The sequence below is a fragment of the Rana temporaria genome, chromosome 8 (assembly GCF_905171775.1).
Source record: "Rana temporaria chromosome 8, aRanTem1.1, whole genome shotgun sequence".
NCBI lineage: Eukaryota > Metazoa > Chordata > Amphibia > Anura > Ranidae > Rana > Rana temporaria.
In genome coordinates this window covers 156,622,787-156,766,965 of record NC_053496.1, presented here as the reverse complement: position 1 = coordinate 156,766,965, position 144,179 = coordinate 156,622,787, and the positions used below count along the sequence as shown (strand labels likewise).

The following is a 144,179-nucleotide window of genomic DNA, read 5'->3' as shown; positions in this document are numbered from 1 at the left end:
AAAAGACATATGGTATTAAGAGTGGTCGAAAGGTACTCCGCTGAAATAGTTTTTTTACAAGAGACACACATAACATTGGATTCTAATGTTAGACTGTATTCTCGGGCAGTTCCCACTTGGTACTTTGGGGACTCTCCAAAGAAGAGAGCTAAGGGGGTCGCCATAGGAATAGGGAAGAACATCTCTTTTACAGTAGAAGATAGGAAGGTAGACCCGGATGGTCGCTATTTGTTTCTAAAAGGAGTACTTCAAGGAAAAAAATACATGCTAGCAAACATATACTGCCCAAATAGCCAACCACATAAATACCTGAGGGGGATTTTGAATGCTTTAATGGACTTTAAACTAGGACACGTAATACTAGCAGGAGACCTCAACCTTTCAATGGACTCTCAACTTGATAATACGTCCGGGGCACAGAGGCGAAATATTAAACAGCTTAGAATATTAGGGAAAAAAATGCACAGCTACTGTTTAATAGATCCTTGGAGGATTACATATCCAAATAAAAGGGACTATACATATTATTCTTCTGTGCATGGAACATACTCAAGACTGGACTATATAATGGTAGACCACGAGTTACTGGAAGAGGTAGTTAAAACTTCAATAGGGGTAACTACAATCTCAGACCACGCTCCTCTAATAGTGAAAATTAGATTCAAAGAGACAGAGCAAAGAAAAGGATCATGGAATTTAAACGAAGAACTTATAGAGGATATAGAGGTAAACAACATAGTGAGAATGGATTTGGATCAATATTTCACTTTTAATAATACACCTGAAGTAAGGGTAGCTACCGTATGGGAGGCCCATAAGGCATACGTCAGAGGGAAACTAATTTCAATAGGAGCAGGGAAAAAAAAGATAAGAAAATTAAACATGAAAAAATTAACAACTGAGCTATTTGAACTCGAGCAAACGCATAAAGAGCGAGGAGAAAGTGAAGTATATCAAGAAATTGTTGTAAAGAGGGCCCAGCTCAGAGATTTGATGAAGGTTGAAACAAGGGACATATTCAAAAATGTCAGAAAAGAGAGGTATAAATGGGGGAACAAACCAGGGAAATATTTAGCCAGAGTATCTAGGGAAAAAAAAAAAAAAAACTACATAGAAAAAATAAAAAAATCAAGACGGCCTTATGAAATATAAGACGTCTGAAATTGCGGAATCCTTTCGGACTTTTTATAGCTCATTATACTCAATAAAAAACAATGAAACTCAAGAGCAAGAAAATATTAGAAAAAGGAAAATTAGGGAATATTTAAAAGAAGTGAAATTACCTAAAATTTCTCAAAACGATATTGAATCTTTAGAGGCCCCAATAACTCAAGATGAGATATACAGAGCCTTCCAGGAAACACCGTGCGGTAAGAGCCCAGGCCCTGATGGCTTGCCGATTAAATATTACAAAAAATTTAAAGAACTCCTGGTCCCAGAGATGTGTAACTATTTTAATAAAATAGGAGAGGAAGAGGAAATAAGAAAAGAATCTCTATTGGCAAATATTTCTATTATCCCTAAAACAGGAACAGATGGAACTCTGTGTTCCAACTATCGACCAATAGCATTGCTAAATGCAGACCTGAAGGTTAATGCGAAAATATTAGCAACTAGGATAAAAAGTTTAATGCCACAATTGATAAATACAGATCAGGCGGGCTTTGTAACAGGCAGAGAAGGGAGAGATAATAGCATAAGGACCCTGTTGTTGTTACAACAAGAACCAAAAAAGAAACCCCCAGTCGTACTCATGTCGTTAGATGCCGAAAAAGCATTTGACAGAGTCGACTGGGGGTTTATGATGGAAACTCTACAAAATATAGGCCTGGGACCAAGGTTCATGAAATGGGTAAATAATTTATATAGCCACCCGACGGCAAGGGTGAAGGTCAATGGGAGTATGTCGTCTGTGTTCGAAATGAAAAATGGAACCAGACAGGGGTGCCCGCTCTCACCTCTCCTATATGTAATAGCTCTGGAACCGTTGTTAGCAAAAATCCAGGAAAACCCGGGTATAGGGGGGGGTGAGAGTGGGAGACGAAGAACACAAGGTGGCGGCATACGCAGACGACATACTCCTATATTTGACCAAACCTAGAGTCTCCCTCCCGAATGTCATAAAGGAAATAAAAAGATACGGTGAACTCTCAAACTTTAAAATAAACCCGATAAAAACAGTAATTTTGAATTTAAAAGAAGAAGTTATAACGTACCTAGGAATAAAAATCACATCAACAGTTGAAAAACTGTACCTGGTTAATTTTGTCCCCTAAATTAACGACATTAATCAAGACTTGAAAAATCTTGCAAAAAAACATATTTCCTGGATAGGTAAGATTAATGCGTTTAAAATGATGATACTACCGAAGATAACATACAAACTTCAAATGCTCCCAATAAAAATACCGCAAAGCTTTTTTAAAGTAATTAAAACAGTAATTTTGAAATATATATGGGCAGGTAAAAAGGCTAGACTAAGCTATTCATTGCTGAGCATGAAAAAAAAAGAAGGGGGGTTGGGGCTCCCCGATAAAAAAATATATTATTTTGCTGTTAACTTAGCCAGGTTGGTAGAATGGACAAATGCACACACAAAAAAAAATGGGTACGTATGGAAGAAATATTAAGTAGGACACAATTAAATAGAAATGTATGGATACCACGAAAACGAGGGAATTGGGCACAAATACACATAGCATAACAAGGAATGTATTTAGAATATGGCACACAATATTTAGACGGGGAAAATGGGAGTATAACTCTCCATTAATCCCATTAGCAGGCACAAATCTTTTTCCACCAGGTAATGGAACACGTTTTGGAAAGCAACTGGGGGAGAAAAAATTAAAAGATATTGTCACACGGGGAAAAATTAAATTAAGACAAGAGATAAAAATAGGAGAAGGGGAACAAAGGATGAGTGAATGGGAGTATTTGCAGTTAAAACACTTTGTGAGCACACTACCACAACCGATTAGGGAAGATAAGACACTACACCCAATAGAAAAAATATGCAATACAGATAAGCCCCTGATACACGGTATATCAAAGACATACGGGATATTAACGGAGCTCGAGACCCAGGAAGCACTGCCCTTTTTAGAAAAGTGGGAAAGCGATTTGGGTAAAAGAATTGATAAATCACAAATGATAGGTGCAGTATATAATCACGCTTCGGACATTACCACCATAGAAGCAAACTATAAATGTATGGTGCGATGGCACTTGACCCCATTAAGAATGAGTAAGATCCACCCAAAAAACTCAGAGCTATGCTGGAGAAACTGTAAGCAAAAAGGAACAACTCTGCATATATGGTGGGACTGCCCCAAGAATACAGGAATATTGGAAAGAAATTTTTGAACATATTGTAGAAATAACAGGGGAGAGGATTCCATGTAGCCCGCTGCCCTGTTTGTTTCATGGAACTGAAAAAACAAAAAAACAATATGGAACAACTCTGTTGTTAAATGCAGCTAAGGCTCTGATTCCAAAAAACTGGCTACATCCAAAGAGGCCATCAATTAAAGAGTGGATAGAAAGGGTGGAATATATAGAAGAGATGGAGTATCTTGCCTGTAGAGAGACAGGAGGAGAGGACAAATACAGGGTGGTTTGGGAAAAATGGAAAGTGTTTAAATCTACAGAAAAGTTTGTCCAGGGAATGGTAGAAGCAGATAGGTGAGAAACCAAAGAGAAGACTGCATGGCACAAAGATCTAGGGAGGAGGGTGAAGGGGGGGGGGGGGGGGGAGGGAGGGGAAAGGGAAAAAAAAGGGACTAGTTATGTTACATCAGCAAGTAATGCAGTTAGACTTGTTAATCGGGAAAAGATTAATTAATGGTTTAAAAATGACAAATCTGTAATGGTATAAAAGAAAAGGAACCCAAACATATAAAAAAAAAAGAAAAAAAAAAAAAAGAAAAGAAAAGTGTACAAAATACCAACATGGGAAAAAATTAATGAAATATAAGGAAAAAGAAAAGGAAAAAAAAAAAAAAAAAAATAAATTTTTTATAAATATAAGGGGAAAAATAAAAATAAAAAACACGAATGATGCGAAGCCACAAGAGAGACGCTATGGGCGGTCGAACCGTGAGCTAGTCTCGCTGCCATATGTGAGCAGAGTCTGACGTGAAAAAAAAAAAAAAAAAAAGAATCTCCCGTCTGTGACAACACCCGCAGATTTACCTGACTTCCTGTCACAATATATATATATATATATATACAGGGGCGGACTGACCAATGAGTCACTCGGGCACTGCCCGAGGGGCCCCATGCCACTAGGGGGCCCCATCAGGGTTGCCAGGCTCAGTAAAACCAGGCACAGTATGTAAAAATCGTTGTTTTTTTTACATCTGTCCCTGATATGTCCGAAACCGACATGCTTTTGATGTGAAAATCCTGAGATTTTAGCTGCTCCGCCTCTGCACTGCCTCCTGGCGTGGTGACCATCTGTAAGCCCAGGGGCCCCATAATCTTCTATTGCCTGGGGGCCCCATGAGTTGTCAGTCCACCCCTGTATATATATATATATATATATATATATATATTTATATTAGGGCTGTGCGTTAAACGCGATATTAACGGCGTTAACGCAAACCCATGTTAACGCCGTCAATATTTTTATCGCGCGATTAACGCAGGAGCCCTCGGGGTGGACATGCAGAGTGTGCAGCGGCGCGGCTTACCTTTTCGCTGGATTCACAGACAAGTTACTCACCTTGTCCCTGGATCCAGCGATGCCACCCGCTGTGTGATCGAGCGGGTCCTCCTTGCTTGGCGGGTCCTCCTTGCTTGGCGGGTCCTCCTTGCTTGGCGGGTCCTCCTCGCTTGGCGGGTCCTCCTCGCTTGGCGGGTCCTCCTCGCTCGATTCACAGTGCCTGTGTGCCGCCGAGCTCCGTTCCCTGCGACGTTACGACGCACGGGAGCGGAGAACGGCGCCAAATTTAAAAAAGTAAACAAACACAATACACACAGTATACTGTAATCTTATAGATTACAGTACTGTATGTAAAAAATACACACCCCCCTTGTCCCTAGTGGTCTGCCCAGTGCCCTGCATGTTCTTTTATAAAATAAAAACTATTCTTTCTGCCTGAAAAACTGTAGATTGTCCAAAAGTGTCCCTTTATGTCAAAAATGGTTTTAGATCAGCTAGAAAACAGCGATAATAAATTATAATCACTTGCAGAATTGTGCGATATTTGTGGGGAAATTCGTCATAAATTAGAGCGATTAATCGTGAGTTAACTATGACATTAATGCGATTAATCGCGATTAAAAATTTTAATCGTTTGACAGCACTAATATATATATATATATATATATATATATATATATATATATATATATATATATATATATATATATATTTTAGCAGAGAATCTAGAGCATAAATTGGCTATTGTTGCAATATTTTATGTCACATTGTATTTGCACAGCGGACTTTCAAACACAATTTTTTTAGGAAAAAATACACTTTCATGAATAAAAAAAAAAACTAAACAGTAAAGTTAGCCCATTTTTTTGTACAATGTGTAAGATGATGTTACGCCGAGTAAATAGATACCCAACATGTCATGCTTTGAAATTGTGCACACTAGTGGAATGGCGAGAAACTCCGGTACCTAAAAATCTCCATAGGCAGTGCTTTAAAAAAAATAAGTTACCAGGTTAGAGTTACAGAGAAGGTCTAGTGCAGACCTGGGCAAACTACGGCCCGGCGGACCTTTTAATCCGGCCCCCGGGCAGTGTTGCCAATACGGTTGTCCCGATACCGATACCAGTATCGGTATCGGGACCGATACCGATACCGAGTATTAGCGGGAGTACTCGTACTCCCGCTAATAACCCCTGATACTAAAATAGAATACTTCCCCGACCCCCCCCCCCCCGCCGCCGAAACCGCCGTCGCCACGTTAATCACAGCGGCGGGGAACATTACAGACAGCGTTCGTTTGAACAGCTGTTTTCCCCGCCGCGCATAGACACTCCCCCTTGGACGGATCTGTCCAATCGCGAGCAAGGGGGAGTCACATAGACACTCCCCCTTGCTCGCGATTGGACAGATCCGTCCAAGGGGGAGTGTCTATGCGCAGCGGGGAAAACAGCTGTTCAAACGAACGCTGTCTGTAATGTTCCCCGCCGCGGTGATAACAGTAGGTACGGGGGACAATGGCTGCTGTACGGGGGACAATGGCTGCTGTACGGGGGACAATGGCTGCTGTACGGGGGACAATGGCTGCTGTACGGGGGACAATGGCTGCTGTACGGGGGACAATGGCTGCTGTACGGGGGACATGGCTGCTGTACGGGGGACATGGCTGCTGTACGGGGGACATGGCTGCTGTACGGGGGACATGGCTGTTATACGGGGGACATGGCTGCATTTGGGGACACATTTAAAAAAAAGTATCAGTATTCGGTATCGGCGAGTACATAAAAAAAAGTATCGGTACTTGTACTCAGTCCTAAAAAAGTGGTATCGGGACAACCCTAGTTGCCAACCGTCCGTAGAATTACGGACAGTACGTAAATAAAAGGCACTTTTTCCCTGTTCGTAAAAGTCCGTAATAGGGGAAATGTGCCCGTAAAAAGATCCGAATGTGAGCCGCAGCGCAGGCAGCGTCTAGTCCTCCTACATTATGCATAGCCTCGCCCTCTCTGACCGCCCAGCCCACCACCACCCGCCGCGCAGCCAATTATCAAAGCGCATTTTCGCGCTAACAACACTGCTGCCAGCCTATTCAAAAGAGCAGCGCGGGGAAACTGAGGAACATCGTAGAATGTGTGGAGACCGGCACCGGCGGGATAGCACACAGCAGCAGATGTAGTGGACACACTGCAGACGCACCTCCACTGTGACGGAGTGGACTGAGTGAAGGCAGACGGAGACCGACCAGTGCGCCTGCCTGCTCTGCCCGCCCGACTGACTGTAGCAGTCGGCCAGCCGCCATGCTGGTGCCCGGACCTGGAGTGGACCCTGGTCTCCACTCTCTTCGTTGGAGTAGGACTCCTCGCGACGCCTGCTGCCTGCCCATGTGCCATGTCCCCAGCCTCTGTCCCCCTCCTGTGCCATGTCTATAACAAGTACTCGTACCAGTTGTCCAACAATTATATTTACTCCTTTTTATAAAGAAATACAATTGATTTTATGCAGTATTGAGTTTAGCCTTTTGGCCCGGCCCTCCAAAATATTTTTAGTTTCTCATGTGGCCCCATCGAAAAAATAATTGCCCACACCTGGTCTAGTGCAATAATTAGATTGCAGCGATACCTCACATGTGTGATTTTACATATGCGGGCGTAACTTACATGTGCGCTTTCAAGCTTGTGGGGACAGGGGCGCTTTTTTTTCTTATATATTTTTTTACATTGTCACTTTAAAAAATATATATTTGATTACTTTTATTGCTGTCACAAGGAATGTAAACATCCCTTGTGACAGTAATAGGTGGTGACAGGTATTCTTTATGGAGGAATCTGGGGCCTAAAAGACCCCAAGTCCCTCCTTTGCACTTCAAAGTATTCAGATTGCCAAAAACTGTGAATCTGAATACTGTAATTTTTTTAAACGCCGCCATTGGCAACCGAGTAAACCGGAAATGACGGTGTGGCGTTGCTTCCGTGTTTACACAAACGAACCGGAAGGAAGCCATTTCCGGCTTCCATCCAGTCTTACTCTAGCCAGCGGAAGTGGGGAGTGGTTCGTGAGGCCAGGGAATAGCGGCGGGAGGTGGGGGAGTCCCTTCTCGCTCCTCCAGTATAACAAACGAGTGGCTTTTAGCTGCATCAGTTGTTATGCTTGAAGAGCCAAATGCTCACTCTAAAAAATGGTACCGGGATGATGCCTGCAGCTTCATGCATCATCCTGATATAACCTTTTAAACTCGAGGCTGCATATGTGCGTATGGTAGGCGCTAAGGGGTCAAAAAAAAATAGTCGTGAGTTACATATTTCCACAAAGATTAGAGGTGTGCCCTTTCAACACATGCAACTGCATGTACGTTGCTTAACATTTACTAAGATTTTAGACACGCAGTGAAAAAACTAATGTCAATGGGCACAAGAGCCGCTTGCGCAATGCTTACATGGATCTTACGCAGTCCCAAACCTACTTGCAGGGGCAGCAGGTTATCTCTGAAAAAGTTACCTTTTCATTCTATTTTGGGCAAGTCTGTTACTTGCGCAGATGTTGCTAAACTTCCTCATATCACCCCATAATATTGGCACCTCCATCTTATGTTAATATTGAATTTGAGATGCCCTGTGCCATGTTCATAGAGGCGTACAGATTACATTCTCCTGTGTGCCGAGACCGCAATGGTAAATGGTGGATTTGAGCTCTGTAACCATGTTGTAAATGTAGCACTACCCCTTGAAGGAGCTGCTGGTTTGATTTGGGTGGCAAGTTACCTCTATTTTTCCGCCGTCTTGGGTAATGGATGACAGCTGTAATAAAATTAATGTCCACACTGTCGATGTATTTTCTGTGCTTTATTACCCAACGGGGTAAAATGGTAAAAATAGTAATAGGTGAGGGGATAGAAGAAATGGGAGATGAAAGATTCAGGTATAACTGGTTTCCGGAAACAGTCCTACTTCCAACGACAACTTTCGTCGCCACTCTAGCCAGAGTGCACCTGGATAGGCCTCTCTCACCAGCCTAGCAGCCAGGGTGTCACCTGGAGCTTTAGTCCCTGCCACAGACTTTCCCAAAGGGTGGAGATATTCTCGGTCCAAAATCCTTCTCAAACTGGATTTAGCACACGGATCTCCTTCAAACAGCTTTAGTGATTTCGGGACTGATAGGCGACCATCATTCAGCCTCTCAGAAACGATGTGTCCTTCGATGAAGCAACAGGCCTCTTCTGAGATGCCAGCCTCGTGCTCTGTATTCCCCCAGACAGGTTCTTCATCTGTCGGCTTTCTCCCACGGGACAGAGAGACAGCACAGGACCACTTGCAAATTGCAGACCCAGTCTACCCATCGGGCCTACAAGGTAGATCATTTGCTCCGGACCAACGTGGTCCGGGAGCCAGGAACACTCTAACACACAGCCCGGCCAGGAGGGCCACACACGGGGGTGGTGGGACGACTGCCCAGGCGGATGGCGGTGAGGACGACGACCCCGAACCAATGGCGTCTGCCCCCTAAATACCTCTCCCCAGCATGCACAGCGAGGCGACAAACCCTCCTGATTGGCTGCCGAGGAGAAGCATCTACACGACCCTGACCTCACTGCTGCCACCTGTTGTCTGGGGATGTGAGGTTCCCCAGACAACAACCATGGACACACAGTACAGCCAGAGCTGGAGCACAGGCCCTAAATTTTGCGAAAATAAACATGTTCAGAGGCTACTAACTCTCTGATCCCCCTCTAAATTTACAGCAGCACCCGCTATAAAAGTAGCCAGGTGCTACACAAATATGGAACTTTACGTTGCGCCTTTACTGATGGCGCACTGCTTTAGTAAATAAACCCCATTGTGTGATTCCATTTGCTTCATACTAAAAAAAATACACTCCAATGTATTGTCTGAAGAATATGTGGGTCAGAATTTCTAGTACAAGCAGGTTTAAGTGAGTCCCAGGTCACTGCAGATGGATGTGCCTTAAGATCCTGATTAGATTAAAGCGGAGGTTCACCCGTATATATTACTTTTTTCCCTTAGATGGATGCTCGTTTTGTCTAGGGGAATCGGCTAGATGTTTTAAAATATGAGCCGTACTTACCGTTTACGAGATGCATCTTCTCCATCGCTTCCGGGTATGGGCTGCGGGACTGGGCGTTCCTATGTTGATTGACAGTCTTCCGAGAGGCTTCCGACGGTCGCATCCATCGCGTCACGATTTTCCGAAAGAAGCCGAACGTCGGTGCGCAGGCGCAGTATAGAGCCGCACCGACGTTCGGCTTCTTTCGGCTACGAGTGACGCGATGGATGCGACCGTCGGAAGCCTCTCGGAAGACTGTCAATCAAGAAGGAACGCCCGCTCCCGAAGACCCATACCCGGAAGCCGACGGAGAAGATGCATCTCGAAAACAGGTAAGTAAGGATCATATTTTAAAACAATTAGCCGATTCCCCTAGACAAAACGAGCAGGAATCTAAGGGGAAAAGATTAAACAATTAATAAATGGGTGAACTCCCGCTTTAACTGTGCCTGATTTAGGCGACTTGGGCTGTTCCCATGCTAGGCAAACCAATAAGTTTGCTTAACCACATCAGCCCTCAGGATGATTTACCCCTTTAATGACCAGGACTTTTTTTGCGATACGGCACTGCGTTGCTTTAACTGACAATTGCATGGTCGTGCGATGTTGTACCCAAACAAAATGTATGTCCCCTTTTCCCCACAAATAGAGCTTTCTTTTGGCAGTCTTTAATCACCCCTGCAGCTTTTATTTTTTGCATAACAAACCAAAAAAGAACGTCAATTTAACCACTTCCTTACTGGGCACTTAAACCCCCTTCCTGCCCAGAGGACTTTTTGCGATTCGGCACTGCGTCACTTTAACTGACAATTGCGCGGTCGTGCGACGTGGCTCCCAAACAAAATTGACGTCCTTTTTTTCCCACTAATAGAGCTTTCTTTTGGTGGTATTTGATCACCTCTGCGTTTTTTTTTTTTTTGCGCTATAAAAAAAATAGAGCGACAATTTTGAAAAAAAATAATAATAATTTTTTACTTGTTGCTATAATAGCTCAATTTTTTTTTTACATTTTTTTTTTATCCTCAGTCTAGGCCCATACGTATTCTACATATTTTTAGTAAAAAATAAAAAAAATCGCAATAAGCGACTGGTTTGCGCAAAAGTTATAGTGCCTACAAAATAAGGGACAGAATTATTATTATTTTTTTACTAGTAATGGCGGCGATCTGCGATTTTTATAGCGACTGCGACATTATGGTGGACACATCGGACACTTTTGACACATTTTTGGCACCATTCACATTTATACTGCAATCAGTGCTATAAATATGCACTAATTACTGTATAAATGTGACTGGCAGGGAAGGGGTTAACACTAGGGGAGGAGGAAGGGGTTAAATGTATTCCCTATATAGTGTTCTAACTGTGGGGGAAGGGGGGTGACTGGGGGAGGTGACCGATCTGTGTCTCTATGTACAAGAGACACAGATCGGTCTCCTCTCTCCCTGACAGCACCGCTGTCTGTGAGAGCCGGCAATGAGAAATTATCTCATATGTAAACATATGAGATCATCTCTCATTGGCCGCACAGATCGCCTAGCAAACGGCTGTTCACGGCGATCTGTAATTGGCTGTGTCCAAGGGACACGGCCAGCACAGAAGTTCCCCGTACGGAATGACGGCGCCCCAGAGAAGTAGAACCACCCTGCGGCCGTATATAGTCGTACGGCCGTCGGGAAGTGGTTAAAAAAAAAAAGGCAATATTTTTTTACTTTTTGCTATATTAAATATCCCCAAAATATCTCCTGGGATGGAAAGGTGGGTCAGGGGGGCCCATCATGGTTTCTTGCATCAGGGCCCTGAAGGTTCTAGTTATACCTCTGGGCAGGCGCATAAGCATTGAGTAACAAAAACACTGCAAAGGCTTTGATGGCTGTGGACAGGCCTAGAAGAATCCTGAATTAGACGTGGACTACAGAAATAGGGATCAGCTGCTCAGATGTGCCAAATAGTCGGTTTTCCCATGACTTCCACTGCATAGCATGAGAGTAGTGAATCTGTCACCGCAGGTGTCATTGCAGGGCTGAACACTGTCATTTATTGAGTAAACTTGTTCCTGCTGTCACTTATTATGCTGAAGTTAGTAACATTACCATTAATTTGTCTAGATATATATGAGGATGGAGATTTCAGTGCTAGGACAGGCATTTCTCAGTGCAAAGTTATATAGTCTACAACATACTACCTGATCTTTTAACATAATCTTCTCTAATGCAGCTCGGATAGTGTCATATTACACACAACGACAAGGCATTATGCACAAGAAAGTGAAAACTCCCTCCCAAAATATATATACACAGTAAATATTTACCAAAGCTAAAACAAACATACCGTTTGATCAAAATTATGCTTTGACACAACGGCAGAGTTGTCTTCCATTAATAAACATTTTTCAGTGAAAAATGATGGAAGTGTTCATTTAGCACAATTTATTTCTGAAAAGTTCTGATTGTCTAATCAAACTTATCATTATAGTGAATGAGCACATCATTATGTAATGGCCAGCCAGCAGTACTACGTCGACACCTGCTGACCATAAGTTGTAACTACACTTCTAGCTGGCCATACAATGTATCACTCCTTTTGATGATGAAATTCTGATTGAATTTTGCAATCATGAATTTTTTCTCTTCGACATTTTAATATTTTTTAATTCAATTTGCAAAGTCTAATCACAGATGAAAGTGATCCGATGGCTTGAAAAATTCCCATTGTACTTAGCAGAAGATGCAGCGTATGGCACAATAGGCAAAAACTGAAACAATAGATCTTGATTTTTTTTTTAATAAACTTTATAAAAATATAAGTTATTGGTCTGATGTGGGAAAACGTATCTGTATTTTTTTTTCTTCTTTTTATTTTTGTTTACCATTGCTTTTGATTTGTTGTGTAATTTTTATATTTAGATTTTTTTTCTTTCTGTGAATTTTTTTTTTTATTAATGAGGGGCCAAAATTACAGGGAAGTTAAAACTCCCACTTTTTCTCATCCTTAATCAAACCTTGTATTATGAGAAATGCATGGGTTGCTACTGATCTCATAAAATATTACTTGCCAGCATATATAGAAGTGGAGGTCATCAATTGCAAGGTCAGACTGCTTATTGTGCCGCTATAGTTTTCTTTAACCTCTTGCTGATCATGTAACGCATATATGCAGTAGCTAAAATGTGGGCTCTAATGCACACATAGGCATTCACAGCAGCATGAAGGTCTACAAGACCATCACTTACAGTGCAAAAAAATAGTCAAGTACACTTACTAAGCTGGTGACAACCAGGGATTCCTTTCACTTCCTGTTTAGGTCACAGGACAGGAAGAGAAGGGAAATCTCCCCAATAGGACATGGATGTTAAAAAACTGTCTGTGGTTATAACCCTCCCTTGCTCTATCCAAATTGAAAAAAAGTTTTAGTTGTACTGTATTTCAAGCTGAACACTAGGATAAGAAAATATTCAGTAACAATGAATAAAATAATAAAAATAAAATATAATAAAGACTGGTCAGTGCTAATCTCTCTCCTTGTGCAGGGTGTATGGTCTTGTCTCTGCCCTCTCCTGTAGTTTTCTGCAGGTGGCCTGTAATGGGTGGAGCCTACTGGGTTCCTCCTACAGCTTTGTTTTCTGCCCAGCACAGTGATGATTACATAGATAGTTACATAAAGACAACAGTCCATCCAGTTCAACCTGTGTAGGCGTACATGTGTCAATGTCTATAATTATTTCCCATATTCCTGTATGTTGTGTTCCTTAAGATGCTTATCCAAGAGTCTTTTAAACATATCAATACTCCCCGCAGCCACCACCATCGTTTTATCTCTGGAGTATATCCCCCTTTTTTATGCATGCTAATATTCTGCCGGCTTTGATAGCTGCAGCCTGACATTGAATGCCATTACTCAGTCCATCATCTACCTCCCCCAGATCTTTCTCTGTCCTTGAGTTTGCTTTTCTGCCCCCAAGTGCATTACTTTACATTTCTTCACATTAAACCAACCCCATTTACCATGTAGTTGTCTACTCCATTATTTAGTTTTTTTCTGTAAAAGTTTTATATTCTGATGTGAAGTTATTGCCCTGCTTATTTTTGTGTTGTCTGCAAACACTGAGATTGAGCTATTTATCCCATCCTCTGTCATTTATGAATACATTGGCCCAGATTCAGGTACGACTTGCGCGGGAGCAAGTGTGATTTGCGCCGCGCAAGTACTGATTTGCTCCCATGCAAATTTGCCGCTGATTCTGTAAACCAGTTAAGCCAGAAATGCGTCCATTTTCCCGCGCACGCAGCCTAGCTGCTCCGGCGCAATTTTCGCGCAATTTTGCGTGGGGTGTAAGTTGCGCCTTCATGGAATTCCCTCAGCGAATATGCAAATTAGGTACTGCGGATGATTCAGAAACATGCGCGTGTGATGCGCATCTTGCGCTGGAAGCGTGCAAGCTTTTTTCCCTGGGCAAACTTGCTCCTGCTAAAAGCAGGGGCAAGTTAGCAAAAGATGGCCAAATGTCATCTGAAGGAGCGCGCAACTTCAGCAGCACCTAGACAGACGAGCTGAACAAGCAGAGCACCCACATTTTCGGGACCTCACATCTGTGCACCAACATGCCAGGGGCAGCTATGGTTCTTGATATTATATTGACTGAGCCGACTCGTAGGAGGGCACGGGAGAGGATTTACAGAGGGCGCTACAACCTTTTTCAGATGACTGATACTGAGGTGTATCGCATGTTTCGCTTTAGCCCTGAGGTCATCCTTGAGTTGGTAACAATCCTGCAGGATGACATCAGCAGCCCGACCCATCGGGGACAGGCAGTGCAGCCACTGGTGAAGGTAGTGGCAACCCTTCATTTTTTGTCAAGTGGCTCATTTCAGCGCACAGGTGGAATGGTGGCGGGGATGTCCCAATCCAGCATGAGCAGGTGTGTGCACCAAGTGATCCCTGCAATACTCAGACGAATGGGCACACAATTTATCAAACCAACCACGGCTGACCTGCGGCAGAAGGCAATCAGTGATTTTTATGCATTAGCCAGATTTCCACGCACTGTGGGTGCAATAGATTGTACCCATGTGGCACTACGCCCCCCCCCCGGCTCCTCGAGCATATCTACTGCAACAGGAAACATTGGCATTCGATAAATGTGCAGATGATTGTGGATGCACATGGCCTCATATGGCATGTCCGTGCCAAACACCCAGGGTCAAGCCATGACAGTTTTATTTACGGACACAGCCCCATCCCAACCGAGTTTGACCAGAACATGTATGGAGACAGCTGGCTGATTGGTGAGTGACATGGGTGTCAGGTATGACGGCCCCTCCCCCCATGATTCACACATCACAAGGGGCACATGCACGACTAACATTCTCCTGTCTTTTCCCTTCCAGGTGACTCTGCATATGCCCTGGGACCTCACATGATGACCCCATTTCGTAACCCTCAAACACCAGGAGAGGAAAGATATAACGAAGCCCATGCACGTACCCGTGCGGTGGTGGAGCGCACATTTGGCATTCTTAAATCTCGATTCAGATGTCTGGATAAATCAGGGGGGACCCTATTGTATTCACCCAACTTTGTATGCCAAATCGTAGGGGCATGTAGTATTCTCCACAATTTAGCTCTAAGAAGGGGCATGCACATTGAGCTACGCAATGACCTTACCCCCGAACCACGCAACCCCCCCCCCCAAGAAACACTACCGGATCTTCTGAGGGAAGAGCAATCCGGAATGGTCTTGTGGAACGTCTCTTTGCACATTAAACACACCCTGATCTTGTCACAAGTATAATGCATGTATGTACACCACTGTAGTCCCTAGCACACACACGACACATGCACCCCAAATTGGATTAGACCCAACAATACCCCATGGTATTAGGGAGCAGCAACGCCGCGTCAAGGCTCCATTTATGTTGCTGTCCATTCATACACCTTTTTACATGGCAGAGGGTGACACCCCTTTTCCAGCAGGAGTGCCACCCCCCCCCCCCATTCACACACCAGTCACACTGTAGTATACACTCCTCACCGTGTGTAGGGACTACAAATAAATATAAAAACTCATATCCTGAGCATATAAAAAAAATAGAAACTCATATCCTGAGCATATATAAAAATAATAAAAAAATCATATTCTGTGGGGAAAAAAAAATGTAGACATTAAATTATTTTTTTGTTTTTTTCTTTGGGCCAAGGGTGCCCCGGCTCCTCAATCTCCGTGGTGCAGAGGAGGCATGGGGTGGGGATGGAGGGGGGGAGGAGCATCAACCCCTACTTCCACACTCCTTGCAGGTGGTGGCTGCATGCCCTCCATGGCGTTGGCCAGGCGGGCGAGGATGGTGTTGGTCTGGGCCAACATCCTCATTTGGCGGGTGGTGGTATCCCGCTGATGCCGGCGGGTAACTCTCGCCTCCTCCTGCACTGCAGCGGTGTTGGCCTGCACAGCAGCGGTATCGGCCTCCACCGCAGCTGTCATCCTGCTTAACAAAGCTGGTGTGGTCTCCTGAGCCACCAAGCAGGTGACTATGGCCTTAGAGTTGCCACTAATTTCCCCCAGGCTCATGTTTGTCCCGGTCCGCATGCAGGGTGAGGGCATGCTGCATAGAGGTGGAGGTGGATGCCATGCTATCCGCCAGACGACGCACCTCTCCCACCATGGCCCCTATATGGCGGGTCTGTAGGGCCTGCTCCTCCAGCAGACCGTCACGGAGGGTGGAGGGTATATGCCTCGTTTTGGACAGAGCCTTCCTGGGAAGAGAGGCTCGGCCACGGACAGAGGGAGAAGGGGAGGGGTCCACAAGGGAGGGGCTTGCCCTGGAGGGGGATGAAGTGCTGGGCGGGGGGGTGGTGGGTTGGTCAGGGATGGTGGTCTCCTCCTGGAGGGAGCCAGAGTCCTCCTGGATGAGGAAAAAGGTATCCTCCTCCAATACCACTTCCTCCTCCATACTTGGCCCCGGTATGATCTCCTCCTGGACCAGCATAGCCAGAATGTCCATGGGGCCTGACTGGACCCCTGGCTCTGGTCTGGATGGGCTGGGTCGAGCCGCAGCCGAAGACGGCCCAGCTTCTTCTTCCTCATCACCACCTGTGGATGACACCAAAACGAAATATTTTGCTGGTGCAACACACTTCTCACATGTTCACTTGTACCCCCTCCCATGATGCACAGCAGATATGAAAGAAAAATAACTTACCAGTCCCCAAGTTCCCAACAGTGGAGTCGTACCCTTCAAGTCCCTCCACCTGCTCCTGCACGAACGTTTGTGCAATAAGCTGCTCCTCCTGATTGAGCCGGATCATACATCGCGGCCCACCTCCCGTGCCACCAGTATGTTTCCTGATAAGGGCCAATTTATCCCGGACCCTGCGCCTCATATCATTTAATTTCTTCTGGATGTCATCCCAGGTACGCACTTCATTACCCAGGGCATTGATGTCCAGGGCAATGGCTTCATATATAGCCCTCCTTTGGGCAATGGTGGTGTTTGCCCGCTGGGCACCATATAGGACTTCCTTATGCTGCTGGAGTGCAGCAATCAGGATGTCCATCTCCACAGCCACAAAGTTGGCCTTCCTTTTTTTGGTCCCTTTGGGAGGTGCCATGTCTTGCAAATGGGCTGAATTTCCTTGCTCAGGGGGGGTAGGAAAAAGCAGGATGAAATTCAGCAAAGAACCTGCGCAAGTCTGCTCCTATTTATTTGCTCAGTGCAAGCAGCTGAGCAGGATTTGCCCTGAAATTATGCTAGGCGCAGTTTGACGCATGCGCAGACGGCAGCGCTCTAACTGCGCATGCGCGCGCCCGGCGCAAACCTCTGCTGAGCCGAAAATTCCTCATTTACATAGGGGCACACCCACTTTGACTTGCACGGCCTTGCGCCCTCAGCTTTGCCTTAAACAGGAGCAAATTAACTGAACAAACGATTCCTGAATCAGGTGGCAATTTGGCAAAATTGCTCCAGCGCAGAGAAATTCAGCTGAGCGGCTCAGGTGTAAGTAATGGGCAAATCTACCTGAATCTGGGCCCTTGAATAGAATTGGTCCCAAGATAGAACATTGGGGTACCCCACTTACCACTCCAGACCAGTCTGGGTACACGTTATTTATCAGCCCCCTTTGGACACGCCCTTGGAACCCAAGAACAAACCTTATGGTCCATGCCTGCAGACCTCAGCTTGTAAATTAAGTGCTTATGGGGGACTGTATAAAAAACTTTTGCAAAATCTAGATCCATCATATCCACAGGCCTTCCCCTGTCTAGATGGCAGCTCACTTCCTTGTAGAATGTTAGCAGTCTGGCAAGAACGACCTTTCATCAACCTATGCTGGTTACTACTAATGATACTTTTTTCTTCATTACATTTTTGCATATAGTCCATTATCATTCCCTCCAATAATTTACCCACTATTGATGTTAGGCTGACTGGCCTGTAGTTTCCATGGATTTGTTTCTACCCTTTTTCTTGTGTAGCGCTACCCCCGGAGGAGCCGCTGGTTAAATTTGGGATCGGCGTATTTAAGTTACCTCTGTGATTTGTCTAGGGATGATGACGGCAATGAGAGCAGTAATAGAATGTCCAGGCTGTTTGTTGACGTTTTCAATGCTTTATTTTTCTGGTCAACACGACCAACATGTCAACTTGAGGTAGACAGGACAGGTTGGTGAAAGAAGAATGAACTTCGCAGAATCAGGCTATGCATAAGTAAAAGCAGTCCTGCTTTTACAGCAACTCTTTCCTCGTTGCCACTTCAGCCGAAGTGGGTAAAGTGCCCCTGGACAGGTTCCTCTCACGAACCTGGCAGCCAGAGCACCACTTAGAACTTCTGGGAAGGAACAAGTCTCTGCCACAGACTTGGCTCTAATTAAATTTGGGTTTAAAGATGAGACCTCTGCCACAGGCCTAGTACTTGAAAGTTTGAACTGTAGAGCGAATCCTCCCAATGTATCTTTTTGGGGGTCACCGACTGACAGTCTGAATACAACCTGTCAGTGTCCGGTCACCCAGATCCCGATGGTTCGTTCAAGCCCTATTGGATCACCTGCCTCCGTGTTCTCCTTAGACCGATCCCCCACTGAACAGCACCCAGCTTGGGATCTTCTCAATAGAGATTGGGGACCCACTAAGTCACTGGGGCCCCTTTGTAGCATTGTGCGCCCTGGCCTGGTAGGCCATAACGCCGGGGCCCGTGATGTGCGCACACCCTAAAGGTGGGTGCCGCACCTGGAACCCGCGAAGAACCCCAAAACAACGGCCTCCGCCCCAGAATGACCCCTCCCCAGCATGCACAGCGAGGTCCAACTCCTCTCATTGGCTGCTGGGAAGAAGTGGCTCCGCCTGGACCCCTCTGGCGCCATCTGCCGTTCAGAGATGAAACCGTATCTCTGGACGCACAGACTGACCCACAGGACAATCCAGGATTGGCGACAGCCAATTTTAACAAATCAATGAATGAGAGCAAGTAACTCTCTCATTCCCCACTAAATTTAGTAAAGCATCCTGTACTGAAAAGTACACAGGCGCTACACACTCCCCCCACTTGAAATTACACTGTCCCCAGTGTCCTAAGGCATTCAAGCCGATACGCCGTCGTATCTCTGTGTTAGGGCCGTCCTAACTATGCGACTGATTCATAGAATCAGTTACGCATAGCTAGCCCTAAGATCCTACAGGTGTAATTGAATTACACTGTCGGATCTTAAGGATGCAATTCTAGGCCGGCCGCTAGGTGGCGAGGCCATTGCGGTCGGCGTAGAATATGCAAATGAATAGTTACGGCGATTCCCGAACGTCCGCGCTGCCCGTCGTTTCCGTCAAAGGTACGCCGCGTAAAATTAGGGCTGAGCCCTAGTTGTCCTAAGCCATGTTAAGTATGGCCGTCGTTCCCGCGTTGAAATTTTAAAAAACAACGTCGTTTGCGTACGTCGTCCGTGAATGGCGCTGGACGCCATTTACGTTAACGTCAAAACAAATGACGTCCGTGCGACGTCATTTAGCGAAATGCACGTCGGGTAATTTACCCAACGGAGCATGCGCAGTACGTTCGGCGCGGGAACGCGCCTAATTTAAATGGTGCCCGCACCATTTGAATTGGGCGGGCTTGCGCCGAGCGCATTTACGATACACCGCCGCAAGTTTACAGGTAAGAGTTCTGAGAATCAGGCACTTACGCTGTAAACCTGCGGCGGTGTAACGTAAATCACATACGTTACGCTGCCCAGGAGCAACGTAATTCTATGTGAATCTGGCCCTATGGTATTCCACAACACTACAATCACATACACAGCCCTATCTATCTATTCTACCCATTCTCCGACAGTGTTGATAGTAGGTGGGTCCAATAACCTGTAAAAAAAAACAAAGACACATACACAATATATATATACATATACTCTGATATGTTAATAATTTTACTATTTACAACCTCCAAGGTCAGAAGTGAAACTGCACACTCGGGCCAGAGCACAAAATTTCCCTTTCTCCCAGGGAGTTTAACCATAAGTGCTGAAAGAAAAACATTTTTTTTTCTGATTGCAAGAAATATAAAAAAACACAAAATATACATTGATGTCCTGCAATAAGAACGTTGCAGAACACTGCCCCTAGTGGTCAGTGCGCTGGTATTACACGGCAGTCCAGGTTCGATTCAAAAGATATATAACAACAAGAGGGAAATAAAAAATGAAACATTCCCTTCGCTGAGTCTTCCTTCGATGCTGGCAAGGCCCCACTCTAACTGGCTGAACCCACCCCCCGAACTTCTTCACATATAAAATAATGTGGATCCGGAAAGGCAGGGGAAAAAACAAAACTTGAGTGGGGGCGAGAACCCTTGTCCAAAAACTTCTTGAAAAGAGTAGGTCAGGTAACACAGGCATGAGACTTACTTGTAGAAACGCGGGTCTGGCAGGATAACAATGTCACCTTCTGCAGTCGTGGAGGTGACTGAAAGGACCTGGTCTTCTCTGCCAGGGTATTTTAGCACAACCTGGTCACTGTAAATGTGCCGGCCCCAGCTCCACTCCCTGAGACAACACTCAAATCGAGGGTTTAAATGGGCCAAGTTCAAGTCCGTGCTCTTAACGACCCAGGGTACTTTTAAATGAGCCCATATAGCTTCATGGCTCCATTCCTCCCGCTCTTGGTCAACTTGGTACAAGAGAGGGGATGGCACGTAGGGGTATTCGTACCCATAGTTGGCAGCAACTTTCTGTATGACCAGGCGCTGTAACCTGGCCAAGTTGGGCAGTGTGCGTGGATCTCCGCGTCCCGGCAGCACAATAGCGTCCGATGCCCTTCTGAAAGCAGGCACGGCAGGGGGCATGGCAGCGGTGAGGGAAAGAACAGAAACTGACTCACCGTCTCCCCAGGTCAGCTGCAGGACGTCCCGAGACGATACATCGGGCCCACGCGGTGCGCTCCGGCCAGAGCGTTTCTTCCGTCTCATGGTGTAGGGGGCTCGGAATCCTCCGAACCCCTGCTGCTCAGGGAACATGGGCTCAAATAGATGATCGAGAGTGTCATCGTCCGAAAAGGAGTCCAGTTCTGAGGAGTTTAACTCCTCCGCAGGCGGGTAACCTTGGGGCTTGGCTGATGGGTCCCTTGCCAATCCGGCAATGAACGACGGGCAGGCAGGCCTCGACTGCAGCCGCGGGAGGCCTGTGCAGGGCCATCTCTAATGGCAGCATGCCACACGGAGACCGCTGTGGTTGTGGTGGTCTCTGGTACGGCTTTGGTTTGTGCACTGGTCGGGTCGTCATTTTGGTCTGCTTCGTCTATGGGGCTTACCTCCAGTGAGCAAGATGGCGAGGCAGCCGACAGCAGGGTCAGGGTAGACGATATGGAGACGACCTCAGGATTTGGAGCCTCCGGCTCCACGATCTCCACTGATGAGGAGGTTTCCGGCCTGGTATCCTCCTCCTCCGCGGGAACGACCCCAGTGATGCAATTCACCCGGTAATCCCGAGGAGTTTTTGCAGGTGGCTTCACGGTGAATAAATAGGCCCGGCATCTTTGGCCCCGAGCAAACGGCAGGATCCGCACTGACAACTCCTTGCAGCGAGGGCAGGACAGTCCCAAAGTCTCGGATCCTGTGCTCGAGAGAAGAACAAACTGTCCTTCCGTGGACATCCGGATCCCCGTATTCGTGAGGGGTACTCCGGTGGCAGCAGACATGATGCAGGCTCCAGGTGTAGTAATAGGAGGCCTCAACCGTTGAGAAGCGACAAACGACAGCGAGGGAGCGAACATCGTACACGTGGTCTCTCTCTCTCGCAGATGGGCGTTGGTCTGCTGGTTTGGCGCGAAACTTCCACTATACGTCTCATGCAGGGGTAGGTGACTCCTCCCACTTGAAGAACTTGTCTGGACACGTTGCAGGCGCGCACTCCGCTGCACATACGCCCAGGCTTTGGCTGATTGAGGTTAACTCCCTCTTTGCCACACAGTTCAACACACGACACTCTTTGCTCTTAATAAAATCTTTACTCACGATGCCGTTGCCAGAGGTAACAGCCGAATCCCGGACGAGCCCCCATGTGTAGCGCTACCCCCGGAGGAGCAGCTGGTTAAATTTGGGATCGGCGTATTTAAGTTACCTCTGTGATGTGTCTAGGGATGATGACGGCAATGAGAGCAGTAATAGAATGTCCAGGCTGTTGGATGACGTTTTCAATGCTTTATTTTTCTGGTCAACACGACCAACATGTCAACTTGAGGTAGACAGGACAGGTATTTTCTTATATATTGAAACATCAGAGCTCGTTTGAATTTAGAATTTAATCCTCTGACATTCCCTGATATTACTGAATAACTATTATTTTTACCTGACATCATTATATTTAAAGCCCATACAACTGCCTCCTATGCCTTTCAGTTTGGGGGAGGGATATCTTATGAGATCTTAACCACTTCAATACAAAGGGGATCTCTTATCCCGGGTGGACGTCATAGTCCTGTCATTTGTGCAGTGATATCTGAATGATGCCTGCACCTAGAGCAGGGGTCTCAAACTGGCGGCCCTCCAGCTGTTGCGAAACTACAAGTCCCATGATGCCTCTGCCTGTGGGAGTCATGCTTGTAACTGTCAGCCGTGCAATGCCTCATGGGACTTGTAGTTTCGCAACATCTGGAGGGCCGCCAGTTTGAGACCCCTGACCTAGAGGCATCATTCAGATATAATTTTGTTCCGGCGGCGATTCTGCGCACCATAAGAACAATCATAGTGGCGGTTCCACCGCTTGAACGTTCTTATAGGCGGCGGGAGGGGACATCCCCCCCTTCCGCCGCCATCCGGTGCTTCTCTGGGCTCTCCCATGCCATCGGGGCCCGGAGAGATGATCGCTGTGCGCCGGATAAGAGGCATAGGCATGAACCGTTGCCATGGACAGATCACCATGCAATTAAATTCATAGTTTCCATAATTCCACCATTAATAAAAATACCTAAGCCGGTGATAACACACTGGACTAGATCTCAGAAGAAGCTCCATTCGGAACTCTTCAAATCTACCTTAGGTAATAAAATAAAAATAATCCAACCACCTCAAACAGCCTCTGAAACACTGGATGCCATAAATACAGCCCTATTACAGTCAGCCGACTTAATAGCGCAGAAACGCAAGGCCTGCATCCGGAAAAACAACTCCGGCTGGTTTAACAGCCAGCTGTCGTTACTGAAGCAAGAGCGCAGAAGGGTGGAAGCCGCCTGGAAAAGAAACGCTTCAGAGGAGAACCTCACCATCTATAAGGCAATAACAAGAAAATACCATAAAGAGATCTTCAAAGCCAAAAAATATCACTTTGAAACAGCATTGCTCAAAATTTGGGATGACGCCCTCGAGGCCGCAGACGAAGGAGAACCCTGTCTCCTGGTTCTGTTGGACCTAAGCACAGCTTTCGACACGATAGACCACAAACTATTACTGACTCGGCTAGCTGAAGTAGCCAGAGTCGCAGAAGGTGATTTAGCATGGTTCTCCTCCTTTCTGGAAAACCGATCACAAACAGTGAATTTGGGACCTTTCACTTCTGAAAAACGCACGGTATCATGCGGAGTCCCCCAGGGATCCCCTCTGTCACCGGTGCTGTTCAATATATACCTTCGCCCTCTCTTTGAAATCATCAGTAGCCAAAAACTACTTTATCACTCATATGCAGACGACACGCAACTGTATTTTCGCATCCGCAACAAAAAGGATCATCATCCAAATCTAGAGACATGCCTCTCTTTGATAGAAAACTGGATGACTAAGAGTTATCTTAAACTCAACAGTTCCAAAACAGAACTTCTTCTGTTACACGCCAGCCGTAAGAGTCAACAGACAACAACCTGGACACCTCCGCCAATTCTGGGCCAAATCATCACCCCTAGCTCCAAAGTCAAAAGTCTCTGGGTCATCTTTGACACATACATGACAATGGATGCACAAATAGGGTCAGTAGTCAGCGGATCCCACCATCTGCTGCGCCTACTACGCAGACTTATTCCATTTATTCCTAAAGAAGACGTAGCAGTCGTGGTGGGAACAATTGTGAACTTCAGACTGGACTATGCTAATGCCCTTTACCTCGGACTCCCAAAGTACCAAATCGCTCCAAGGTCCCAGACTATGGAATGCTTTACCAACCAGCATTCGGTTGGAGGAAAACCACCTGACCTTCAGAAGAAAGATCAAAACTCATCTCTTTTGATATCAAGAGAGACAGGAACAACGAGCGCCTAGAGGCGATTTAGTTCGCATGTGCCGCGCTATATAAGTTTTTCATTCATTCATTCATTCATAGGGATGACTGGTGACCAGATGGTCACCAGTCATCTCTATGACCGTCGGAGACCCGGGCGCGATGTGATGACGTCACGCCCGGGTACCCGTAAGTAAACAAACCGCGATTGCGACTAGTAAGAATGAGATCTGTGATTTTTTTTTACATTCCTTGTAATAGGAATAAAAGCGATCGGAAAAAAAAATGTAAAAAAAGGTGTAAAAAATAAATAATTAATTAAAACGCCCCTGTCCCCGGTAGCTCGCGCTCAGAAGCGAACGCATGTGAGGTGTCGCCGCATGCGTTAGAGCGTGTGCAACAATTCTAGCACTAGACCTCCTCTGTAACTCTAAACTGGTAACCTGTAAAAATTTTAAAGCGTCGCCTATGGAGATTTTTAAGTAACAGAGTTTGGCGCCATTCCATGAGTGTGCGCAATTTTAAAGCATGACATATTAGGTATCTATTTACTCGGCGTAACATCATCTTTCATATTTTACAAAAGAATTTGGCTAACTTTACTGTTTTGTTATTTTTTAATTCATGAAACAATTTTTCCAAAAAAAAAGCCATTTGAAAAATTATTGCGCAAATACGGTGCAAGATAAAAAGTTGCAATGACTGCCATTTTATTCCCTAGGGTGTCTGCTAAAAAAAAAATATATAATGTTTGGGGGTTCTGAGTAATTTTCTAGCAAAAGAATGATGATTTGTACATGTAGGAGAGAAGTGCCAGAATAGGCCTGGTATAGGGGTGGGTATTAAAGCCATGTATTGAAGTGGTTAAACTACACCTCTGGAAATTTACACACAACATTCTTACAACAACCCTTTTTCTTGATCATAGTATCTATTCCATAACCAGAACTCAACATATCTCAAACTCCACCCTCCTCCAAAACAACCGGGAACAATTTCCCTTTCATTCAGCCGTGTGACATGCTTTGCGATATTTTATACATTTTACCGATATCTTATTTATCCATAGAAAAGTGAGTAATTAGTGGATGAATGTCCTAGATTGAATACGGCACCTCATCCCTTAAATTGATTAAAAGGAGAATAGGAGGTGGTGGGATTATCGCGGTGCCACAGAGAGAAACCAAGTTCCACATACACATGAAGTACAAAAATAAATAATTGTATTCAATTTTAAAAGTCTATTCAATCATATGAGCAGTACATAATGAACATGGGAGCAAGATGTCAAATATACAAATAAATGGTCAGGTCCTCCCGACTAGTTTCGCCAAACCCTTGGCTTCGTCAGGGGATTACGATGTGACCAGCTCAGTAAGTAGCTCTGAAGAAACAGAAAGGGAAAAAATAATAAAGGCATTTTCAACAATTTAATACAAGCAAAATTCAAATACATACATTATGGCTAGGATAGATGGCCACGCCAATAGGCCATGGTTCAAAAGTAGATCCCCAGGAAGCATACCCCCCAAATAAAAATCCCTTAGTTGGTGCAATAGCAGCAACACACCCAATGGGATAAATAGATGTCAAACCTACCCTCTGTCCCCGCAGGGATCGTTCAGGGAAACACAGGCCCCATAGGGCAACAAATCAAGTCCAGAAAAGCCCAAATGTGTGGCTGTAGAGGGCGATAGAAAAGAGACCACATTAAAATGAGGAACCTCAAAAGGAAGAGTAAAGCCAAAAAATCTATTTGTTAATAACATCATATTTGGTAATAGTGACTCAAAAAACATACCTAATGAGGTAGAGATTAAAAGAAAAAGCAGGGGCGCTGTGTTGGTTTTAAAGTGGCTTATCTAGAAAAAATATGAAAATAAAAATTAAAAATAAACGGGTAATGAAAAATAGTTGGTTATTGAACATAAGGGCCAAGAAAAAAAACCCTATTGTAGGGATCAGGCGTATATAACCCAATCTCATAATATATGAAAAACATACAGTGTAAATGATGGTAAAATATTTACTAAGAAGGCTCCAGGAAATGACACTGTGGAGCTGTGCAGCAGTGAAAAAGGAAAAGTATCCAAGTCTGCAAGGGAAAATTAAAAAATAAAATAAAATTTTAAAATAAAAAACAACAAAAGACTAGAAAGATTCCAAAAAGGAAAACTGAATATAGCAAAAAGACAAAGAAAGTAAAACAGCATATTACCGAAGAGACAATCCAGTACAGCAGCAGCGCCCCAGGAAAACGGCACAGCTGCTAGTGTGGTCAGGCTTTTTATAGCCCTCAACCCGGCCGGTGTCTGACGTCGCCGTGCCAGGAGCGTACCAGTGACGTCAGCCGCGCATGCGCACCGAGCGTCTCCAGCGCCTACAATGCCCATAATGCAAAGCGGCCGTGTGGTCACGTCACCCCGACAGGACGTGTAGCGATCCACTCAGGCCACAGCAGAAATGGGCTATCAGCCGGCAAAGGAGGGTAAAAGAGTGTTCAAGGGGGGCACAGGAAACTGTCAATGTGGACGGCGGCGGACATAAAGCGGGCCAAGTGTAAAAACTTAACCCTTGGGTGTCCATGCAGCCACAGGCTAAAGGATCCGATAGTAAACCCAAGGCCAGCATCCCTAAATTAAACCCAGAGGAAGACAGAATCAAGGGGTGAAAAAACAAAAAGGGAAGTCAAAGGGGAATAAGCAAAACGAGATCAGTAAATTAACCAGAATAGGGATAATGTCTAGTTCCCAAGGGCCAGACACAAATCCCAATAGGCTAATAGGCACAGCCAGGTACCCGAGCCATAATAAAAAAGTCATAGTGAAAATTGTTTATATACAATATAAAGAACACATATTGGTAACATGACAATACACAAATAAACAAGTATATCGGTCATAACATAAATTATACATTTCTTTATATATAATTACAATATTGTATAGTAAGATTTAACAACATAAAAATTGTATTAGCCTACATAGAGGCTAATCAGTAACCTGCCTGAATACCGTGTGCCCCTAGCGCAGTGGTTCTCAACCTTCTAGTGCTGTGACCCCTTGATAAAATTTCCCAAGTTGTGGGGACCCCTAACAGTAAAATTATTTTCATAGCGTGGGTTGTCAGCACCCAAGGCAAGACAAGTATTTTGCGCCCCTGACCCACAGACATTTAGTGCTACCTGAGTCCTTTTAATGGCAACTATAATCACAGGTAATGTAACTCACTGTGTCTCCGACTTTGTGGTGTCTTGTAGCAGTGACACCTATGCCAAAATCAGGAGATAGGGTCTCCTCCAGCCCCTCCCACTTCACATTTCTTACCAGTCAGCTGACCTCTAGTCTCTGCCCCCCAGCCATGCCGTGAACTGAATGGGCGCCTGCGAAGAGGCTGAGTGGGCGGCTGTGGGCTCCAAGAACAGCCCAGCTGCCCGGGCCACAGGCTCCAGGGATAACCCTGCTGGGTGGCTGCAAAAAAGCCTGGGAGAGCAATGTGAGCTTCAGGAACAGCCCAGGATTCGGGGACCCCTGGCAAATCCTCTTTCGACCCCCGAGGGGGTCCCGACCCCCAGGTTGAGAGCCACTGCCCTAGAGGTTGTAGGAGGGGATCTTTTAGAATCAGAGAATAGTCAATTACCGACATTTAGGAAAAGGGACAGAGTGGAACATACAGGGGGGCAGAAACGAATGGCCAAGTCACAGACCACATCAGAATGGATGCTGAAAAATAAAGTAACAACATTTTTTTCCCTATAAAAAGGATTTAAAACTAATATATTCATTTAAACCTGGAAATTTGATGGCATCCAGAGTATGTATCCATCTGGTTTCCAGCTGTAGAAGATTTTTATCAATACCTCCACCCCGGATATGTATAGGTACCGGTACATGCTCCAGGGCAACAAAGCTGATAGAGTTACAATCAAAATCATGTAGGCATCCCACATGTCTGTTTAAAGCCGTTGTCATCAACCCTTTATATAGGGGGTTAACATGATCACTAATACGCTTAAAAAAGGGCCTTTTGGTTTTGCCTACATAGAAGCAGCCACACTGGCAACTGGCCAGGTAAACTATGCCTACAGTTTTATCGGTAATCCGATATTTTCGTTTTTGGGTCTTGCCATTAAGCAGGACAGTCTCCTGACTATTGCAGATAAAAGAACAGATGTCACAATGTGTGCAGGAAAAAGTTCCATATTTATCCATAGCGGGGTAGATTCAGGTAGGACTTACGCCGACGTATCTCGAGATATGCGGCGTAAGTGTAAATGTGCGCAGTTGTATCTATGCGCCGTACCCACAGAACTAGATACGCCTGAAAATAGGCTTCTCCCGACCGACGTAACTTTTCTCCGCCGGCGTAGCGTGGGCGCTTATTTACGCCAAACTTATCTGGCGCACCCATTGATTTTGTATGCAAATATGCAAATGAGGGAGATCCGCCGATTCACGAACATACGTGCGTCCGGCGCAGGCTACGCGCGGTGCGCGTAAGTTGTACGCCTGGCCTAAAGTAACCCCTCATAAAGCAGGGGTAACTTTGCACCAGACTTGCACAAGTCAGCTGGAGAGTAGCTTCAGCAGCACCATTACGGACGAGCTGAGCAACCACACTTGCAGGACAACACATGGCAGCCATGGTCCTAGCACTACTAATGGGTCCACCGCCACGTAGGAGGGCACGGAGGAGGGCAGGGGAGAGGATAAACCGGACGCGCATGAACGTCTTTGGCATGGGTGATTTGGAAGTGTATCGCATCTTCAGATTCAGCCCTGAAAACATCCTGGAAATAGCCACAGCCCTGCATGATGACATCACCAGCAAGACAAAACGCTCACATGCAGTGCAGCCACTGGTCAAGGTACTGGCAACACTGAAATGAGAGAGTGGGTAACCGCTCAAAGAGAACCAGGTAATCTGATTCCTGTGGTCCGAGCCAAGGGTGCAGGCAGTGCAATCAAAATGCAGGTTAGGATGAAGGAAAAAAGCTAGGACAGCCGCACTCCAAAAAAACTCCTCCTTTAATTAAAAATCACAAAAATACATGCCACAGCAAAAAACAGCACAACAAAAGAAAAGCTGACGTTTCGCACTATGCCTTAGTGCTTCTTCATAGCTAGTGTGTAAACAGTAAAATGAGTGAATATATACCTTACAACCCAATGAGTGGGAGGGGGCTCTGGAAACAATTAAGTTAAACAGGGTCCCCTGTGAAGTTGGGGTGTGTCTCGACAGACAATCAGAGAGTGTCTCATGTGGACTATGTCTCATGCAAATTCATAGTGAATAGTGAACATTGGATAAAATGATGTGTTGACCCAATAGAGAAGTGGGGTGCAGAAAAATGTGAAAGAGAGTGTAGGAGTATGTGTAAGTGTGAAGAAATATATTAGAGTGTAAGAGAAGTGAATTAAAGTGGACAGGAAATGGAATAATATGTGTAAAACATGTATAACTTGTATAAGTAACAAATAAAATGAAATTAAGAAAACAATATGATATGAATTGAAGTGCGATAAAGTAAAGTGAAATTAATTAAAAAAGAAAAAAGAAAAAACAAATAAAAAGTGAAATGGGGAAAAAAGAAAAAAAAAAAAAAAAAAGGAAAAAAATAGGGGTGAATATGACGGTGAACCATATAAAGGACGATGCATAAACCATAAAATAATATGGTGTAATGTAGTGAACGAAAAATGCCTAAAGATTGAGCATAGTTTAAAAGTGCACCTTAATTCTAATGGTCTTATTTGTTTTATAGTATATTAACTTGTGTTTTTTATTATTTTTATGATTATTATTATATTATTTTTGTTTTTTGTATTTTTGTTGCCTGTATGTGTTTGTGTACTTACTCATTATTGAAATAATAACTGAGACACCGGGGCATCTATCTGGACTGGTTAAACATTCATTGTGAGCTGAACCATTAATACAAAGACAAAAACAAAAGCAAAAAGATGTGAACATGTGTGGCCGTTTATAGAAGAGTTCTAAAATATCCTAAAAATCAGTAAATGAGTAAACATGCAGAGTAGTATGGAATGATAGTAAAAAGAGGCACTTGAAATGTCGGGAAGTGTCAATGTGGCTATATGAGGCTAATGAAAAATAACCGCTATTAGCGGACAATTGCCAACATGTGAACCTCAATCTAAATAGAGAAACTCTCTAGAGAATGATAGCGATCAGGGTATGGGCATGGAGTGTGTGTCAGGTTGCATAGCGGAATCGATATATTGGTATTACAATATTTTAATACTTTAATGTTAGACTGGAAAGGGAAAAGTAAAACCAAAAGGTTAGTGAAGGGTTAATGAAAAACTCCCTAGGCAGTAGGTAAACATGTGTTGAAATCGAAAATACGCTATCTGATTCTCTGTCTTGACACATCCAATTACAGAAAAAGCCACATTTGAGGCCACCACATCTCGCCGACAACAAAGACATCGCCATACATGTCGCGATGACTGTGCGATCTACATGAATTAAATACTTAAATGTGTATTTACAAGGAACAAATAAAATTCGATAAAACGGAGAAGCCGAATATTGCTGTTGACAGCTGTATATACAAAAAACAGTTAATACAGTAATAAGAACAAAAAACACACAATATGCATATGAAATGTCCCGATAAACATATTAAGATAACGAGCAATATCGTATGAATGGCTGGGAAGCCAGCAGAACTGTAATCGTGGGACATGTCTCTAGTGAAACCCAAAAAGAAAGAAAGAAGAGAGTATAGGATACTGAGATCTTGTTGAAAAGGGTGCCAAGAGCCTAGGTGTTTTGTAGTCCTCTTACAAAGAAGGAGATACTGTATTTATGGATCCTGTAAAAATCGGGGAAAAAACATCCAGGGTGCTTGTAAGAAAATAAGGTTAGGAAAAAAGGCAAGATGAAAAGAGAAGGGGGGGAGGGGGAAGGGAATAAGGAGAAAAAAATGGGAAAATGTGCGCAAAGAAGAGCGAAAAAAAAAAAAAAAGGGGGGAAGTGGAAGTGGAAAAAAAAAAAAGGTGGAAGTGGAAGTGGAAAAAAAAAAGGGGGGAAGTGGAAGTGGAAAAGAAAAAGGTGGAAGTGGAAGTGGCGAGAAAAAAAAAAAAAAAGAAAGTGGAAGTGGAAAAAAAAAAAAAAAATGTTTTTGAAATGAAAATGAGAAAAGATAAAAGTAAATGTAAAAATAAACATAGGGCAGGGACAACCGGCAGATCGAGGGAGCTAATGTATGTTTAGGACCAGGCTCATATAGAATGAAGTATGATAAGCCTCTTAAATACCTAGAGTGAGATATACAGTGAGATGGGATACATAGGAATCGCATGCATACATAAGATAAGATGGATGTGCTGGTACTTGGGCATATACATAATCTGAATGTGTAATTAGAACGCTTCAAAAACCAAAAATCTACCACATGTGTTGTAAAGACATGTATGGGAGAGCGTGAAGATGGTATAATGTAAAATCCATGTCGGAGAAATATCGGTTATCAGCGAAATAGTTCTGTATGTATATATATAGTGCACTCAAGAACCGGGCACGTCTAGAGTAAAAAAAAAGGGGGGGGGGGGGAATTAGGAGACACAAAATCAGAGAAAAATCTCCAAGGAGATGTGATGAGCAGTGTAATATGTAATTGTGGCAGTAATGGACAATGGTGCAAACGTGAAACTGGATACTGATACTGATCAGTCATAAAAATGGGACACATCCCACTCAAAATTCATTCCAGACGGAATTCTGGTTTGGAGTGAAAAGATCCAGAACACTTCACGTTTGCACAATGACCGGAACTTGTCGCCTCCCCTGATGGGGGTTTTGACCTGTTCTACACCCTGTATAACAAGACTGGTGATGTCCTTAAAGTGTATGTTGTTCCAATGTCGTGCCACATTGGTGTTTTTATTGGTGGAGATATCATAAAGATGGTCCCTGAGGCGATCTCTAAGCCTACGAATTGTACGTCCCACATACTGTATATTACACAGTGTGCAGGAAATGACATACACAATGTGTTTGGTGTTGCAATTCATGAAACTCTTAATCTCAAATTCTCTATGATTGCTACATGAAATGACGTGTTGGCCTGTTTTGATGAAGCCGCAAGAGATGCAGCTTTTAATACCACACTTGAAGGTGCCCTTAAAGCTCAGCCAGCCATGATGGGTGATTTTGCTATTAAATAGGCTGGGTGAAAGGGAGCTTCCAAGCGTGGGTGCCCTTCGAGACACTGTTTTAATGCCCTTGAGTAGTATGGCACTATAGGCTGGGTCACTATACAGTATGGGCAGATACTTCATCACTGTGTTTTTAATTTTCTAGAAACTCTAGACTGAATGGAGTAGAGAAAACTGGAGTATTATTGGAGAATTTAGAAGCTGTTCTCTTGGAACTTCCACTTCCCCCCCTTTTTTTTTTTTTTCTCGCCACTTCCACTTCCACCTTTTTTTTTTCTCGCCACTTCCACCTTTTTTTTTTTTTCCACTTTCTTTTTTTTTTTTCTCGCCACTTCCACTTCCACCTTTTTTTTTTTTTCCACTTCCACTTTTTTTTTTTCACTTCCCCCCCCTTTTTTTTTTTTTCTCGCCACTTCCACTTCCACCTTTTTTTTTATCGCCACTTCCACTTCCACCTTTTTTTTTTTTCCACTTCCACCTTTTTTTTTTTTTTTTTCCACTTCCCCCCTTTTTTTTTTTTTTTCCGCTCTTCCTTGCGCACATTTTCCCATTTTTTTCTCCTTATTCCCTTCCCCCTCCCCCCCTTCTCTTTTCATCTTGCCTTTTTTCCTAACCTTATTTTCTTACAAGCACCCTGAATGTTTTTTCCCCGATTTTTACAGGATCCATAAATACAGTATCTCCTTCTTTGTAAGAGGACTACAAAACACCTAGGCTCTTGGCACCCTTTTCAACAAGATCTCAGTATCCTATACTCTCTTCTTTCTTTCTTTTTGGGTTTCATTAGAGAACCAACCAACATACATTGTAGGATATGTCCCACGATTACAGTTCTGCTGGCTTCCCAGCCATTCATGCGATATTGCTCGTTATCTTAATATGTTTATCGGGACATTTCATATGCATATTGTGTGTTTTTTGTTCTTATTGCTGTATTAACTGTTTCTTGTATATACAGCTGTCAACAGCAATGTTCGGCTTCTCCGTTTTATCGAATTTTATTTGTTCCTTGTAAATACACATTTAAGTATTTAATTCATGTAGATCGCACAGTCATCGCGACATGTATGGCGATGTCTTTGTTGTCGGCGAGATGTGGTGGCCTCAAATGTGGCTTTTTCTGTAATTGGATGTGTCAAGACAGAGAATCAGATAGCGTATTTTCGATTTCAACACATGTTTACCTACTGCCTAGGGAGTTTTTCATTAACCCTTTACTAACCTTTTGGTTTTCTTTTGGTTTTACTTTTCTCTTTCCAGTCTAACATTAAAGTATTAAAATATTTTAATACCAATATATCGATTCCGCTATGCAACCTGACACACACTCCATGCCCATACCCTGATCGCTATCATTCTCTAGAGAGTTTCTCTATTTAGATTGAGGTTCACATGTTGGCAATTGTCCGCTAATAGCGGTTATTTTTCATTAGCCTCGTATAGCCACATTGACACTTCCCGACATTTCAAGTGCCTCTTTTTTACTATCATTCCATACTACTCTGCATGTTTACTCATTTACTGATTTTTAGGATATTTTAGAACTCTTCTATAAACGGCCACACATGTTCACATCTTTTTGCTTTTGTTTTTGTCTTTGTATTAATGGTTCAGCTCACAATGAATGTTTAACCAGTCCAGATAGATGCCCCGGTGTCTCAGTTATTATTTCAATAATGAGTAAGTACACAAACACATACAGGCAACAAAAATACAAAAAACAAAAATAATATAATAATAATCATAAAAATAATAAAAAACACAAGTTAATATACTATAAAACAAATAAGACCATTAGAATTAAGGTGCACTTTTACACTATGCTCAATCTTTAGGCATTTTTCGTTCACTACATTACACCATATTATTTTATGGTTTATGCATCGTCCTTTATATGGTTCACCGTCATATTCACCCCTATTTTTTTCCCTTTTTTCCCCATTTCACTTTTTATTTGTTTTTTCTTTTTTCTTTTTTAACTAATTTCACTTTACTTTATCGCACTTCAATTCATATCATATTGTTTTCTTAATTTCATTTTATTTGTTACTTATACAAGTTATACATGTTTTACACATATCATTCCATTTCCTGTCCACTTTAATTCACTTCTCTTACACTCTAATATATTTCTTCACACTTACACATACTCCTACACTCTCTTTCACATTTTTCTGCACCCCACTTCTCTATTGGGTCAACACATCATTTTATCCAATGTTCACTATTCACTATGAATTTGCATAGGCATAGGCGAAACGTCAGCTTTTCTTTTGTTGTGCTGTTTTTTGCTGTGGCATGTATTTTGTGATTTTTAATTAAAGGAGGAGTTTTTTTGGAGTCCCAGCTTTTTTCCTTCATCCTAACCCGTACTGGCAACACTCCATTTCCTTGCAAGTGGATCATTTCAGCGTACAAGTGGAGTCGTGGCTGGGATGTCACAATCCACCATGAGCAGATGTGTGCACCAGGTTGTCCCCGCAATCCTCAGACGCATGTCCCACCACATCATCAAACCCACCCAGGAGCATCTGCAGCATAAGACAATGGCGGATTTCTTTAGAATTGCCGGATTCCCATGCACCGTGGGGGCCATTGATTGCACACATGTGTCACTACGGCCCCCCCGTGACACAGAGCACATATTCCGCAATCGTAAGCATTGGCATTCCATCAACGTACAGGTGATAGCCGATGCCCAATGCCTCACATGGCACGTCCGTGCCAAACACCCAGGGTCCAGCCACTACAGCTACATATACCGTCAAAGCACCATCCCAATGGAATTCGAACAGAACTTGTATGGGAACAGCTGACTGGTTGATGAGTGACATGGGAGTCAGGCATGACTGTCCGACCCCATGATGCCGACATCACGAGGGGCAAATGCACGACTAACATCCTCCTGTCTTTTCCCTTCCAGGTGACGCGGCATATGCACTTGGGCCCCATCTCGTGACTCCATTCCGGGATCCAGAAACCAGAGGAGAGAGAAAATACAATGATGCACACATACATACCTGTGCAGTGCTGGAACGCACATTTGGCCTCCTGAAGTCCCGTTTCCGATGCCTGGATAAGTCCGGGGGGACCCTGTTGTATTCCCCAAACTTTGTGTGCCAGATCATCGGTGCATGTTGCATTCTGCACAACTACGCCATGAGAGAGGGCCTGGAGATTGACCTACGTGATGACCTGACCCCCGAACCACACAGTCCCCCCCTAACCGAGGCTACCCCGTCTGCTGAGGGAACAGCAGTCAGGAGATGCCTCGTGGTAGGCATGTTTGCACGTTAAACACACACATTCATCATGGCACAAGGAGAATGCACGCATGCACACCACTGTGGTCCCTAGCTCACACACAGCACATCCACTTCACATTGGATTAGCCCAAGTCCACCATGCAGGACTTGGGAGCAGCAACGCCACGTCAAGGCTCCAATTATGTTGCTGACCATTCATACCACATTCACACGGTTGTGGGGATCACTTCTCCCCAACGACCGAGGGTGACACCCCTAACTGTCAGGAGTGTCACCCCCCACATTCACACACCAGTCACACTGTAGCCTGCACTACTGATCTTGTGCAGTATTAAAATAAAACAAAACGCTCCTCACCGGAGATAAAATAAAAATAAATCTCCTCACCGGAGATAAAATAAAAATAAATCTCCTCACCGGAGATGAACAAAAAATAAATAAAATAATCAATTGCCCCATCGTGGGCTCTGCCTGGTGCCCCGTCTTTTGCTCCTCACTTGCCTGGGGGCAACTTCAGGTGGGGGTGGGGCATCATCTGGAGACTCCTCCTCAAGTCTCCCACTCCTGGCAGGTTCTGGCTGCCTGCCCTCCAACGCCACCGCTATGTGGGTGAGCACCGCGGTGCTCAAAGTTGTAAACCAAAAAAGCACTAAACCAAATTAATCTGTCTAAATGTATGTAAATAAAAACAGAGGTTTAGTTGCACGTATCTGCAGATACCTGGGAAGCTGCAGGCCAGCGACAAGGCACTCTGTAAAGCTGCAGGTCCTACCTATGAATTTTAAGGTCTCCTGAAAAGGAGCACAGGTGTGCTAATCAATAGATAGGGGGCAGGTGATAACCTAAAACCCGCCCCTACCTAAGGTTGGTCTAGCAAAAGAGAGCACTGGAAATCAAAAGAAAAGTAGGAGATACTTATCATGTGCCACTATGCCCGCAACAATAATTGCCCTCTCCTCCGGGCAAAAGTTTCTCTTCCTCCGATCCTTCTTCTCGGTATTTGCAATAGCCGCCATTGCTTAGAAAAAGTACTTTCCCTATAGGGGGGGAAAAAATCAGGATGTACTTTTGCGCCGGACGGGCGCATGTCTGGGCGTATTTATAGGCTCGGCGTATCCCAGGAAGTTGGGCCGGCGTAGTTGTGAGCATGCGCACAGGGGAACGATCATACGTCCACTTCACTGCGCATGCTCCGTTCAGGATACGCCGGGCGTATATCACTACTCCACGTTCCGACCATCATTTGCATAAGGTCACACCCACTTACGCCGGCTTACGCCAACGAAATTAAGTTGCGCCGGCGCAACGTTATGAGCAAGTGCATTGTGAATATTGTACTTGCCTCTCTGATATATACGTCGGCGTATCGCAAATGAGATGCGCTACGCCGGTATAAAGATGCACCAAAAAATATTTTCATTGTCATTCAAGCTGTTTGAAGAAAAAGGTGAGTATGGCCTCTTTTAAAGTAAAAGTATAAAGAGTAAACAGGTGCCTACATCCCATTTAGTATGTAAAACAATAGACCCAAATAGTTTAGACAACATTGGCTGCTTGAGGCCAGACGAATGTCACTCATTAGGTCAGGGGAGGAGGGAAAGGGATTTTGGTGGGGACTTTTCATGGCACTGGTTGGAAACGGTATGGTAAAAAATAACAATGTTTATTTAACATAAAGCAAATATCATAAAACAACATTTAGGGACAGGCCCCACATTGCACATCAGAAAGCCAAAAACAAACTGTGTCTGAATGTAAGGAGTCGATGACCTCGACCGGTTTCGCGGTAGTTTACCGCTTCTTCAGGAGGAGATTTTCTACAAAATATGCATAAAACATATAAATATACAAGCAAATTATACAATAAATGTAAACATTATGTAGAAAGATCCAGGCAGCACGCTATATAGTGGAGCAGAGAACTCACCCGGACTGGTCATATGATCAAGCTCGGAGCCCGGTTTAAGCCTTCTTTGACGCATGGAGGGGGATTTTTATTTAGGACGGGCTCTATTGAAGTGAGGAATAAAGTTGGTAAAGCATATGCAAAAGAATGGTCAGTTTACTTAATGAGGTATGGGTCACCAGTGAGTGAATAAGGGGAAGTGTATCTGGGTGACAGGAAGTGAGGAGAATAAGGGGAGGGGAGGGGGGGGGAATGGGGGGGGGGAAAGGGGGGTGGAGGGGGGGAAAAACAAGGGGGATGGCAGTCAGATATGGTGTGAATGGAAGGGGGGGGGGACTAGAAGGAAGGGAGAGGAAAAAGGAGATGGATAGGGTGAAAGTGATACAGGAGGGAAAAAGAGGGGGATTAAGGAAAAGAGGGTAATTTGCGTATTTCTATCACAGCAATGGTAAGGACCCATTTGGGTCTCCTTATTGTTTGGTTGGTGACTGGTTTTCTCTTATCCCTGGTTTTCCTGGATACCCCTTCCACATTCCCAGACACCCCACTTTCCCTTTCCACCCTTGTTATTTTGTGTTATTTCACAATCACTTTCCATCACTCCATAACTGTCCCTTCCCCCCCCTCTCCTCACGCACTATCCTACCCCCCTCTTTCGTTCCCCCCCCCCCACACTTCCTACACCTACCCTTGCTATTTCACAACCACCCCCCATCACTTCATCACTGACACTCCCCGCCCCTTCCCCCTCAACCCCTCCCTTTCCCCCTCCCCCTTTTGTTTTATACTACCCATTCCTGGCCCCCCCCTTTCCCTCCCCTCCCCGCTGTCCCCCTCCCCACTCTCCCTCTTCCTTCCCCCCCCCTTTTCCTTCCCTTCCCCTCCCCCCCGCCCTTCTGCCCCTCTCCCTTTCCCCATCTTCCCTCTTCTTTCCCCCCCTTCTCAACCCTTAATCCTTATCTAATTCAGCCTTATTTTAAATTCATTTTCTTTTTGCGCCCCTTACCTAGTCCTCCTCCTCCCCCACAACACCTCCCTTTCCCTCCCTTCATTTTCCCTCCCCCCCCTCTTTTCCTTAATCCCCCTCTTTTTCCCTCCTGTATCACTTTCACCCTATCCATCTCCTTTTTCCTCTCCCTTCCTTCTAGTCCCCCCCTCTTCCATTCACACCATATCTGACTGCCATCCCCCTTGTTTTTCCCCCCCCTCCACCCCCCTTTCCCCCCCCCCTTTCCCCCCCCCTCCCCTTATTCTCCTCACTTCCTGTCACCCAGATACACTTCCCCTTATTCACTCACTGGTGACCCATACCTCATTAAGTAAACTGACCATTCTTTTGCATATGCTTTACCAACTTTATTCCTCACTTCAATAGAGCCCGTCCTAAATAAAAATCCCCCTCCATGCGCCAAAGAAGGCTTAAACCGGGCTCCGAGCTTGATCATATGACCAGTCCGGGTGAGTTCTCTGCTCCACTATGTAGCGTGCTGCCTGGATCTTTCTATATAATGTTTACATTTATTATAATTTGCTTGTATATTTATATGTTTTATGCATATTTTGTAGAAAATCTCCTCCTGAAGAAGCGGTAAACTACCGCGAAACCGGTCGAGGTCATCGACTCCTTACATTCAGACACAGTTTGTTTTTGGCTTTCTGATGTGCAATGTGGGGCCTGTCCCTAAATGTTGTTTTATGATATTTGCTTTATGTTAAATAAACATTGTTATTTTTTACCATACCGTTTCCAACCAGTGCCGTGAAAAGTCCCCACCAAAATCCCTTTCCCTCCTCCCCTGACCTAATGAGTGACATTCGTCTGGCCTCAAGCAGCCAATGTTGTCTAAACTATTTGGGTCTATTGTTATTCAAGCTGTATTTACCATGCAGACCCCTTTCTGATTCCCATATTCCATGGGAAGGTAAAAACAACAACAACAAAAAAAAAAGATTTCTCTATATATATTTTTAGGTCCCTTTCCCTCCCTCTAACCCCCCCCCCCCATATGTGATTGTGATTTTTATTATTGTGATTCTTCATCTTTAACTACCCTTCACATACATTTCCTTTATAGTGTTCATCTTTAACTATCCTTCACATACATTTCCTTTATAGTGTTCATCTTTAACTACCCTTCACATACATTTCCTTTATAGTGTTCATCTTTAATTACCCTTCACATACATTTCCTTTATAGTGTTCATCTTTAACTACCCTTCACATACATTTCCTTTATAGTGTTCTTAATACCCTTAAGCCCAATGGACTGTTTTCATCGGACAAACCGATCGTGTGTGGGCCCCATTGGTTTGTTTTCCATCGGTGAAAAAAATAGAACATGTTTTACATTTTTCCTATGGATAAAAAACCGAAAGAAAAAAACGATCCTCTGTGTGGAATTCCATCGGTCAAAAATCTACACATGCTCAGAATCAAGTCGACATATGCTCAGAAGCATTGAACTTAATTTTTCTCAGCACGTCGTAGTGCTTTACCTCACCGCGTTTGGACACGGTCGGATTTTTGATCGATGGTGTGTAGGCAAGACTGATGAAAGTCAGCTTCATCGGATATCCGACAAAAAAATCCATCGAAATAGATTCCATCAGATATCTGATCGTGTGTACAGGGCTTAAGTGTCTCTTTTTAATTTAATTTTATGACTCCCCCTTCCCACATCCTAAAAAAAAAAAGGGGAACCCCCCCCAAAGACAAATACAACATAGCATTTATTTCTCTACACTTCCCCCCCAGTCCTCCATCCAACATATACATCCCGAAAAAAAACAAAAACAAAACAAAACAAATAAAAGAGAATCCGTCTATTTGGAATCTAGCCATTCTGCAGCTGCAGCTGGTGTCTCGAAAAAACGTGTATGGTCTCTATCTATGATTCTCAGTTTGCTAGGGTAGAGGAGACTAAATTTTCTCCCAGTCTTTTCGTACTTCTGTATATGCTCTGCGCTGTTGCTGTATCTCAGGTGGATAGTCCGGAAAAAATAACAATTTGGCATTCTCATATTGCAAATTAGATCTTAACCTAGCCATTGTTAATATATGGTCACGGTCTCTGTAATTTAATAATCTTAAAAGAAAGGGGCGAGGAGGGGATCCCGGCTTCGGTGTACGAAAGGAGATTCTGTGGGCTCTTTCTACTACAAAAGATGCGTATATATTCGAAAGATGCAGAACATTTAACAATAAATTCTTTATGAATTCCACCAGTTTATCTCCTTCCACTCTCTCTGGTAGGCCTATAATCCTAATGTTGTTTCTCCTCAGGCGTCCCTCCGTATCTATGGCCCTATATTGTAGAGTATTGATTTGTTTTTTTAGCGCATATAACTCTTTGTTGTCTGTTCTTACTCTATCTTCCACTTTTGATACTGGGGCTTCCATCTCTGACGGTTTTTGTTTAATTTTTTCAAATTCATGTCTCATGATATTAATATCTATAGCTAATGCATCAATTTTTGTTGTAATGCCGCGTACAGTGATGAAAAAAAATGACGTTTTTAAAAACGTCACTTTAATTGACTGTGTGTGGGGGAAAACGTCGTTTTATGTCTTGTAAAAAACGACCAAAAAAAATTGAAGCATGCTTCAATTTTATGTGTCGTTTTTCAAAAGTGCACTTTTTACTTCACAGAAATTGACCGTGTGTAGCAAAAACGTCGTTTTCTAAGACGTTTTTTCATCCACGCATGCCCAGAAGCTACTTATAAAGCAAGCTTCAATGGTAAAACGTGGTGGAACGTAACCTCGCTTTGCAAGAACATTGTGAGAAAAACGATGGTGTGTAGGCAACTTCGTCTTTGAAAATTGAAGTTTCAAAAACGTCATTTTTTACTTCACAGAAAGTGTCGTTTTTTTTCATCACATAAAGTGATGGTGTGTACGGGGCATTAGTGTTTCACTGCATAATTTAATGGCTGCCATAATATCTTTCCCAGAGGGTATATGTGACGGTATCGGTATGATATCCCCGTCAAGCATTCCCTCCTCTCCATACAAGAACATCACAGGATCATCCACACATGAATCAAGACTGAATGCTGGAACCAAGACTGATTTATTGGCAGCTTGCTGCTGGTTATAAATACAGTTTTACAAGCTAAATCCTTAATCAAGGAACAATGGGAGCTCCACCCCCTTTTCACCCACTCTGGAGTTTCTCATACAGAATATAGCCAGACAATTCGAAGCCGACCTGAGACACATTTTCTTTAAATAATGACATCAGGGAAGTTTATTACAAGGTGTACAGAACACATTAGCTGGGCAGCCTGGCACCGCATAATGAAGCAATCAGAATACATAACATGAGTCACCTCTAATCACAGTAACAGGGTTAACATCCCTTTGAAATAAGGAGCTAGCTGCAGACGGGTCATTAACATGTCAATAGCTTGTAACACATGAATCCATTTTACCTCTAACCCACAATTTAACCAAGCAGGGAGATTTACACTGACATATCCTTCACAATGGCCCCCCTTTTTCTCCCTGCTCCGGCGAACCCGGTTGGACCTTCCCTGGTCCAGTAGGGTTGACGGGTTCAGAGCTTTTAGTCCGAGGTTAACTCCGTTTGGCGTGACTGACCTCCATTGGTAACTGCTTCCGACTCAGGTATGCCACCGGGTCGTCAGATCACACGCCGGTCAGTCCCCAAGTCTTTGTGCGATCTGCAGAGTCACCAGAAGTCAGTGTGAAGACGGCGAATGGGTCTGTGCGCCGCCGTCTAGGTGTCCCGCTATGGGAGGGGCAGGTTATGGCTCTGAAGTGACAATCACAGGAGATTCATAAAAAGGAAAAGTTATATTTGTTGAAATGCTGTAGCACTGGTGCTCAGAGTCCGGGGGGGGGAGGGGAATCAGAGCCCCATAAGGTCAGCCACCCCCTGCTCCCTCCGCAGCCGCCGGTTCTCCTCTTGGAGCTTCTCCAGCTCCATCTCCAGTTCATGGAGCCTGGGGGGGTCAGCCCGCTGTGACCTCAGGTGGTTGTTCTCCTCCTCCATGCGGCTTATGCACTCCTCCAGCTCTATGTACTCACGGATCAGATCCTGCTTGCTCATGTCCTGCAGGCTTTCCACGTGGTCCTTCATCATCAGGAACTGGGTGGTGGTGTAAGGGGCCACCGGTGGGCCCTTGGCGAACATCTCGGCCCGCATCTGGGGTGCCCGCTGCGATTCCATCTCCTCCAGTCGCTTCTTCTCCTCCCAGGTCCGCTGGTTATATGACTTCCAGGACCTCTTCTTCTTGGAGGGTAGCTGGCAGTGCCTCTTTCTGCCCAGCTCCCTCCAGGGCCCCTCCGGCTCATGGCTGTCGCCCATGACCAGCTGACAATGGTGTTCCCTGTTGTCCGTAATAACAGATTGTACCATGAGGGCTTCGTAAGGGGTGCCCAATGGTTCTTCCTGACCCAGCTCCTGGGGATCCCAAGCCGAGTCTACACAATGGGCTGCTGCTGGTGGGCGGTACCCAGGTTGAGACCAATTTGATCTGGTGTTGTCATTCAGGGGGCAATTCTGCTTGAAGTGACCCAACTGTTTGCCCCGGAAGCAGCGTTGTTCGTTGTCCTCCTGGCGTGGATAGCGAGGGCTCGATGTCATCGGTCTGTTAGGCGGTTGGTATCTAGCGGCTGGTGGGTGTGAGGGCGCCGTTGGTCGTGGAGGTTGTACCCGTGGTGTGACCTGGTTTGTCTTGCGAGTATCCGCATATTCATCCGCCAACTTCGCGGCCTCTGGTAGAGTCATGGGCCTGCGATCTCTCACCCAATCTTTGACGTCCGTCTGGATGTGATTGTAAAATTGCTCCAGGAGCATTAGTTGCAAAACGTCCTCTGCGGTGGTGGCCTGGCTGCTGTTAACCCAGTTAGAGGCCGACAGGGACAACTGGCATGCCCATTCCGCGTAAGAGTCTTTTGTGGTTTTGCGTGAGTCCCTGAACTTCTGTCGGTGGGACTCTGGGGTTACTGCATAACGAGCCAGGAGCGCTTCTTTAACCCGGGCGTAGCTATGGATATCCTGATCTGGCACGGTCCGGAAAGCATCAGAAGCTTTGCCTGACAGTTTGCCTGACAATATTGCAACCCAGTCTCCTCTAGCTATTCGGTGCAGGTTACATTGTCGCTCAAAATCTGCCAGGTAGTTATCAATTTCACAGTCCTTTTCATCAAAAGCTTTAAAAGCGCTAAACGGAATCTTCCTTGCGTCTTCTGTGCTGTACTCACTGTTCGGAGAATGTGCGGCTGCTTGTCGGACTGCTGCCAGTTTTAACTGTAGCTCTGCGTCTCTTATTTGTTTAGCCTTCTGTAGTTCTGCGTCTCTTATGTGTTTATCCTCCTTCGCTAACAGGTCCATCACTTTCAGCACCACATCCGGCGTTGGGTTCGGGCCGAACCACGCTAGCTTCTCTCTCATTAGCTTGTTGGTTGGTGACTCCTCCTGAATCACTGGTGTCTCCATCTCTTGTACTGCTGGCGTTGCTGCAATCCCGTCCTCCTGGTCTAGCTCCATTAATTCTGCTATGATGACCCGCTTGGTTTTGTTGCTAGCAATCCTTCCACGAACTTCCAGTAGTTCTTTCAGTGTATTTCTTTTAAGCAGGGTGTAGCAGCCTTCCATTCACTGTTCCCAGTGTCTGCTTGGAGTCCTGGTGTAAGGGAGAGTAGAAGGGAAGATCCCGCTGCTGCCATCCAATTGTGACGGTATCGGTATGATATCCCCGTCAAGAATTCCCTCCTCTCCATACAAGAACATCACAGGATCATCCACACATGAATCAAGACTGAATTCTGGAACCAAGACTGATTTATTGGCAGCTTGCTGCTGGTTATAAATACAGTTTTACAAGCTAAATCCTTAATCAAGGAACAATGGGAGCTCCACCCCCTTTTCACCCACTCTGGAGTTTCTCATACAGAATATAGCCAGACAATTCAAAGCCGACCTGAGACACATTTTCTTTAAATAATGACATCAGGGAAGTTAATTACAAGGTGTACAGAACACATTAGCTGGGCAGCCTGGCACCGCATAATGAAGCAATCAGAATACATAACATGAGTCACCTCTAATCACAGTAACAGGGTTAACATCCCTTTGAAATAAGGAGCTAGCTGCAGACGGGTCATTAACATGTCAATAGCTTGTAACACATGAATCCATTTTACCTCTAACGCACAATTTAACCAAGCAGGGAGATTTACACTGACATATCCTTCACAGTATATGTTCTTGTTCCATCTCCTTAGCTATAGTTTTCTCTATCCCCGCTGATAGTCCGGTCTGGGAGGATTCTATGACCTATTTTCCTGCTGCCTTAACTGACGGGGACGGGGGGTTCAGGGGGTGATAATTTTGCCTTGTTTGGAGCCATCTGGATCTGCGTCCTCCTATGAAGATATCTCCTCAAAAGTTTCACCTCCGCACCTCTCTATAGATATAAGTCTATATCTTTCCCGCAGTACCGTGAATCTGAGAGAGGGGGGTCAGTCAGCAATATTATGGGGCTTTCTATTGCCAATGTCTCTCCCCTTACACACTGAAAGTCTTCGGATCAATAGATCCAAGGGACCGAACCAAGACTCAACTGTCTAGAGATTGCTTTAAGGGTTAAACCAAATTTCCATTTTCTGTATGACCATAATCCAGAGGTCCCCTTTTTCTTCCTCTCGTTACCATCCTCCACCGCAGAGTATACAGTGTATTATGTTATATATATAACACAAAATATTGTATATTAGACTGTATATTTTACCGTCAGCCTCTTATATTAAATAGTGCCTGATGATCCTGTCTTATTCTGCCCCAGCTCCCATCTTTCCTTTCTCCCTGTCTTTTCCTGCACCTGCACTCCTGCTGCTTGTCAAAAAGTATAGAAGATATCAGGCCTACTGTTTGTTGTCCTCAAGAACCAATAGGAGGGGATAGGAGGTCAGAAGCATAAAGCCAAATACCGAAAGTCCAGCAGCCGAGGACAAGGAGTGACCAGGAGCCAAAGACCGGGGAACCCGGGGGTCAGGAGCCAAGCTGCCAGCCAGCCGCCCAGTAGCATACAGAAGAGATCTTCAAAAACCGTGCCCAGAGCCAGGGCACAGAGACTGAGCGCCACACGATCTCCACTCCTCTCTCTCCACCACCTGACAGCCAGCCAATCGGATGCCCAGAACTGAGCAGGTGGTACGTCAGGGTCCACCGGAGTTCAGAATTCCTCCTCCCGTTTCACAGCACTGATAGTAGTGGTTGCAGTATTTGTCTCTGGAGCCTGTTCAGGGGAAAGGAGTGGAAACCCCTCGGTACTTCGTTCGGAATTGGCGTCTGGCACCACTGACAGGATCACACAAAATGCCCGCCCATCACACGGCACGTCCTCACGCTCAACTGATCATCACACCTACCTAGTTTGTATCGTTTTGCATAGAACTTGCAGGGAGTTCACACTGCCCTATGCAAACTGCTGCAGGTGTCAATAGAAGGTTAATGACACCCCCAGATCGGTTCGCATATCGCAGTGCGAACTGTGAAATGGTGCAGGGATTGGATCGCATGGGCGTGAACACCCATGCCATCCGATTACAGTGCGGACCAAAAAAAGGGTCCTGCACCATTTTGGTGCAAATGCGTGAGAATGAATAGCTTGTCGCATGTGATCTGCACAACAGTGTGGTGAGAATCACATGCGATGTCAAACGATGCACCAGTGTGAACCCAGCCTCAAGCAGAACTCCGTGAAGGTTTTTTTTCCTCACTTTTTTTCACACAGCCCCACTGCATGGGTTAAAGGCTTGTTTTGTCCTGGGGTGTTGCACCGCAATGTATTACTAATCCAATCCTTCGACCCTTCAGAAAAATGCGCGACCCACGTCCAGCATAGGGTTGCCACCTCATCCTTTTAACCACTTCAGCTCCGGAGGGTTTTACCCCACTTCATGACCAGGCCATTTTTGCCCGATACGGCACTGCGTTGTTTTACCTGACAATTGCGTAGTTGTGCGGCATTTTACCATTGTTTATCATTGTTTTACCCCGTTGGGTAATAAAAGCACAGAAAAGACTGGACATTGACTTTATTACAGCTCTCATCCAGTACCCTAGACGGTGGGAAGACAGAGGTAACGTGCCACCCAAAACAAACCAGCAGCTCCTTCGAGGGTAGTGCTACATATATATATATGTCTCTTATATGTCTCTTAAAGCGGTGGTTCACCCTAAGTTTTGACTTCTGCTGAATCAAACTGGTAGCCAGAGACAATAAATAATCCGTTGTTGTTTTTTTTTTCATCTCGATCCTTACCTTTCTAATGCTGCCGTTTGTGTGCTGTCACTCAATATTCCCCGTGGGAGTGGGCGTGAATGTTCCTTTTCCCCCACCGCTATGTCTCCTGGGAGTGAGGCATGAGAATCCCAGGAGACGCGCTGTGCTTATGGCTTACGATATCTCGCCGTTCACGTGACTCGGCAAGTGGGTCATGTGACGTGGGCGGCAACAAATTCTCCATTTTAGGAATGGGAACACATTCGCCGTATCCCGGAAGAATACACTGTGGGCTTCAAAGTGCCCAAAGTTAAAATGGAAACGTCCATCACTTATTTTTATAAAATATCGTTTCCTCGAGAACACTGACTACGCCGGCTAAAGGATTGGGACACACTGGTAGAGGAGTAATAAAGGTAAGAGCGTTAGAAGAATGGCAAAAAAAAAAAGAGATAATCCGCGGAACCACCGCTTTAACAATCCACAAGTCACCTGGCTTTAGTTTTAGATCCTTCCAAACTTTTAGGATCTGGAATTGGGCAGAAAACACATAAATGAGTTTGTCAAAAACCTTAAAAGATCAGCAATACAGCAACATTCTCTGTGAGATCCGAATGGAGGACTTCAGCTGCTGAGACAAAAAATATAAGCAAGTGAGTAACACACTCTCAAACAAAATCCCATAGTGAGAGAGTCCAACAACCCCTTAGGGGCTTGATAAAATATAAGAAAACATTCAGGCAAACGTTTTTTTAGTTTCTAAGGCCCCATTCACACGGGGCAGTGGAGGTGCGGCGCTATACCGTCGGAATTGCCGCGGGATTCGGATGCTAGCGGTGCGGTATTAACCCCCGCTAGCGGCCGATAAAGGGTTAATACCGCCAGCAATGCGCCTCTCGTGCGGTATCACTGCGGTTTCCCATTGTTTTAAATAGGAAGGAGCGGTATACACACCGCTCCAAAGATGCTGCTTGCAGGAGATGTTTTTCAGGCTGTATTTAGGTGCTATTTTTAGCGCTGTACCGCCTGAAAAACTCCTCAGTGTGAAAGGGGCCTTACTCTACTTTTTTCCGCTACACAGAAGGAGGGAGGGGGGTGTAAAAATAAAACCTCAAAACTTTATGTAAGGACTCTCCTATAAAAAATTATTTCTTCTGTTACTCGCTGTAGATTCTGGCACTCTGTACTTACAAACTACTTCTGATAACACTTTTTACTGGGGCCTTTACAGTAGCATTTACCACTGGACATCCAGAAAACATGCCCATAAAGACTTTTTGGGGCAGATCCACAGTAGATACGCCGGCGTACTTTCAAATTTCCCGCGTCGTATCGTTGTTTTGAATCCTCAAAACAAGATACAACGGCATCTGGGTTAGATCCGACAGGCGTACGTCTTCGTACGCCTTCGGATCTAAGATGCAATTCTTCGGCGTCCGCTGGGTGGCGTTCCCTTTGTTTTCCGCGTCGAGTATGCAAATTAGCTATTTCCGACGATCCACGAACGTACGAGCGGCCGGCGCATTCCTTTACGTCGTCTCTAGTCGGCTTTTTTCGATGTATAGTTAAAGCTGCTATTGCGTATAATTTCAATTTTTTCTTTTTTTTGCGTAAGTCGTTCGTGAATCGGGATGGACGTAATTTACGTCCAGGTCAAAACCAATGACGTCCTTGCGACTTCATTTTGCACAATGCACAGCGGGAAATTTAGGAACGGCGCATTCGCAGTTCGTTCGGTGCGGGGACGCGCTTCATTTAAATGAAACACGCCCCCTACCCGCCCAATTTGAATTCCGCGCCGTTACACCGCTTGAGATACACTACGCCGCCGTAACTTACGGCGCAAAATCTTTATGGATTCGAACCGAAGCCAGGTAAGGTACGGCGGCGTAGCGTATCTCAGATACGATGCGCCGGGGCAGATCTTTGTGGATCTGCCCCATAATGCATACTCGTAAGTTCCTGATTTGGGCACCTGGATACATCTTTTTGTAATCTCTGGAAGGGATGTTCAGCTTTTGGTAAAAATTATTCAATTAAAGAAATCTCTGTGTTTGATTTGTTTCCCTCTTGAAATATTTATTCAAATTCTTTAATTATAAGGTATATATATAATAATGAAAAATAGTTTAGCCATGTTGAAGTCATATTTGTCTTTTGCATGTCTTTCATTTTATGTAGAATTGTGTGTTTTTACATATGCTGATAAGTCAGCATGCCAACAATTAAGCTAGAAGGCCATTCTGGCCACAGGAGTGTACAGCCAGTACTCTGTAAATATTTCTTATCAATCATTTGTTTTTCACAATGAAAAATTATTTTGTAATGAAAAAAGCTACTCAGCTATTATTTTCTCCACAATGGAGTTTTGCCTCTTTGGCCAGGACTACCTTCACCTAAGTGTGTGAAGGTTCAAGGTTAAAGGGTCACTAAAGATTTTTTTTTTTTACTTTAAAATAACAAACATGTCATACTTACCTCCATTGTGCAGTTAGTTTTGCACAGAGTGCCCCCGATCCACGTCTTCTGGGGTCCCTCGGCGGCTGTCTCTGGTCCTCCCTGCAATTAGTAACCACAGTCATGCGAGAGCTCACATGGTGGTCACTAATTGCGGGTGCGCTCCCGTGATACAGCGAGCGGCCATAGCCGCTCACTGTATCACTCGGCCCCGCCCCTCGGCGAGCCGCGTCACTGGATGTGATTGACAGCAGCGCCAGCCAATGGCTGCGCTGCTCTCAATCCATCTGCTCTAGCCAATCAGTGGCCAGGCTGAGCGGCGAAGAGGATATCGGGACCGCGCGGGAGTTTTCGAGGGGTCAGGTAAGTATAACGGGGGCTCGGGGGGGGGGGGGGGCAGCAGCAGATGTTTTTTCACCTTAATGCATAGATTGCATTAAGGTGAAAAAACATTTTCCTTTACAACTCCTTTAAAGTTCCTATTTGATTGACAGGCTTCCGACAGGCTTCCGACGGTCGCATCTATCGCGTCACGATTTTCCGAAAGTAGCCGAATGTCGGTGCGCAGGCGCCGTATAGAGCCGCACCGATGTTCGGTTTCTTTCTACTCGTGACTTGATGTATGCGACCGTCGGAAGCCTGTCAATCAAATAGGAACGCCCAGTCCCGAAGACCATACCCGGAAGCGGCGGAGAAGATCGCTCTCTAAAACGGTAAGTACTGCTTAGATTTTAAAAAAACTACCCGATTCCCCTTGACATAATGAGCATTAATCTAAGGTTAAAAAAAAAATTTGGGTGAACTCCCGCTTTAACCACTTAAGGACCTTGGCTGTTATTCAGATTTGGCTTTACAAGACTAAAACTGTTTTTTTTGCTAGAAAATTACTTAAAACCCCCAAACATTATATATTTTTTTTCTAACACCCTAGAGAATAAAATGGCGGTCATTGCAATACTTTTTGTCACACCGTATTTGCGCAGCGGTCTTACAAGCGCACTTTTTTTGGAAAATATTCACTTTTTTAAATGAAAAAATAAGACAACAGTAAAGTTAGCCCAATTTTTTTATATATTGTTAAAGATAATGTTACGCCGAGTAAAATGATACCCAACATGTCACGCTTCAAAATTGCGCCCGCTCGTGAAATGGCGTCAAACTTTTACCCTTAAAAATCTCCATAGGCAACGTTTAAACAATTCTATAGGTTGCATCTTTTGAGCTACAGAGGAGGTCTAGGGCTAGAATTATTGCTCTCACTCTAACTGTGGTGATACCTCACTTGTGTGGTTTGAACAACGTTTTCATATGCAGGCGCTACTCACGTGTGCGTTCGCTTCTGCACGCGAGCTCGTCGGGACGGGGCGCTTTAAAAAACATTTTTTTTTGTTTTCTTATTTATTTTTTACACTGAAAAAATAAAATAAAAAAATGGATCACTTTTATTCCTATTACAAGGAATGTAAACATCCCTTGTAATAGAAAAAAGCATGACAGGTCCTCTTAAATATGAGATCTGGGGTCAAAAAGACCTCTGATCTCATATTTAGACTTAATTGCAAAAAAAAAAAAAAATGTTGTCATTTGAAAAAATTACATTTAAAAAATATTGCTTTAAGAAGCATGGGCGAAAGTGACATTTTGACGTCACTTCCGCCCTGCTATGCTATGGGGACGGGTGGGGGCCATCTTGCCTTCACTCGTATCCCGGCTGAGGAGAGGAAAGGACCCGTATCCCAGCGTCAGAGGGCGCGGGAGAGGCCTCTCTCCCGCCACCGATAATGGTGATCTTGCGGCGAATGCACCACGGAGACCACCGTTATCGTTTAAAGGACCGCTCACAGTAAAGATGGATATCTCGGTTGTGGCAGCAGCTGCTGCCGTTACCGAGATATCCATCTTTAAAAAAAGGACGTATATAGTCATGAGCAGGTCCTTAACCTCCCTGGCGGTATGATTCTTTCAGAAAAAACATGCTGAAAGCGGTACCATTATTTGCAAGGAAATTTGGCGTTTTATATTGTAGGTCTGTCATTTTTAGAAATAACTCACTTAAATCTGACCAAACAAGCTTCTAATAGGCATCCCGGGTATGACATTTTTTTAAAAACAAAATTATAAATTATAATATAATAAATAATTATAAATAATTATAACAAATAATAATATAATTATAATAAAAATTATTCAATAATGTAATCAAATCAAAATCACTGAAATTTGCTCAGTTGCAGAATTGTTGCTGTCATTATTTTTTTTTTTTTATGACGAATTTCCCCACAAATCGCTATCGCACAATTCTGCAAGTGATTATAATTTATTATCGCTGTTTTTTTGCTGATCTAAAACTATTTTTGACATAAAGGGACACTTTTGGTTGCTATGGACAATCTACAGTTTGCAGGGAGAAAGAAACGTTTTTATTATATAAAATGACATGCATGACACAGGACAGACCACTAGGGACAGGGGGGTGTGTTTTTTTTACATACAGTATACTGTAATCTATAAGATTACAGTATACTGTATGTAAGGTGTTTATTTACTTTTTTGAATTTGGCGCCGTTCTCCGTCCCCGTGCGTCGTAACGTCGCAGGGAACGGAGATCGGCGTCACACGGAGGCACTGTGTGAATCGAGCGAGGTCCTGCTCGCTCACACAGCGCGGTGGCATCGCTGGATCCAGGGACAAGGTAAGTAAAACTCCCTGTACATCCAGCGAGGCGAGCCCGAGTCTGACTCGGGGTTACCGATCGTAGCCCAAAAATCTCACCCCGAGTCAGACTCGGGAACACCGCCCAGGAGGTTAAGTGGTTAAAGGTGATAGCAGGTATGGTTAGTGATCAAAATATTGATCAAAAGAGAGGAAACTGTAAAAAAAAAATTGTAAGTTCTGTATATAATTGTATTCTATACTGTATGTTTTGCACACAGCACTCACTGTGAACACGGCACTAATAATGTTTTCATTACATGTTTGCATTCTTTCGAGTCCTGATTAGAATTAGCCTGCCTATGTTACGCACCTTGTTAACACAAACGTACAATTGTAATATTAATAAAATACCTACGTAATCATGTGTATAAAAACCTTCAATTGCATCATAATAAAGCAGAACAGTTATTTGGAAAGATGCTGAGTGTATCTTTTGTGTCTGTTCCCTAGTGCAGTAGTTATTATTAATTTGGAACCACTAATCAATATGAGGCTAGGAGTTGCCTATCTATAAAATGTCCAGGTCACAGCCATTAATGTCTAAACCGCTGGCAACAAAAGTCAGTACACCCCCTAAGTGAAGATGTCCAAATTGGGCCCAATTTGCCATTTTCCCTCCCCAGTGTCATGTGACTTATTCTTGTTACAAGGTCTCAGGTGTGAATTTAGAGAAGGTGTGTTAAAAAAGAATTGTTGCTCTAAATAAAGATGGCCTAGGCTATAAAAAGATTGCCAGGACCCTGAAACTGAGCTGCAGCACAGTGGCCAAGATCATACTGCGGTTTAACAGGGCAGTTTACACTCAGAACAGACCTCGCCATGGTCGACCAGAGAAGTTGAGTGCATGTGCTCAGCGTCATATCCAGAGGTAGTCTTTGGGAAATAGACATATAAGTGCTGCCAGCATTGCTGTAGAAGTTGAAGGGGTGGGGGGTCAGCCTGTCAGTGCTCAGACCATACGCCGCACACTGCATCAAATTGGTCTGCATGGCTGTCGTCCCAAAGTAACTCTCTCATCCCCCCTTCTAAATTTAACATAGCACCTGGACTGAAAGTACACAGGCGCTATATATATATATTTAAATTTTGGCAGACACACCCTAGGGAATAAAATGGTGGTCGTTGCAACTTGCAATGTTACACAGTATTTGAGCAGCAATTTTTTTTACTTTTTTTGGGGGAAAAAAATGTTTCATTAACCACTTCCAGACCGCCGCATGTATATGTACGTCGGCAGAATGGCACGTACAGGCACATTGGCGTACCTGTACGTCCCTGCCTAGACGTGGGTCGGGGGTCCGATCGGGACCCCCCACCCGCTACATGCGGCGGTCGGATTCCCGTGGGGACGGCGCGGCTATTCGTTTATAACCGCCCCATCGCAATCGCTCCCCGGAGCTGAAGAACGGGGAGAGCCGTATGTAAACACGGCTTCCCCGTGCTTCACTGTGGCGGCTGCATCGATCAAGTGATCCTTTTTATAGGGAGACTCGATCGATGACGTCAGTCCTACAGCCACACCCCCTACAGTTGTAAACACACACTAGGTGCACCCTAACTCCTACAGTGCCCCCTGTAGTTAACTCCCAAACTGCAACTGTCATTTTCACAATAAACAATGCAATTTAAATGCATTTTTTGCTGTGAAAATGACAATGGTCCCAAAAATGTGTCAAAGTTGTCCGAAGTGTCCGCCATAATGTCGCAGTCACGAAAAAAAACGCTGATAGCCGCCATTAGTAGTAAAAAAAATAAAATAAAAATAAAACTATCCCCTATTTTGTAAACGCTATACATTTTGCGCAAACCAATTGATAAACGCTTATTGTCGATTTTTTTTTACCAAAATAGGTAGAAAAATACGTATCGGCCTAAACTGAGGAAAAAAATGTTTTATATATGTTTTTTGGGGATATTTATTATAGCAAAAAGTAAAAAATATTGCATTTTTTTCAAAATTGTCGCTCTATTTTTGTTTATAGCGCAAAAAATAAAAACCGCAGAGGTGATCAAATACCACCAAAATAAAGCTCAATTTGTGGGGAAAAAAGGACGCCAATTTTGTTTGGGAGCCACTTCGCACGACCGCACAATTGTCTGTTAAAGCGACACAGTGCCGAATTGTAAAAACCCCTTGGGTCATTTAGCAGCATATTGGTCCGGTCCTTAAGTGGTTAATAATATAAAAAAAAAAAAAACATTAAAGTTAGCCCAATTTTTTTGCATAATATGAAAGATGATGTTATGCCCAGTAAATAGATACCTAACATCGCACACTTGTGGAATGGCGCAAAACTTAAGTACTTATAAATCTCCATAGGTGACACTTTAAAAATGTTTTAGATTGTATGTTTAGCGTTAGGCCCCTTTCACACAGGCGGACTGTTCAGGTCCACCTGTCAGTTTTTTTGGCGGACCTGAACGCGCACTCCATGCAAGCCTATTGAGCGCTGACATCCGACCTGCTGAAATCAGACGTATGGCGATACGTCGCTATCCGTCCATGGAGGATCGGATGAGATCTGATGAAAACGGACATGCTCTGTTCTCTCCATAGGAGACGGCGGCACTCGACAAGCCCCTCCCCGCTCAGTGAGCAGAGAGGGACTTGTCATCCGCCAGCTCAGCGGAGAGATCTCCCGCTCAGCTGTTGAACTCCGCTGTGACGGATCCACCTGGTGTGAATGAAGCCTTACAGAGGAGGTCTAGTGCTAGAATTATTGCTCTCGCTCTAACGATTGTGGCTTATGTAACCTGTGTGTATCTAGCTCTGATACTAGCTAGTGCCTCACCAGCCACTGACCTCACCGCACATCCCTAATAGATATATATATATATATATATATACACACTGTATATATCATCTATATATATGCTCGAGGACGTACTAAATTGCATGATAGGATAATTGTCAGCAATGCTACTCTCTCACTAGATGTCGGTGTACTTTTAACACACGTATATAGTAATGACTCTGTGGTCCCATCACTCCAATATGCAGTATAGTACGTCCCTATGCTCGCAAGCAGATCTGACTGGAATGTGGATTGTACTCGGCACTTCCTCTACACAGCACCACCCGGAACATTCAAATCCTCCCGCCCGCTCCGCCCCCTTGTCCGGGCTGTGTTTTGGACTGCGGCGCCCAATGGCTTCTGGGGAATGTAGTTCTCTGAACGCCGCTTCTCATTGAGCCTCAGGAGAGTCCGACTACAAGACCCAGAAAGCAGCGCGAGAGGAGTGTGCGCGAATCAACCAATCAGGGCGCAGAGGCTGAAGTGAACGGGCAATGAGCAGTGTGTTGTTTCTGCCAGGCTGGAGACTTCAGGTTTGTGTCCGGGTATTTGTTGTGGTCGTAGTCAGCTGTGATGGCCGTCTGTGGGGGGTTATGGGTAACAACTGACCGGAAGATGACTATCACATGGCCATGTAACGCTGAAGTTTAGGGGTGCATTTTATAGCATAGCTATATTGATCTAGCCTGGAGCAGCATAAGTATGGCTGAGCCATTCCAGTAGAGGCTGAAATGTGTGTAGTAGGTGCTGCTACTACAGTGACTGCTCCTTTGGTCCAGGTCCAGGACCAATCCGCTGCATAGTGAGCACTAAGGGGGTGTTTGTTTTGCTCGGCGCATGCGCAGTTCATAGACCGACTTTAATTTTTCTGAATGAATGCAAGGCATTGGATGAGGTGGGGTGGTGATGTCACAAAACTCCACCTCGTCCATTCAGAGAACACTTTGCAATCATTGAGTAAATTGAAAAGTATTCTGTCAATGGCGTCCTGGCGAAGTGAGGGGAAAAGCCCCATGCCCCCCACAGTCATTTGCAGCTTCCACGAGGACCCCACATGTATGGAATATTGGAATATGTGAATACTCCATACCTGAACCTTAGCAGTAAGCTAGGTTTAGTTGGGGGGTGGTTTGGTGATACAAATTCAGCATTTTTACCGCCCCCTTAAAGGGGTTGTAAAACCTCACGGTTTTTCACCTTAAAGCGGAGTTCCAATCACAATTAGCATTTTTTAAATGCATGTCCTTTCATCCTGCGTTTTTATAATATAAATCCGGTCACTTACTATTTTACAATCCGCCGCCGATCCGCATAGATATTCAAAAAAGATAGTTTATAAAACTATGTCCACACCGTTGTCATTTTTGCTTGTGGGCATTGTGAAGCCTACAAGCACTTACTTGTAGGCTACCTTTCGTGCTGCAGCAGATCCCCTTTCCCCTTCCTGACCTTTTAAGCAATGGGGACTAGCACAGCAGATCCTGCGGCTGTCTCGTGTCCTCATTGGATAGATTGATAATGGCTCATGCTGCTGTCAATCAAATCCAGTGACACAGGGGCAGGGCTGAGTCCTGCTGTCTGTGGACGCAGCAGCAGTACTGGGGGGTGCCCCTGATGGAGGCACTCGATGAAGAGCAAGAGAGCCGAAGGGTGACCCCAGAAAAGGAGGATCGGGGCCACTCAAGCAGGTAAGTATAACATGTTTGTTATTTAAAAACAAAGCTTTACAATCACTTTAATGCGGATCTCCACCCTAAAGTGAAGTCGCGCTGATCGGCACCCTCCCCCCTCCGGTGTCACATTTGACACCTTTCAGGGGGGAGGGGGGTGCATATACCTGTCTAAAGACAGGTATTTGCACCCACTTCCGGCCACACGTCACGGGCAAAAGACAGGTTTTTCCTGACTTCCTGTCTGTCCCCCGTTGTGTGCTGGGAACACTCGGCTCCCAGCACACAGCGTGTGAGCCAATCGGCGGGCGCAGCGCGACTCGTGCATGCGCTGTAGGGAACCGGGCAGTGAAGCCGGAAGGGGTTCACTTCCTGGTTCCCTCACCGTGGATGGAGGGGGGAGCAGCAGGGTGATGAGCGATCGCTCGTCCTCTGCTGCGGACGCCGCTGGACTCCAGGACAGGTAAGTGTCCTAATATTAAAAGTCAGCAGCTGCAGTAATTGTAGCTGCTGGCTTTTAATATTTTTTTTTGAGCGCACATCCGCTTTAAGCTGCAAATAGCAATGGACAGGAGTGTTTACATGCCGTCATTGTGATTCTTTAAAAACTGCCCAACCTGTCACAAAGGCGACCTATTGCAGCGAATGGGGAAGCACTGCAACCGACCCTCAACTGCGTACAGTGCCTGCACACGTTTGTTCGCAAAAATGGGGTAAAAACAGACGGTGAATTCTCATCCGCAGCACATTACTGTTTGTCGAAGGCCTCGGAAAAAAGATCTAAACACAGATCACTCTTCAGCGGAGCAGAGGATTTAAATGCACATCTAAATCCACCCTTAAAGCAGTGTTCCAACTTTAATATTGCTTTAACTAGAAAAACATATATACAGGGCTCAAAAATTCAAGTCCTGAGCTACTAGCCAGGCCTTAACCACGAGTTGCCCCACCCCTAAACACGCCCCCATAATTTATCATTAAATCAGGGCTCGACAAAATCCGGGCGCCAGGTAGCAATTGCGCCCGCCGGTAATTGAGGCCGCGGCCTCAATTACCTGCCGTCGCGGGCCCGCCGCCACGATCGTGCGGTGGGGGCGCACGGAGACATAGGATCCTGTGTCTCCGTGCGCCCCCACCTCGCGATCGTGGCGGGCCCGCGACGGCCGGTAATTGAGATCGCGGATTTGCGGCCTTGTGAAGTCCCAAGCTTCCTTCTGTAACCTGGCGCCATCTGGTGGTGGCCGTTGGCATTACAAGTAAAACAGCCGTTCTAATGTGTAAGTTTTCACTGCAATCTCCTTCCCTCTAATTAGAACCCCTAAATATTATATATATTTTTTATTCTAACACCCTAGAGAATAAAATTGCGATCGTTGCAATACTTTCTGTCACGCCGTATTTGCGCAGCGGTCTTACAAGTGCACTTTTTTGGGTAAAAAATACACTTTTTTAATAAAAAAAATAAGACAACAGTAAAGTTATCCCAATTTTTTTTATATTGTGAAAGATAATGTTACGCCGAGTAAATTGATACCCAACATGTCACGCTTCAAAATACCTTTTAAAATCTCCATAGGCAACATTTAAAATGTTTTACAGGTTGCATGTTTTGAGTTACAGAGGAGGTCTAGAGCTAGAATTATTGCTCTCGCTCTAACGATCGCGGCGATACCTCACATGTGTGGTTTGAATACCGTTTACATATGCGGGCGCTACTCACGTATGTGTTCGCTTCTGCGTGCAAGCTCATCGGGACGGGTCGTGTTTTCTGGCTCCTAACTTTTTTAGCTCCTAGATTCCAAGCAAATTTGTCAAACCCTGCATTAAATGATCTTGTAAAATGTTTTATGCTGAATTAATTTACAAAAATAAATATAAACAACTTCATCAGCACAGCCTGACCAGTGCCCATCAGCGTAGCCTGACCAGTGTTTGGGGATCAAATAGAGGAAGAGGAGAGCCAGCTGGATCATCACAGAGAGCGGGAATCGCCGGCTGTGACAACTTTGATTTGAATTGCCTTGCACCCGCAGTCACACAAAGTCCCGCTTCCTGGATCGGCTCCTATGATGGACGCCACTCGTTCACATCAAAGCTGTCACAGCAGGTGGCCCCTACTCTGTGTAATGATTTTCCCGGGTCTCCTCTCTCTTCCCCAGATTCCTGGCAGAACAGCTCCCGTTCAACCCTGCCCATCGGCGGTGCCCCCCCCCCCCCTCCTCCGAGGCAGCCCCACAATTGCCCTCAAGCTTTATCTATATGCCAAGTTCGAGCAGGCAAATGGAAATTTTGTATATATATATATGTGTGTGTGTGTGTATATGTGTATGTATGTGAGAAAGAGAGCGTTATCTCATATATGTTTTATATATATTTTTTTTTAGGCTCCAGCCCAATGAGGAACAGCAATGCCACGAAAGAAAGCCAGTCGCGGGGTGACTTTTAATCTGGGGACTGGGAGTGATAAAAAGGTGAGTCTTACTCTGATCAGTTGTAAAAACTTAAAACGCTTCAACTCCTGTGGACCTTCTCTTTAGGCCCTGTCTCCATAGACCTGCTTTTTTTACACTGGAAAACCGCAGTAGGAGACACAGTAACAATTGTTCACACTGCAATGCACCCCGATGGTGCGGTGCACTGAGCTGCGTCAAAATGCAGACATGCTGTATTTATTGCACACACTTGCATGTCGCTGTACAGCAAGGCAATGCAGCACACTGCTGTACAGCGACATGAATATAGTACCACTGGCCGATATATGATGCCGATTTTTGTGGCCGATATTTTAGGCCGATTTAAAAAAAATAAAAAACCACCAACCTCATCCACTCCTTCCTACTTACTCGTGTCACTCTAGCACACACTTGATGTCCTCAGTACAGGTGGCACTGGATGGTGGCACTGGTTTGGAACTGACAGATGGCACTGCCAGTTGGCACTGGTTTGGAACTGACAGATGGCACTGCCAGTTGGCACTGGTTTGGAACTGACAGTTTGCACTGATTGGCACTGGCAGGTGGCACTGGTTTGGATCTGACAGATGGCACTGGCTGGCACTAGTTGGCATTGGCAGGTGGCACTGGTTTGGAACTGACAGATGGCACTATTGGCACTAGCAGGTGGCACTGGTTTGGAACTGACAGATGCCACTCGTTTGGGACAGGTGGCACTGGCAATTGGAACTGGTTGGCAGGTGGCACTGATTGGCGGTGACACTGGTGGGTGACACTGGCTGTCAGATTGGCACTGGTGGGTGACATTGGTTGGCACTGACAGATGGCACTGATTGGCACTAGGTGGTGGCACTGATTTGTGGTGGCACCGGCAGGTTTCACACTAAGTCGAGTGCCCACCGGTGCAGCCTATCAGTATCCACCAGTGCCACCTCATCAGTGCCCAACAGTGCAGCCTATCAATGTCCATTAGTGCCCACCAGTGCCACCTCATCAGTGCCCACAGTACAGCTCATCAGTGCCCACAGTACAGCTCAATAATGTCATTCACTGCCAGTCTGCCACCTCATCAGTGCCCACCACCGCTCGGCTCCATTCTGTCCCCTCGCCTGGCCAAGGAGAGCTCCATTCGTCCCCCGATGTGCTGTGCGCCCTGCCTCTGCCTCCACACTACAAACCCCAGAATGCAGCGTGGCTAGTAACAGCCAATCCGCGGCCGCCGCTGCCGACTTCCTCCACTGGGGAAAAAGTAATCAGACAGCGGCCGTGATGGCAGACGTTTAGACTAAATGGTGGGCGGCCGGGGGGGGGGGGCGGGGTTACACCCAGCACGCCCCTGCTTCTGATCCCTCACAATCGGCCTTTTTTCACATAATAATGGGCCGATACCAATTTTTTTAAAAAGGTGAAATATCAGCCGATATATATCGGTCGACCTCTAGTTGCAGCACAGTAAACCGCTGCGGTTTTGGGTCCGGCGTCCGTCTGCGGCTTCCGGTGTCCTCTTCGTCGGGTCCGGCGTCCTTCTGCGGTGTCCTCCCCGCTCGATCCCCGCTTTCCCGCGCCGAGTTTGAATACTGTGCCGGCATATACCGAGCGCAGTACACTCGTGTATAGTCGGGCATGCTCGGCTACTCTCGCGCTCACGTCCTGTACGTCCAGGACGTGAGCGCGAGAGGAGCCGAGCCTCCCCGACTATACACGCGTGTACTGCGCTCGGTATATGCCGGCGCAGTATTCAAACTCGGCGCAGGAAAGCGGGTATCGTCGTATATCGCGCACCCACGATTTTGCCCTGATTTTCAGGGCAAAAAAGTGCGCGGTATACGCCGATTTATGTTATTTTCTTGGTATCCATGAAAAAGCATCAACATCATGATGTTGTCAAATTTCTTCAACTTGTTTTTATCTAGTGCATCCATTTTAGCGTGTATGAAAGATTGATTCATTCTCTTTTTGGCTTCTGACAGATGTACTACAGGTGATTTCCATGCGCTAGCTATTGTCTGCTTTGCGGCTATCATGAATGAAAGGGATCATTTATATTGATTCTGAGAAAGGGTTACTGGTTTAATATTGAGATGGACTGTCATTGGATCTGGCAAAATAATACAGTCGAATAATTTAGAGGCAATCTAGAAAATCGTTTCCCCAGAATCTGTGCACAAGTGGACACTGCCCCCAGAATCTGTGCACAAGTGGACACTGCCCCCAGAATCTGTGCACAAGTGGACACTGCCACCAGAATCTGTGCACAAGTGGACACTGCCCCCAGAATCTGTGCACAAGTGGACACTGCCCCCAGAATCTGTGCACAAGTGGACACTGCCCCCAGAATCTGTGCACAAGTGGACACTGCCACCAGATGTGCATATAGGTTAGTTTATCGGGACAACCGCGAAAACAGAGATCTGAGCTGTTTGCTTTAAATTTGGCTAACCTGGCGTATTTGTATTTGATTTAGTGATCAGTTGAGAATAAATTATCGAGATGCGACCTTTAGCATGTGGTTCTTTTAGGCATATTCTTTCAAATTGGATAATATTGTGTGGATTATCACTAGAATTGAGGAGAGGATCGTAAAAAAATTTGATTTGCAAATATCTGAAAATTTCTGATTTGGGGAGTCCATAAGTCTCGCATTGTTCTGGAAAAGGTCATTTTGTGGTTGTTAATGTTAAGTTTTATAGACACGTAATGCCGACCTTGGACCAAGCTTTAAAAGTTCTTGGAAATATCCAAGCTGGATAAAAGACCGGGGGCCATATTCTCATATAATTTACGTCGGCGTATCAGCAGATACGCCGACGTAAGTCCGATCCTATGTTTAAGTGTATTCTCAAACTGAGATACACTTAAACATGCCTAAGATACGACGGCCTGCGCCGTTGTATCTTAGGCTGCAATATTTACGCTGACCGCTAGGTGGCGGTCAGCGTAGAATATGCAAATGACTAGTCACGCCGATTCTCTAACGTACGCTTGCCCGCCGTAGTGTTTTAACGTCGTTTCTGTAAGCGATACGCGGCGTAAAGATAAAGATGCCCCCTAGGTGGCGTACTCAATGTTAAGTATGGCCGTCGATCCCGCGTTGAAATTTGAAAATTTAACGTCGTTTGCGTAAGTCGTCCGTGAATGGCGCTGGACGCCATTTACGTTACAGTCAAAACAAATGACGTCCGTGAGACGTCATTTAGCGCAATGCACGTTGGGTAATTTACCCGACGGAGCATGCGCATTACGATCGGCGCGGGAGCGCGCCTAATTTAAATGATCCACGCCCCCTACCAGGATCATTTGAATTAGGAGGGCTTGCGCGGGTGGACTTTACACGACGCCGCCGCAAGTTTACAGGTAAGTGATTTGGGAATCAGGCACTTGCCACTTAAACTTGCAGCGGCGTAACGTAAAGGACATACGTTCCGCCGCCTCAGATCTTTAAGAATATGCCCCCAGGTTTTTATGAAAGGAAAGATGCGGGTTATGTGGAGATTGTAGACCATGTGAGCTTTCGTGCCTGTCCCATAATGATAAAGAATGTTTAGAGATTGGATTCTTTATGGCTACGTTCTTCAGATCGTAGAACTTTACAATATTTGTAGGAAGTGGGTCGAAGTCTATTGCTTCAATAAGTACCCACAAAGGGGTCTCCGTGGTCAAGTGATATTTCGATAATTGTGCCGTTTGAGCTGCTTTTATAATAAGTCGCAAAGTCTGGAAATCCCAGACCACCCATCAATTTGGGTAGGATTGCGTTTTTTTTGGGCAGCCAAGGTTTTTTCTTACCCCAAGTGAACTGTGTTACTTTTTGTTGAATCAATCTAAAAAAAATTAGCAGGAATATGGATTGGAAGCGTTCTAAAAAGATATAAAAACTTGCAGTATAGTCATTTTTATTATGTTAATTTTTCCGAACCAAGAAATCGGTAGGACAGGCCAGTCCGATAACAAACGTGTGATGCTTTTCAATAAAGGTGGGTAATTGGCAGCAAATAATTCTGAGGGATTGGCCATAAGTTGAATACCTAAATATGGTAGGTTGCGATCTACCCATTTGTTTCCTCTATTTCTTTTACGGTAACTGTAATATTTAGTTTTTCCCATCACTTTCTGTCTTGGGCGTCTTTCACATGGACATTGTGTGTGCAGCAAAACCAGGAGGTTGAGACCTATTTTTAACTTGCCTCAGCCACCTGTCAAAGCCCAGCAATGGCCGGCGAACAGCCTCATATATAGCGTTGTGCCCATGAGGCTAAAAAAAGTAGGGTATGTTGTATTTGGCAGGCAATACTGCCTTGCGAAATGGGGCTTGCTGCAACCACATCTAATTTTTGCAGCATGGAGAAAAGCGATTTTCTGTGTAAAATCCCTCTTCCAACAGGCATGAGGGAGGCAGCATATGATCTTCTGGTCACATGCTAATCGCTGGCCAGCCACTGCTGACAAAACGATCCACTGCAGATCGTGGGCCAGCAGCATCGCTCATATTATAAGTACTTTATGGACACCAAGGGGCAGGTTTTTACTGGTCCCCACTGGGGAGATTCAGCTTCACTGACAAGGTTCTTGTTCTTTCTCTCTCCACCCAAAAGTAAAAATTTGTCATTAGGTACACTTTAAAATACCCTCTCATTAGGTACACTTTAAAATTTGTCATTAGGTACACTTTAAAATACCCTCTCACTTTGCCCACCCCACCTAGGTGTGTGTGTGTGTGTATATATATATATATATATATATATATATATATATATATATATATATATATATATATATATATATATATATATATATATACACCCAGCCACACCCTTAACTCTGCTGCCTCTTGACAAGCTCCAGGATGGCTAGTGTCAGAACTAGGGGGGTGACTTCATGAACCCCCATTCCCCTTTATGGTGCTTTGGGGCCTGGAAATTGAAAGCTCAAGCCTGACCAATGTTACATGGGGTAGGTGACAAGCTCCTCTATTCCCAGAAGCTCTGCTCCCATTATAGAAGGCTCCAGCAGTGTGCGGTGGTAAAGTGGGCTACGTGCGAAAAATGACACTTTCATTACTGGAAAAAGTTACAGAGAATCTTTAGGCTCCATGCACACTGGAGACTAAAAAAAAAAGCTATAAAAAACGCCAGTAGCTTTGCAGGGAGCCTTTCAAAGTTTTTTTTTTTTTTTTTTTTGCGTTTTTGCAATGGCTTTTATTAGCGTTTTTCATTGTAGCTTTTTTTTTTTCCAATGAATAAAAAAACGGTGGTGAGCTGCGGCACTTTGAACGCAAATTTCTGGCGTTCAGATAAAAGCCCATAAACTCCACTGCTCATTAACACTAAAAATCGTTCATGTGTGCATGGATACATAGGCTAACATAGAGTGCAGTTTATGGGCTTTTAAAAAAAAAAAAAAAAGCCAAAATGCCAATAAACTACAGTTTATTAGCTTCTGTGTGCATGGAGTCTTAAAATGGTTCATCGGTCAAAAACAAAAAATTAAAAGTCAGCAGCTACTTTCTCTGGAATTTTTTTTTTTATTTATAGGCTGAAAGGATTGTGTATTCACAGTGGAAGGCGTGGGAAAAGGGTTAGGTTAACCACTTCAGCCCCGGACCATTTGGCTGCCAATTGACCAGGCCACTTTTGCGATTCGGCACTGCGTCGCTTTAACTGACAATTGCGCGGTCGTGCGACGTGGCTCCCAAACAAAATTGACATACTTTTTTTTCCCGACAAATAGAGCTTTCTATTGGTGGTATTTGATCACCTCTGCGGTTTGAATTTTTTGTGCTATAAACAAAAATAGAATAAATATCCCCAAAAAATCTATAAAAATAATTCTTTCCTCAGTTTACGTTCGATACGTATTCTTTTACATATTTTTTGGTAAAAATCGCAATAAGCGTTTATTGATTGGTTTACGCAAAAGTTATGAAAAGACAAATGCAGCGCCTTCTAAGCGTAGCAAGCTAGTTTAATAAGAGTAATATGTGCAAAAAGCTATAAAAAGCCTACTCACAAACATGAATGAATATAGGCAAAGTGGTGTAAGGATCATCCGCATGGTTTAGCCGGTTTGCGTACGATGTCCTAATGCAGGCAGCGCGGAGATGTCGTTCTCTGAAGGGCAGCGGCAACAGGAACCGAGACGCTCTCGGAACCTTCAGGCTGGAATCAGGTATCCACTGCGGACTGCAAGTGACGTCACTTCCGGATGCGGGAGGTGCACGCGTTCAAGACTTTCGAGTCTCTTCCTCAGGCTGGGCTTACGCAAAAGTTATAGCATCTACAAAATAGGGGATAGTTTTATGGCTTTTTTATTTATTTTTTACTAGTAATGGTGATCAGCAATTTTTATCGTAACTGCGACATTATGGCGGACACATCTGACACTTTTGGCGCTATTTTGGGACCATTCACATTTAGACAGCGATCAGTGCTATAAAAAAAATGTGTAAATGTAACTGGCAGTGAAGGGGTTAACCACTAGGGGCTAGGGAGTGATTCTAACTGTTAGGGGGTGTGTCTATGAGTGGCACATCACTGATCACTGCTCCCGATGAGAGGGAACAGACAAGATGTGTTTACATTGGCATCTCCCCATTCTTCAGCTCTGTGACCCGATTGCGGGACACCGGTGGACATCGAGTCCCGCAGGCACAGTCACGGAGCTTTCAGCAGGTGTGCGCACAGCGGCGATTTCAAAGTGACGTAAATATACGCCGCTTTGCCTGTCAGTGCCATTCTGCCGATGTATATCCACGTGAGCCGGTCCTTAAGTGTTTTGTTTTTTTTGCTTTGCTTTGTGTGTTTTATTTTTTATTTTTTTGTGTTTTTGATTTCAATGTTATATTTGTGTGTATGTTGTTGTGGTATAAAGAGAAAATCTGATTTAAAAAAAAAAATCGGCCGTATTCAGTTTCAGGCATAGGCATGCTGTTCTTTGTGAATGGTCCTTCAGCTTTCTGGACCTATGACATGTCCCAGAAGGCTGCGGGGAAAGGGCTGCATCACAAGTGATCCGACCTGAAGTGGGAGCTGATACTCCCCTAAAAAAATAAAGTGCCAAAAGTTAGGGGGGGCAGAGGTAGACATGCTGATGCCCCCTTTTGGGTAAAACGACACTTTAACTATTTACAAAAGAAATTCTAGGAATTATAATGTGATAATGTCATGTGACCTTTTTAATTTAAAGGGTCATTTAAAGGATTTTTTTTTTCGCTAAATAGCTTCCTTTACCTTACTGCAGTCCTGGTTTCATGTCCCCATTGTTAGTTTTTGCTTTGTTGCTGTAATTCCTCTCTGTTCTGGACACTTCCTGGTTGTCTGTTTCCTGATCACAACAGTACTGGGAGATTTCTCACTGTGGTGACTAGTCAAGGAGGTGTGATTACTGTGTGTCTAAAACCCCTCAGCACCAATCCAGTTTTGTTTTACAAACCATCACTGCCCTGTATTGGCTCTCTGGCTCTGTACATCAGAAAACCAGGAAACAACAGCAAAAACGAAACTAAACTGTAGGTACATTATATGATTGTTTTTTATCTATTTTTAATCATTTTTAAAAGGAATCAGTTAACTATTATGTATCTTTACCCTGTAAACAGTCATTTCAGCAAAAAATTTTTTTTCCTTTAGTGACACTTTAACTTTTGTTTACAGGTCACAAAGCGGAAGAAGAAACCTTTGGGTGATCAGGAGCAAAGTGGCAGCAAAAAACAACGTATGTTCTGTATTGTCTTTTTAATGCTGACCTAGCAGTAAAAATATAAGGTCTGAATATATCAGGGCCCCTACTCATATAGAAATGCAGCATAAAAGTAAAAAAATAATTAATAAACCTGTAGGGAAGAAGTCGGTAAATATTCTTATCCTACCCCTGGCATACTACCCAAATATAGCGAGAAGACGCTCCCGGGCTGTGCCAGGATTTCACCGGGAGGATTGTGATGTCATACTCTGCAGCACAGAAATTGGTATAAGGTAAGGATATGAACTTTAACGCTGCTACTTTTTATGGGGGAGGGGACCCTGATATATTAAAGTGGTTGTAAACCCTTACAATTAGCCAGTGAAGTGACTGGCCTCGGGTGACACAGACAAATCCTCCTACATACGTTGTACCTGTTTATCTGCAGTCCTCCCTTCTCTACAGCTGTTCAAAGTGCAGCATTTAGAACGCCTATCTGAGGAGTCAGATAAAAGGAGGTAGAGGGATAAAATTCCGCTCTAGACCTCCAGTGAGCAGAGCTCTGAGAAAAACTTGAAAAAAGTGACTCGTGCAGATAGCAGAGGAAGCAGACGGAACTTACACTTAGTGCTCTTGATTGAGACAAGTACACACTATAGAGAGGGATATGCCTTGTTCATATTTCATGTCTAAGGTTTACAACCACTTTATGTATACCTTACTTTTCTCTTATCGTCCATGGACGGGCACAGCTCCTTAAATCTTGACAAGTGGGTTAGGTTCCCTGTTTACAGGAGAGGACTAGGCAGAAACATGTTAAATACATGTTCCATTAACAGAGTTGAACAGCCTTGCCCAGGGGGCGGTCCCTCCAGACATAACCCTCCTCACTGCAGCTTGCAGCCTCAGTTTCATTCTGCCTAGCAAGGAGAAGGACGTATGGCTCCCTTTGGGCCCAGCGCCCTGAGGAGAAATTTTATTTTATTTTACTTTTTCTTGAGGAATCTTCTTTCAACTGTCGGCTGAGAGACAGGCTGGATAATATAGATCCTTGTAGTCTACTCAGTCCGACCAGCAAGCGTGGGCACACCTTTTCAAAGAGGCTTGGTCTGCCACGCCATACCCCATGACTCCTGGGGGGCCGGTGAGCTTTGCTCCGAGGTCCACATATGATTGGGCTGTGGTGTTGTCTGTTGTCTCACTCACAGTGGACCGGGCCGACAGCTACCTCCATTTCGGTTGTAGTTCTGTCAGGAATGCGTCAGCGAGTCCTCGATTGGACGGGTAAGTACAGTCCCTCCTGCTTCGGTGGGTTGGTACGGCTGGGCATTCCTGGGGTTTGGGGGTCCCTTCTCCTCCCTTCCCTGCTCCTTTCCCTTGCTGCGTTGCTAACATTGCCGCTGTCAGGGGGGAGGGGGCCTTCCTGAGGGGACTGTGTTATCTGGCCTGTGTTTTTTCTTTTTTGTATTGGGCTTTCCTGTGAGGGATTTCTTTATCGTACATCACGGGACACAGAGCGGCATATTCATTACTATATGGGTTATATGGAGTACCTTCAGGTGATGGACACTGGCAATCCCAAACAGGAAGTGCCCCTCCCTATATAACCCCCTCCCATAGGAGGAGTACCTCAGTTTTTACGCCAGTGTCTTAGGTGTTGGTCATGGTTTAGCTTGCCTCCACATCCTTGGGATTAAGGTGGGCTAACCGGTTCTGTCCAAAGGCCTCGGCGCTAAAGTGGTCAGTAACCGGACCCCAAACCAATGGGGTATAGCCCATAATGCTTTCTTTTTAGAGAGCTGGACCCTGGGCCCAGAACTTAGAAACCTTTGGGGGCCTAATGTTTCTGTTGCCAGAGTGCTATATGGGCCCAGGACAGTGGATCCTTCATAGGAACCCAGGGCCTGAAGGTCAATGCCCCACGGAGATGGGGGAAGATTGGGCCTCTTGCTGTGCAAAGTCCTGCGGCATGGAGCAGGTGAGTGAGGGGAAACTTGCGGAACTTGGTTCGCAGCAGGTTTTCTGGGGGGGGGGGTCACAGTGGGACATGCCTAAAGTTATGCGCTGCATCTGGCAAAGTGAGTCACATGTCTTAAGGATAGGATGGCTCTATGTGTATTTCCCCATAAAAGGTGACCTCCCTGGTAGTATTGTAAAGCATTGAGAAAGCTGTGTGTGTGTAAAGAGAGCTGTGCCTACCTGCAGAGCCTCCAGGCGATTGCTGCCAAGGTTTCTTCCTCCTAGCCTGGATGACAGGCAAACGCTGGCCTCCTCGTGTGGCCCCCCCCCCCCCACCCCCCCCCCCAGCCGGCAATTTCGCGCCAAGGACCCAGATACGGAGGAGTCTGGGGCAGCCTCCCAAGGGGAGAGCTGGTGGGTTCAAGCCTTAACGGACTTGGTCCATAGAGCATTCAACTTGCCAGTACCAGATCTCCAAGTATCGACGGTTTCAGCTTTGGGCTCACTAAGAACGCCTCAAAACAACGCAGTTTTTCCGATCCATCCTCTGCTAGAGGAAGTTATGTTCCAAGATTGGACCAAGCCAGATAGAATCTTTTTACCACCTAAAAGATTCTCTGCCTTATATCCTATGGAAAAGAAATTTTCCAAGAGATGGGCAACCCCGGCGGTGGACGCAGCCATCTCATGTGTTAACAAATCTTTAACATGCCCTGTAGAAAACATACAGGTGTTCAAGGATCCGGTTGATAAACGCTTGGAAACGCTACTTAAAAACTCCTTCACCACTGCAGGGGCAGTAGTGCAGCCAGCTGTGGCTGCGATTGGGGTTGCACAAGCATTATCGGATCAAACTAAGCAGATGCTTAAACTTATTCCTGCCCAGCAGGCAGAAGAATTTTCGGAAATGTCCCTAGGGCCATATGCTTTACGGTAGACGCGATTAAGGATTCTATCCAGCAAGCGTCACGTTTATCGTTATCCCTTATCCATATGAGAAGACTCTTATGGTTAAAGAGCTGGGAGGCAGAGCCCCCATGCAAGAAGCTCCTGGTAGGGTTCCCCTTCCATGGAGAACGACTCTTCGGAGAAGACCTGGATAAATACATTCAGACCATTTCAAGCGGCAAAAGTACTCTTTTGCCAACCAAGAAAAAGTTTCGAGGGCCTGCGTTTAAACGACAGTACTCCCCTGGGCAGGGGCCCTCTAATACCAAACAGTATCGACGGCCTCCTGCAAGATCAAACTTTAACTTTAACTTTAACAACAAATCACAGGGACAGGCCGCTGGAGGCAAGAAGCAGTGGTTTCGCAAACCAGCAAAACCAGCCCCCAAGCCGGCCTTATGAAGGGGCGCCCCCACCCACGAGGGTGGGGGGAAGGCTGCGTCTCTTTTCAGAGGTTTGGGAGGCCAGCATTCCCGACAGATGGGTACGGTCTTCCGTGGCTACGGGCTACAAACTAGACTTCCTAAAGTTTCCTCCTCCTCATTTCCAGGAGTCAAGGGTACCAAACGATCTGGGGAAGGGAGCCGCATTAATGGCGGCATTGAATCATCTACTCTCCCAGGAGGTAATAGTAGAGGTACCAGTCCAAGAACAAGGGCTGGGTTTCTACTCCAACCTATTTATCATCCCAAAGCCCAACGGCGATGTCAGGCCAATTTTGGACTTAAAAATGGTAAATGCATACCTAAAGGTCCGCTCATTTCGGATGGAATCCGTGCGGTCAGCAACTGCCACACTCCAGAAGGACGACTTCATGGCATCCATAGACATAAAGGATGCCTACCTTCATGTTCCAATTTATCAGCCACATCAAAGATTTCTACGCTTTATGGTGGCTTCGCGTCATTACCAATTCGTGGCGCTTCCTTTTGGGTTGGCTACGGCCCCCCGGGTATTCACAAAGGTCCTAGCTCCAATCCTAGCCAAGCTAAGGATCCAAGGGGTCACGATCCTAGCGTACCTGGACGACCTCCTAGTCATAGATCACTCGTCTCCTGGCCTGGAACGAGCAGTGGCCCTCACGGTCCAGTACCTCGAGAGGTTCGGCTGGGTCCTAAATCGAGAAAAGTCAGCATTCCAGCCCACAAGGCAGTTGGAATATCTCGGCATGAGGTTAGACACAGAACAACAAAGGGTGTTTCTACCTCTGATAAAGGTCGAAGCCATCAAGGAGTTAATCCTATTGGTTCGAAGCAAGAGAGAACCAACTATTCGCCTATGTATGCGGTTACTAGGCAAGATGGTGGCCACATTTGAGGCGGTACCGTACGCCCAGAGCCACACTCGCATCCTGCAGGCAGCCATCCTGTCAGCATGGAGCAGGAGGCCACAGGCCTTGGATATCCCTTTGCCGCTCTCATCAAGAGTCCGACAAAGTCTGTGTTGGTGGTTAGACCCTCAGAATCTACTGAAGGGGAAGTCTTTCAGCCCAGTGGCTTGGAAGATAGTAACCACAGACGCCAGCCTGACGGGCTGGGGAGCAATTTTGAACGGTTGCACTCGCCAGGGTACTTGGGCAAAGCCAGAGAAGCAGTTGCCCATCAACATCTTGGAGCTCAGAGCTGCTCGACTAGCCCTCAGGGCTTGGACGTCCAAATTGCAGGGGTTCCCGGTGAGAATTCAATCAGACAATGCCACGGCCGTGGCATACATAAATCACCAAGGGGGAACCAAGAGTCAAGCCGCTCAGAGAGAGGTGAGCTTGATTCTCCTGTGGGCAGAGGCTCATGTGCCCTGCATATCGGCAATATTCATTCCAGGAGTGGACAACCTTCAGGCGGACTTCTTAAGTCGCCAGACTCTGTTGCCGGGGGAATGGTCTCTACATCCACAGGTCTTTCAGACACTCTGCCAAAGATGGGGAGTGCCGGACGTGGATGTCATGGCATCGAGACTCAACAAGAAGCTAGACAGGTTCATATCCCGCTCAAGGGATCCGATGGCCTGCGGAAGCGATGCGCTGGTTTGCCCTTGGTATCCGTTCAAACTTCTTTATGCATTTCCCCCGCTCCAGTTACTACCCCGCCTGCTGCGCAGGATCAGGGTGGAGCACATACCAGTTATCCTGGTAGCTCCAGCATGGCCCAGAAGGGCATGGTATTCACTAATCCTGAAGATGGTAGTGGGAGACCCTTGGACTCTTCCTCTACGGCCAGACCTGCTATCGCAAGGTCCGATCCTCCACCCTGCCTTACGGCATCTAAATTTGACGGCCTGGAGGCTGAATCCCTGATTCTCAGGGGTAGAGGTCTGTCTCAGAAAGTAATCTCTACCCTAATCAGAGCCAGGAAACCGGTCTCTAGGGTGATTTATTACAGGGTCTGGAAGGCCTATGTAGGCTGGTGTGAGTCCAAGCGATGGCTTTCTCGCAAATTTACCATCGATAGAGTATTAAGTTTTCTCCAGCTAGGAGTGGATAAAGGACTGGCATTAAGCACAATCAAGGGACAGATTTCAGCTTTGTCAGTGTGGTTTCAGCGGCCGCTGGCCACCCACTCGCTAGTTAAGACCTTCATTCAAGGGGTCTTACGTATTAATCCTCCAGTTAAATCCCCACTTTGCCCGTGGGATTTAAATCTTGTTCTGTCAAGTTTACAGAAACAACCTTTTGAGCCGTTGGCTGAAATTCATTTGGTTTTACTGACAAGGAAGTTAGTATTTTTGGTTGCCATGGTTTCCGCCAGAAGAGTATCGGAACTGGCAGCCTTATCCTGTAAGGAACCATATCTTATTTTACAAAAGGACAAGGTCGTTCTCCGCCCTCATCCTTCCTTCCTACCAAAGGTTATATCCCGTTTTCATCTAAACCAGGATTTGGTATTACCATCCTTCTTTCCTAAACCTACTTCCAGAAAGGAAGGGTTGCTGCATACCTTGGATATTGTCAGGGCCATGAAGGCCTATCTTAAAGCTACAGAGAAAATCCGGAAAACAGATGTGTTGTTCATTTTACCGGATGGGCCCAAGAAGGGGCAGGCAGCTGCAAAATCCACCATCTCGAGGTGGATTAAACAGTTAATCACTCAGGCCTACGGCTTGAAGGGGTTGCCTCCTCCGTTATCATTAAAGGCTCATTCTACTAGGGCCATGGGCGCCTCCTGGGCAGCACACCACCAGATCTCTATGGCTCAAGTTTGCAAGGCGGCAACCTGGTCTTCTGTCCACACGTTTACAAAATTCTACCAGTTGGACGTAAGAAGGAATACTGATACAGCCTTTGGGCAGGCAGTGCTGCAGGCTGCAGTTTGAGACCCTCGGATTCCGGGGGCTCCCTTTTGAGTTAAATTTAAAATTTAAAATTATTTTTTCTCAACTAAGTTGGATTTATTATGATTTGAGTATATCTCTAAATTAAATCCTTTTGTCTTGGGAAGATGTTCTCCCTCCCCTCATTGTAAGCATTGCTTTGGGACATCCCATATAGTAATGAATATGCCGCTCTGTGTCCCGTGATGTACGATAAAGAAAAATAGATTTTTAATACAGCTTACCTGTAAGATCTTTTTCTTGGAGTACATCACGGGACACAGAGCTCCCACCCCTCTTTTGGGGACCATTTTGGGAGGCATACTGCTTGCTACAAAACTGAGGTACTCCTCCTATGGGAGGGGGTTATATAGGGAGGGGCACTTCCTGTTTGGGATTGCCAGTGTCCATCACCTGAAGGTACTCCATATTACCCATATAGTAATGAATATGCCGCTCTGTGTCCCGTGATGTACTCCAAGAAAAAGATTTTACAGGTAAGCTGTATTAAAAATCTCTTTTTTTCACTGTTAAAAAGCCCTGTGATGAGCACAGATGTTTATGATTATACTTCAGCAGACGCTGACTGATTGGTGACACCTGTAACGGTTTTGCTTTTTATGCTTTATCTGTGTCTTTTCCTTACATAAAAAAGCCCTAGGAGGCTTTTCCTGTTTAACCACTTCCATACAGGGCACTTATACACCTTCCCGCCCAGACCAATTTTTAGCTTTCAGCGCTGTTGCACTTTGAATGACAATGGTGCGATCATGCTACACTGTACCCAAACTAAATTTTTATAATTTTGTACCCACAAATAGAGCTTTCTTTTGGTGGTATTTGATCACCTCTGGGATATTTATTTTCTGCAAAAAAAATAAAAAAATTACCGAAAATTTTGAAAAAATATGTTTTTGTTTGTTTCTGTTATAAAACATTGTAAATACGTATGTTTTCTCCTTTACTGATGGGCACTGATGGTACTGCACTGACGGGCACTAATAAGGCGGCACTGATGGGCACCGATGAGGTGGCACTGATGTGGTGGCATTGATGGGCGGCACGGATGGGCACTGATAGGCGCTGATAGGCGGCACGGATGGGCGGCACTGATAGGCGGCACGGATGGGCACTGATAGGCGGCACGGATGGGCACTGATAGGCGGCAGGGATGGGCACTGATAGGCGGCATGGATGGGCACTGATAGACGGCACGGATGGGCATAGATGGGCACTATTGTATGTGTTGTACTAATGGATGCCAATCAGTGCCAAACAATGCCTGCCAATCAGTGATGCCCATTGTGGGCACTGATTGGCATCCATTGCGGCACTGATTGGCATCCATTTTTTGTGTCCTCCTCATCCCTGGTGGTCTAGGGTGACATCTTTTTTTTTTTTTTTTTCCTGGTGGTCTATATGGCCATCCCTGGTGGTCCAGTGGGCATCCTCGGGGGGGCTGTGCTGATAATCGATCAGCACAAACCCCCTCCCTGTCACAGGAGCAGCCGATCGGCTCTCCTCTACTCGCGTCTGACAGACGCGAGTGAGGAAAAGCTGATTACCGGCTTTTCCTATTTACATCGTGATCAGCTGTGATTGGACACGGCTGATCACGTGGTAAAGAGTCTCCGTGACTCTTTACCTTGATCGGTGTTGCGGGGTGTCGGACTGATGGGGTGCGCATCGGCTCAGAATCCTGAGGACGTCATATGACGTCCAGTCAGGATTCTACAACCACTTTGCCGACGTCAATATGTAATTGGCGGGCGGCAAGTGGTTAAACACAGGTCCCTGCAGAAGTTACCTCACGGTTCTTTTCCTCTCACAGGCAGCGCTGGGCAGTCTCCTCCTGAGGGAGTCCCGTGGTTACCCCTGGTCAGCGCAGCAAGTGGGTGAGAGGCCCTGAATAGGGCTCTAGGAGCTTTTGTCTACTTGTATGGACAGGTGTGCATATTATAATACACACTATATGTAAATATTGGAGTCAGTATCTGGGTCCTTCCCTACATGCTGGTGGTGGCAGCAGGTGTTAGCACCTGGGATTCCCACAGAGTTTTTATTGTTAGTCCTGGACACGTTTGTGCCAGGGTGGGGGTGGACTGCGGGCGGGCGGTAAGAGTGCCCCCTTCCCCCGTTATCCCCTGGGGAATGCTCTGTTATGAAGCCATGGACCAGGTACCTAGTTAAAAAAAAAAAAAAAAGCAGAATAAGGCATTTATGGGTGCGCTTTTTACTGCTGCAAGGGACTCTCCTAAGCTGCATAGTGCAGCTGGGTTTCCGCCGAGGGCTCGGTCTTTTTTGGATCACACAAATCAGACCGCTGTGTAGGTTTTTTCCTTCTGTGCCCTTCTTTGATAATTTCTGAGATGCGGAATGAGAAAAGCCGCTGAGGGCTTTTGTGGTCCCTCACCGCCAGGCGGGAACCCCCGCTTATATGGATCTGACTGATAGAAGATCCGAAATACTGACCCGTTCCATGTTTACCATGCTGGGGTCTGGCTTGCGGCCTATTGTGGCCACTACACTGGGGTCTCAGTCGGTGCTGGCACCATTTTTTGGGAGGTTTTTCAATTACATTGAAAACTCCCATTGGCGCCCATTTTGTCGTAGCCGCGCTATGGCGCAGCTTACATTGTGCCGGCCGTTTTCCTGTGGCCGCGTTCTGAACGCTCGGCGGCCATCTTGGAGTAGTCCTGACCCCTAGTGCTGTATACAACTCACGAGTGAGCGTTTTGCACCAGACAGTGGAGGAGCACCGACTCTCTCCTGAGGTTATTAGGCTAGTGGACCAGCTGGTCCAGGGCCTCATATAGGTCTGTGATGCTTCATTGAATGCTGCGCCCTTGTTATCCAGGGCGTCTGTTTCAGAATGGGTTTATGCACATGGTGGTGTAGTGCTTATCTCCATTACTTGGCAGCAAGTAATACTGACGCCAATCTGCCTGGAGCTTGCATTGTCGCTCCCTGTGTCTGCGTGGGTTTCCTCCCGGTACTCCGGTTTCCTCCAAAGGCATGTGTGCATACACCTACATAATATACATACACACTATGTGTGTGTATTATTTAGGGGCAACCCTCCCAGGCCGTCAAAGGCCCAGCTGGGGGACTAATCCGTCCCTGGGTGCGTAAGCCGATCACGCCGGCACCCAAATCCTGCCAATGTATGTAGCCTTCCCTCCCTGTCTCTAGGTGGGAGGGGCGGCTTGCAGGTTTACAATTCGGTGAAACCTCCCTGCTCTCCGACCAGTGGGTCTGCGAGGTGGTCTCTTCGGAGTACTAGATAGGGTTTCCTCCTATCCACAGAACAAAGTTCTTTCCTCGTGTCTTCCTCTCCTTGCCCGTCGGTCTGCCTTGGGCAGTGTGGGATTTGCTAAGCTGCGGGGTAATTTTACCTTTCCTGCAGGACGAGTGTTTTGGGGTTTTCTATGGGCCTCAGGCCCTAAATACCTTTGTGAACGTCGGGTAGTTCCGCATGGAATCCATTTGTTCGGTGGTAGCTGCGCTCCATCCAGGGGATGTCCTGACGTCCTCGGACATCAGGGATGCATACATGCATGTCCCGTTTTGCGCATGTCACAGTGTTTTTTTCTGTGCTTCGTGATGAGAGAAGGGTCTCTGTCAGCCTGTGGCCCTCCCTTTTGATCTGGCATCAGCACCATGGGTTTTCAGCTAGGAGCTCACACTTATCCTAACTTTGTTGGGACAGCGAGGCTTTGCCCCATTGGCTACTTGGACGTCTTTTTTCTGAGAGCAGCTTCTGTCTCCAACCTAGTGGATGGGTTATTCCCATTCAGACCCTCATAAGATTTGGGTGGGTGTTAAATGTTTAGGCCAGAAGGTATAGCTCAGTGACAGCAAGCCTGCCCTTCATGTGTGCGACCCAGGGTTCAAATCCTGGGCATGCTAGGTTCCAACTCAGCGTTGGAGTATCTAATGTTGATCCAGACTCCTCGGTGGCAAAGGTCCCTTTTCCCCTGGTCTATGTGCTTGGGGTGTTTCGGCTCCCTTGCAGGAGATGAGCCTCACAGGGCATGGATCTTCTGGCTGCTCGTCTCCGCCGCAAGGGTGTCAAAGTTAGTGGCCAGGTCTAGTGATCTGGTACAGACGCGTCAGTCACGCTGGTGGCCCTGTGGGGTCTGTATCAGTGATTTTTTGCCGTTCCTCCATGGTAGTTGCTTCCTCGGCCGCTCCACAGAGTGGAGGCTGAGGAGATCTGATGATTCTAATCGCTCCAGATTGACCTCGGCGTCCTTGGTATGCTGATATCGGGCGCCTGGTAGCGGAGGTACCCTGGCGGTTGCCAGGGCAGGAGGTTCCTCTGTCACAAGGTCCCATACTTCCTCCTGTTGTACAGTCACTGACTTGCTCAACATGGTTATTGGAAGCCAGACTTTAGGTGACCCGGGGTCTGTCTGACTCGGTCATCTCAACGGGGCACCGTAGTCTTCTTCCGGAGGATCTACCGTTGCACCTCTCTTGGTGCGAAGGGATGGAGTGACGTCCACGGATGTGCTCGGTGTCCAGGGTCCTGCTGTTTTTAAAGCTTGAAGTGGATCTAAAAATTGCTTAAAGAACCGTTTGGGGGCAGAGATTTCAGCCTTGGCTGTGTTCTTTCTGTGGTCTTTTTGCGGCCTGTCCCTTGGTGGGTCCCCTTTTTTTGTGTGCAGGGGGTTTGTCATATACTTTCCCCTCTTGGCCCATCTCTTCCCCCATGAGTTTTGACTCTGGTGCTCACAGTTCTTCAGGAACCTTCCTTTTGGAAACATCAGAGAGATTTTCTCTTGACACTATCTCAGAAGGTGGCCCCTTTAGTGGCCTTTACCTCTGTTAGAGGGGTTTCTGAGTTGGCGGTATTGTCTTGCAAGCCGCCATGCTTGATCCTCCATAAGGATTATGATGGTGCGCCCGCGACCTTCCCTTCTTCCGAAGGAGGTTTCGGCCTCTCATACTTTAGGCGTGGTACGCGCTTTGCGGGTATACCAGCCTACTACGGCTCCGTTTCGGAGCTTCTGACTCTTTTGTGTCGGTGTCTGGTCCACAAAAGGGCCAGGCGGGCTCGTCGACCACCATTTCTCAGTGGATCAGGCAAGCCGTCATACAGGCTTATGCTCCTAAGGGGCGGGCCCCCCTTTCCGGTCACGGCACTTTCGACCAGGGCAATTGGTGCTTCCTGTTTTTTTTTTTTTCAACATCATGTGTCGGTCTCACGATTTTTCCAGAATTTACATGGTTGCTGTGAGTGCATCTTATGATGTTTTTTTCAGCCGCTAGTTTTTGCCGGCGGCTGTTTAAAGTTGCACCTCCTCCGTTGAGGAGCTCTGCTTGTTTTGGGGTGAAGTTAAAATTGGTTTTACTGATATATTTCCCACCTCTCGTTTTTTGACACTGCTTGGGGACGTCCCACTTGTCAAGATTTAAGGAGCTGTGTCCGTCCATGGACGTTAAGAGAAAATAGGATTTTTTTTTGTACCGTAAAATCCTTTTCTCTGAAGTCCATGGACGGACACAGCTCCCACCCCTCCTTTTTAGGTTTGTACTGCTTGTTACGAACTGAGGCTGCAAGCTGCAGTGAGGAGGGTTATGTCTGGAGGGACCGCCCCCTGGGCTGGGCTGTTCAACTCTGTTAATGTAACATGTATTTAACTATTTAACATGTTTCTGCCTAGTCCTCTCCTGTAAACAGGGAACATAACCCAATCAAGATTTAAGGAGCTGGCAGTTAATACCTGAAGGCTGGCGATCGGGGCGTGACCGGATGCAGGAGGGAGCGAGAGTGAGAGTGTGAGAGTGGTGATGCGAGTATGAGTGCGTGAAGACCTCCACGACTCCCCGCTCCAGGGGAAAAAACTATGCTGCTGTTTCAAATTTAAACATGGAGCCCTAAACCCCCAGAAATCATCATCCTGCTTCTTACCTGCTGCCTGGCGTGACTGGTCGGGTGGAATTGGAGGAGCTGAGGTTGCTGGGTGCTGAGCTTTGTGCCCTGGCTGGGTTCCCGTGTGCTGCCAAGGAGGAGCCACCTCGCACTATACGAGGGAGCGGTGCGGGACTAGAGTTTCCCCGACGCTACTCCCGAGATCTCGCGAGACTAAGGGACCTCGCGAGAGTGGCTGTCACGCTGGTTGGAGCTGGGGAGACGATTTGCCGTGTCGGAGGAAAGCGACTGGCTCCATCGGGACCACTACCGGAGGGGATAGACGAGCCCATAGAGGACACGGGACACTACACGTGGAGGTACCGGTAAGGAGATACCTGCTCCAGCGCAGGGATAGTTTAAGGCTCCCTGTTGGGTACCTGAGTTCCTGGTATTGGATGGTATTGGGCCTTTGTTAAACCCTGGTGACTCCCCTTCTCTTCTGACAACAATAGACTTTGCTTAGTAAAGGAACAGGAGAGTGGTCTCAGTTGCTTTTCAGGGAGGGGGGAGAGGAAGAGGAAGAGGCAAAGGCAAAGGTAAAGGGGAGCGGACTTGAATATCCTTTAAAATTACCCCGCGAGTGCGTCTTCCCCGCACACGATCGCACGGAACAGAGCTCAAATTGATCGAAGAAGTGTACTGCACCACGCACTTTATATTTGTCTTACTTTGTCTTACTTTGCCTGTGATTGGCTGCACCACTTATGGTTTCTGCGCTCTCCAAATTATAAAATTATAAAATCTAAGAGACAATTACTCAGCAAACAGAAACAGGCAATAGCCTACAACTCTAAGGAGACACGAGTTTTGTGGCAACCGCATGTTATCAATTAGGGTTGTACCGATACCGATACTGGTATCGGTGCCGATACTAAGCATTTGCAAGAGTATCTGTACTCGTGCAAATGCCCCGATACCAAAAACCGATACCTTCAGGCTCTGTACTTTCAGCTGTCAGCAGGAATTCCCTGCCAACAGCTGAAAAGTAAAGAAAAAATGCTGCCAATTACTGGTTGTTAAGGAACGGGGCCGACCGCTTCCTTAACAACCAATCACGTGTCCTTCTCTCCCCACCTCCTCCTCCCCTCTCACCAGCTATCAGCAGGCTCGGGACCGCATGTCTGTGGAAACTTCCTGCATTAGAGGTGAGCAAGCCCAGCTCCCCCCATTCCACTGTCTTCTCCCTTCTGCCGGGTGCAGCTCTCACATTTAGCTCTGCTCATCGCACTGATCTGACTTTTTCCTGGCAGCTGCATGGCTCTGCACACAGCAAGGCTTCTCCCCATGCCCTGTGTGTCCGTACTTAGCCTGGTGGAGCCCCCCCCCCCTCTCCCCCCTCTCCAGCCTCTCCAGCAAGCAGAGGCACAGACAATGTGACACACGGCCAGCACCACTGCAGCAGGTCAGTGTTTGATCAGATTAGATTCACTGTTCTTTGCCAGTCATTTTTGTTTTGTTATTTAAAACTATATAATTAGAATTTGACACAGCAGCGCAGCACATATATTGTATACGTATTTTTAGTGGAGTTTTGTTTTATTTGAATAGAGAGCAGTAGCCAGGATTGTGACTCCCCTCCCCACTTTATCAGCCCTCCCCCTTTTTTTTTTCTCAGTTACCAGTCTGCCCTGCCACACTCTCCCAGTCTGCCCTGCCACCACACACACTCCCAGTCTGCCCTGCCACCACACACACTCCCAGTCTGCCCTGCCACCACACACACTCCCAGTCTGCCCTGCCACCACACACACTCCCAGTCTGCCCTGCCACCACACACACTCCCAGTCTGCCCTGCCACCACACACACTCCCAGTCTGCCCTGCCACCACACACACTCCCAGTCTGCCCTGCCACCACACAACACTCCCAGTCTGCCCTGCCACCACACACACCCCCAGTCTGCCCTGCCACCACACACACTCCCAGTCTGCCCTGCCACCACACACACTCCCAGTCTGCCCTGCCACCACACACACTCCCAGTCTGCCCTGCCACCACACACACTCCCAGTCTGCCCTGCCACCACACTCTCTCCCAGTCTGCCCTGCCACCACACTCTCTCCCAGTCTGCCCTGCCACCACACTCTCTCCCAGTCTGCCCTGCCACCACACTCTCTCCCAGTCTGCCAGTCAGCACATCTTCACCCCAGCCTCATCCAACTCCCCCAAACCACCCCTTTACCTTCTCTTCCCAGGTGATAGGTATCGGTAATCGGTATCGGCGAGTACTTAAAAAAAAGTATCGGTACTCGTACTCGGTGTCAAAAAAGTGGTATCGGGACAACCCTATTATCAATCACTAGAAGCTATCTATCTATCCTCTCGAGAGACGCTCATTACATTGTAAAATGCATTTTGCCCGTACTTGAGAGTGACCCAGATTACAGATATATTTGCTGTGTGCAATCGCCAATCGGTATACACGAGCTAAAAGCCAACTAAAAACATTGACTATTCCTCATGTTTACTATGTCCAAAAGTGCACCCCACGCAGAGGGGGCTCCTGTTACAAGGTCCACTAAGGACAAGGACAAAGACAAAGGTAGCCAGGTAGCAGCAGCTAAGCTGGATCGCTTTTTCCACCCCCCAAAGCCCAATACTCACTCCCCAGCTGAGGGGGGAGCGGCATTGGCTGCAGTGCATCCTAAGGGTACACTAGCCCCGTCAGTAGATAGGCGGAGTTTGGGGTCAGCATCAGCAGCACCCCCTAAGACACCTAACTTACCTAATTCTACTGGTCCTAAAAGTCAACCTAACAAGGGCCCCTGGCGGGGGGAGAAATGAGATTGTGCAATATCGGCTGAAGAGACCACTTCAGGATCTACCATAAATACTGATCCGGAGCTATCTCAGGAGCCCACATTAAAAGATGCCAAGTTACATAAAACAACCATAGCAGGTGGCGTAACAGGAAGTGAGGGCGAACCTACATTGAAAGACCTCCTGTATGCCATAAACGCTTGCAAGGACTCAATCACTGGCCTAGAGACTCAGTTGAAAGGCATACAGGAGGTCTTATGCTCAATGGGGGACAAATTGAGTAAGACCATGGAAAGAACCACCATTCTAGAGGAAAGATTAAGTACAGTCAAGGATGATTTATTCCCGCTTAGGCAAGAAATCTCAGGGTTAAAGAAACAAATGGACATGCAGGGGGCCAAGATCGATGACTTGAAAATAGAAGTCGTAGAAATAATGTTCGAATTATCGGCATACCGGAGAGGAGCGAGGGAGCTAACCCATTGAATTTCTCGAGGGCCTGGTTTTAGGGAGACTTTCCGGTGCCACAACTTTTTCTCCCCTTTTTTGGCATCGAACGTGCCCCATCGGGTCCCCTTTAAACCACGCCTGCCAAGAGCGAGCGCCCTAGACCATTGCTTGTCAAAATGTTCAACTATATTGACAAAGTGACCCTGCTCCGAAAGGCCAGAGAAAAAGGGGAGATCATATACAATGGGGTTAAAGTCTCACTGTATCAGGACTTCTCCCCCGATTTGCGAGAGACGAAGAGCTGAATTTATTCCATCAAGCGAACTCTTCAAAACATAATCTTCCATATGCTCTGCTTTATCCAGCCCCGCCTGCGAGTCCTGCTGCCTGGGGGAACTTTCTTTTTTGACTCACCGGCAAAGCACAGTGAAATGGTTCGAGGACAATAAGAAAAGACATCTGAAAGACTTATGAATCCAGGGACCCCTTGCTTTTCTTTTTTTTTTTTTTGTGTTTTGTTTTGTTTTCCTTTTTTTTTTGGGCCCCTTTTTTCTTGGGCTCGGTTATCTATTGCACTTTTTAACATATTCACGAATTTGGCAAATACTGTAACATGGTAATGTGCCAAATACTGGCCAGTTAAATCACAGGGAATCCCTTCCCTTACACAATAAATATGCACTAAAATTGCACAAAATGGGAAGAAGAGAAAGTAAGAGGCACTGAACGGTAGCTAAAGGGTGGGGGGGGATGGAGGGTTGTACGGTTGTGATTCGTATAGGGAGGTATGATTGGTTCATTAAGGGTGAGTAGTATGGAGGTCACAGGTAGTCCCCAGGGGAGGCCTAGGTGGGCCAAGGGTGGGAGGGTTGAGTAGAATGGGTAGGGATATGAGGGAGGGATCTATTGGGGGGAGAGGGTGGAAGGGCGGGGGAGGATTGGATGGGTCACACACCACCACTAAATACTTGATGACACTATTGATATTTGCAATTTTTCTATTTAGATCGTTTTTTTTTTATTATTTTTCTTTTTTTTGGGTATGGCGAAGCGGGCAAATATTTCTTGTGGCTTTTCCCTTTTTTTTAAAAAAGGAAAAGAAAAAGGGACAAGGGGGGAACAAAGGAAGGAAAGAAAGGAAAGAAGTAAAGAAGAGCACCTTGGGGAGTTTTTCTTATATAACCAGTATCTTATTCTTGGATGTTTATGTTTCCCGTGGTGTCTCCCGATTGTTGCTCAGGTTTTGGACCTTCTTTTCTCCCTTTTACTGCCGGGACTCCTCGTTTTTTTTTTTTTTTTTTTGGTGTTCCCAGACACAAATCGGGCAAAGGTTAAAGGTTCATATATTTTATGAATGTACCATTTTTTTCTGGCTCTCTCTTGATACAAGACAAGCGAGAATAATAGGATGGCTAATGTCAAATTCAACCATAGGACATGGTAGATAAAACGTTCTGTATAAAATCTTTGAACGTGCGTGGAATGAGGGACTCTATTAAGAGAACGACTATCCTAGATATGCTGGGGGCGAGAGGAGCAGGCCTGCTCTGCCTGCAGGAGACGCACTTAACCGCAAAAACAGCCGCACAGTGGTGCGGTCCTAAATTCCAGTCCACTTACCACTCTTACCACTCATCCTATTCTAGGGGAGTGAGTATATTGATGGGGAGAGGACTGGTATTCTCCTGTAGAGAGAGCAGGATAGACGATCAGGGAAGGTTTTTATTTTTATTTTGCTCAATTGAAAATAAATTATTTGCGATAGCCAGTGTTTATATCCCCCCCCCATTTAAATTCAAAGTTTTACACAAATTGATTGAGTTTACATTGGATAAACCAGGGATACCGATACTTATTATAGGAGATTTTAATGAAGCCTTAGATAGGATCCAGGACAGGTTCCCGCCGGGAAACAGACCTAAAACAAAAGGAGACGATCGATTAGCTCTATTTCTGGATGATGTTGGATTATGCGATATTTGGCGTACGCGCTATCCGCAGGAACGCCAATATTCCTGTTTTTCGAAGACTCACCACACTTTATCCAGAATAGACATGGCGTTGGGTAACGACGAGGCAGCAACACTAGTAACAAATATAGAATATGGCCCAAGAGGAATCTCCGATCACTCACCGATCGAGTTGACAATAAAAGCTAGGGGTAAATGGTACCCCAGTGAATGGAAAATTAGCCCTCACTGGCTCGAGCTAATGAGTGAACACAGTATGGTGATATCTACTCTCAAAGAATTTCTACAGATAAATGTGGGAACTGCATCAGTGGGGGTGGTATGGGACACCCTAAAAGCTCACCTCCGAGGTCTCCTGATTCAAAAGATAGCAGGGATTAAGAGGAAGAACAGGGAGGGAGAGAGCGAGATAAGGAAGCAGTTGATACAGGCAGAGAAGAGATACATTGAAGCCCCAACCTCGCACAGTTTAAAAGAGTGGTTAGAAAAACAACAGATATATAAAATGACTACATTAAAAAGAACAGAGGGAAAACGAATATTTCCAGAACAGAATCAGTTTGGAGAGGGAGAGCGAGTGGGACGCCTATTATCTCTGCTTATTAGAACTAATTCCCCCCCCTCCACTGTTACAGCAGTTAAGTTAGCAAGCGGGGAAACTTCCACCGATAAAACTGTGATACTAAACACCTTTAGAGAATTCTACGTATCCCTTTATAGCTCCAAGAGGAGGGAGGGGACCGAAGGACCGGGAAATTTTCTCCTGGGAATGTCCGTCCCGACCCTGTCGGAGGAAGATAACATTGATATGGAGGCGCCAATCACTCTAGGTGAACTAAAACAGGCAGTGGCGAGGATGTCCACTCAAAAGTCACCTGGCCCAGACGGGTTGCCCTTAGAGATCTATAAAAGATATGGGGATATTCTGTTACCAGAACTCCTCAAGACATTAAATTGGGCATTGATTCATGGAACACTCCCCACCTCTATGATAGAAGCCACCATTATTGTCTTACATAAGGATGGGAAGGATCCAACTGAGGCCTCATCGTATCGTCCCATCTCACTCCTATGTACTGACGCCAAGATCCTGGCTAAAGTATTAGCATCTCGTCTAAACCGGAATATCCAAGCGCTCATACATCCTGACCAATCTGGCTTCATCCCTAATAGGTCAACCAGCATTAATATCAGGAGACTGTTCCTGAATATGCAAATTCCATCAGAGGGGGTGGATTCCAGAGCTGTTTTAGCCCTGGATGCCGCCAAGGCTTTTGACAGTCTGGAATGGGACTACCTATGGAAGGTCCTAGAGAAATTCGGGTTTGGCCCCAGGTTTATTAGTTGGGTGAAGCTGTTATACAACCAGCCAAGAGCAAAAATCAAAATCAACAACGAATTTTCCGAAATCTTCCAACTAGAGAGAGGAACTCGACAAGGCTGTCCCCTTCCCCCCTCCTGTTCGCGCTGGCGATGGAACCATTGGTCATTAAAATCAGAAAATCAGAAGATATACAGGGGTTCCGTAGACTAACCATAGATGATAAGATCGCACTGTTTGCGGACGATGTCCTTTTTTTTCTGGGAGACACTGAAACCTCGTTAAAAAATGTGATCAAAACGGTGGGTGAGTTTGGGCTATGTTCTGGGCTGGTCATTAACTGGGAAAAGTCAGCACTACTGCCAATTGACCCCCTTGGTGTCCAGATACCCCACGGTATTCCTCAGTTAAAAGTAGTAGCTATGATGAAATATCTCGGGATATGGATCACGAGGGACATCAATAGCTTCGTCTCAAATAACTTAATTCCCCTCTTGTCCAAATGGGAACATAAAAGAGACATCTGGTGTAGACTACCACTATCCATAGCGGGGCGATGTAATTTAATAAATATGCTATGGCTGCCCCAGCTACTCTATATCCTCCACAACTCCCCAGTCTGGATAGACCAAAAATGGTTCAAAAGGATAGAATCCATCTTTAGAGAGTTAATTTGGAAGAAGGGTCAAGTCAGGATTTGTCTCCAGACCATGCAGTTACCAGCTAAAGAGGGGGGAATGGCAGTTCCTCACCCGAAAACATACTTCCTAGCTTCGCAGTTACAACATCTTGCGAATTGTGGATTGGAGGGAGACGGGAATCCCGGTACATTGATGCTAACAGGGGCACCACATAGGACAATATTGGAGGCACTCGAGGCTGGCTCGTTTATCCATAAATGCCCAACTATAAAACTTATCCTTAAAGTATGGCAAACAACAAAAGCACTGATGGGCTATAAGGGAATAACGACGTTTGCCCCTCTCTGGTGCAATCAAAACTTAAGGGAATTAAAAGATATCGAGAGATGTAAGGAATGGGAGAGACAAGGGATAAACCGTTTAAATCAATTGTATGATGGAGAACATATGAAATCCTTTGCAGATTTGCGACAGGAATTCAATATAGCAAATAAAACATTTTACAGATACCTCCAGATCCGGCACGGCATTCAAGCCCAGTTTGGGTCACAACCCATAGTATGGTCCTCGGCCCCTACCCTCCTGAAAATAATCTCTTCAAAAACAACTAAAGGCCTGATCTCCGAATTGTATTCCAGAATAGGAGCCAAAATAATAAGTAGGGCAGGCCCCATTAAGAGCAGGATAGGGTGGGAGAGAGACTTAGGGCAAGTGACCATGGAACAGTGGAGCGCGATCTTGAGGAGGGGGGGGTACTGGTCTCGATCTCTCCATCTCAGAAAGTATCACATTTGTTCCTCTTACATAGAGTATACTATACCCCCAGGAGAATGTTCAATCTTGGGTGGAGAAGTACTGACGAATGTCCAAGTAGCAGAGCGGACAGCAGTCTCATCCACATGATGTGGAAAAGCCCCAAGCTAATTCAGATACTGGAAGGAGGTGATAGACATAATAAATTAAAACTTTTTAAAACGAATTTGGAAGCTGAGTCCAAGACATGCCTATTAGGCAGTATTGAGGCGTATAGAGTGCCTGTCGGTGCCCTTGAGGTGGTGCTGAGATGCCTCTTCCAGGCAAGGGAAGTTAATTGGTGGAGGGTGGCCAGGCCCAGACTCCACCCACTGTCAAATCTTGGGTAGAAACCATTAACACAATGATCTGGAGCGAGAGAGAGTGACACTCATAGACCGTGGCAATTATAGAAGTTTGTGAGGATGTGGAAACCTTGGCTAGACCTAACAGGATGTTCTATATAAGAAGAGGGCGTCTTTTAATTTAATATATACTTCAACCCGCTATTGGACATCCCCTTTATGGGGACGATTAATTTAATGAAGCAAATTAACTAAAAAACGGTCCAAGGTGTGATGGGAGGGCGGCATGGACGTGGGCGAGGGTTGGAGGGGTGGTGGGGGGGGGATGGCGGACATAAGGGAAGACCAATTTGGAATTTAAGAGGCTTTTTCACTTAATTATAATGATACAGAGATGTATGTATGCTTGTGTATGTACTATGTTAAGTCTATGCAACTTGGTGTATTATTTTTTATACTTCATATATGCAAACAACAATAAAAAATGTTATAATTAAAAAAAGATTTAAGGAGCTGTGTCCGTCCATGGACTTCAGAGAAAATATTTTTACGGTGAGTACAAAAAATCCTATTTTTTAATTCAAGGTTCACTTTAATTGCTCTGTTTTATACTAACTGTGTCTGTGTAATACAGAAATAAAAGTAGGATTTTGAATAACAGCTTACCGTATTTTTCGCCGTATAAGACGCACCTGATCATAAGACGCACCTAGGTTTTACAGGAGAAAAACAAGAAAAAATAATATTCTGAACCAAATGGTGTACTAAAATATTTTATATTATACTACTACTATAAGTGGGTGGTGGACACACAGCAATACCATCCCACCTATCAAATCAGCTCAGCTACACTATATCTGGGGACACAGCAACCTCCCCCCCTTCCCAGATCAGCTCAGGGTGGCAGGGCAGACACAAACACACCTTAAGCCTCTATCACATTAGCTCAGGTGATGAGCAATGGATACCATGCCAGCTCACACCTCCCACCCCCTTATCAACAGCTCACCTCAGGCAGTGGAGGACACTGCCATTATAATCCCCTCTGGCTGGCTGGCTGGCTGGCTGGCTCTCAGATGTACCCAGGAAGCAGCTAGGAATTAGTGTGGTGACATATTCAAAGCAGAAGCTGCGGGGGAAGGAGCAGGAAGTCAGACAGGACTAGACCACGGCCCTGAAAGGGAGGGGGGGTTCGGCTGAAAAAAAAAAAACAGCAAAGGCTCTCACTGCCTTCAGGATGGTGTCACTTCTGGCGGGTGACACCCGATCTGGGTGCGGAGCGCACTCCCATAGCACTGCTACTGACATCCCCCATGTTTTGACACCCGGGTGCAAAACGTCTCCCCCCACTCCCTCTTGGTATGCCCCTGCTAGGAATGCATCACATGTCCTGTCCTCTGTTCTATGAGAGAGGGATTCTGACACGGCGGCGACGGAGGGGGCGGCAGTGACTGGTCAGCATTCACAATATAAGACGCAGGGACATTTCACTCCGTTTTTTGGAGTAGAAAAACTGCGTCTTATATGGCGAAAAATACAGTACCTGTAAAATACTTTTCTTTGAGTATACCACAGGACACAGAGCCTTTAGTCTTTACATAGTGGGTTGTATGGTCATCAGAGGTGATTAGACACTGGCACAACCTATGAGAACAAGTTTCTCTCCATATAAACCCTCCCATACAGGAAGTACGTATCCCATAGAAGGGGGGGAACCTCTGTGTCCCATGGTGTACTCAAAGAAAAGGATTTTACAGATAAGCTGTTATTCAAAAATCCTACTTTCTTTATCGTACACTACGGGACACAGAGCCTTTAGTCTTTACATAGTGGGACGTCCCAGAGCAATGCTCCATATAAAGGGTGGGAGACACAGATCCATCAGGCCAGTCAACGGCAAGAAGCCCTAGATCGCTGCCTGCAGCACACTACACCTGAAGGCAGAATCCTCATGTCCTCTTACTATTTGATAGAATTTTGTAAACGTATGGACTGAAGACCAAGTAGCAGCTTTACAGATCTGAGCCATTGAAGCCTGGTGATGCACTGCCCATGAGGAACTGATCGCTCTGGTCGAGTGCGCCTTAATAGGAAAGGGAAGAATTACCTTTTTTAAATCATAAGCTTGACTAATCACTTGACGAATCCACCTGGCAATGGTGGATTTCGATACTGGTTGGCCCTTTTTGGGGCCATCTGGTATAATGAACAAAACATCTGTTTTTGTATCTGAGCCGTAGCCTGCAGATAAACTTTAACTGCCCTCACTACATCCAGAAAGTGCAGTAACTCTTCCTGCGCTGTCTGCGGTTCAGGAAAAAAGGAAGGCAGCACAATGTCTTGATTTTTAAATGAAACGCTGATACCACCTTTGACAGAAAGGTAGGATGAGGGCGTAGAACAATTTTGTCTTTGTGACAAATTAAATAAGGTTCTTTAGAAGAAAGAGCTGCTAACTCCCATACCCTTCTGTCGGAAGAAATAGCAATAAAAAAAGCCACTTTCTTGCTCAAGAGAACCAAAGGAATCTGCTGAATAGGTTCAAATTGGTGCTCTTGCAGAGCTGACAATACTAGGTTCAAATCCCAAGGGCACAAGGGTGATTTGACTGGTGGATTTATCCTCAGTACTCCTTGAATAAACGCCCGAACTAGGGAATGAGATGCCAATGGTTTCTGAAAAAAGACTGATAGAGCTGATATTTGAACCCTTGATAGTACTCAGGGCTAATTTCATATCCACTCCGAATTTGCAGAAGTTATCCTTCCTCCCAACTTGAGTGATTCTCCCTTCAACAAATGTCTTAAACGGAGAAGTTATGAAGACTTGCTCAAGACTGTCATATTCCTTGCTTCGCTTTTGCATGTCCTGGGTAAGATAACCCCTTTCAAGGCAATGCCCTTTACCTAGTTTCATTGCAGGCTCCTCCAAATATCTTGGCAGCGTGGGGCAGGAGGTCACAGTCATTGGAATTTCCTGATGCTGTTACTCTCCAGCACAATACTGTCTCTGGACTGGTGGATCCCCTCACAGATACTGGAGAGGAGGAAATCTTTTATCTCCTGTCCTGGAGGGTCTAGATGACGGACAAGTTCTGGATAATTTCTTGGTCAACCTCCTGGAACTAAGGGCAATTCATCTTGCCCTGCTGTATTGATTGGTGCAGCTAAAGGGCTTTCCCGTAAGGGTTCAGAAGGACAACACCATAGTGGTGGTGTACATAAATCAAGAAGGCACCAGAAGTTGGGTAGGAAGAAGTGGATCTCATCCTTTCCTGGGTGTAACTTCTCTCTGCCCTGCCCACTGTCCACATTTAAGGTGTGGAAAATTAGGCAGATTTTTAAAACTGTTACCAACTTTTTCCAGGGGAAAAGGGTCTGAAGGTACTGTTTTCAGTGGCAGATCATTCTACCAGACAGGTTGGTGCTTGCTGGGCTATTTATCATCAGGTTTTGGTGGCTCAAGTCTGTAATACTTCTACCAGGTCGTTGTTTTATACTTTGTTGCCCTCCATCTTATGTTCCGTGCTTTGGGACATCCCTATCATCATATGGATATGTCTCGTTATGGGATGTTTGCTTTACTTGTAAAATCCTTTTCTTTTGGTACTTCACAGGACACTGGGATCTCCCCATTCTTCTTTTGTGCTTCATGGCTTGCTACAAAAAATTGAAGCATTACCTAGATGCAGGACGGTATGCCTAGAAGGGGGTTTCATGACTGAGATAGGTGGAATTAATTTCCTTTATCGTACTTCACGGGACACCGAGCCTAGTAATTATTAAGTGGGTTATATTCCACCTTCAGGTGCTGGACACTGGTGTAATCAATTAGACAGGAAGTTTCCTCCCTATATGACCCCTCCTATACTGGCAGCACTTCAGTTTTTTTCGCCAGTGTCTAAGGTGTTGGTAATGAGTGAAGATGTGCTCTGAGGATCTCCACTAGGAGGGATCCATGCTGGATTTAAATAGCCTCCATAAAGACCAGATCCATCCAAAGTGCCATTAAGGCCAAAGTGTATGGAACCTTGGGGCCTCGTATCCGAAGCACGAGGTTTTGCCTGTAATGCCTTTTCGGAGGGCTGGATCCTGATCACATACCAAAGATTTTTTGGCAGGATGCGGTACAGGTCCAGGCGAGTGGAAACCCTGTCTAGAAACCTGTGATGGGTGAAGATTGGGTCTGTCTGTGCTCAGCAGTATCCTGCAGTGAGGATAATGTAAGTGAAGACAATCCTAGGTAAATACCATAAGGTTTCTCTTCCATAAATATCTGCATGTCTTATCTGTTTTCCGCCACTAGAAGCAGTAAAGAGACATACCTGGTGTTTCACTTACCATGCTCTCCAGGAACAGAAGCTCAGTGTCAGCTGGTCTGTTGAGCGGCTTACTTCCTCCGCTTCAGACTCTGCCACAGTTGTGGGGGGGGGGTCCCTCGTAGTCCGAGGTCCACAGCGCTCCTTTTGGGGACCTCTCACACGCGTGTGAAGGGGGCGCACTTTTGAAGCCTGTAGGCGGGGGAGGGGATGTGGCTGATGCTGGCTCATGGTGCAGGCGCAGGGCGGGCCTTTTAAAAAAGCCCCAGACATCAGAGCTCTGTAAAGCCAGAGGGACACAGCAGCTTGGGGCACCTAAGCACCCCCTGTGTGTTGGATACAGACATACCTAAGAAGCCTACTCAGCATCAAGCTGTGAAGATTAGCAGGTATTGTTTTTTTGCTAGACTAAGTTCAGCTGTTGATGCACCTGTGTTAAGTTCCTCTGCTTTTAGCTTAGGACTATGTCTCCCTGTAGAAAAGGTTCAGGGGCAGAAATATAAAAAGGCACCAAGGTATCGCCATCTGAATATGGTGGTCCTAATCATGCTTGCATGATACCATCCTCCCCTGTAGAGACTTGAGGCAGCCGCACAGGTTGAGACATTCGGCCCTGTCAGGCATTGCAGCCTCCCCCAACATATGTCCGTTTTGGAATTTTTTTTTTTTTGCATTGCATTTGTTGGACTATAAGAGGTTAACTTCTATAATCGCAGCATCATCACAAGAAGCAGAAGCGGATCTGCCCCTTCCCCTGCTCTAAATCCTCAAACAAGAGGATTAAAGTCCTGCGGATGAAAGTTCACCGTCAGAGGACAGGGAACAGGTGCTGTCTAAGGAGGCAGAGGTATCGGAAGCCTCACGTTCTGGAGTTGCATCTGCAGTCTTTTTCAGAGATTCATGCTGCGTATAACTTACCCTCAGCCTAGACGGCCAAAGCCTCTGTCTCCTCCTTTGAGTTTAAAAAAATAAAAATAATTTTCCCATAGGTTGCTTGTACCTTCCCACTCCATCCATTACTGCAACAGTTTATTTCTGCTGGTTGGGCACCCACATAAGCTGTTTTTTTCTCCTCCTAAAAATTCTAGCCGAGGAGTATAGGTTGTTAGAAAAACCTCCACAGGATCCTCATCCTGGTGCTGACTTCAGGCTAGCCAAACGCACAACTGCTGGGATGCACAGTTGCTGGTGCACGTTGCCAACGCACAACAGCTATATCACATGATTGCAGAAACGCACGTCTGCAGAGGATAACTTCCTCTTTACCAGTCCACATGTTTTCATAAAATACATGAGTTTGGAATGTATAAAATGCATGTGGGGTAAAAACAAGTAACAGAACATGTTTATTGTTGATCACATAAAGATACATATTTCCTGTATGGATTTACATGTTTTTTACATAGTCGCATGAGGATGCTTTGTCACATTAAGTGCCTAAGTCGCACGGAGGGGCTTGTTTGCACAGAAATGCCTAAAATCGCATAAAGATGCTTAAAACACAGTCACTTCGAGCGCTAATAGGTCTTCCAAGGTGTGATGTAACAGATATCAGATAAAATGGTGGTGTAAAAGGTATATATGGTATCCCAAAACTAGGTGGATGCTGCCTTCCTCAGATGGGGTAATCCAAAAGGAACTACAAGAAAAACAGAAATGGAAGGCGCGCACACCTAGTGCATTACCAGAGATACTTTTAATAATAAAAAAAGTTTAGTATAAAAGTGGGTACTCACAAAATGCAACTGACAAAAGGCCATAAACACAGTGCATGGACATGCACAGAACACGGGGTAATGCACTTGGTGTGCGCGCCTTCCATTTCTGTTTTTCTTGTAGCATAAAAATGCTTGATTGCATAAAGATGTTGGATCACACAAGGTTGCCTGATCACACAAGTCCTTGATTATCCAAGGATACTTGGTCACACAGAGGCTTGTTTTCACAGAAATTCCTAAAATCGCATAAGAATGCTGATTGCATATAGATTCTGGATCGCACAGGGGTGCTTGGTCACACAAGGGTACTTGTCCGCACAGTAGTGCTTAAAATGCGTAAGATGTTTGAGCACATAAAAAAATGCTGAATTGCAAAAAGATGCAGATGCATGATCGCCTAAAGTTGCATGTTCACCTAGATTTTGCATGGTTGCATAATGAGGCATGATAATTTTAAGTTCCCATAATTATACAGGATTCCTTGTGTTCACATAGGAATACGTTTCTGCATGGGTACATGTTGTGCAATGTTGCATAACACGTTAACCACTTAACGACAGCCCACTGTATATATACGTCCTATTTTTAAAGCTGAATATCTCGGTAACGGCAGCAGCTGCTGCCAGAACCGGAATATCCACCTTTACAGTGGGCTGCCGTGTAAACGATAACGGCGGTCTCCGCGAGATCGCAGTTATCGGTGGTGGGAGAGGGGCCCCCCCTCCCGCCGCTTTTCCGCGCCCTCCGCCGCTTACCGGAGCCGTCGGTAGCGGCGGAGGAGATCGGATGTTACCGCCTGGAGAGTGAGGACTGTAGTGAGGGCAAGATGGCCCCCACCCGTCCTCATAGCTCTGCTGTGCGGAAGTGACGTCAAAACGTCAGTCCCGCCCAGCCTCTTAAAGAGACAATTTTTTTGTTGTCATTTTTTTAAATGACAAATTTTCCTTTTTTTTTTTTTTTCTTGCATTGAAGCCTAAATATGAGATCTGAGGTTTTTTTGACCCCAGATCTCATATTTAAGAGGACCTGTCATGCTTTTTTCTATTACAAGGGATGTTTACATTCCTTGTAATAGGAATAAAAGTGATAATTTTTTTTTTTTTTTATTTCAGTGTAAAAAATAATAAAATTAATAAAAATAAATAAGAAAACAAAATTTTTTTTTTTTTTAAAGCGCCCCGTCCCGACGAGCTCACGCGCAGAAGCGAACGCATACGCGAGTAGCGCCGCCATATGAAAACGGTATTCAAACCACACAAGTGAGGTATCGCCGCGATCGTTAGAGCGAGAGCAATAATTATAGCCCTAGAGCTACTCTGTAGCTCAAAAAATGCAACCTATAGAATTTTTTAAACGTCGCCTATCAAGATTTTTAAGGGTAAAAGTTTGACGCCATGCCACGAGCGGGCGCAATTTTAAAGCGTGACATGTTGGGTATCATTTTACTCGGCGTAACATTATCTTTCACAATATATAAAAAAAATTGGGCCAAATTTATTGTTGTCTTATTTTTTAATTCAAAAAAGTTAACTTTTTCCAAAAAAAGTGCGCTTGTAAGACCGCTGCGAAAATACAGTGTGACAAAAAGTATTGCAATGACTGCCATTTTATTCTCTAGGGTGTTAGAAAAAAATATATATATATAATTTTTGGGGGTTTTAAGTAATTTTCTAGCAAAAAAAACTGTTTTAGTCTTGTAAATCCCGAATCTGAAAAACAGGCTCGGGGCTTAAGTGGTTAATAAACGCATGCTTGCTTGCTTGCAAGATGCCCGTTCCATAGCACACATGCTATATGTATTCGTGTATACAGCGCACACTTTTGTTTGTTTTGCCTTAAACATATTTGTATGAATTCAAACAAGGAGAGAGGCGCCTCTGGGTGCAATACTTTAAAACAGTTTAATTTTTAAAAAAGCCAAAGGTTAAAAACCACTCACATTTTGATGGTCAAATACAGGCATGTAGATGCGATTCTCCAGAAGGAGAAGTAGATGTCGTCTGGTGGATTTCTTCCTCGGGTCTGGCGCTGTGAAGTGAGGGGGATCAGTCCTTCTGCTGCTGATGGTAGCCGGTGGTTTGCGGTGGACGGGGCGATCCTTAGCAGACACTGCATGCGCGGGTATACCGATGGGAGATGACGTCACCAGGCAAGCGACGCGTTTCCGAATGCTTGGCAGCGAATGACAGGGAAGCCGCATTCCTTTATCAAGCTTGTATGAATTCATGCTTCCAGGAACGCACGTTTCCTTATGGCTTTAACACTTACACTATGGGGAGCCATTTGCATATGTGTTTATTTACATTGGACTGCAGAGGTTGTCTGCGTTTCGTAGGGGAACAGCACCTCTTCCAGTTGGTGGTCTTGCCCTTTGGGTTAGCCACTGTGCCCGGGTTTACAGGGTTCTAGGGCCCACCTCTAGCAGGTCTAAAGGCCCAGGGTATAGCAGTAATGGCATACCGAGGCAATCTGCTGCTGATAGATCAGTCAGTAGCATGGCTGGACCTAAGTGTGTCCAGCATGGTCAAGTATCTGGAACTCCTGGGTTAGGATCCCAGTCTAAAGGTTAGAGCTGCACGATTCTGGTCAAAATGAGAATCACAATTCTTTTGCTTAGACTAAAGATCACGATTCTCAAAAACTGAATGTCAGAACCCCCCCCCCCCCCCCTAAATAAATAAATAAACCTCTGAAAATATGAATATATAAAAAAACAGACCAGTGCTATGTCTATAGAGTTAAAGACCATATAACTCCTATGAAAAAAAGCAGAATCAAACTTTGATTCTGCTTTTTTCATAGGAGTTATATGGTCTTTAACATTAGAGACATATTACTGGTCTCTTTTATACATCGGAAGCAGTACCGCCAGCAACCATTGGGTGGCGCATTGATACAAGGGCCTGGGCATTTAGGTTGCCGTATAGTTCTGTCAATCCGACAATGCCACACCAGTGATTTTTTTTGTTTACCAAGGAGGCACTAGAAGTCACGCAGCCAGAGGGAAGTAAGCCATGCTCTGGCTTGGGCAGAGGAGCTTATGCCTTGCCTATCGACAACCTTCATTACTTGAAATGGAGAATTGGCAGGCGGTTCTCTGGAGCCGTCAACAATTGTTTCCAAGAATAACCTCTACACCCGACTTTTTTTTCTGACCAAATGCCAGAGAAAGGGTACCCTAGTCATAAAATTGATTGGCGTCCAGGTTCAACAAGAAGTTGGACAGCTTTGTGTCAAGGACAAAGGATACACTCGCATGCGGGACAGATGACCAGTTGTCACTGGTTTATGCGTTCTCTCCCCCTAGTGCCACGACTACCGTGGATTCTATGCAACATCAGAGGGGAACGGAAGTAAGCCTAATAACTCTGGCATTACCCAGATGACCTTGCTGTGCAGGGATCGTATGGGTGGTAGTAGAGGACCCAGGGTCCCTTACATCTTGTCCAGACCTACTTCGCAAGGGGGTATTCCATCCCCTCTTGCAAACATGGGAATTAATGGTCTGGCTGTTTTTGCCCGCATTCTTGAGGATCGGGGCTTTCAGAATCAGCGGCAAATTTCCTTGATTCATACAGGAGAGCTGGCCTCCAGGACCATGTATCATAGGATCTGGAAGGCCAATTTTCCTGGTGTGAAACCAAGGGGTGGCATCCTTGGAAGCATGTCATAGGTAAATTATTTCCTTCCTGCGTTAGGAAAGGAGATGGAGCTAGCCTTAAGTTCCATCAAGGATCTGATCTCGGCCTTGGCAGTATTTTCAAAGGCCGCTTGCTTCGCACTCTTTAAACCTGGGCCTTTATACAAGGGGTAACGCGTCTAAGTCCGCCAGTTAGGTCGCCCTTGTGCTCGGGTGATTGAGTCTATTTTTGTCTGCTTACAAGGTCGGCACCTTGGGCCGATGCACCATATTTCCCAACATCCTTCTAACAAGGATATTGGTGTCCTTGGTTGCGGTAGCCTCCGTAAGAGATTTTCAATATTGTCAGCTTTCTTTGTATAGAGCCATACTTATTCTTAATTATTCTTAAGGCTAGAGTGATGTTAAATCCTCACCCAGCCTTATTTCCTAGAAGGATCTAGTTTTCATTTGAATCAAGATGTTTCTTGCCTGCCTTTTTTTCCAGAACCTTGTTCTGCAGAAGGAAAAGTTATTACTTTTCTCTCTATAGATGAGAGCAGTTGAATAAATCTATCTGAAGGTTTCAGATATAGGAATCTGACGTTTTTGTTGTGCTGCCAGAAGACACTAGAAATGGGCAGGCAGCGTTCAAATCGGCTATTAAAATGGCCACACTCTCTCGTTGGGCCTTGACTGCTCTCACTCTATCTGAAGCAGCTGCTCAGATAGGGAAAACTGATGTTGCGCTATCAGAAGGCCCCAGGAAAGGGCAGGCAGCATCTAAATCAACTGTTTTTCTATGTGGATTCATCAGGTTATGACTCAGGCTTGTGGTTTAAAAAGGGGGTTTCTCCCTGTTTCCTTTAGAGTGCACCCTATTAGGATAGTAAGCGCTTCATGCGCGGTGCATTACCAAGCCTTTATGACTCAGATTTGCAATGCCGCAACTTGGTCGACGGTGCATACATTCACTAATTTCAGGTGAATGTAAGACGGCAAGAGGATGCCGCTCTTTGGCGCAATATGCTGCAGGCAGCAGTATAGGTCCTAACGTCTGATGGCGGGCTGCATTATTTGTGTCTCCCTCCCCTCAGTAGGCATTGCTTTGTGACGTCCCACTTAGTAATTACTAGGCTCTGTTTCCCGTGATGTACGATAAAGAAAATAGGATTTTTATAACGGCTTGCCTGTAAAATCCTTTTTCTTCGAGTACATAATGGAACACAGAGCTCCCGCCCCTCTTGTTTGGGGATATTGTACACTTTATTGCTTTGCTACAAAAACAGGTGCTCCCAGTATGGCAGAGGTTATATAGGGGGGAAACTTCCTGTCTAATTGATTACACCAGTGTCCAGCACCTGAAGGTGGAATATAACCCACTTAGTAATTACTAGATTCTGTGTCCCGTGATGTACTCCAAGAAAAGGATTTTTACAGGTAAGCTGTTATAAAAATCCTATTTAATTTTATTTTTTTCTTGCAAGTGTCTAATTACTTAAAGGTGACAGCATAACCCATGACAGTAATTGATAAGAAAATACCATGTGTACTGTGATGTATTCCAAGAAATGGATTTAACAGGTAAACCAAAAACCCCTTTATTTGCTGCTTTGACTTATTTGCCTAAATAAAATAAACTGAGGATTTTCCAAACTGCATTTACTTTCTTGTTAAGTGATCCTTAAAGGGGAGTTCCACCCACAATTTCACTTTTTAAATATAAATACCCCTGTAATACACAAGCTTAATGTACTCTAGTAAAGTTAGTCTGTAAACTAAGGTCCGTTTTGTTAGGTTGTTACAGCATTTAAATCGTTTATAATCTAGAAATAGACCGTGGCCATCTTAAGTGTGGGCATCATGAAGCCAGACTGTATGACTTCCTGGATTTCAGCTTTGCATATCTCGCACATGCTCAGTGCACAAGCAATGTAATAGGTTTCAGTCAGGTTTGCAAGGAATACTGGGAAACATGATGCCTATCCCAGAAACCCTTGCAAATAGCCTAGGCAAAGAAGGAGTAGGAAGTAATGAAGGACTTCAAAATAAAGGTATTTACAAGCAACAAATTGAATAATAATTGTCCATTCTGAACACTATGAGATTAGAGCATGCAGCACAGACAAACATAAAAAAATGGGTGGAACTCCACTTTAAGTTATACTTAGTGGTGTTAATTTTATGTATATCTCACACAGGTCGTGAAAGCGGGGAGAGCAAAACTGTTAGCGTGCCAAAAGAGAAAGTTCAAAAGCCGATCTCACCAGATACAGTGGAGTACATTGAGAATTTGATGAATGTTGCTGAGCTGTGAGTAATTCTGCATCACTGTTTTATATCAAAGGGGAATAGACATGAGCGGGTGGTTTGACGAACAGGCAATCTGCTATCCGAAAATTTGTCTTTAGGTACTGCTTCAATTTAAACATAATCGCTTGCTTGAGTGTTTGTTAGGGGGTAGAAAAAGGGAGGAGCCTGGGAACAAATTCAGCACTGGCTTATAGTGGAGGAAACTATCCAAATGGCACAATTTTTGCACAGACCAGATCCCCTTTTCCCCATCAGTTTGCTGAAATTAGCAGTTGCTGTTACTGATGTCTTGCTACGTTTAAATGCTGTAAATGCTAGTTGCCTGACTTTTTCATGTAGTCCCTCTTTCAGAAGGTCAGTAATAACACCAGCAGTATTAGTCTTATGAAAAGTTTTTTATTTTTATTATACCAGTTCTCAAAATGACTAATATTTGAGGGGCTAGTCCACCCAAAAGTGACTGGCTTCTTTATTTATTTATATATATATATATATATAATATATTATACTCCTCCCAGTGTCCCGATTATCAGTGCAGTTCCAACAGTGCCCACCAGTGCTGCCAATCGGTGCCTCCTAATCAATGCCACCTATCAGTGCAGCCTCATCGGAGCCACTTCATCGGTACAGCCTCAGCACACATCAATGAAGGAGAAAAATTACCTGTTTGCAAATATTTATAATAAACTATAAAACTTTTTTTCTTTTATCGTACACCGAGGGACACAGAGCCATTCTTTACATAATGGGTTAAGGGTCACCAGCGGTGATTGGACAGTGGCACAATCAATTGAAGACAGTTCCCCCCCCCCCATATAACCCCTCCCAACATGGAAGTTTTTCCGCCAGTGTCTAAGGTGTAGGATGTGCTAAGGAAAGCTCTACCAAGCAGGCCCTCTGGGGGTAAAAAGAGCTATGCCTTCGGATCCATCCAAGACGCCAAAAAAATTGCACTGAAACTGGATGGGATTCGGGCCTCATGCACGAGGCGTCGCCTTTAGGGTCCCGCACTTTCGCTCTATAACGCTAAAAGTCCTGGTAAGCGTATTTTACAAGGCCCAGGGAAGAGCTCTCTATTAAATAGGAACCCATATCCCTGAAGGTTGGCACACAAAACCCGCGGTGAAGATTGGTTCTGTCTAAATTTTCAGCAGAAAAACCTGCGGCGGGGATAAAGGTAAGAGGAATAGGAATCCTAAGAACAATCTTAAGGACATTTTTCCAATTTTGAGTCAGGTGTCTTCTCTTTTTTCACCACTAGAGGGAGTAAAGAGCTGAGTTGTAATCGCCATGTTCTAAGCCAAGGATCCTCAAACTACGGCCCTCCAGCTGTTGCGGAACTACACATCCCATGAGGCATTGTAAAACTCTGACATTCACAGACTTGACTAGGCATGATGGGAATTGTAGTTCCTGAACAACTCGAGGGCCATAGTTTGAAGACCCCTGCTCTAAGTAGTGTCAGATCCTACGGACAAGCAAACTTCCTCCGCTGCAGAGCTCTGCCATAGATGGCCACCGCTTCTCCCCTCCAGACGCTGGGTAAGACCACAGCACAGGCAGTATCGGGCAGGAGAAGGGTTCCCGTTCGCCCCAGGACAGCCGCCATCTGTCCTAGGTCCCGGGCTGGCTTTATCGGGGGTGGAGGTGAAGCAGTGGGGTCGCGAGTTTGCGCACGCACGCCAATTCGAAACATGGCGCTCATCACAGAACCCATAAAGGGACTCCGAGCCAGCAGACTCTTCCATGGGGACACGGCAGCATTTCGGGGGCACATAAGCTCTATGTGGTTGGTGGGGCACTCCCGAGAGACACCTACTCCTTGCATGAAACTGTGTGTTTAAGTTGCATACTTTATGTAGATTTCTAAACTGAGCACAGTAGTATATGCGTTGTACCTCTGCTTGTTGCTTGGTAATATGTCTTCCCTTAGGAATTCAGGGACTAAGACAGACAAGAAAGCACTGCTGCCTGAGACAGGGGGCTCTAGCCGTGCCTGCTCGGTGCCTTCCTCTCCTGTAAATTTTGACGCACCTATACAGGAGGAGACATTGCCACTATCAGGAGTAACAACTTCCCCGGTGGCACCTGGGCCTGCATATGTCACTGACCGCAGCCCTGGAAAACTTAAAAGGAAGAATCACTACGCTAATCGCAAAGTCCTCACAAAAGGAGATCTCTTTTGGTGGTTCTAGATCCCTTTTCAGAAAAATCTGAGGAGGAGAAAGATGAGGATGAGGTAACACCTGCAGAGGACAGGGATATCAGAGGAACCCTTCTCTGCTTCCCAGATGCTAAGGTCACAGGTACAATGTTATGCCAAAATAGTGCGTACTGCATTCAGGTTGCCCTCTTCGGAGTTAACTGAATCAGTCTCCTCCCTGGGTTTATTAAAATCCATGCAGGGTGCATGCACTTTTCTGGTTCATCCATTATAATTAAAAATCAAATTTATGCAGACTGGCTACATCCAGATAAGCGTTTCTCACCTCCTAAGAAGTTTGACATTCTTTATCCTATGGAGGAAGAGTTTTCCAAGAAGTGGAACCTGCCTTCTGTAGATGCAGCCATTTCTTGTATAAGGCCGGGTTCACACTAGTCCGACATACGCTCCGACATTGGGAGCTCATGTCGCATGACGTGTGAAAAGCAATGTTTCCCTATGGGAGCCGTCTTAACTGGTCCGACTCATGTCGGTCCAACTTTGAAGACGCTCCCTGTACTACTTTGTTCCGACTTTGATCCTACTTCACTCTATTGAACATCATTGAAGTAGGATCAAAGTCGGAACGCAGTCTTGCACGCTCTGACTTTGGCATGCGACATGTATTCTACTGATCTTGAGGGGGGAACTCCACACCAAATTTTAACAAAAAAACCGGCATGGGTTCCCCTCCAAGAGCATACCAGGCCCATGGTTCTGGTGCGGATTTAAAGGGGAACCCCCCTACGCCGAAAAAACGTCGGGGGGGGGTCCCCCCAAAATCCATACCAGGCCCGTATCCGAGCAGCAGCCCGGCCGGTCAGGAAAGGGGGTGGGGACGAGCGAGCGCCCCCCCCCTCCTTAACCGTGCCAGGCCGCATGCCCTCAACATGGGGAGGTAGGTGCTATGGGGCAGGGGGCACACTGCGCCCCCCCACCCCACAGCACCCTGCCCCCATGTTGATGAGGACAGGGCCTCTTCCCGACAACCCTGGCCGTTGGTTGTCGGGGTCTGCGGGCGGGGGGGCTTATCGGAATCTGGGAGCCCCCTATAACAAGGGGGCCCCTAGATACCGGCCCCCACCCTAGGTGAATGAGCATGGGGTATGGGGTACCCATTCACCTGGAAGTAAAGTGTTAAAAATAAATAAACACGCTACACAGGTTTTTAAAATATTTTATTAGTCAGCTCCGGCCCCCCCTCTCTTCTTTAGCTCTTTCACAAGGGGGGGGGGGCTTGCTTCTTCCGACGTCTTCTGGGGGGGGGTCCTAGTCTTCACCGCCATCTGGTTCTCTTTCGCCGGCTGGGGGCCGCTTTATTCTTTAGCTCTTTCACAGCGGGTGGGGGGTGGTGTTGCCCGGGCTTCTGTCGCCTTCTGCCTTCTTCTTCTGCCTTCTTCTTCTGCCTTCTCCTTCTTCTTCGCTGTTGACACGTCACTTCCTCCCGCTGTAATGCCGTGTGTGGCGGCTCGCACTGACTTTTATAGGTCTTTTTTTACGTCACAGTCCCATCATGCTCCGGGTGCACGGAGCATGATGGGACTGTGACATCATGAGAGACCTATAAAAGTCAGTGCGAGCCGCCGCACACGGCATTACAGCGGGAGGAAGTGACGTGTCAACAGCGAAGGAGATGGCAGAAGGCGACAGAAGCCCGGGCAACACCACCCCCTGCCCGCCGAAGACATCGGAGGAAGACCGGGAGGGGGCCGCTGTGAAAGAGCTAAAGAAGAAAGCGGCCCCCACCCGGCAGAAGAGAACCAGACGGCGGTGAAGACTGGGACCCCCCCCCCCAAGAAGACGTCGGAAGAAGCAAGCCCCCCTTGTGAAAGAGCTAAAGAGCTAACACTTTACTTCCAGGTGAATGGGTAGGGGTACGATGTACCCCATACTCATTCACCTAGGGTGGGGGGCCAGTATCTAGGGGCCCCCTGGTTATAGGGGGCTCCCAGATTCCGATGTTGAGGGCATGTGGCCTTTGCACGGTTAAGGAGGGGGGGGCGCTCGCTTGTCCCCACCACCTTTCCTGACCGGCCGGGCTGCTGCTCGGATACGGGTCTGGTATGGATTTTGGGGGGACCCCCGCCGTTTTTTCGGCATAGGGGGGTTCCCCTTTAAATCCGCACCAGACCCATGGGCCTGGTATGCTACTGTAGGGGGAACCCATGCCATTTTTTTTGTTAAAATTTGGTGTGGAGTTCCCCCTCAAGATTCATATCAAACACAGTGCCTGATATTGGCAGGGATCCAAGTCGGATCCCTGCTCATTGAAAGTCGGACTTCAAGTCCAGGGCAAAGTAGGATCAAAGTAGTATCCTGTTCATGAAAGTAGGATGGATGTAGGATAAATGTAGGATCAGTGTAGGACCAATGTAGCAGAGCAAAGTAGGATGAAAGTCGTGTAGTATAGTGTGAACCCAGCATAAATAAGAACCTGACTTGTCCGGTGGACAACGTACAGGTGTTTAAAGATCCCTCGAAAAAGAAATTGGAATCTTTACTAAAATCTTTGTTCCTTTTGGCTGGTTCAGTTGCCCAACCTGCTTTAGCAGCAGTGGGTATGTGTCAGGCCCTCAAGGATCAGGTAAAACAGGGGCTGAAGGATCTGCCTCCGGAACAAGTCAAATTGTGGGAGAATTTGCCTAAAGCTTTATGTTTTACAATGGATGCTATGAGAGATTCGATTCAACAAGCATCTCGCCTCACACTCCAGCTGGTGCAAATACACAGAATTCTTTGGCTAAAGCATTGGTCAGCAGAGGCACCATGCAAAAAGCTTTTGGCCAGTTTCCCCTTCCATGGCAAACACCTCTTTGGGGAATATTTGGAAAAATATATCCAAAAGATATCGAGTGGGAAGACCACTCTTACCAGAGAAGAAGAAAAACAAGCAACCTTGTTTTAAACACTCTCTCTCCCCGGCTCCTGGTAAATCTACCTTCAGCCAGCCACAAAGGCTAAAGACCAGGCCCAGAAGAACGAAGCCGTGGGGTTCAAAAGCCAACAAGCAAAACCCCAAAGCCTCTTTATGACGAGGCGCCCCCGCTCGGCCGAGTGGGGGGACGGCTTCAGCAGTTTTCAGCGGCATGGCAGACAGAAATGCAGGACAAATGGCTAGTATCCACAGTATCCCTAGGGTACAAGCTAGAATTTCGAGAGATCCCATCTTCTCGGTTCCGAAGCTCAAGGCTCTCCGAGGATCCACTAAAAAGAGCGTCCTTCTTCAAAGGATTGGATCACTTGCTGTCTCAAGGGGTGATCACAGAAGTACCCCTAAAGGAGCAAGGTTCAGGTTTTTATTCAAAACTCTTTGTGATCCCAAAACCAAACGGAGACGTCAGACCCATCCTGGATCTAAGATCTCTAAATCAATTTCTGAACATTTGCCATTTCCGAATGGAAACTATTCGATCAGTGGTCGCCACCCTACAAGGCGTCGATAGACATCAAGGACGCATATTTACATGTGCCTATCCATCCCGCTCACCAAAAGTTCTTAAGGTTTCCAGTTTGTGGCTCTGCCCTTTGGTGCGGCTACTGCACCCCGGGTATTTACAAAGGTACTAGCCCCTCTGTTGGCAAATCTGAGGGGACAGGGCATAGTGATAACAGCCTATCTAGATGATCTACTTGTGATAGATCAGTCAGAGGCAGGATTAGATCACGTTGTGCTCACCACTATGCTGTGTAAACCTACAAAAATCCTCTCTACAAGCCCAAAGAATCAATTCTCTAAAGGACATGATCTACAAGGTCAGGGCAAAGAAAAGGCAGTCTATTCGCCTTTGCATGAGGCTATTAGGGAAGATGGTAGCCTCCTTCGAGACTGTCCCTTATGCCCAGTTTCACTTGAGACTACTTCAAGGCAGTATTTTAGCCACCTGGAACAGAAAGATCCAAGCTCTGGATTTACCCATGCGCATGTCTTCACAGGATCGCCAAAGCTTCAGTTGGTGGTTCAAAACCAAGAACTTGCGGAAAGGAAGGTCCTTTCTCCCAGTCACCTGGAAGGTGGTGTCTACAGATGCCAGCCTAAGGGGCTGGGGAGCAGTGTTAGAAGTAGCTTAAGCCCAGGGATCCTGGGCCAAGACCGAAGAGAACCTGCCCATCGACATACTGGAAATGCGGGCAGTATACTTGGCCCTCAGAACCTGGACACACAGGTTACAGGGCCACCCTGTTCAGATTCAATCCGACAATGCTACTGCAGTAGCTTACATCAATCACCAAGGAGGCATCCACAGTCAGGGTGCTCAAGAGATGATCGGATTTTGACATGGGCAGAAGAACATGTTCCTTGTCTCTCTGCAATCTTCATTCTGGGGGTAATAAAACTGGCAAGCGGACTATTTGAGTCACCAGCAGCTGTCACCAGGCGAGTGGTCTCTCCACCCTGATGTCTTTCAGGCCATGTGCCAGAGATGGGGGACCCCGGACATAGACCTGCTAGCTTCCAGGTTCAACAGGAAGTTGGACAACTTTGTAGCCACGATGAGAGATCCTCTGGCTTGCGGATCGGATGCTCTAATAATTCCCTGGAATCAGTTGCTCGGATCGCTCTCTTACAGAGGCTCCTTTGCCAGATCAAGAAAAACGATTTCTGTTATCCTAGTGGCCCAGAAGGCCCTGGTACGCCGAAATCATAAAGATGATGGTAGGAAAACCTTGGAAGCTTCCGCTTCACCAAGACCTGCTGTTGCTGTGTCCAGTGTTCCATCCTTCCTTCCAAAAGCTAAATTTGATGGTCTGGATGCTAAGACACACATTTTAAAGAAACAAGGGATCTCGGGTCCAGTTCTTTCTACACTCCTTAATGCTAGAAAGCCAGCCTCCAGGCTTATCTACTATAGAGTCTGGAAGGAATATGTTTCCTGGTGTGATACCAAGAAATGGAATCCTCAGAAATATGACAATAGTAGGATTCTTGTCTTTTGCCAGTTAGGAGTGGATATGAAATTAGCCCTTAGTACCATTAAGGTTTAAATATCGACTCTATCAGTCTTTTTTTCAAAGACCACTGGCATCGCATTCCCTAGTTTGGGCTTTCATGCAGGGTATACTGCGGATCAATCCGCCAGTCAAGTCTCTCTTGTGCCCATGGGATTTGAATTTGGTATTGACAGTATTGAAAAAGCAACCTTTTGAACCTATTCACCAGATTCCTATGATCCTTTTTAAGCAGGAAATTGGCCTTTTTGATTGCTATCTCTTCTGCTAGAAGAGTATCTGAATTGGCAGCTCTTGTAAAGGGCCTTATTTAATTTGTCACAAGGACAAAATTGTACTACAACCCCATCCTGCCTTTTTACCTAAGGTGGTGTTGGCTTTTCATTTAAATCAAGACATTGTTCTGCCTTTTTTTCCGGATCCACGGACAGCGGAGGAAAGATTATTTCACTTTCTAGATCTAGTGAGAGCAGTGAAGGTGTATCTGCAGGCAACCGCTCAGATACGCAAAACGGATGTTTTGTTTTGTTTTGCCAGATGGTCCCAAGAAGAGACAAGCGGCATCTAAATCGACTATCTCCAGGTGGATTCGACAAACAATTATTCAAGCCTGAGGGTTAAAGAACAGGACTCCTCCTTTTTCTGTTAAGGCGCACTCTACCAGGGCGATAAGTGTTTCATGGGCAGTGCGTCACCAGGCTTCGTTGGCTCAGATCTGTAAAGCTGCAACTTGGTCTTCAGTCCACACATTTTCCAAATTCTATCAAATTGATGTGAAAGGACATGAGGATGCCGCCTTCGGGCGAAGTGTGCTGCATGCAGCAGTATAGGGCTTATTGTCCGTAGCGGCCTGCTTGATCTGTGTCTCCCTCCCTTCATTGAGCATTGCCCTGGGACGTCCCATTATGTAATGACTGGCTCTGTGACCCGTGGTGTACGATAAAGAAAACAGGATTTTTGAGACGGCTTACCTGTAAAATCCTTTTCTTGGAGTACACCGAGGTCCCCCCTTCTTATAGGAACCCTATTGCTTGCTACAAAACTGAGGTGCTTCCCTGATGGGAGGTGTTTATATGGAGGGGAACTGTCTTCAATTGGTTGTGCCAGTGTCCAATCACCGCTGGTGACTCTTAACCTATTATGTAACTAATGGCTCTGTGTCCCGTGGTGTACTCCAAGAAAATGATTTTACAGGTAAGCGGTTTTAAAAATCCTGTTTTTTTGGGGGGGTTTTTTGTTTTTGTTTTTTTGTTTAGAATGTTCAGTCTTTTTTCATGTATTTGCTATCTTTCTTTGAATTTTAACAGGTCAGTCTTCAGCACAAAAAGAATTGTTGATTTTGAAAATGTCCAAGCTGAACTCGCTGGTCTTAAGAAAAGGTAAGCCATCTAGTGATATTCATTGTAGCTAAAGAGACTTTATGGGTGAGAAAGTGGTCAAGTTATCCTGATTGGACGTCCTATGATATCCAGCAGAATAAGCCGCAATCACGCGCTCGCGGTGATCATTGGTGTGTCAGTCTGACACACTGTATCTCCGCACAGTGGTGTAGTGGTTAGCGCTTTTGCCTAGCAGTAAAAAGGTTCGCTGGTTTCAATCCTAACCATGACAACAGACATGTTGGTAGGTTAATTGGATCCTGTCTAAATTGGCCCTAGTATGAATGAGAGTTAGGGGCCTTAGATTGTATGCTCCTTGAGGGTAGGGACTGATGTAAATGGAATATATATATAATATAAATTATACGTAAAGCGTTGCGTAAATTGACGGCGCTATATAAGTACCCAGAATAATAATCTCCGATCTCGGTAAAGAGCCTCTGTCTGATATAGGCTCTTTACCATATGATCAGCTGTGTCTAATCACAGCTGATCACAATGTAAATGGGAATAGCCATTTATAGGCTTTTCCTCCACTCGCACTGACAGATTCAAGTAGAGGAGAGCTACTCTTTTGACAGGCTCTGCGCAGACCCACGAGGATGACCACCAGGGATGCCAATCTGTGCCTATCAATATTGCCTGCCAGTGCCGCCTCATCACTGCCCATCAGTGAATTAGAACACTTACTTTTCTTTTTCATACACAGAGTCGGGCTAATATTCATTACCTGCTGAGTTATACTTCATCAGGTGAATAGACACTGGTAGACCAAAGGTCGTTAGGAAGTGATCCCTTATATAACCCCTCCCATACAGGAAGCACGTGAGTTTTGACCGATCGGATCCATTTGACACAGGCTTTATATGCTTAGATAAATGGTACCCGAGCCTCGCAAAGAAGACTTAAGATCCTGCAAGGTTTTGCCTGTAATGTGGCCTCTGGGCGTTGGACCCTGTGGAGTGGAAATCCTGGACACTACAGCGCTAAGGCATTTCCTGCAGGGTGCTTTACAGGTCCAAGGGTGTGGACCCTAAACATGAAAAGGGTACCCAGTCCTATTTACTTATTGTGGGGTGTCCCAGTGATTGTAACAATCAGTCAAGCTAGCTAGAGGCTGGACACCTGTGTGCGGTGACCATACGGGGGAGTTTTGGACTAGCTGTGGGTGTTTGCAAAGTGTACCTTTTTTCTTATTTTAAATATTTATTTATTTTTTGCTTGTGTCTGGCTCTTTATTTTACATGTATGATGGCGCACAACGGTGCACCATTTTCACCTTGTTTCTCCAGGGCGCACGTGCGTTTGCAAAAGTGCTGCTGTGCGCCGCTGGACTTAACAGTTGCTTGTTTGGCGCCCATGGCGAATGCGGCCTTGCCGCGCAGTAGCTTTGGCAGGCTATGGTACTTGTTGCTTGGCAGGATTGTTGCATAGAGGCTGGTTCCTATTGGTATTTGCCAGTCCATAAAGAATGAGGTCAGATGGCCTGATAAGCCTAACCAGGAGGTTGATCTGCCTGAAAGTAAGACAGATATTCCTTGAGCACTGTGTTTTGCTGTTGTCGCCTTTAAAAAGGATTCAATACAGCAGGTTTCTCATTTGGCTCTCTTGTCTGTACATATACATTGACTTAAGAACTGGTCAGCCAAGCTTCCTTATGAAAGGTTATTGGCAGGTTCCCCCTTTTAGGGGGAACGTTTATTGGTGATCATTTAGACAAATATATCCAAAAGGATTTCCAAATGGAAGAGTTCTCTACTTCCTGTGAAAAGCAGCAGACGTCCCTTGTTTAAAACCTCAGAAACTGCTTCCTCAAATGTCTCAGTGCCAGGGCAGTTCCGCAAAGCCAGGGCCAGAAAAAGCCCTGGGTCTAAAATTCTTCTAAATCCAGCATCAAACCCTCCTTTTTGAGGAGATGCCCCCACTCTATCGGGTGGGGAGTAAAGGCTGCTGCACTTTGCGGACATTTGGAGAACAAAAATTCAGGACGAGTGGGTCACCTCAATTATATCCCAAGCTGGAGTTGCGAGGGGTTCCCCCTCAAAGGTTTTGAAGATCCAGCGTTCCCTCAGATCCTCCAAAAAGAGACTTATTGTTTCAGGCACTACATTTAGTGCATCAAGGAGTCATTGTACAGGTTCCTGTATCCAAACGAGTGAACATGTTTTACAGTTAAAAACCAAACTGGGTCACAGGGCCCATTTTTGGACCTAAGATCCCTGAACCAGTATCTACTAATCCAGTCCTTTTTGCATAGGGTTTGTCTGCTCAGTTGTAGCCTCGTTCCAGATGGGAGACTTTTTTGCCTCCTTCGATATATAAAGAATGCATATTTACACATACCAATCTTTCAGCCTCATTAAAGGTTCCTGCAATTTGCTGTAGAGAAACTTTATTTTTAGTTTGTGGCTTTACTGTTCGGGCTTGCTACAGCTCCCTGGGTGTTCACAAAGCTCCTAGCACCAGTACTGGGTCTTTTTTAAGGGCCCGAGGGATCTTGGTGCTCGGATATCTGGACAACCTTCTGCTCAGAGATCACTCACTACAGGCTCTAGAACAGAGCATAACATGTATAGTGCGGTAGTTCAGAAGAGAGACGACTGCATTCTTTGGACGTTGTCCTGGCAGTTAAGGTTTATTTGTCTAGATCTGCGGAGATCCGAGGACTCCCTTGTTTTACCTTGGGGACCCAAGAAAGGGGCAGGCAGCTTCCATGCCAATTGGGTTTGGCAATTTGTCATTCAGGCCTATGGTCTAAAACGTAGGTCTAAGAACCTCCTCATCAGGTATTTGTAGCTTAGATTTGTAAGGCTACTACCTGGTCTTCAGTGCATACGTTCACCAAATTTTATCAAATGGATGTTCAAGCAGCCGAGCATTTGGCTTTCGGCCGCAGTGTACTGCGGGATTGCCGTATACAGTTCTGATGGCTATTGTTCCGCAGGGTGTCTTTCTCCCCTCAAGGCTATTGCTATGGGACGTCCTAACGGGTAATGAATATTAGCCTGACTCTGTGTCCCATTATGTATGAAAAAGAAAAATATTTTTTTTTAATACAGCTTACCTGTAAAATCCTTTTCTTGGGAATACATCATGGGATATAGAGCCTTAACCACTTAAAGCAGGGTTCCAACCACAATTAGCATTTTTTAAATGTATGTCCTTTCATCATGCCTTTTTATAATATAAATACGGTCACTTACTATTTTACAGTCCGCCGTCGCTCCGCATAGTTATTCAAAAAAGATTGTTTATAAAACTATGTCCACACCATTGTCATTTTGCTTGTGGGCATTGTGAAGCCCACAAGCACTTACTTCCTGGAAGTCTTGGATGGGGAGTGATAATTGGGTAGCGCACTGCATTTTGGGAAATAATGACACACTTTTCCCTGGAGCATTAGAGGGAGATGTCAGGATCCTAGGTGATTCCAAAGGCAGATTTTGTGGGACTGTATAGCAACAGGCATTTCCAGATGAGTAAAACATTTAATTTTTTTATTTTTTAGGTCTAATGAGCACAATAATGAAAAAAAAATCTGGGATGAAAATGTCATGCTTCAAAATTGCGCCCGCTCGTGGAATGGCGTCAAACTTTTACCCTAAAAATCTCCATAGGCGACGTTTAAAAAATTCTATAGGTTACATCTTTTTGAGCTACAGAGTTCTAGGGCTAGAATTTTTGCTCTCGCTCTAACGATCGCGGTGATACCTCACTTGTGTGGTTTGAACACCATTTTCATATGCGGGCGCTACTCACGTATGCGTTCGCTTCTGTGCGCAAGCTCGTCGGGACGGGGCACTTTAAAATTTTTTTTATTTGTTTTCTTATTTATTTTATTTTTTACACTGAAAAAAAAAATGGATCACTTTTATTCCTATTACAAGGAATGTAAACATCCCTTGTAATAAAAAAAAGCATGACGGGTCCTCTTAAATATGAGATCTGGGGTCAAAAAGACCTCAGATCTGAAATTTAGACTTAGAATTTTAGAAAAAATTACATTTAGAAAATATTGCTTTAAGAAGCGTTTTGACGTCACTTCCGCCATGCTATGGGGACGGGTGGGGGCCATCTTGCCCTCACTCGTATCCCAGCTGAGGAGAGGAAAGGACCCGATCGCCTCAGCCGCTACCGATGGCTCCGGTAAGCGGCGGGAGGGCCCTCTCCCGCCGCCGATAACGGCGATCTCGCGGTGAATCCGCCGCGGAAACCACCGTCATCGTTTACAGGACCGCTCACAGTAAAGATAGATATATCAGTTGTGGCAGCAGCTGCTGCCATTACCGAGATATCCATCTTTAAAAAAAGGGCGTATATGTACGTGAGCAGGTCCTTAAGTGGTTAATACTTTTGTGGTTATTACTTAATGGGTTATGTAGTCACCACAGGTGATTGGACACTGGTTAACCCAATTAAAATTGAGTTCCTCCCATATATAACCCCTCCCAAATGAACAGTGCCTCAGTTTTGTAGCAAATCAATAAATAATAATAATCTGTGTCCCGTGATGTATTCCCAAGAAAAGTATTTCAGGTAAGCTGTATTAAAAAAATCCTATTTTCTTGATCATACATCACGTGACACAGAGCCTGAATTACTTAATGGGATGTCCCATAGCAATGCTAAAATTGAGGGGAGGGGAGATACAGATCAGAAATAAGACCACAATTGGGCCAGAGGATCTATACTGCTGCTTGCAGCACACTACGCCCAAAGGCAGCATCCTCATACCCTCTCACATCTACCTGGTAGACCTTAGTAAATGTATGGACCGAAGGCTAAGTAGCAGCCTTACTGATCTGAGCCATGGAGGCCTGGTGATGCACTGCCCATGAAGCACCAACTGCTCTAGTCTAGCCTTCACCTAAAAAGGAGGAATTTTCTAACCATAGGCCTGAATAATGACTTGTCGAATCCAACATGCAATAGTAGATTTCGCTGCTGCCTGGCCCTTCCCTGGGCCCTGGCAGAATAAACAGACAATCAGTCTTTCGTATCAGATAAACTTCCACTGCTCTTACAACATCTAGAGAGTGTAGACCTTCTTCCTCCGCAGACTGCGGATCTGGAAACAAAGATGGTAGGACTATATCTTGATTCAGATGAAAGTCGGGTTAGGACGCAGCACCACCCTGTCATCATGAATAATCATATATGGTTATTTACACTAAAGAGCTGCCAATTCTGATACCCTCCTTGCTGAGGATATGGCTATGAGAAAAAACTGTTTTTGACAAAAGATTTAGAGAAGCATGGTGTAATGGTTCAAAGGGTCATTTCTGTAAAACGAACAATACCAAATTCAAATCCCAGGGAATGAGAAGCAAATGGTTTTTGAAAGAATACCGACAAGGCCGAGATTTGGCCCTTTAATAGTACTCAAGGCCAACTTCATATTTAAGCCAATAATCCTATTAATGGCACACTTCCTAGGATGCCATCTTCTGGATTCACACCAGGAAACATATGCCTTCCAGATTCTGTAGTAGATGAGCCTGGACGCCGGCTTCCTAGCATTAACCAGAATGTATAGGACTGGACCTGAGAGCCCACATTTCCTCAGAATGTGGGTATCAACAGCCAAACCATTTGGTCAGGGCATATGACCCTTTTTTGCGTTGAACCGAGAAGCCAACAGGTCCGCATCTGGGGTACCCCATTTCTGACATATGATTTGAAATATGTCGGGGTGTAGAGACCATTCTTCCGGACTCAGCTGCTGGCGGGTTAAAAAAAATCCGCCTGCCAATTTTCTACCCCTAGAATGAAGACTGCAGACAGGCAAGGAATATGCCTTTCTGCCCAGGCCAGGATGTGATTCACCTCTTTGGGCATTCAGACTTCTGGTGCCTCCTTGGTGATTGATATAGGCCACGGCTGTAGCATTGTCGGACTGAATCCAAACAGGCCAGCCCTGCAGTCTGTAAGACCAAACTCCTGAGGACCAGATGAATTGCCCAAATCTCCAGAATGTTGATAGGAGCTTTTCGGCTCCGGACCACTTCCCCTGGGCAGATAGTTCTTCTAGATTCCCCCCCCCCCCTAGCCAAGAAGGCTGCCGTCTGTGGTTACCAATTTCCAGGTAAACGGAGTGAAGGATTTTCCTTCGGACAGACTTTGGGGGAGCAACCACCAATTGAGGCTCTGGTGATATTTGGAGATAAGATCATAGGAAGGTCCAGGGCCTGAACATCTTTGTTCCAAGCTGACAGAATTCTGCCCTGCCCTGTAACGGCCTTGAATGAACTTGGGCGTAAGGAACAGCCTCGAATGAGGCCACCATCTTTCCCAGTCCCATGCCTAGACGGATGGCCTTCTCTTTGCCTTCATCACTCGGACCAAGTCTCTTATGGCTTTTGCCTTTTGGCTTGGGAAATAATGCCTTGCTTTGGGACATGTCTATAATCATGCCCAAGTACTCCAGCCTTCTTTGAGGCTGCAAGGAGGATTTCTCCAGATTGAGGACCCAGCCTAGGTACTCTAAACATTCTACTGTGCTGTGCACATTGTGGCCCAAGCATGCAGCGGACTGATCTATTATCAACATATCGTCCAGATAGACTGTTACTTCTATGCCCTGTGCCCTTAGCCTTGCCAGGGCCGGGGCCAGTATTTTTGTGAACACTCGAGGTGCTGTAGCCAGCCCGAAAAGGAAGGGGCACAACTAAAAGTGGCGCTGAACCACCGCAGACCTTAGAAACCTTTGGTGAGCGGGAAATATTGGCACATGTAGATATGCATTTCTGATGTCTATTGATGCCAGGAATTCTCCCTGAAAGGTGGAAACAACTGAACGGACAGACTCCATGCAAAAGGAGCGACTGTTCAGAAACTGATTCAGGCCTTTCAGGTCAAGGATAGGTCTGACATCCCTGTTTTGGTTTTCGAACCGTGAAAAGTAAAACCCTGATCCCTGATCCTAACTCCATGATTACCCTTTGGGATAACAGGTGTTCCAAGGCTAAGATCCAGCAAAGCCTTCTTTTTTCTGGATCTTTGGCAACTCTTGATCTCAGAAAACAGGGTGGCGGAAGTTCTCTGAATTCTAGCTTGTAGCCTCAGGACACTATGGAGATGACCCACTTGTCCTGAACTTTGTTCCGTCAGGCGTTTGCAAATTGCAGCAGCCTTCCCCCCCACTCGGCCGAGCGGGGGAATCCCTTCATAGGAAAGTTTTGGGGTTCTGCTTAGACTTTGGACCCCAAGTCCTTTTTTGCCCTTGAGCTTGGCTCTGGGCCTTTCCCCTAGTGTTTAGACTGGGGAGGCTGTCGCCACTGCCCGGAGAATGAGGTTCCAGGGGCTGGAAAAAGAAAACTCTTAAATGAAGGACGTTTACTCTTCTTTACCGGCAACAGAGTAGACTTGCCTCCAGTAAACTTTTGGATGCATTTATCCAGGTCATCCCCAAGGGAAAACTGTTTAGGAGAAGAAAACAGTTTATCTGGGTAAACCCAGTCATCATACATCAGTTTATCCAGCAAGGGATGAACTGGAAAGGAGCATGCAGCCTGCTGGGACTTCCGATATCCCAAGAGAGGAAACAAAGGACATAGAAACTTTCACATGAGGCGATTTGTAAGTGGCACGCACCATCTCTGCATAATATTGCACCTGCGTCTTTAGCGACTGAGAGGTAGCAGGAATCCTCTCACCCTCTGAATCCTCAGACTGCACATGATCCTCATTACCAGAGAGGGATTTTTTACCCTCCAGAAGGCTCATCTGATGAGAGAGCCAGAGCAGATGAAGGGGATCTACGGTACTCTGTTTTCTGCTATCTTTCAAGGAGGTTGTGACCTGTACACACGATCGGTTCGTCTGATGAAAACGGTCCGATGGACCGTTTTCATCGGATGAACCGATTGTGTGGGTCCCATCGTTTTTTTTCCCCATTGATGAAAAAACGTAGAACCTGTTTTTAAATTATCTGATGGTTAAAAAAACGATAGAAAAATACGATCGTCTGTGGGCAAGTCCATCGGTTAAAAATCCACGCATGCTCAGAATCAAGTCGACGCATGCTCGGAAACATTAAACTTCATTTTTCTCAGCACCTCGTAGTGTTTTACTTCACCGCGTTCTGACACGAACGGATTTTTAACTGATGGTGTGCAGGAAAGACTGATGAAAGTCAACTTCATCGGATATCTGATGAAAAAATCCATCGGTCTGTTTTCATCGGATGAACCGATCGTGTATACGTAGCATAAGCCATCCAAAGCAACTTTTAAAGCGTCCTCGGTAACGTATACAGGAGCTGTCATAGGAGAAGCTGCAGAACCAAACGGGCTCATCCTGTGAGGCTGCTATCAGGCTGACAGGGGGGATGGTAAACTGCAGGCAAGCTCAGATTTTTTTTAGCCATAAGCGGGATCTTCTGATGCCTCTTTACCAGCCCTTGTACCTCTACTCAGGGACATAGTCCTTACTGTAAGCAAAGGTACTACCCACAAAAAAATGCAATCACTGTGGTGTTATAGTCTTACAATACACATATATATTAGCTCACTGCACAACCTGATGCCAAGTAGGAGTCTAGGTTTGACTGCTTCAAATCCACAGGGATGCTTACAGCCCACAGCTCTGTGTCCATGCCGCTTATAGAAGGCTTCTGGCGTGCTGGGCTTTAAATTAGCCTTTTGGCGCCTGCACAGGTGTGCCGTGTCCGCGCAAGCGCAATCACGGCCCTACCCCCCTCTCCATCTGCCCATTAGACAGCATAAAGTGCGCTGTCATGGCGGCACCCAGGGCGATGAGGAGAAGGGGGAGAGATTACTGGGACATCATTGGGGGATCCATGTATACGTTTTGTGGCAGAGCTTGCAGCGGAGGAGGTGAGTGGCATTTTATATTTGACTGACTTCACTGAGTTTGTTCCTGGAAGGCTATGTAAGAATACACCAGGTATGTACTTACTCCCTCCAGTGGTGAAAACCAGGAAAGACATCCTACTCACAGAAGATAATACAAAATAAATGATCCTCTTCTCACCTTATCCACGCCGCAGGAAAAGCTACTAAAAGTAGTTCCAGCTTTCACCCGTTGCGGCGGGCAAGTTGTGCCAACCTTCAGGTTGCAGCCAGAACAGACAAACCACTGTGGTTTAATGTCTGACAGCTGTCCTTTGCTGTGTGAATGGGCCTTAAATGTTCTCTGTTTAGTAATGCTTTCTCTCATTTCATGTCTGTCAGTGCTCAAACAGACTGAAATAAACTACTCTAAAAATAGCCTATTATATACAGTACTTTAAGCCCAATTCCAGACAAAAATGTAAACTTTGTTTTGATTAGAGCAGGGAAGTGTTATGAACCTTTTGTTTGTTTTTTATCCCTGTCCCTGTTTACCTTGTTTTTAACACAGTTCCTGTTGTGCAGGAAGTAATGAAATATCATTCCAAACAAAGCCCCATTTTTTTAGTAAAGTCAGGCGTAGAACCTCTGACAATATTAATGCTGTTGTCTGTGCATTCCTGGCCTGTGATGACAACCCAAGCCCATTTTGTCTTTTTGTGTCAGAAGAGCACGAGAAGATGGACGTTTTCTATAATGGGGTCAGAAATAAAAGTAAGGCACTGACTCAGAATATTAAATTATAATTGGAGGTTTCTGTATGACAATCTAAACAATCGCCAAATCCAGGTATTAATGTGATACGCAAAGAGAAGGTAAAGAAAATAAAACATTATTTACTTTCTCTGACTAATCCAAATCCTCCATGTTTCACACCCAGGACCCAGCGCATCACGGATCTGGGTAAAGAGCCAATGGCAGTGGCCCTTTACCACGTGCTTGCTTCATCCAATGACGGAACGTTCACTGTCAACAAACCAACGTTCTGTCTGGTTAAGCGCCTCTCTTCATACCAATACATTGTGAGAGGAGGGAGAAGCTGCAGCAGCGTGAGGATGCTAGATTTTTGCCCTTGCTTGATTGTGCCCATAGTGCTTATCAGTGAGTGCTTTTCTGTGCTCATTGGTGCCACCCTATCAGTGGATCCTCATCAGCGCCCGTCAATGTTTTCATTTTCTTTCCACATTTTACAAAAACTTGTGGAAAAGAATGACATGTTCAAAAGACTCCTTGTGCCTCATAGAATATACGTTGATGTTTGCTTTTCAAAATGAGGTAATTTTGTGGGCGTTTATTGTTCTGGTGCTCCAGGGCTTTCAAAATTGTGATGGGTAGTCAGGAAATTTACGTGTGTAATTTATGCTCCTAGAACCCCTGCATGTTGGACCTCCTCTATGTGGCCAGGCTGTGACAAAGTCTCACAAAATGTGGTATCGCCATACTCAGGAGTTGCAGAATGTGTTTTGGGGTGTAGTTGCAAGTATGCATATGCTGTGTGCTGTGTGTTGTGGGTTCTTAATTTTGCAAAGAATTGTGGGGAAAAATCACAACTTGAAAAAGACTCACCATGCCTTTTACTAAATGCCTTGGAATGTCTACTCTCCAAATTTGGGGGGTATTTTTACTTTCCTGGCTTGTTGGTGTCTCATGAAATGAGTTAGGCTGTCAGTACATCAGAAGTGATCAATTTTCAAAGATTGGCATCATAGCTTGTAGACTCTCTAACCTTCAAAAAGACCAAATAATATACTCAGGTTATTTTTACCAAACATATGTAGCAGTATAACTTTTGGCCAAAATGTATGAATATTTTTTCTAAATTTTATAACCAAATGTGCATTTATATCTATTTGTGTGTGGGGGAGGGACAAAAATGTAATAAGAGTACAATGTTGCATGACTGAGTGTTGTCATTCAAAGTGTGACAGCACTGAAAGCTGAAAATTGGCCTGGTTAGGAAGGGGGTATAAGTGGATAAATAAGCGCTGCAGCACATTGTGTGTTTATTTTTTTTATTTTTTTCCCTTTTTTTCTTTTTTATATCGGAAGACCATAGTTCTCCTTTAACTTCACTCACATTTTGTTTTTTTGGATAAAATTAGAAAAATATCAAAAGTAGAAGTTCAGCCTAAACACATTTGACTGGGCTTCCTGTATGGGTCACAGGAGTGTGATTAGTTTTGCACTCCTGTGACCCGTTTTTCGCAGAGCGTGGTCTGACGTCTGCTCTTTGCTGACGTCACTGTAATCGGCCAAGGCACCACGTCATCACAACAATAGAGTCTGGATCCGCCAGCTGCCTGGACTGATGCCTGTCTCGGCCACTCAGCGAGTCTCTGAGAGACTGAGACGGCCGCTTCCCGCCCCTCCATAACGCTTCAGTGAGCGCGGGGGCAGAGTGGAGAGCCACTGACGATCAGCAGCTCTCTGTTTAGGGAGCAGAGAGAACTGAGCCACCGGCGGTGTTTGATCGCTCGGTTCTCACTGCAGAAGCTCCAGGGGACAGATGCAGCATCGGACCGGTAAGTATGATTATGGGATAAAAAAAAAAAAAATCCCATACTTCTCTTTTAACAACATCAGGCCCAGAAGATTTGGCTGCTCAATGACCAGGCCATTTTATGCGATACTCCACTGCGTCGCTTTAGCTGACAATTTCACGGTCATGCTTTTTTGATGTTCCTTTTTCCCCCACAAATAGAGCTTTCTTTTGGTGGTATTTGATCACCTCTGCTTTTTTTTTTTTTTTTTTTTTGCGGTATAAACAAATTTTTTTTCCTCGGTCTAGGCCGATTATGTATTCTTCTACATATTTTTGTTAAAAATCTTAAGCATATATTGATTGGTTTGCGCAAAAGTTATAGCATCTACAAACTATGGGAAAGATTTATTGCATTTTCTATGGCGTTTTTGATTTCTATCTTTTTACTAGTAATGGCAGTGATCTGCGATTTTTAGCTGTATTGCAACGTTGCATTGGACAGGTCGGACACTTGACACATTTTTGGGACCATTGACATCTACAGAGTGATTAGTGCTGTAAATGTCACTGACGGGGAAGGGGTTAACACTAGGAGGCGGTCAAGGTGTTAACTGCGTTCCATATGTGTGTGTTCTAACTGTAGGGGGGTGGGACTAACTAGGAGAGATGACAGATCATGGTTTCTACTTTGTAGAAACACACGATCTGTCTGCTCTCCTCTGATAGCACAGGGATTTGTGTTCCACACACACAAACCCCCGTGCTGCCGCTCATGCACGCGATCGTGCCCACCGGCCACGCGCATTGTGTTCCCCGCCGTGCAGCCTCTGGTGGCTCGGGAACCGGGTAAAGGATCTACCCAGAAGTGATATTTTAGTAATATGTGGATTCTAATCCACTGAGCCAGCTCATGGTTTATGTCTTGAATACACCTAACATGATCTCCCTGTCATAATTCTCAGTTCTGTTCCAGTCGAGCTGGAAAGTTTGGATGGTCTTCTGGATGTTTCTCCATAATGTGAAATCAAAATCTAGCAGGGATGGTGGGAACCCGTCATAATGGGTACAGTAGGTGTGTTGTGTAGCGCTGGAGGCTCCGCACACAGATCTTACCAATTGTGATCCTGAGAGATAAGGCAATATCGGTTTTAGGTGTACTGATACTTTAATTTTATCTTGGCAGTTATTCAACAAGGGGTGGTCTGTTATACCAGTGGTCCCTAACCTTTTTGGCACCGGGGACCGGCATTGTGGATGAAAATTGTCTGGGTGACGATGCGCTTTTTCGCGGCCAGGTTGTCAGGAAATGGCTGGTGTTAGCACTTCAATCATCACAACACCATGGTTAATATGGTGTCAGGTTGATTGAGGCGCATTATTTTTATTATTATATTGTAATATAAAATTAAATAGTTTAACTCCCCATAATGCCGAATCTGCCACCAGATGCAGCCTGTCACTTGCCACCAGATGCAGCTTTTCACGTTGCCTGTTACCAGATGCAGATTGCCACATGCCACCAGATGCAGATTGCCACATGCCACTGCTTCTTAGATGCATTGTCACCAAGCACAGTGAGTTCCGCATGAGAGAACAGTGGTGATGTGGGGCGGGCAGTTGGAGATTATGTCATCTCTCTGCTCACCTGCTTCACCCCTAACAGTGTAGTGGTGGGGCTGTGTGGGCGGAAGTGCAGCTGGGCTGTGTGGGCGGAAGTACGGCGATCTCTCTGCACGCCGCCGCACCTCAGCGCAGACTTCGTGGCCCGCCTGTAAACAGGCTGCGGCCTGGTAGTGGGCCTGTGTTATACAGCCATCCTCTAGAGGGCACGTTTGCAAAACCCTGTATAAAATGTAATCCTGAATATACAGTAGATGGATGGAAAAAATAAATATTGCTCAACAAAAATGGCCAGTAGCATCTCAGGCTATGTATTTTACGGTTTGCCTCTTAAAAAAAAAAAAAACATAATGAATATAGTTCCCCTTTTATGTTCTTTAGGCTGCTGCAGCGCTATAAGAAACTGAAATTTCCATCCGGCCAAATGGGAAACCTGAAGAAATTAAGAAAAGACTTGGCAGAAGAAAAGCGCAAGTTGGAACATAACCAGGAGATGTTGGAGTCCCTAAACGTAAGTGTGAATTTTAGAATGCATAAGTGTCAGATGCTTTACGTAATAAACATGTAAACAAATATCGGCCATGATTTTGTTGAACTTCCGTTATTGCCTTGCATCTCTTTTATATTATAAATTTAATAAAAATTTGCTGGCTTATTGCTGCCAGTGATTTTAACAGCTTTGCAGCAAGTATAGATCTTTATCATGGTTCATATCTTATCCGAGCTTCACCCCCGTCATGTGTCCCAGGTTCACCTGTGTTCTGTGGGAGCCCAGAACTACCAAAACAGACATCAGGATTGTGAGCAGCGGAAGATCAGCAATTCACTGATCTTCCCTGTGTAGTGTGAACCTAAAAGGGGGTAAACAAGCAGATCTGATCTTGTTTGTGCTCGATCAGTTTGGGCAGAGTGCAGAGCGTAATATTTAGGATCTTTATAGACCTCTAATGTTTCCTCAAGAACAACCTGTCCCTTGCTATATGCTACTATGCTACAATTTACAGTATGGGGCTTTTCGGCCTCCTTGGGATAGCAATAAAACCTTTTTAACTGAAAGCGGCATTCTAGCCGATTTTTTTATTTTTTTTTGCCAGCAGCTACAGACCCTGTAGCTGCTCACTTGTCCATCGGATCGTGTGCTGGCGCCGCCATCCTAATTTGCGGCTTCACTGCCCGTTTTCTACTGCGCGTGCACGAGTCGCACAGCACTTTGTGAATGGCCAACTATCTTCTGGGACACACCGTTCCCAAAAGACAGCACGCCCCATTACCCAGAAGAACACGAGGGAGGGAGGGAGGAAGGAAGGAAAAGAGGAGCTCCGTGCTATAGGAAGTGGCAGATTAGAAAGACTGCCTAGCAATAGGTGTTTTTTTTTTTTTTTTTTAGAGATTTTTTTGGAAAATGTTAATGTCATTTTTTGTTTTAGGGTGGACCTCCGCTTTAAATAATAATTAAAAGCACCCCCTGTTGGATGTTGCCAGGCATGCTTTTTTTTTTTTTTTAAATCAGAAAAGTTTTTATTGCTCACAAAACATACAGGGAAAAAACAATATGACATATCATACATAATATGCATAGTACACTGCACATAAGTCTCTCCATTTAAGAATTTAACAGGTATTAGTTTCCAGCAGCATGCCCTCCGATCCCACCCCCCCTCAACTAGCAGGTCTAATTACCACCCAGCAGCCTCATCTGAACAAGTTCCATAGGGCTCAATCCTGTCAAATTTACCCGCATTTCCCCTGTGCTGATATATGTACTTCTCCATTATAAGCATCCTGCCCATGTGTGCCAACCAAAATTTGAGTGTGGGGGGTGCCTCCAGTTTCCATTTCAGGAGAATGGCCCTCCTAGCTTGGAACAGTGCTCTGTTAAATGCCATTTGTGTCAACTCCTCTGTTACCACTACCTCCAAGACTCCAAGCAAGCAATATACAGGTTCCAGGGGAACGGAGGTCTGGAACACGGAATTAAGCGTATCCAAGACCCCCCTCTAGAACCTGTGGAGCTTGGGGCAGCGCCAGAGCAAGTGAATCAGGTCGCCAGACATCACCCTGCACCTGTTACACATCGGGCCCCTCCCATTTTAAAGAGTTTTACCGGGGTATAGTGGACCCTCAGTAGAATGTACAACTGAGATACCTTCTGTGCCACGTTGAGCGAACAGCTGTTGACTGCCTGCAGCGCCTCCTCCCACATCTCCCCTGTTATTGGCCCGACATCTGCCTCCCACTGAGTTGCCACTTTCATGGGGTGCGCCTCTAAAAATGAGTCAAGCAACATGTTGTAACACTGTGAAATAATGCCTTTAGTCTCAGAGGCGGCCCTTAAGATGCGGAAAACCGGAGTGGGGGACTGAGCCCACTCCACCGCATCCCCCTGGGCTCTAACTGCATGCTGCAGCTGTAAGTAGTAAAAAAAACATGGATTGAGGAAGCGCAAACCTGGAACGTAAGGTGCTAAATGGGAGTAGTGTTCCACCACGAAAAACCTGTTTGAGAAGTCTAATGCCCTGAAGGCGCCATCGAGGGCCCTGATCTAATTTGGCCAGTTCAGTGTATGTACTGTTCTCCCAGATCGGGCTAAATTCAGTGAACCCAGTGACCCCCTGGAGCTGCCTCGCCCTATTCCAAACCTTCTGGATGAGTGCAAATGTGGGCATTCTCTTGTTAGTTTTCTGAAACCGCTGGGCCTAAAGTCCATCTGGTATCGACGTCGCCCCCGAGCCAATCAGCAAGAGCCTGGCCGGGGACATGGCACCAATCAGGTGCTGTAATTGTGCAGCTAGGTAGTAGATCCACGGGTTAGGAAGAGCCAGCCCCCCTCCCTCCTTGGGGTGTTGCAATTGTTCCAGCTTTATCCTGGGAGCTTTAATGTGCCAGAGCAACTGTCTAAAGAGTGAGTTGACCACTCTAAAAGTTTTGAGGGTGATGACTACCGGGGAGTTGTGGAGCAGGTACATAGTTACATAGTTACATAGTTAGTCAGGTTGAAAAAAGACACAAGTCCATCCAGTTCAACCACAAAAAATAAAAAAACACAGTAAAATCCTATACACCCAACTCCATTCCCACAGTTGATCCAGAGGAAGGCAAAAAAAAACCAGCAGAGCATGATCCAATTTGCTACAGCAGGGGAAAAAATTCCTTCCTGATCCCCCGAGAGGCAATCGGATTTACCCTGGATCAACTTTACCTACAAATCTTACAGTACAGTAACTGTGGCATCAAGATCATCTTGATAAGATTGGTCTTACCCGCTAGGGACATTTTTAGCCTATTCCATATGTGTATCTTGTCTCTGCCAGGCATGCTTTTAATATTTAGATGCCATTTTCACGAACACACACGGTTTTGAGTGTGGTCATATTTGATATAGTAACCCAAACGGTTCATTCGTGGGCACCAAATCACATGGCACTACTTTTTGTGCAGTCCAGAGTGCTTTGCATCCCATTCATATGAATAGTTTGTTAAAACGCTCCACACAGGAATGCATAGGAATTGCATGATGTGAACTGGAACAGAGGATTGATGTCCCCCCCCCAATTAGAGATTGTGCTGTCTAAATCATTAGTCTGTAAGGGCAGTCAGTACATGTGCTTTTGCTGGCTTTTCTTACCTACCATGTTTTGTAAACCGTATACACACACTAAAAATGTTAACGTAAATATTTTAAGCAAAAGAAAATATCCGTTATATAAACCTTTAAAAAAATAATAGAATCATTGTTTACTTTCATAGGACTAATATTGAAGTATCGGAATCTGTAACCTTCAATAATTTTTTGTTTTTTTAGAATGAAGTTGAAAAGGCCGTGGAGGAATCCTATGCCATAGAAGAGTCTACAAAGACCTTAGAAGAGAAGCTTGAGTCCTTAACACAGCAAGCAGCAGAAGATGCTCGAACCCTGGTGTGTGCCACCATTTTCTGCCAGTAGTTAATGTCATTGATATACTGTAGGCTCGTTGCATGTGCTGACTTTTATACAAATATATGTTCCTTTTACAGGGCAATGTCACAAATTCCGACTCCTTGCAGCTTCCAAAAGCTACTTTTATGGCTGTCCCATTCCAAGTAAGTGTTTTTTTTTTAGTTTTTTTTTTTTATATCTAAAGTGAAACCCTAAACTTTTTTTTATGATGCTGGGAAGGCTTAGGATCACTGTCATTGATTTTCTTTTTGTTTGTTTGTTTGTACATCTTCTCTGACCATGAGATTTCTTACAATTCTGTCTCGAGGGGCACAGCAGGAAGTAAATTTGAGATCTCCCCAAAATTAAAGGAAAGCCCACTTTTGAAAGTCGCAGTAGAGATTTTAAATGTGCTTTTTTCTTTTTAATATACCACAAACTTCTGTGAGCTAATAATAATGTCCTGTGCTCTCTGCTGGCGTGGTATTCTTATCAATTACATTATTCCCAGCTATCTCTGAGGATTACTCTATACCTCCCTTTCTCAATAACAGAGAGGAGGTTATTCTGTCCTTTTAGTGACAATGCTGCTTATCCATGGATTCACTATGGTGAGTGTTGTCCTTCTAGGACAGGAAGTGTGTTACTGACAGGATCACCAGGTTAAAACAAGGGGGGAAAAAAATGAAAAAAATAAAGTTAATGTCACCACCACATCTATAGACTGGTAATCTGCAATGTATTACATTTTTTGTTCCTGAAGTTAAGGGCTGGGAACACTCCTAGTTCCAACAGTGTGTAGGAAGCAGGTGTCAGCCGAACTGACAGCATCTGTAGAGAGGGGCAGAATGTGGCCTGGCCCATTTAAACTAGACAGAGATCCAGAGAGGTTGTGAAGCCTATAATTTTCCTTCTCGTCAAAAACCTTTCCTTACCGCTAATACTGTCCCTAACAGACTGGCTACCTTTCCCTATGCTACCCGCTTGCATAAGGCAAGCCAAACCCAGGGGTCAGGGTCTTAAATCGGCCTCCCCTAAGATGGCCACCAGAGTCACATGGGCAGCCAGCATATAATCTGATCGCTGTCTTGGTGACTCGGAAAATTATAAAGAAACCCTGTTCCTCATGATTTGCTCTCCCTCTGCATTGTCGCTGCAGTTGAGCGCCAATTGCGGTGGAGACAGCAGACCGCACCAGCCTACACTCCCCTCCCTCTTTAACTGCTTATTATACTACAGCAGGTTGGCACGTTCCCACAATCCATCGTAGCTGTACGTCGGCCCTTCAAGTGGGCATAGCAGGCGTGCACTGCGGGGGGGGGGGGTGAATGATGCACACGACCAACGGTCGCGGGCACGAGAGCCAGAACAGGAACATGTGTATGTGAACAATCCCTTTTCTCCTGTTCTGTGAGGAGAGACAGATCGTGTGTTCCTACTAGCTAGGAACAACGATCTGTCATCTCCTCTAGTCACTCCCATCCCCCTACAGTTGGAACACACATGAGGGAACCCGGTTAACCTCTTCATCACCCCCTAGTGTTAACCCCTTCCCTGCCAGTGACATTTAAACAGTGATCAGTGTATTTTCTCTTATCGTCCATGGACGGACACAGCCTCTTCAATTCTTGACAAGTGGGTTATGTTCCCTGTTTTACAGGAGAGGACAAGGCAGAAACATGTTAGATATTCATATAATTGTTATTTAAACAGAGTTGAACAGCCCCGCCCAGGGGGCGGTCCCTCCGGACATAACCCATTCTCCTCACGATACAGCACCTCACAGCTTACCTCACGGCTTTCTCCTCTCACACACAGCTGTGTGCTGGAAACAGGAAGCGGTGCTAAGCAGTCTCCTCCGGTGGTGGTGAGTCCCCTGCGTAAGCCCCCGGTCAGCGCAGCAGGAGGGTGTTTTTTTTTGTTCACGTCTGAACTGGGCCCTGGTAGTTTTTTCCTTTTAATGGAGTCAGTATCTGGTCCTTCTTCTCCAAACATGACAGAGGCGGCAGCTGGTGCTTCTGCACCTGAGGTTATTATAGACACTTTGTCGGCAGTCCTGAAAACATTTGTTGCCAGGGTGGAAGCGGCGTGCGGAGGTAAGGGGGGTAAAAAGCGCCCCCTCCCTCCGCTATCCCCCAGATTCAGACCAGGACTTGGCTGCAGCTCTGATACCTGGTTCTGTTTAATCTGAAGATGTGGACCAGGACCTTCCTTGTGATAAAAACACTTTAACTGGGTCGGGGCATAAGGCACTTGTCGGGGAGCTTATCAATGCTGTAAGGGACTCCTTTAAGCTGGATAGTGCAGCTGAGGTATCCGCTGAGGGCACAGTCTCTTTTGGATCACACAAATCAGACCGCTCTGTGAAGGTTTTTCCTTATGTGCCCTTCTTTGATAAATTCATTGATGCGGAATGGGCAAAGCCACAGAAGGCTTTTGTAGTCCCTCACAGCCTGGCGGTTCAGTACCCCTTTGAGGAGAACCTTTTAAAAAAAAGTGGGCTTCTCCGGTGGTGGACCCTCTGGTTGCCCGGTTAAATAAGGTAACCACTCTTCCTATAGAGGGAACCCCTGCTTTTAAGGTTCAGACTGATAGGAGATCCGAAGCACTGACTCGCTCCATGTTTACCATGCTGAGGTCTGCCTTGCGGCCTATTGTGGCCACTACCCTGGTGTCTCAGACACTTACTGAATGAGCAAAGGTTTTGCGCCACACTGTGGAGGAGCACCAACTCCCATCAGAAGTTATTAGACTGGCTGACCAGCTGATCCAGGGCCTTGTCTATGTCTGTGATGCTTTCACTAGATGCAGCACCCTTGATATCCAGGGCTTCTGTTTTGGCGGTGGTTTTACCCCGTCCTGCTTTGGCTGGAATGCTGGTCTGCGGACCAGGCCTCTAAAAAAGCCCTGGCGGATTTAACCTTCAAAGGTGGGAGGCTTTTTGGGTCTTCACTGGACGACATTATCAAGGATGTCACGGGAGTGAAGAGCACGCTCCTCCCTCAGTCCTCCAAGGGGAAGGAACCCCGCCGTAAGCCGGGTCCTTCCTTTCCCACACAGAAGCGGTATTTTCATCAGTCAGGGTCCGCAGGTAAACCCTCCCAGGCCAACAAAGGCTCATCTGGGGGACAGAGACGTCCCTGGGTGCGCGAGCCGAACAAGCCAGCACCCAAGCCCGCCACTGCATGAAGGCCTGCCCCGCCGACTCATGGGTGGGGGGACGGCTTCGCAGGTTCACGACTCGGACCTCTCTGCTCTCTGATCAATGGGTCTGCGAGGTAGTCTCTTCGGGGTACAAGATAGTTTCTTTCCTATCCCCCAAACAGATTCTTTCCCTCAGGTCTCCCTCTCCTACCGGCTCATCAGGCTGCCCTGTTAGGGGCATTAAAGGACTTGCTAAGTTGCGGGGTAATTTTACCTGTTCCGCAGGACGAGAGGTTTCAGGGATTTTATTCGAATCTGTTTGTGGTCCCGAAAAAGGACGGGGTCCGTCCGATCCTGGACCTCAAGGCTCTGAATGCCTTTGTGAAATTAAGGAAGTTCCGCATGGAATCCATTCGCTCGGTGGTAGCTGCGCTCCACCCGGGGGACTTTCTGGCGTCCTTGGACTTTAAGGACGCATACTTGCATGTCCCAATCTGCGCAAGTCACCAGAGGTTTCTGCGTTTTGCGAACGGGGAGGACCACTATCAGTTTGTGGCCCTCCCTTTTGGCCTGGCGTCAGCACCAAGAGTTTTTACCAAGGTGCTCGCACCGATCCTAGCTTTGCTGAGACAGCGAGGCATTGCTATCATGGGCTACTTAGACAATCTTCTTCTGAGAGCAGATTCTGGCTCAGAATTAAAGGAGGACGTGTCTATATCCGGCCAGACCCTCCAAGAATTTGGGTGGGTGTTGAACGTTCAGAAGTCGGTCCTGGTTCCGACTCAGCGTCTGGAATATCTGGGGTTGATTCTGGACTCCTCGGAAGCGAGAGTCTTTCTACCCCTGGAAAAATTGCAGACACTCCAGTCTGCAGTGAGAGTGTTGGCATCCCGCAAATAGTTGTCTCTCCAATTTTGCATGTGAGTTCTGGGCCTCATGGTGGCCTCGAGGCAGTACCGTATGCCCAGTTCCAAACTCGAGTACTACAGAGGGAGATCCTGTCCAAATGGAACAGATCTCCTTTGTCGCTGGATCGCCAGATTCAGGTCAGCCACCTGGTCAGGGCCTCTCTGAATTGATGGCTGAGATCCCTGGCTCTTCGGTCAGGGAAGTCTTTTCTCCCCCTGACGGTGGTTACGACAGATGCCAGCCTCACGGGCTGGGGGGGGCGTCTGGGGGGTCCAGTCGGCCCAGGTTTGTTGGACTCTAGAAGAATCCGGCCATTACTTCTGTCAGAAGGGTTTCTGAGTTGGCGGCCCTGTACTGCAAGTCGCCATACTTGGTCCTTCATAAGGATAAGGCGGTGTTGCGCCCACGACCTTCCTTTCTTCCGAAGGTGGTTTCGTCTTTTCACCTTAACGAGGACATTGTACTTCTATCCTTGTGTCCTCGGCCGGTGCATGCTAAGGAGGTTGCACTTCATTAGACGTGGTACGCGCTCTGCGGGTGTACCTGTCGGCTACGACTCCGTTTTGGAGGTCTGACTCTTTGTGTCGGTATCCGGTCCACAAAAGGGCCTGCCGGTCTCGTCGGCCACCATTTCTCGGTGGATCAGACCGATCGTCATACAGGCCTATGCTCTTAGGTGGCGGGCACCCCACTTTCCGGTCACGGCACATTCGACCATGGCAATTGGTGCTTCCTGGGCTTTCCGACATCAAGCGTCTGTCTCACAGGTGTGTAAAGCGGCGACTTGGTCGTCCGTTCACACTTTTTCCAAATTTTACAAGGTTGATGTGAGTGCATCTTCTGATGCTTCCTTTGGCTGCAAGGTTCTGCAGGCGGCTGTTTAAAGTTGCATCTCCTCTATTGCGGAGCTCTGTCTGTTTGAGGTGAAGTTGTGTGTTTTTTACTGATACTGTTCACACCCCTCGATTTTTTTTTACACTGCTTGGGGACGTCCCACTTGTCAAGAATTGAAGAGACTGTGTCCGTCCATGCACGATAAGAGAAAATAGGATTTTTTGTACTCACCGTAAAATCCTTTAGGTTTGTACTGCTTGTTACGAACTGAGGCTGTATGCTGCAGGAATGTGGATTATGTCCGGAGGGACCGCCCCCTGGGCAGGGCTGTTCAACTCTGTTTAAATAACATGTATATGAATATCTAACCTGTTTCTGCCTAGTCCTCTCCTGTAAACCGAGAACATAACCCACTTGTCAAGAATTGAAGAGGCTGTGTCCGTCCATGGACGACAGAGAAAAGGATTTTACGGCGAGTACAAAAAATCCTATTTTTTTTTTTTAGAACACTGATCGCTGTCAATGGTCCCAAAAATGTGTCAAAAGTGTCCGATTTGTCTGCCATGATGTCACAGTCCCAATAAAATACTCAGATCACTGTCATTGCTAGTAATAAAATAAAATAATAATAAAAATGCCATAATTTCCCCTATTTTGTAGACGCTATAACTTTAGAGCAAACCAATCAATATACGCTTATTGCGATTTTTATTAACAAAAATATGTAGAAGAATATGTATTGGTCTAAATTGAGGGAAAAATTAGCTTTAAAAAAATTATAAATATATATATATATATAATATATATATAATTTGTTTTTCAAAATTGCTGCCCTTCTTTTGTTTATAGCGCAAAAAACTGCAGAGGTGATAAAATACCACAAAAAGAAAGCTCTATTTGTGGGGAAAATAAACATCAATTTTGTTTGGGTACAGCATGACGCAAAAAATGGCCCGGTCATTAAGCAGGCAAATCTTCCGGGGCTGAAGTGGTTAACGGATGTTGTCCTTGGCGTCTCAATACAACAAGAGCAAACAATGCAAAAAAAAATGTAAGGGAGATAAGTTTAAGGTGGAACAATAAAACATTATTTAAAACTTGGTCAAAATATCTAGCAGAAAGTTAGATCGCAAATGGCGAAAATTCTCTTGGCCTCCAGCCAAGTCACTTAGCAAAGGTTCATCTTCAGGTAGTGACTCAGGGCCACAGGTGGCAAGGGCTTGCCCCAAGGCTGTATTCGCAGGTGTATCGGAACAGTCCAATGTACCGGATGGGGTTTCTGTGTCTCCAGAACTTCCAGCACCAGAACTGTAAGTCTCTGAGTCGGTGTAGGTCAGAGGCTTGAGCACAAGGTGAGACGGGAAGCTTCATACACAGGGGGGGGGGGAGGATTCACAGTATAAAGTGCCTCCTGGGGCAGTCATTTCCTAACAAACAAGGTTTCGGCATGTTCCGTTGCAGTCTTTTTCATGGGGTCAGGCCCCTCCGAGACCAAATCTCAGATGGGGAAGCCTGACCCATCACCCTGTACAGGGTGCGCTCCCACCGGGGCCCCAGCTTGCTTCTTCTGATGTGCTTGGTGTTGTTTACCAATGCGCACTGGTAAGGCAGCCCAGGCTCACATTTCTAACAGCATGTAGGAAGCAGGGTTAGGCCAAACTGATAGCATCTGTGGAGAGGGGCAGAATGCAGCCCAAACAGACAGAGGTCCAGAGAGGTTGTAAACCCTTAGCTTTACCTCCTTATCAGGAACTTTTCCACTTGCATAAAGCTCACCAAACCCAGGGGTTCAGGGTCTTAAATAGACTTTGCATCCCCTAAGATGGCTGCCAGTCACATGGGCAACCAGCATCGAATCGCTGCCCCAGTGACATGGAAAACCATAGAGGAACCCTGCTCCTCATCACTTCCTCCAACCTCTGCATTGTCACTGTGGTTGAGCACCATCTGCAGTGGAGACAACAGACTGCACCTGTCTACACGTAGCCTGCCGTAGATTGTGCTAGACAAAATTATTAAACTATAAAAGAGAAGAAAAAGAGCGGAGGGCGCACCGACCTCGTGTGATACTGATAAAAAAATATTTATTTGAATAATAAAATCAATGGTTATACTCACACATTAGGAGTTAAAAACAGGCTTAAAAAATGAATACAGCAGGTCTCCAGCATCGTCAGTGGAACATGAGTGATCATTTGGACCAATCAGTGGAAGTAAAAGCTGACGCGTTTCGGGGGCGTACCCCTTTCCTCAGAGCTGACGTGGTCTGCAGTGCTCCCTTGCCGTGGTGATTGTGGGACTAAATATACATACACACTCACAAATGCACATAGCCACACACCCACAAGTGGGCAGGTATACCTAAGATGATAGGTCGCTGTCTAGGTGTGCTCCTCCCAGATAGGGGGGAGGGGGGGGGGCTATTTTATCAGGGGCCACACCTATATATCTTCTGAACCCCAGTCTCTTATAAGAGGGTGGTCTCAGAACAGTAATGTAGTGTATGTTGTTTTATTATTTATATTGAGACTGTCATTATACATGTGCACTGGCTTTGGCTAAACTGTTTATTTAGTTAGTTGTTTTTCAGTTAGTTATATGCCAAACATGTAGAGGAGTGCTCTTATGAAAAGTCCCCAAATGAAGAGTAAATGTGGGCTTACCTGACTGCCCCTTTGCACTTGTCCCCATTCGATCAGTGTTACAGCTCCATGTGAGTCAGTTGGAACGCACGCCAGCCAATTAGGACAGCCGTGCGTTCCAGCGATTTGTGCGCATGCGCGCGCCGTGCTGTTCGCGGCGCGCAGCGCGCCGCGCGCGCCCCGCGTTCGCGACGCAGCGCACGCCGCGCAGACTGTCAGTGGATGTATTCCCTATGTGCAGACTGGAGACAACATGCTCCAAACTCTGCAACGTAGGGGCTGTGACGTCACTGCGACTCTATGGTGGCAGAATGTTAGATGGTGGACCTCAATGTCCGCCCTCTAGTGGTGGAGGGTGCAAAAAACCGTAGTGCTCCATACTAATGGGGTCCTAAGGGGACATTATCTTCATGACCACCCTCTAGTGGTTGGAGGGGGGAAAAACAATGTTAGACACACATTAGTTTTCCAGATGAGTGCTTTTGGTCAAACCCCAGGAGCTTGAAAGGGGCTGCGTGCATAGGAAAGTATACAGTTGAAGCACTGTATAAGTAGTGATGTACCTGTCCGTGCCCATGCACAGACACCCACATATCACAAGGTGGTTGACATAGGGGGGACTGCAGACCATCAGGATTTCTACACATTGATAAGATGCAACATACAAAATAAAAGATGATGACAAAAAAACCCTCAATGATGTTACATTAGTGCCCAACATGATGTTTGCTGTTTTATATCTAGAACTGCTAAACTTAAATTTATTTTACATGATAAGTTGTTAATTGACTTACAAAATCTAACTATTCATGCTATTGTTTAATAAGGTTTGTGATGTATAATCATATGCATCAGAACCGAAAGGGAGAGGAAACCCTAGTGGTGGAAACAAGAAGTGCATGAAGGATGTGCTGTGATAGTGGGTGAGCTTGGAACAGGTCAACCTCTTTCATTGTTGTCTCACTAGTGTCTAGATCCTCATGTCACAGTATGCAGTTCAATCTCTTCATTTAACCCATTCGGGACCATACTGCCCAGGGTGAAGATCCAGTAGGCCTCTCTTTTACAGAGGATCTGGTATTTCTTTCCACTGTCCAGACCATTTTGGATGGCTTCTATGCCAAACACCTTAAGGCCATCCACTTCACTACCATGGGCTTCTCTAAAGTGTTTTGGTATAGAGCCTTTGTCTTTTTTTGTTTGAATACTACTCCTGTGCTCGTTCATCCTAGTTCTCAATTGACGTGATGTACGTCCCACATATAGTAGGCCACATGGGCATATGATGCCGTATATCACAAAGGCAATTCCGCAATTAATGAACTGTTTAATCGTGTGGCGTCTTCCATCTACCCCAATGACATCTTTTTTCCTGTGTTGCATATGTGAGCAATTGCCACATGTGTTTACACCACATTTATAGCTTCCTTTTTGATCAAAGATTGTGGTCCAAGGACTTTCCAATCCTTTGTTTTTGTTGATGTTTTTCTTCACCCTGCTTGGGGCCACCATACTTCTTAGATCCTTCGGTCTTCTAAATACCAGATTGGGATGGGGAGGGATACAGGTCTTCAGAAATGGATCAGCTGCCAGAATTTTCCAGTTTCTTTTAAAGATTTTCTGAATGGTTGGGGCTCTGTTATTGTATCTAGTGCAAAAACGTACCGTCTGGGTTTCATTCTCCATATGTTTTGCGGTTTTTTCACCTGTTGTCCCATCTTTCTCGTAGAGCTGAAAATATTTTTGAAATGCTTCTTCAATATGTGATTCACCGTACCCTTTTTCCCTGAATTTTTCTCTTAAAATGATGCTTTGTGCTTCATAATCTTCCTTCTGAGTACAAGTTCGTTTAAGACGACAGAACTGTCCAAATGGTACATTTTTGATCCATCTTGGATGATGTTGACTTGAGGCGTGTAAATATGAATTTCCTGCGCTTGGTTTGAAATGGGTCTTAGAAAGTATCTTCCCGTTCTCTTCTGCCCTTAACTCTAGGTCTAGAAATATCAGTGACTCTTGGTCCACTACATATGTGAATGAAATTCCAAATGGATTGTTGTCACAATGTGTCAGGAAACCATTCAACTCTTCGTCGCTGCCATTCCAAATAATTAGGATGTCATCTATGTAGCGGGAGTATAATATCAGATTCTTTGCAAAAGGGTTGTTGGCCCATATGTATTTGGACTCCCAGTACCCCATAAAAAGGTTCGCGTAACTAGGAGCGAACCTGGCCCCCATAGCGGTACCTCTTGTCTGTCTGTAAAAGCAATCTAGGAAGGAGAAGTAGTTGTGGGTGAGAGTGAACTCAATACAGTCCCGGATAAATTGTGCTTGACGTGGATTGAATTGATGTGCTTCTGCCAGATAATATTCTATGGCTCTTAGCCCAAACTCATGTTGTATACATGTGTACAGAGATACCACATCCAGTGATAGCCACCTGTATCCTCTTTCCCACTTATAGGAAGTGAGGATTTCCAGGGCATGTCCTGAATCCTTAATAAAGGATGGTAGATTTATTACTAAACTTTGCAAGAAGAAGTCCAGATAACATCCCAGATTGCTCGATAGGCTATCAATTCCTGCAACAATCGGTCGACCCGGTGGCCTCTCTAGACTCTTGTGAATCTTTGGTATATGATAAAAGTGTGGGACCACTGGGTGTTTGGAGTACAGGAATTTGAATTCGCTTTTTGTCAGGATCTTATCTAGTATAGCTCTTTCCAGGGGTTTCTTAAGATCCTTATTGTATAATGTTGTCGGGTCCCATAGTAATCTCTCATAGGTGGTGGTATCTTCAATCAATCTATAAGCTTCTTCCAAATACTGTTCTCTATCTTGTATAACGAGGCCACCACCCTTATCTGCCTTTCTTATTATAATGTCTGAGTTGTTTTTCAGGCTGTTTAGTGGTGCTTCGAGATCTATGGTAGAGTTCTTTTTGCCTTTCTGGCTACTTTTTCCACAGACTTTTTTGAATTCTTTCAGGACAACCTCATAAAAAGTGGATATGAAGTTGCCCTTATTCCAGTATGGATAGAAGCTTGACTTGGCCCTAAAGTTTGTATCAATTATAGGCTCTTCTCCTGTTGTAACAAGAGGTTCGTTTTGAGACCCCCCCGTTCCTTCATTGTACAGTTCTTCCAATATTTCTAGTATATCATCCTCCAGAGGCTCTTCTTCGTATGATGTGGTAGTATCATCCAGAGGCTCACTCGGTATGCCATTAATTTCTTTGAGTTTAAAGAACCGCTTCACCGTAAGGTTCCGTATAAATTTATTGAGATCAATAAATAATTCAAAAAGGTTTGGGGCACACTCCGGTGCAAAATTAAGACCTCTTCTCAACAGTTTCAATTCATCCTCAGTAAAGACACATTTTGACAAGTTGAATATTTTAATAGTAGAGTGATTTTCTACTTCTTCAGTTCCCTTCCTGGATTTCTTCCCTCCCCTTTGTCCCCTTCTCGTAGGTTTCTCATTCTCCGAGTGTTTGGGGGGGAGGGGGTGGGCTTTGCTGTTATATTTTTCTGAGCTGCGGGTCTTGTCCACCCCGCAGCTCCCTTGCCAAAAAAAGGAGAGGTATTGGCATCTTTTTTGGCTATTGTTGCTATTTTGGATTTGCATCCTCCTATGGTGCCCTCGCTGGTGGGCTCTAATTGGGTTTCTTGAGGTACAGGTTCTAGTTGGGACAGCTCTGCCACATCTGGATTTTCTTCATGTTGTGGGCGGTTATCAATTATTGTTGGGATATTTGTTCTAGCTATTCTTTCATTAGCAAGCGCCATATCCACATTAGTCAACCCTTGGGCCTCCTTATATACCCAAGATGGAGGAAAACGATCCTGTATAGGTGGTCTGATGGGTTCACTATGGGGGATGTCTCCATTGTTTCTATTCCTAATGTTGGTGTTTCTGTAGTTGGTTTTTAATCTATTTTTATTTTTATACTGTTGTTTTGTCCTGTTCTCATGTCTATTATTTTTATTTTTATTTTTATTATTTTTATTCTTATTCTCATTGATGCTAGTGGAACGATTGTCAATATTTTGTACTGAGTGGTCTAATTGCGGGTGATTTGTGGAGGGGCTGGCGCCTCTACGTGTTCTTTCTTCTAAAGGAGGCATGTTCTGCTCTCTCCTCCAATTGAATTCACATCCTGATAAATAATCTTGTCTGTCTCTTTCAAATTTCCCTGACTTCCGAATGATCATTTCTGATTCAAATTCCATGATTTGCTCATTTATATTTGTATCCCATTCTGAGAACCCTTCTATTTCAATAAATGCGGCTAGCTCCTCCTGTACGTTGCTAATTTCAGTTTTTATATTTTCCATATTTCTTTCTCTTTGTTTTATGATCATTTCTAACCAAGTTTTATTATACTGACGCATTTTTATAACCCATTCCTGATGTATATCGTCGTCTAAAAAATTAACCAGTTTGTTAATCCTTAACCCTCTGGGGATTCTGTTAACTTCTAGATATTTTTGTAGCAAAATAATGTCCCACCATTGTGTCATTTCATCTTCTAACAGATGTTTTAACCTATAAAATGCAGATATCATCTTTTCTTCTCTAACCGATATACTGTCAATGTCCGTGTTCGTATCCTGTTCCTCTGGTTGTTGTTCATAGTTGTCAATGCTGTTAAGGAAGCCTTTGGCTAGTGAAGCTCTTCTTAGTTGTCTTTCCTCTATGGACAGTACCATAATTAGTTTGGATCACAATTCATATATCTCTTTTCGACCCTTGGTACACACTTGCACTAATCGTACATAGTTCCAAATATCTAGCAGCTGGAGTTCCCAAACGGAAAAAAAAATTGGTACATATACAAGAACAAGTCTCCTGCGCTCTGATATTTCAAAAGGAAATGCTATGCAGTGGTGCAGTTCGATTAAAAGTTATCATCTAGAGTCTTGCAGCCCTCCTCAGAATCGTGGGTATTCATAAAACTATAAAAGAGAAGAAAAAGAGCGGAGGGCGCACCGACCTCGTGTGATACTGATAAAAAAATATTTATTTGAATAATAAAATCAATGGTTATACTCACACATTAGGAGTTAAAAACAGGCTTAAAAAATGAATACAGCAGGTCTCCAGCATCGTCAGTGGAACATGAGTGATCATTTGGACCAATCAGTGGAAGTAAAAGCTGACGCGTTTCGGGGGCGTACCCCTTTCCTCAGAGCTGACGTGGTCTGCAGTGCTCCCTTGCCGTGGTGATTGTGGGACTAAATATACATACACACTCACAAATGCACATAGCCACACACCCACAAGTGGGCAGGTATACCTAAGATGATAGGTCGCTGTCTAGGTGTGCTCCTCCCAGATAGGGGGGAGGGGGGGGGGCTATTTTATCAGGGGCCACACCTATATATCTTCTGAACCCCAGTCTCTTATAAGAGGGTGGTCTCAGAACAGTAATGTAGTGTATGTTGTTTTTATTATTTATATTGAGACTGTCATTATACATGTGCACTGGCTTTGGCTAAACTGTTTATTTAGTTAGTTGTTTTTCAGTTAGTTATATGCCAAACATGTAGAGGAGTGCTCTTATGAAAAGTCCCCAAATGAAGAGTAAATGTGGGCTTACCTGACTGCCCCTTTGCACTTGTCCCCATTCGATCAGTGTTACAGCTCCATGTGAGTCAGTTGGAACGCACGCCAGCCAATTAGGACAGCCGTGCGTTCCAGCGATTTGTGCGCATGCGCGCGCCGTGCTGTTCGCGGCGCGCGCGCGCCGCGCGCGCCCCGCGTTCGCGACGCAGCGCACGCCGCGCAGACTGTCAGTGGATGTATTCCCTATGTGCAGACTGGAGACAACATGCTCCAAACTCTGCAACGTAGGGGCTGTGACGTCACTGCGACTCTATGGTGGCAGAATGTTAGATGGTGGACCTCAATGTCCGCCCTCTAGTGGTGGAGGGTGCAAAAAACCGTAGTGCTCCATACTAATGGGGTCCTAAGGGGACATTATCTTCATGACCACCCTCTAGTGGTTGGAGGGGGGAAAAACAATGTTAGACACACATTAGTTTTCCAGATGAGTGCTTTTGGTCAAACCCCAGGAGCTTGAAAGGGGCTGCGTGCATAGGAAAGTATACAGTTGAAGCACTGTATAAGTATCACACGAGGTCGGTGCGCCCTCCGCTCTTTTTCTTCTCTTTTATAGTTTTATGAATACCCACGATTCTGAGGAGAGCTGCAAGACTCTAGATGATAACTTTTAATCGAACTGCACCACTGCATAGCATTTCCTTTTGAAATATCAGAGCGCAGGAGACTTGTTCTTGTATATGAGACAAAATTATTTACATGTTTTCCAGTGGAGGAAACAATGTGTTTTTATACTGATAAAATTGATGATGCACGGTCTGCTTTTACCATTTGCGATTTTGCAAGGACCTATCGCAGTTTTTAAACACCATGGCCATAGATTTCAGCCATCTGTCACTCCCCACCAAACCAACTTTTTTTCATTCCAGGAAAAAGTGAAAAAACTGAAGAACCCCAAGGCTGTTTTAAAAGATCTTGTCCTGATGGAAGAAAATCCAGCCTACAGAGGCATGCGTAAACTGATTGAGAAGTCTTTCAATGAAATTTCTAATTCCAAATTCTAGTTGTGTTTGTTTGTTTTTTACTTTTAATTTATACAATAAATGTTTTTACATGCAATTGTTGAACTTGTGTCTTCTTTTTTTTTTTTTCACCCAACTATGTTAATGGCTTTCTCTTTAAATGAGTTGTAAAGGCAGGAGGTTTTTTATCCTAATGCATTAAGATATACTGTATATACTCGCGTATAAGCCAAGTTTTTCAGCTGTAAAGAAAAGTCAGTCAGCCAATCAGGAGAGGGCTGGAGCAGGGCTCTGTGTCTGAATGGACGCAGTGAGCTGTGACTCGGCTCCAGTGCCCCCATAGGAAGCTGCTGACTGTGGGGGCACTAGATGGGAGGGAGGGGCCAGGAGCAGTAAAGAGGGACCCGAGAAGAGGAGGATCTGGGCTGCTCTGTGCAAAACCAACTGCACAGAGGATGTAAGTATAACATGTTATTTTTTAAACGAGCCATTACAATCGCTTTAAGAGCTTGTTCACACCACACCTGAAAACACACAGAAGGCACATGCGTATTGACAAACACTTTAAGCATTCCGTTTTTTTTAAATATTCTTTTATACAGACCATGCGCTTTTATACTTTATAAATATGACCCTTTTCTGCGTATATACTTTTTTAGTACTGGAATAGATTGCAATGCCCTTAGGTGGCAATCAAACACCTAGAGTAATACTGTGCCACATCCTGAGTAATCTGAATATTGTGGAGATAGGAATAATGGACTTTGTAGGCACATATAAAAGTAATGATGCATTTTAATAGTTCACATAAAAATTACCATATTTATCTGCGTATACCGCGCACTTTTTTGCCCTGAAAATCAGGGCAAAATCGTGGGTGCGCAGTATACGCCGATACCCGCTTTCCCGCGCCGAGTTTAAATACTGCGCCGACATATACCGAGCGCAGTACACTCGGGTATAGTCGGGCAGTCTCGGCTCCTTCTGCGCTCACGTCCTGGACGTACATGACGTCAGCGCGAGAGTTGCCGAGCCTGCCCGACAATACACGAGTGTTCTGCGCTCTGTATATGTCGGCACAGTATTCAAACTTTGTCGCGGGAAACGAGCGGGGAGGACGCCGCAGAAGGACGCCGGACCCGACGAAGAGGACACCCGAAGCCGCAGACGGACACCGGACCCGACGAGGCCGCCGATGGACGCCGCACAAGACACCAAAACTGTAAGTACAAAAAAACTTTTTCCCACAGGAATCCGCTGCAACTTTAGGGGTGCGCGCTATACCCCAATAAATACGGTACAACATTATATCTTTTTCATGTGACAACACTGAAGAAATGACACTGTTATGTAAAGTAGAGAGTGTACAGCTTGTCTAACAGTGTAAATTTGCTGTCCCCTCAAAATAACTCAACACACAGCCATTATTGTCTAAACCACTGGCAACAAAAGTGAGTACATCCCTAAGGTAAAATATCCAAATTGTTAAAAATGTTTGCGTCCACTGTTCTTTTCAAGCACTGCCTTAACCCTCTTGGGCATGGTGTTCACCAGAGCTTCTCAGATTGCCACTGGAGTCCTCTTCCATTCCTCCATGATGACATTGCGGAGCTGGTGGATGCTAGAGACATTGCGCTCCTCCACCTTCCATTTGAGCATGCCCCACAGATGCTCAATAGGGTTTAAGTTTGAAAACATGCTTGGTCAGTCCATCACCTATACCCTCAGCTTCTTTAGGAAGGCAGTGGTAGTCTTGGAGGTGTTTGGGGTCGTTATCATGTTGGAATACTGCCCTGTGGCCCAGTCTCTGGAGGGAGGGGATCCTGTTCTGCTTCAGTATGTCACAGTACATGTTGGCATTCATGGTTCTCTCAATTAACTGTAGCTCCCCAGTGCCGGCAGCACTCATGCAGCCCTAGACCATGACACTGGCACCACCATGCTTGACTGTAGGCAAGACACACTTGTCTTTGTACTCCTCACCTGGCTGCTGTCACACATGCTTGACACCATCTGAACCAAATAAGTTTATCTTGGTTTTATCAGACAACAGGACATGATTTCAGTAATTCATGTCCTTAGTCTGCTTGTCTTCAGCAAATTGCAGGCTTTCTTGTGCATCATCTTTAGAAGAAGCTACCTTCTGGGACAAAAGCAATGCACACCAATTTGATGCAGTGTGCAGCATATGGTCTGAGCTCTGACAGGCTGACCCCACCCCTTCAACATCTGCAACAATGCATGCAGCACTCATACGCCTATTTCCATGTGCACTCAACTTCTTTGGTCGACCATGGCGAGGCCTGTTCTGAGTGGAGTCTGTCTCGTTAAACTGCTGTATGGTCTTGATCACTGTGCCGCAGCTCAGTTTTTAAGGGTCTTTTATGTAGAGCCACAATTCTTCTTTTCAGATCCTCAGATTTCTTTGCCATGAGGTGCCGTGTTGAACTTCCAGTGACCAGTTTGAGTGAATGAGGGTGATAATGCCAATTTAACACACCTGTTCCCCATTGACATCTGAGATCTTGTAACACTAACGAGTCGCATGACAACGGGAAGGGTAAATGGCTAATTGGGCCCATTTTCACTTAGCGGTGTACTCGCCAGCGGTTTAGACATTAATGGCTGTGTGAGTTATTTTTAGGGGACAGCAAATTTACACGGTTATACAAGCTGTACACTGACTACTTTACATTGTAGCAAAATACAATTTCTTCAGTGTTGTCACATGAAAAGATAATAAAATATTTACAAAACATTTAAGGGGTGTACTCACTTTTGTGAGACACTGTATACACACACAAATCTCTCCAGGCACATGTGCACATGTCTGCCTAGGTCTCCTTGTAGGGATATTTTTCAAACAGGTGACTTCCCTTTCCCCCCATCCTGCATTTTTATTCAGAGTGTCTGAAAGTTCCTTTTTAACCCATAAGTAGGCAGCTGCAGTCTGTTCTCTTCATTGCAGGTGGCCCTTGACTGAAACGGCAATGCAGATGGGGGAGGAAGTTAAGAGGAACTTGATTCCTCACAATTTCCTTGAACACATAAGGGCAGCTATCTGATTGGATGCTAGTTTTTATTTCTTTTTTTGAAAAGCCCATGGCGGGTGAAACACACCCAAAAACTCCACCCGGTGCCAAAAAAAGTGCACACACATAAAGAGTGAAACACAAAACCTGCAAACGGGTGTTACACTTGTCCTCCACAAGGAAGGACCTTACCCTGATCCCCCGGGGGGGGGGGGGGGGGACTGAGGTACTTCACATGGTCCATCTGGCCGAAACCAGACGGACCCCGTTCTCTGGAAGGTCTGCCAAAACAGACCCACCCAAGTACTAGGTGGGGCTCCCCCGAAGGGAGACCCCATGAGAGCAGGCGAACAGTAATCGTTGTTACCCCCCCCCCCCCCCTTTCGGTTTGCACCAAAACCTTCGAACGGATCGAACATTTAGAACCCCATTGAAGTCTATGGGACTCGAACGTTCGCATTCAAAAGTGCTAATTTTAAAGCCTAATATGCAAGTTATTGTCGTAAAACGGGTTTGAGAACCCGGGTCTTGCCCCAGGGAACATGTATCAATGTAAAAAAAAGATTTAAAAACGGTCGTTTTTTTCTGGAGCAGTGATTTTAATGATGCTTAAAGTGAAAAAAAATAAATTGAAAAATTCCTTTAAATATAGTACCTGCTGGGTGTCTATAGTATGCCTGTGAAGTGGCACGGGTTGAGAACTGTCCCTGCACAAAATGAGATTACTAGAAGAAAAAAAGTAATATAAAACTGCTTGCGGCTTTAATGTAATGTCTGGTCCCTGCAATATGGATGAAAATCATTGAGAAAAATAGCATGGGTTTCCCCGCCCCCCCCCCCCTCCCCTCACGTCTTTACCAGCCCCTTTTGGCCCTACATACTTTGAACAGCAGTATACAGGCGGTGCAAACAAGACAGGGACTGTAGGTTTGTTAAGTAGAATCTGTTTGTAATTTTTGAACTGGTACTTTAAGTGTAGCTCCAGCCAAAAAATCTATTTTTACGCTTTTCTGAAAACATAGAGAAGGGTTATCACCCCTGTAACATTTGTTTTGCTGTCTGTGTGCATCTGTTCAGAAGATTGCAATTCACTTTGTCCCAATGACAATTGATTTTTTGAAAATTGTTTTTTTTTAGTGAAACAAGAATTGGTGATAAAGCATCAGTGGACAGGAGACACCTCCTTACAGAAGAGAATTTCCTTTCCTAGGGGTAGATTTCCTCTCACTTCCTGTTGTCTCCTTTCGTTTGCAAGTAGGAGTCGCTTGCAAGTTGGATGATTGAAAGTAGGGGCCTGCCGTACAGGCCCGGACTGGCCATAGGGCAAACCGGGCATATGCCCGGTGGGCCGCGGCGGCCCGCGGGCCGCAAACGGCCCTCGGTGGCCCGCGAACGGCCCTCAGAGGGCCGCATGTCACATCTCCCCAGGGGTGTACCTAAGGTTGCCACCTGTGCGGTTTTCACCCAGACATTCTGGGTTTTGACACATTTGTCAGGTTTTCAGTGTGCCCGACACCCGGACACACTGCTGTCAGTTGGGAGGGGAGGTGGGGGAAGTGTCATTCAGAGGGAGGTGGGATGAGCTGCTGGATGATAAAGGGTGGGCGAGAATTGAGGGATTTGTGTGGGTGGTGCTTTTCTATACTGTGTAAGCGCTTCAGCCTATACGATACTTGCTTGCAGCATATTCTCTCCAGTGTCTCCACACTGCACCTCTCCGCACAGAGCAGCTCCGCCTTCCATCTCCACCCCCGACTTCGGCTCCCGCGTCTTGCCTTTAGCCATGCTGCTCCTGTCTGCTAGACTGCGCCTCTCATCTTCTGCACCTCTGTGCAAAGCAGCTCAGAGTCGACGTCCCAACATCTAGCTCTCATGTCTTTCCTTCAGCCATGCTGGTTCTGTCAAGCTTGCAAGGTAAGAGTCCCCTCCCCCGGCTGCTCTTGGGCAGCTCCCGCCCGGTAGCCAGAACTATATACACTGACTCTTCTACACAGTGCCCTGTCAGTGTATAGTATAGTGTGTCCTACAGTCACTCTGCCTTCTTCTCTGTCAACTCTGCCCCCTCCTGTCACTCTCTGCCCCCTCCTGTCACTCTCTGCCCCCTCCTGTCACTCTCTGCCCCCTCCTGTCACTCTCTGCCCCCTCCTGTCACTCTCTGTCCCCTCCTGTCACTCTCTGTCCCCTCCTGTCACACTCTGCCCCCTCATGTCACACTCTGCCCCCTCCTCCACTCTGCCCCCTCCTCTTCCTCTCTGCCCCCTCCTCTTCCTCTCTGCCTCTCCTCTTCCTCTCTGCCTCTCCTCTTCCTCTCTGCCTCTCCTCTTCCTCTCTGCCCCTCCTCTTCCAATCTGCCCCCTCCTCTTCCAATCTGCCCCCTCCTGTCACACTCTGCCCCCTTCTGTCACACTCTGCCCCCTTCTGTCACACTCTGCCCCCTTCTGTCACACTCTGCCCCCTCCTCTTCCACTCTGCCCCCTCCTCTTCCACTCTGCCCCCTCCTCTTCC

The 144,179-nt window shown here is 45.6% G+C and overlaps 1 protein-coding gene across 1 annotated transcript; it reads left to right on the top strand.

Annotated features, from left to right (window-relative positions):
* The first annotated feature begins 55,406 nt into the window (after positions 1 to 55,406).
* Positions 55,407 to 138,739, top strand: LOC120909261. Its single transcript, XM_040320996.1, has 9 exons — positions 55,407 to 55,517; positions 59,039 to 59,125; positions 66,757 to 66,817; positions 99,013 to 99,124; positions 107,582 to 107,653; positions 120,989 to 121,118; positions 124,410 to 124,523; positions 124,622 to 124,687; positions 138,550 to 138,739. The coding sequence occupies exons 2-9, from the start codon at positions 59,063 to 59,065 to the stop codon at positions 138,682 to 138,684; spliced, it is 753 nt and encodes a 250-aa protein (XP_040176930.1). The 5' UTR covers positions 55,407 to 55,517; positions 59,039 to 59,062; the 3' UTR covers positions 138,685 to 138,739.
* The last annotated feature ends 5,440 nt before the right edge of the window (positions 138,740 to 144,179 follow it).

What these genes read in the sequence shown, in the direction of transcription:
- LOC120909261 (XM_040320996.1), top strand. Translation starts at nt 59,063, where the DNA reads ATGCCACGAAAGAAAGCCAGTCGCGGGGTGACTTTTAATCTGGGGACT. An exon ending in TTGATGAATGTTGCTGAGCT is followed by an intron (nt 99,125 to 107,581) that starts GTGAGTAATTCT and finishes GAATTTTAACAG; the next exon opens with GTCAGTCTTCAGCACAAAAA. An exon ending in TTATGGCTGTCCCATTCCAA is followed by an intron (nt 124,688 to 138,549) that starts GTAAGTGTTTTT and finishes TTTTCATTCCAG; the next exon opens with GAAAAAGTGAAAAAACTGAA.